The sequence below is a fragment of the Ranitomeya imitator genome, chromosome 2, assembly GCF_032444005.1.
Source record: "Ranitomeya imitator isolate aRanImi1 chromosome 2, aRanImi1.pri, whole genome shotgun sequence".
Lineage (NCBI taxonomy): Eukaryota > Metazoa > Chordata > Amphibia > Anura > Dendrobatidae > Ranitomeya > Ranitomeya imitator.
This window is the reverse complement of record NC_091283.1, coordinates 224,222,922-224,367,100: the sequence shown is the minus strand read 5'-3', so window position 1 is coordinate 224,367,100 and position 144,179 is coordinate 224,222,922. Positions and strand designations below refer to the sequence as shown.

The following is a 144,179-nucleotide window of genomic DNA, read 5'->3' as shown; positions in this document are numbered from 1 at the left end:
ACATGGAATATAAATAGTGCAAACATAAAAAGTCCCTAACATAACATTCATTCAATTATACACCCATTGCCTTCATTTCCTTGTTCTGCAGTTGCGTTCACTATGACGGTATTGCTGTATCATGGATTAGATGGGTGTCACATGTATAAAAACAATTAATAAACATTAGCCAACGTGGAACAGGCCAATTTAGTTGTTTAGTCCACCCGCTCCTTCTACCACTCCCTGCTGCCAGCACAAGCCTTGTATTAATGCGCATTTGTAACATATACAGATGAGACTGTGCAGATTTCTTCGTGTTCCCGGTCGCGGCTGTCTTTTCAGGTCGGTGACTGTAGAAAGGCAAAGAGCTCTAAGTTCACGGCCCGAGATGCTGGGATAGGGGAGACATTATCACCTGAATAGGTGTAAACTAGATGTAGTCCAAATATGTATCATTTCCTCCTTCATTCTTCTAACCTAAGAGAGTTGTGCCAAGTGTCAAAGTTTCCATGGAATAGGGAATAAGTTCCCAATGGCCGGGGCTCCAAATGGTAGAACGGGCATTGTCTGGATGGAGACGAGATTGGACATTCGCTCCTCCACTCCATTCATTGCTATCGGCATTGCCGAAAACCCACCGAGTGTAGTGCTGGAGGGCAGAGAAAGCCGAGCGTGGCGCTGGAGGGTAGAGAGAGCCGAGCGTGGCGCTGGAGGGTAGAGAGAACCGAGCGTGGTGCTGGAGGTCAGAGAGAGAGCCGAGCGTGGTGCTGGAGGGTAGAGAAAGCCGAGCGTAGCGCTGGAGGGTAGAGAGAGCCGAGCGTGGCGCTGGAGGGTAGAGAGAGCCGAGCGTGGTGCTGGAGGTCAGAGAGAGAGCCGAGCGTGGTGCTGGAGGGTAGAGAAAGCCGAGCGTGGTGCTGGAGGGTAGAGAAAGCCGAGCGTGGTGCTGGAGGGCAGAGAGAGAGCCGAGCGTGGCGCTGGAGGGCAGAGAAAGCCGAGCGTGGCGCTGGAGGGCAGAGAAAGCCGAGCGTGGCGCTGGAGGGCAGAGAGCCGAACGTGGCGCTGGAGGGCAGAGAGAAAGCCGAGCATGGCACTGGAGGGCAGAGAAAGCTGAGCGTGGCGCTGGAGGGCAGAGAAAGCAAAGCGTGGCGCTGGAGGGCAGAGAAAGCAGAGCGTGGCGCTGGAGGGCAGAGAAAACCGAGCTCTGGGCACCACATGGGAGTAGTGATGAGCGAGTATGCTTGTTGCTCGGGTTTTCCAGAGCACGCTCAAGTGGTCTCCGAGTATTTGTAACTGCTCGGAGATTTCGTTTTCGTTGCCTCAGCTGAATGATTTACAGCTGATAGACAGCCTGAATACATGTGGGGATTCCCTAGCAACCAGTCAACCCCAACATGTATTCAGGCTGCCCAGCAGCAGCAATTCATGCAGCTGCAGTCAAGAAAAACTAAATCTCCGAGCAGTCACAAATACTTGGGAGACTACCCGAGCGTGCTCTGGAAAAACCTGAGCAACGAGTACACTCGCTCATCACTACATGGGAGGACAAGGATCGTGGAAGGAATACATTTTGCAGCATAAAACCTTTTATTTGACCACGTGTCTCAGAGGGAGCTACTTCTTTCTTGGGCAACATGGAGCATAATATAGAGATTGTCGGCAGGTGTCTGCACCTCATCCAGCGCCTGTTCATTATCCCGCTCCCTCAATTATCAAGTAAAAGTGACACACAGTATCCGTCCCATCCCGTGTAAAGTTCCTCTTCTTGCCCCCTTACATCCCGCTGACACCGTGTGCACGGTTATTATATCTGTATATATCATTATATTCACATTACAGAATATTCATTATCTATCATTACACCCGTAGTGACAGACTCTTGTGTGTTGTGGAAACGTCAAGGACTTGGTCAATTATGGAATAGTTTCTCGTACTCCTTGAAAGATGAATGAATAACAATCGCCTTACTGGCGTCATCCTGGGAGTGCAGGGAATTTACTGTTAGAGAAATAAGTGCAGGAATCGTTAATGTCTATGTGCAGTGTACGGCAGGCATCATAGAAGTGAGTGTCTCCCAGCTTACGGACAACGGAAAAGTAGAGCAGAATCTTGTCCAAAAACACGAGACGTCATTCTGCCTAAATCACCTGGAGACAGTCACACTATAAACTGATCTACTGTGTATCTGATACAGAGCGATCCCTCCTTTATGGCTCAGGAGCCTCCCGCCTTTCTGCTCTCTGGGTAGGCGCTGCGGTCTAACCAGCCCCATTATGGCTCCAACGTGGCAAGCAGATGTCTCGGGGGCAGTGGAGGCGTGCAGGGTCATCGATGCTCCAGTGGTTGGCCTGATTCAATTATCAGCCACTGGGAAACCAGCCACCACTGATAAGACCACAGTGGTGGATGATAAATTAGGCCATGAGCAGTAACAACATGAAAGTTGCATGGCTTTATAAACACTTTGAAAATTTACCAATTTACACTGAGGCAACCCCCTTAAAGGGAATCTGTCAGCAGGTTTTCTCAACCTTATCTGAGAGCAGTGTAATGCAGGCAAAGAGAAGCTGAATCCAACGATGTATCACATAGGTTACTGTGATACAGGGTGTGTCAGCTTTTTTTGCGCATGGCATCCTCCGTATGTAATCCGTATGGCATCCGTACTGCGAGATTTTCTCGCAGGCTTGCAAAACCGACATACGGACACACAATGGACCCATGTGCTCAAAAAATCGTAACATATATACTGTACGGCCGTAGAAAATCGCAGCATGCTGTGTTTGTCACCGTATTGCGCAAAAAAAAATTGCCAATGAAAGTCTATGGGGGCGAGAAAAATATGGATTACACACGGACCAGCAGTGTGACTTGCGAGAAATACGCAGCGGTGTTAGAGAAAAGCCGGCAATTCAGTGTGGTGTACAGTAAAATCACACTGACAGCTTACAATAGAATAGGTAGAATACATATGTACACATAGAATAGGTAGATATATATATATATATGTCATACCAAAGGGGGAAGAAGAAATCAAGCTGCACAGCCCGTGTTGGAACCCGATGTGCAGTTGGCCACTAGAACGGACGTACTCAGGAGGTGCTCGCGTTAGAAAACAATACATGAAATATATCATAGAAAGAGAAACACGCGGCAACACTCACCGAGCCTGTGGTAGGAATTCGACTTTATTGAAGCATCTTTGTAACAATCTTCACGGCACGGGGGAGTAGGGAAAGAAGAGGTGTGAGCAGGGAAGGAACGACAGCCGTTTCACGCCAAAGCCGGCGCTTCTACGGGTTCAAGCTGAGAGGATGTGACGCCCGGGGAGGTAAGTGTGAAGCCACCACCCCCTCAGTATCAGTACCAATCAGACTTGCAGAGTGACAGGTGCAAAATAAAACAACAACTAGACATGTTAAAAACAATGTGAGCCAACTTTTGAGATCCAGAAGAGTGAATAATACTCACAAAGGGTTTGAAACTCAGTCCTTAGATATTTGCAATAGGTTCCGAAATAGAGGTTATCCTGAAGAAGTCTTATCAAATGCAATAGAGCTGGTCAATTTCCAGACTCAGTCAGAGCACTCTAGTGCAGTTCCTCAACAACGCTCCACCTTTTGCTTCCAATACGGCCCGATGGACAGGGAGATTAGATCGATAATTAGAAAGCATTGGCACGTGCTAGAGATAGAGACCACGAGAAAAAAGCAGCAGGAGGACCCTTTATCGCCAAAAGACGAGGCAAAAGACTAAGAGACATGTTAGTCCAAAACAGATTAACCAAGGTAAAGACTACTTGGTTAGAACAGGCAACTCCAAAAGGTAACCATCGCTGCAGACAATGTCAATTTTGCCGGTTCCATATTCAGGAGCCTGTCCTGAATATTGGACCTTATGCACACTTTGTGAAGCAGTTCATCACATGCAAAACTGAGTATGTGGTGTACGTGATCTTTTGTCCCTGTAGGAGGTTCTATATTGGGAAAACAATAAGGAAATTATATGTACGGTTTAGAGAACACTATCAATCCATCCGCTCAGGAAAAGGGGTGCCTAGACTTATTCAACATGTTAGGGAATGCCATAATGGTAACAACCCGGACATGCTAAATATTTTGCAGCCACGAGCTTTGCTAATGCAACGTTGCTCATGTCTGCAAAACCCCGGAGAATGTAGGTAAAGTAGGTCAATGACCTATATTTACTTGCATTTGCGGTGAGGCGCCCTCTGCTGGCTGTTCCTAGATCGTGGGAACTTTCCTAGAAAGCTCCCAGCCTCGAGATCATAAGAGGGCGCCCTCTGCTGGTTGTCCTCATATGAACTCGAGCCAGGGAGCTTTCTAGGAAAGTTCCCACGATCTAGGAACAGCCAGCAGAGGGCGCCTCACCGCAAATGAAGGTAAATATAGGTCTGAGCCCTACTTTACCTACATTCTCCGGGGTTTTGCAGACATGAGCAACGTTGCATTAGCAAAGCTCGTGGCTGCAAAATATTTTAACCCCTTCAGATGGATTTACATCGTTGGACGTGACAGATCCTCGGAAGGTACAGTTAGGTCCATATATATTTGGACAGAGACAACATTTTTCTAATTTTGGTTATAGACATTACCACAATGAATTTTAGACAGAACAGTTCAGATACAGTTGAAGTTCAGTCTTTCAGCTTTCATTTGAGGGTATCCACATTAAAATTGGATGAAGGGTTTAGGAGTTTCAGCTCCTTAACATGTGCCACCCTGTTTTTAAAGGGACCAAAAGTAATTGGACAGATTCAATAATTTTAACTAAAATGTTCATTTTTAGTACTTGGTTGAAAACCCTTTGTTGGCAATGACTGCCTGAAGTCTTGAACTCATGGACATCACCAGACGCTGTGTTTCCTCCTTTTTGATGCTCTGCCAGGCCTTCACTGCGGTGGTTTTCAGTTGCTGTTTGTTTGTGGGCCTTTCTGTCTGAAGTTTAGTCTTTAACAAGTGAAATTCATGCTCAATTGGGTTGAGATCAGGTGACTGACTTGGCCATTCAAGAATATTCCACTTCTTTGCTTTAATAAACTCCTGGGTTGCTTTGGCTTTATGTTTTGGGTCATTGTCCATCTGTAGTATGAAATGACGACCAATCAGTTTGGCTGCATTTGGCTGGATCTGAGCACGCAGTATGGCTCTGAATACCTCAGAACTCATTCAGCTGCTTCTGTCCTGTGTCACATCATCAATAACCACTAGTGACCCAGTGCCACTGGCAGCCATGCATGCCCAAGCCATCACTCTGCCTCCGCCGGGTTTTACAGATGATGTGGTATGCTTTGGATCATGAGCTGTACCACGCCTTCGCCATACTTTTCTCTTTCCATCATTCTGGTAGAGGTTGATCTTGGATTCATCTGTCCAAAGAATGTTCTTCCAGAACTGTGCTGGCATTTTTAGATGTTTTTTTAGCAAAGTCCAGTCTAGCCTTTCTATTCTTGATGCTTATGAGTGGCTTGCACCGTGCAGTGAACCCTCTGTATTTACTTTTATGCAGTCTTCTCTTTATGGTAGATTTGGATATTGATATGCCGACCCCCTGGAGAGTGTTGTTCACTTGGTCGGCTGTTGTGAAGGGGTTTCTCTTCACCATGGAGATTATTCTGCGATCATCCACCACTGTTGTCTTCCGTGGGCGCCCAGGTCTTTTCGCATTAATGAGTTCACCAGTGCTTTCTTTCTTTCTCAGGATGTACCAAATTGTAGATTTTGCCACTCCTAATATTGTAGCAATTTCTCGGATGTTTTTTTTTCTGTTTTTGCAGCTTAAGGATGGCTTGTTTCACCTCCATGGAGAGCTCCTTTGACCGCATGTTTACTTCACAGCAAAACCTTCCAAATGCAAGCACCGCACCTCAAATCAACTCCAGGCCTTTTATCTGCTTAATTGAGAATGAAATAATGAAGGGATTGCCCACACGTGTCCATGAAATAGCCTTGGAGTCATACATAGTAACATAGTTAGTAAGGCCGAAAAAAGACATTTGTCCATCCAGTTCAGCCTATATTCCATCATAATAAATCCCCAAAAGTTGGCAGCGGTGGGAGTCAATTGTCCAATTACTTTTGGTCTCTTTAAAAACAGGGTGGCACATGTTATGGAGCTGAAACTCCTTAACCCTTCATACAATTTTAATGTGGATACTCTCAAATGAAAGCTGAAAGTCTGAACTTCAACTGCATCTGAATTGTTTTGTTTAAAATTCATTGTGGTAATGTCTATAACCAAAATTAGAAAAATGTTGTCTTTGTCCAAATATATATGGACCTAACTGTATGTATATTGTTGGTTTATTATTATTTTTTTTTATTTACAGATCAAGGGTCTTCAGTGAGTGGATTGAGAGTAGAATAAATTAATACAACAACCTTTGTGATTTTTTCATTAAATTAATTTTTAATAATGTGTGTTTTTTTTAACCCTTTACTAGTATTGGATTAATAATGGATAGGTGTCAGAATTGACGCCTCTCCATTATTAATTTGGCTTAATGTCACCTTACAATAGCAAGGTGACATTAACCCTTCATTACCCCATATCCCACCGCTACACGGGAATGGGAAGAGAGTGGCCAAGTGCCAGAATAGGCGCATCTTCCAGATGTGCCTTTTCTGGGGTGGCTGGGGGCAGATGTTTTTAGTCAGGGGGGGGCCAATAACCATGGACCCTCTCCAGGCTATTAATATCTGCCCTCAGTCACTGGCTTTACTACTCTGGCGGAGAAAATTGTGCAGGAGCCCACGCCATTTTTTTCTGCCATTTAACCCTTTAATTTACTAGCTAGAACGACCAAATTTTGCATAGACACACTACTGACATTAGTAGTGTGGAATATACAAAAAAAATGGGGATATGGGATGGTTTACTGTATGTAAACCAGGTCTCATCATGTCGGGTTTAGGAAGGAGAAAGCAAAAGCCGGTAATTGAATTACCGGCTTTCTGCTATATCGCGCTGGATGAAATATTAATATATATACATATATGTGTCTCCCTGATATATATATATATATATATATATATATATATAGACAGTATATATGTTTTTTTTTTTTTTTAACACATGGATCCCTTGTATATCCGTATGTTGGTTTTGCAAGCCTGCGATAAAAACACGCAGTTCGGATGCCACACGGATTACATGCGGAGGATGCCATGCGCAAAAAACGCTGAAACACCCTGCCTACGGAGGAGCTACGGACCACTATTTTGGGGACTTTTCAGCGTATTACGGCCGAAAAAAACGGACCGTATTTTCATACGCTGAGTGTGAAGCCGGCCTTCAGGTGGATTACCAGGATGATAAAATATTCCAACAACCTGTGTTTTTATTTCATTAAAATACTTTGCAATATTGTGTGTGTGTTTTTATTTTAACCTTTTCATGCTATTGGATTAATAATGGATAGGTGTCATAATTGACGCCTCTCCATTATTAATCTGGCTTAATGTCACCTTACAATAGCAGGGTGACATTAACCCTTCATTACCCCATATCCCACCACTACACGGGAATGGGAAGAGAGTGGCCAAGTGCCAGAATAGGCGGATCTTCCAGATGTGCCTGTTCTGGGGTGGCTGGGGGCAGATGTTTTTAGCCGGGGGGGGGGGGGGGGGGCAATAACCATGGACCCTCTCCAGGCTGTTAATATCTGCCCTCAGTCACTGGCTTTACTACTCTGGCGGAGAAAATTGCGCGGGAGCCCACGCCAATTTTTTCCGCCATTTAACCCTTTAATTTAATAGCTAGAGCGCCCAAATTTGGCACATACACACTACTAACATTAGTAGTGTGGAATATGCAAAAAAAGGGATATGAGATGGTTTACTGTATGTAAACCATGTCTCATATCCTGTCGGGTTTAGGAAGGAGATAGCAAAAGCCGGCAATTGAATTACCGACTTTAAGGGCCCCTTTCCACTTGTGTGAGAAAAAAACGGTCCGATTTACGGACCGAAAAAACTGATGTAACGTCTGCGAGTGCCATGCGAGTGCCATGCGAGTGTCATGCGAGTGTCATGCGATTTTTTTTATCGCAACATCCGTATGACATCCGTATTGCTGTCCGATTTTTACGCACGGGTCTCCTTTGAAAAGCCGGTAATTCAGCGCAGAGTACAGTAAAATCACAGTGACAGGTTAGATTAGAGTAGATATATACACATAGAATAGGTATATATACATATACAGTGGGGCAAAAAAGTATTTAGTCAGTCAGCAATAGAGCAAGTTCCACCACTTAAAAAGATGAGAGGCGTCTGTAATTTACATCATAGGTAGACCTCAACTATGGGAGACAAACTGAGAAAAAAAAATCCAGAAAATCACATTGTCTGTTTTTTTATCATTTTATTTACATATTATGGTGGAAAATAAGTATTTGGTCAGAAACAAAATTTCATCTCAATACTTTGTAATATATCCTTTGTTGGCAATGACAGAGGTCAAACGTTTTCTGTAAGTCTTCACAAGGTTGCCACACACTTTTGTTGGTATGTTGGCCCATTCCTCCATGCAGATCTCCTCTAGAGCAGTGATGTTTTTGGCTTTTCGCTTGGCAACACGGACTTTCAACTCCCTCCAAAGGTTTTCTATAGGGTTGAGATCTGGAGACTGGCTAGGCCACTCCAGGACCTTGAAATGCTTCTTACGAAGCCACTCCTTCGTTGCCCTGGCGGTGTGCTTTGGATCATTGTCATGTTGAAAGACCCAGCCACGTTTCATCTTCAATGCCCTTGCTGATGGAAGGAGGTTTGCACTCAAAATCTCACGATACATGGCCCCATTCATTCTTTCATGTACCCGGATCAGTCGTCCTAGCCCCTTTGCAGAGAAACAGCCCCAAAGCATGATGTTTCCACCACCATGCTTTACAGTAGGTATGGTGTTTGATGGATGCAACTCAGTATTCTTTTTCCTCCAAACATGACAAGTTGTGTTTCTACCAAACAGTTCCAGTTTAGTTTCATCAGACCATAGGACATTCTCCCAAAACTCCTCTGGATCATCCAAATGCTCTCTAGCAAACTTCAGACGGGCCCGGACATGTACTGGCTTAAGCAGTGGGACATGTCTGGCACTGCAGGATCTGAGTCCATGGTGGCGTAGTGTGTTACTTATGGTAGGCCTTGTTACATTGGTCCCAGCTCTCTGCAGTTCATTCACTAGGTCCCCCCGCATGGTTCTGGGATTTTTGCTCACCGTTCTTGTGATCATTCTGACCCCACGGGGTGGGATTTTGCGTGGAGCCCCAGATCGAGGGAGATTATCATTGGTCTTGTATGTCTTCCATTTTCTAATTATTGCTCCCACTGTTGATTTCTTCACTCCAAGCTGGTTGGCTATTGCAGATTCAGTCTTCCCAGCCTGGTGCAGGGCTACAATTTTGTTTCTGGTGTCCTTTGACAGCTCTTTGGTCTTCACCATAGTGGAGTTTGGAGTCAGACTGTTTGAGGGTGTGCACAGGTGTCTTTTTATACTGATAACAAGTTTAAACAGGTGCCATTACTACAGGTAATGAGTGGAGGAAAGAGGAGACTCTTAAAGAAGAAGTTACAGGTCTGTGAGAGCCTGAAATCTTGATTGTTTGTTTCTGACCAAATACTTATTTTCCACCATAATATGCAAATAAAATGTTAAAAAAACAGACAATGTGATTTTCTGGATTTTTTTTTCTCAGTTTGTCTCCCATAGTTGAGGTCTACCTATGATGTAAATTACAGACGCCTCTCATCTTTTTAAGTGGTGGAACTTGCACTATTGCTGACTGACTAAATACTTTTTTGCCCCACTGTATATATATGTCAGGGAGACACCTATATATATATATTTATATTTAATGCAGCGCTAGATAGCTTTAAAGCTGGTAATTCAATTACCGGCTTTTGCTTTCTCCTTCACAAACCCGACATGATATGAGACCTGGTTTACATACAGTAAACCATCTCATATCACCATTTTTTTTGCATATTCCACACTACCAATGTTAGTAGTGTGTATATGCAAAATTTGGGCGTTCTAGCTATTATATTTAAGGGTTAAATGGCAGAAAAAATTGGCGTGGGCTCCCGCACAATTTTCTCCGCCAGAGTAGTAAAGCCAGTGACTGAGGGCAGATATTAATAGCCTGGAGAGGGTCCATGGTTATTGGCCCCCCCCTGGCTAAAAACACCTGCCCCCAGCCACCCCAGAAAAGGCACATCTGGAAGATGCGCCTATTCTGGCACTTGGCCACTCTCTTCCCATTCCCGTGTAGCGGTGGGATATGGGGTAATGAAGGGTTAATGCCACCTTGCAATTGTAAGGTGACATTAAGCCTAATTAATAATGGAGAGGCGTCAATTATGACACCTATCCATTATTAATCCAATTGAAAGAAAGGGTTAAAAAAATACACACACACATTATTAAAAATTATTTTAATGAAATAAAAACAAAGGTTGTTGTAATTTTTTATTTAACGCCCAATCCACTCAGTGAAGACCCTCGTTCTGTGACAAAAAAAAAATAATAAACCAACAATATACTTACCTTCCACAGATCTGTAAAGTCCAACGATGTAAATCCTTCTGAAGGGGTTAAAACATTTTGCAGCCAGGAGCTTTGCTAATGCAATGCTACTCCTCGCTGTAAAACCCCGGGGAATGAGTCTAAATATAGATCAATGAGCTATATTTAGCTTCAGTTGCGGTGAGGCGCCCTCTGCTGGCTGTTCATAGATCGTGGGAACTTTCCTAGAAAGCCTGGGAGCTTTCAAGGAAAGTTCCCACGATCTATGAACAGCCAGCAGAGGGCGCCTCACCGCAAATGAAGCTAAATATAGCTCATTGATCTATATTTAGACTCATTCCCCGGGGTTTTGCAGCGAGGAGTAGCATTGCATTAGCAAAGCTCCTGGCTGCAAAATGTTTTAACCCCTTCAGAAGGATTTACATCGTTGGACTTTACAGATCTGTGGAAGGTAAGTATATTGTTGGTTTATTATTTTTTTTTTGTCACAGAACGAGGGTCTTCACTGAGTGGATTGGGCGTTAAATAAAAAATTACAACAACCTTTGTTTTTATTTCATTAAAATAATTTTAAATAATGTGTGTGTGTATTTTTTTAACCCTTTCTTTCAATTGGATTAATAATGGATAGGTGTCATAATTGACGCCTCTCCATTATTAATTAGGCTTAATGTCACCTTACAATTGCAAGGTGGCATTAACCCTTCATTACCCCATATCCCACCGCTACACGGGAATGGGAAGAGAGTGGCCAAGTGCCAGAATAGGCGCATCTTCCAGATGTGCCTTTTCTGGGGTGGCTGGGGGCAGGTGTTTTTAGCCAGGGGGGGCCAATAACCATGGACCCTCTCCAGGCTATTAATATCTGCCCTCAGTCACTGGCTTTACTACTCTGGCGGAGAAAATTGTGCTGGAGCCCACGCCAATTTTTTCCGCCATTTAACCCTTAAATATAATAGCTAGAACGCCCAAATTTTGCATATACACACTACTAACATTAGTAGTGTGGAATATGCAAAAAAAATGGTGATATGAGATGGTTTTCTGTATGTAAACCAGGTCTCATATCATGTCGGGTTTGTGAAGGAGAAAGCAAAAGCCGGTAATTGAATTACCAGCTTTAAAGCTATCTCGCGCTGCATTAAATATAAATATATATATATAGGTGTCTCCCTGACATATATATATATGTATATATACCTATTCTATGTGTATATATCTACTCTCATCTAACCTGTCAGTGTGATTTTACTGTACTCTGCGCTGAATTGCCGGCTTTTCTAAGGACACGGGTGCGTAAAAATCGGACAGCACTCGCATGGTGCGAGTGCTGTGCGTTTTTTTTCTCGCACCCATTGACTTGCATTGGCGAGTCTCGTCCGAGAATCTCAGCAATACGCAGCATGCTGCGATTTTTTTCTCAGCCGACACAGATTTTTCTCAGTCCGATTTCGGCTGGGAAAAAAATCGCAAATGGAGTGTCACATATTGATTAACATTGGTCCGAGTGCAATCCGATTTTTTATCTGATTGCACTCGTCCGTTTTCCTCACAAGTGGAAAGGGGCCCTAAAGCTATCTAGCGCTGGATGGAATATTAATATATATACATATATGTGTCTCACTGACATATATATATATATCTACCTATTCTATGTGTACACATTTATTCTACCTATTCTATTGTAAGCTGTCACTGTGATTTTACTGTACACCGCACTGAATTACCGGCTTTTCTCTCTAACACTGCTGTGTATTTCTCGCAAGTCACACTGCTGGTCCGAGTGTAATCCGTATTTTTCTCGCCCCCATAGACTTTCATTGGCGATTTTTTTGCGCAATACGGTGACAAACACAGCATGCTGCGATTTTCTACGGCCGTAGAAAGCCGTATAATACGGGTGCGTAATATACGGCTGATAGGAGCTGGGCCATAGAGAATCATTGGGCCGTGTGTTATGCGTATTTTACGGATGTATTTTCTGCGCTCATACGTCCGTAAAACTCGCTAGTGTGACGCCGGCCTTATTAGGGTTGAAGGAAGACTTTAAGTCCATCTAGTTCAACCCATAGCCTAACTTAACATGCCCTAACATGTTGATCCAGAGGATAGCAAAAAAAAAACCCATGTGGCAAAGAGTTAGCTCCACTTTGGGGAAAAAAAATTCCTTCCCGACTCCACATACGGCAATCAGACTAGTTCCCTGGATCAACGCCCTATCGAGGAATCTAGTATATATAACCTGTAACATTATACTTTTCCAGAAAGGTATCCAGTCCCCTCTTAAATTTAAGTGATGAATCACTCATTACAACATCGTATGGCAGAGAGTTCCATAGTCTCACTGCTCTTACAGTAAAGAATCCTCGTCTGTTATTATGCTTAAAACTTCCTTCCTCCAGACGTAGAGGATGCCCCCTTGTCCCTGTTTCAGGTCTATGATTAAAAAGATCATCAGAAAGGTTTTTGTACTGTCCCCTCATATATTTATACATTAAAATAAGATCACCCCTTAGTCTTCATTTTTCAAAACTAAATAGCCCCAAGTGTAATAACCTATCTTGGTATTGCAGACCCCCCAGTCCTCTAATAACCTTGGTCGCTCTTCTCTGCACCCGCTCCAGTTCAGCTATGTCTTTCTTATACACCGGAGACCAGAACTGTGCACAGTATTCTAAGTGTGGTCGCACTAGTGACTTATATAGAGGTAAAATTATGTTCTCCTCATGAGCATCTATGCCTCTTTTAATGCATCCCATTATTTTATTTGCCTTTGTAGCAGCTGCCAGACACTGGCCACTGAATATGAGTTTGTCATCCACCCATACACCCAGGTCTTTTTCATTGACGGCTTTGCCCAGAGTTTTAGAATTAAGCTCATACTTATACATCTTATTACTTCTACCCAAGTGCATGACCTTACATTTATCCCCATTAAAGCTCATTTGCCATTTATCAGCCCAAGCTTCTAGTTTACATAAATCATCCTGTAATATAAAATTGTCCTCCTCCGTATTGATTACCCTGCAGCGTTTAGTGTCATCTGCAAATATTGAAATTCTAAATGCCCCCTACAAGGTCATTAATAAATATGCTAAAAAGAAGAGGGCCCAATACTGACCCCTGTGGTACCCCACTGCTAACCGCGACCCAGTCCGAGTGTGCTCCATTAATAACCGCCCTTTGTTTCCTATCCCTGAGCCAGCTCTTAACCCACTTGCACATACAGTGGGGCAAAAAAGTATTTAGTTAGTCAGCAATAGTGCAAGTTCCACCACTTAAAAAGATGAGAGGCGTCTGTAATTTACATCATAGGTAGACCTCAACTATGGGAGACAAACTGAGAAAAAAAAATCCAGAAAATCACATTGTCTGTTTTTTTATAATTTTTTTTCATGACGAGTGGTGGCGTTGACTCCATCTCAAATCTTACTCCATTAACTGGAGTAGGTTTTATGGCCAAGCACACACAGAGGTGGACCCAAGTCTTCATACACTCCTGACTCAAATGTCTCTCTATAAATCAGAAGCATCTGACTCCTGGACGCACCCTCATCAAGACCGCTGTGAACAACTTTATGTCTCTGCACGCCAGGTGTTCTCGTTACAATGCACATTGACAGTGCGCTCTGCTGCCAACTCATTACTTCTGATCAGAGCTGGTGAGAGAGTGCACTGTCACTGTGCATATTGCACAGTAGCAAGAATCTACTGTGCATATGCCAGAATTGACAAGATATGCATGCTCAAGAGAGCAGGGACTAGCCCGGCCCCTGAAATGGACGTCACTAATGACATCATTTCCGGGTGGAGACAGAGGCAGCAGCAGTGACCGCAAACTAGGCCCAGTGATGACACTTCATCTGAATATTATTATTTTATTATTATTATTATTTATTATTATAGCGCCATTTATTCCATGGCGCTTTACATGTGAGGAGGGGTATACATAATAAAACAAGTACAATAATCTTGAAAAATACAAGTCACAACTGGTACAGGAGGAGAGAGGACCCTGCCCGCGAGGGCTCACAATCTACAAGGGATGGGTGAGGATACAGTAGGTGAGGGTAGAGCTGGCCGTGCAGCGGTTTGGTCAATCGGTGGTTACTGCAGGTTGTAGGCTTGTCGGAAGAGGTGGGTCTTCAGGTTCTTTTTGAAGGTTTCGATGGTAGGCGAGAGTCTGATATGTTGTGGTAGAGCATTCCAGAGTAGGGGGGATGCACGAGAGAAATCTTGTATGCGATTGTGGGAAGAGGAGATAATAGGGGAGTAGAGAAGGAGATCTTGTGAGGATCGGAGGTTGCGTGCAGGAAAGTACCGGGAGACGAGGTCACAGATGTATGGAGGAGACAGGTTGTGGATGGCTTTATATGTCATGGTTAGGTTTTTGTACTGGAGTCTCTGGGTGATGGGGAGCCAGTGCAGGGATTGACAGAGGGGAGAGGCCGGGGAATAGCGGGGGGACAGGTGGATTAGTCGGGCAGCAGAGTTTAGAATAGATTGGAGGGGTGCAAGAGTGTTGGAGGGGAGGCCACAGAGCAGGAGGTTACAGTAGTCAAGGCGAGAGATGATGAGGGCATGGACTAGGGTTTTTGCAGATTCTTGGTTTAGGAATGTGCGGATCCGTGAAATATTTTTGAGTTGGAGGCGGCAGGAAGTGGAAAGGGTTTGGATATGTGGTTTAAAGGAGAGATCAGTGTCAAGGATTACCCCAAGACAGCGGGCTTGTGGGACTGGGGAGAGTGGGCAGCCGTTTACTGTAATGGATAGGTTCGTTGGGGAGATCGCGTGAGATGGGGGAAAGATGATGAATTCTGTTTTGTCCATGTTAAGTTTTAGAAATCTAGTGGAGAAGAAGGATGAAATAGCAGACAGACATTGAGGGATTCTGGTTAGTAGGGAGGTGATATCTGGTCCAGAGATGTAGATCTGTGTGTCGTCAGCATAGAGATGATACTGAAAGCCGTGAGATTCTATGAGCTGTCCCAGGCCAAAGGTGTAGATGGAGAAGAGCAGGGGTCCTAGAACTGAACCTTGCGGGACTCCGACAGATAGGGGGCGAGGTGAGGAGGTGGTGTGTGAGTGGGAGACGCTGAATGTACGGTCAGTTAGGTATGATGAGATCCAGGATAGGGCCAATTCTGTGATGCCAAGGGATGAGAGGGTCTGCAGCAGCAGGGAATGGTCCACTGTGTCAAAGGCAGAGGACAGGTCCAGGAAGAGGAGGACAGAGTAGTGTCGCTTGCTCTTGGCGGTTAATAGGTCATTGGTGACCTTAGTTAGGGCAGTTTCAGTGGAGTGGTGTGACCGGAAGCCTGATTGAAAGCGGTCGAAGAAGGAGCAGGAAGATAGATGGGAGGACAGTTCAATATGGACATGTTGTTCTAGTAGTTTTGAGGCAAAGGGGAGAAGTGATATAGGGCGATAGCTAGATACAGAGGATGGGTCAAGAGAGGGCTTTTTGAGGATAGGTGTGATTGTGGCATGTTTAAAGCTTGAGGGGAAAATGCCAGTTGTTAGTGATAGGTTAAAGAGATGGGTTAGGGTTGGGATGAAGACTGTGGTGAGGTTTGGGATGAAGTGGGATGGGAGTGTGTCAAGTGCACAGGTGGTGAGATGCGATCTTGAGAGTAGAGTGGAGAGTCCGTCTTCTGTAATGGTGGAGAAGTTGGTTTTGGAGGTGGAGGGCTGGGTAGTTGGGAGGAAGGGTTCTGGGGGTTGTTTACTAAAATTGTCTCTGATGTTCTCAATTTTCTGCTTGAAAAATGAGGCGAAGTCTTCAGCTGAGATGAGTGGGGAGGGAGGAGGTGCTGGGGGACGGAGGAGAGAGTTGAAGGTGTTGAATAACTGTTTGGGGTTGTGAGACAGGGAGGATATGAGAGATGAGAAGTAGGTTTGTTTTGCTGTGGCGAGCATGGTTTTGAAAGCAGTGAGGGACTGTTTGAATGCGATGAAGTGCTCGATGGAGTGGGATCTTTTCCATCTGCGCTCAGCAGCTCTGGAAGCCCGCCTCAGTTCTTTTGTCATGCTGGTGTGCCAGGGTTGTCTGTTGATTTTGCGAGCTTTGGTATGTGTGAGAGGGGCAAGAGATTCCAAAGCTGCAGCTATTGTGGTGTTATATAGAGTGGCAGCATCATCCGCATTGTGTAGGGAGCTTATGTCTGTGAGAGGGAGGAGGGATTCAGAGAGTGAGTGAAGATCAAGGTGTTTAAGATTTCTGCGAGGGTGTGAGAGTTTGTGGGGTGGGGGTTGTAGACAAGGAGTGGAAAGGGAAGAGAATGTAAGTAGGTTGTGGTCAGAAAGAGGAAGAGGTGAGTTTGAGAGGTTAGATAGGGAGCAGAGGCGGGTGAGAATGAGGTCCAGTGTGTGACCATCTTTGTGGGTGGCTGTAGAAGACCATTGAGTGAGGCCAAAGGAGGAAGTGAGAGATAGAAGTTTAGTGGCAGCTGAGAGGGAAGTGTCAATGGGGATGTTGAAGTCGCCCATGATGATAGTGGGGATGTCGGCGGCGAGGAAGTGGAGTAGCCAGGTGGTGAAGTGGTCGAAGAAGGTGGTGGCTGGCCCTGGGGGACGGTAGATGACAGCCAGTTGGAGGTTGGAGGGGGAGTAGATGCGCACAGAGTGCACCTCAAAGGAAGGGAGGATAACAGAGGGTGGCAGTGGGATTGGGGTGAAGGAGCAGTTATCTGACAGGAGAAAACCAACTCCTCCGCCATGCTTGCTGCTGGGGCGGGGTGTGTGAGAAAGGTGGAAGCCACCGTAAGAGAGTGCCGCAGGGGAGGCTGTGTCAGAAGGGGTGAGCCAGGTTTCAGTGATGCCGAGGAAGGAGAGTTTGTTATTGATAAAAAGGTCATGGATAAATGGAAGTTTATTGCAGACAGAGCGTGCGTTCCATAGTGCTCCAGATAGGGAAATTGGGGGAGTGGGGGCAGGATGAATGGGTATGAGGTTACTGTGGTTGCGAGGACGTGTAGAGGATCGTGGCAGGGGATTAGAAATGAGTGTGGGGATGTGATGAGGAGGGCCAGGATTTGGGGATATGTCGCCAGCAATGAGGAGCAGCAGACAGAGCGTTAGAAGGTGTGAGCTGGATAGGTCATGATGTGGCCGTGTGTGCCTGGCGAGAAAGGATTGTATGTGGAGGAATAGTTCTGTGGAGGAGGTGAGATGACTGGGGAGGATGGAGGGAGAAATGACTAGTTCTTTACTGGGTGGAGGGACTACAGGAGGTAGGAAGAAATAGAGTAGTATGGGGGTGAATGTGAAAAGAAACCGAAACATTATAGTGGTTTTCTATTCCTTTACCTTCCAGTCAATTCCAGTCCAATTCTAGTCTAATTCATAGCAATTTAAAAATGCAATTTCTAAGATGGTCAGACACGTCTGGTCAGACTCATGGCTATGAATTTATGGGCACCTAAGGGCTCACAGCTGAGAGGGAGGATGTGGGCGTGTGTGTCTAGAGCACATGTTCACAGTTAAGCCAGGTCATAAAGAGGGGGTGGGGTAGATGGCCACTCAGGTATGCAAGCAAGAAGCAAGGGAAGTGAAATACGAATGGATAGAAAACAATGGGTAAGCAAAGCATACCAGGTGGGAATTATATGCAGTTCACATAAACACACATTGCAGGAAAGGCAGAGTAGATGGACAGCAGCATACCAGGTGGGAATTATATGCAGTTCACATAAACACACATTGCAGGAAAGGCAGAGAAGATGGACAGCAGCATACCAGGTGGGAATTATATGCAGTTCACATAAACACACATTGCAGGAAAGGCAGAGTAGATGGACAGCAGCATACCAGGTGGGAATTATATGCAGTTCACATAAACACACATTGCAGGAAAGGCAGAGTAGATGGACAGCAGCATACCAGGTGGGAATTATATGCAGTTCACATAAACACACATTGCAGGAAAGGCAGAGTAGATGGACAGCAGCATACCAGGTGGGAATTATATGCAGTTCACATAAACACACATTGCAGGAAAGGCAGAGTAGATGGACAGCAGCATACCAGGTGGGAATTATATGCAGTTCACATAAACACACATTGCAGGAAAGGCAGAGTAGATGGACAGCAGCATACCAGGTGGGAATTATATGCAGTTCACATAAACACACATTGCAGGAAAGGCAGAGTAGATGGACAGCAGCATACCAGGTGGGAATTATATGCAGTTCACATAAACACACATTGCAGGAAAGGCAGAGTAGATGGACAGCAGCATACCAGGTGGGAATTATATGCAGTTCACATAAAGACACATTGCAGGAAAGGCAGAGTAGATGGACAGCAGCATACCAGGTGGGAATTATATGCAGTTCACATAAACACACATTGCAGGAAAGGCAGAGTAGATGGACAGCAGCATACCAGGTGGGAATTATATGCAGTTCACATAAACACACATTGCAGGAAAGGCAGAGTAGATGGACAGCAGCATACCAGGTGGGAATTATATGCAGTTCACATAAACACACATTGCAGGAAAGGCAGAGTAGATGGACAGCAGCATACCAGGTGGGAATTACATGCAGTTCACATAAACACACATTGCAGGAAAGGCAGAGTAGATGGACAGCAGCATACCAGGTGGGAATTATATGCAGTTCACATAAACACACATTGCAGGAAAGGCAGAGTAGATGGACAGCAGCATACCAGGTGGGAATTATATGCAGTTCACATAAACACACATTGCAGGAAAGGCAGAGTAGATGGACAGCAGCATACCAGGTGGGAATTATATGCAGTTCACATAAACACACATTGCAGGAAAGGCAGAGTAGATGGACAGCAGCATACCTGTGGGTAGACAAAACAGCTTGATTAGAGGATACAGGTGGTGATGAGGATGATGAAAGTACAGCAGTGATGAATGCTCAAATGCCCCATGGAATTCTAGTCTAATTCATAGCAATTAAAAAACTGCAATTTAAAAATGCAATTTCTAAGATGGTCAGACACGTCTGGTCAGACTCATGGCTATGAATTTATTGGAATGTATTGGAATTTTCAGGCTCTGGCACATGTCAGCTGTTTTGAACAGCTGACATGTGCCCGCAACAGACGCGATCCACCCGCGGCGGTTAACCTTTTAAATGCTGTTGTCAATCTCTGACAGTGGCATTTGTGATTGCGCTGGAAGTGCGTCATTAATCCCACCCATCGACATCTGTGTCACATGACCGCGGGTCGACGATGGGCTAGCATGACAACCTGGGACTGCAGGAGACCCCTGTGGTTGTTATTGCTGGATTGCTCTGAGTGCCGCCCAGTGGTCGGCAATCATAGCAAGTGAGTAATTTTGCTACATAGAGCAAGGCTGCAGCCCTGCTCTATGTAGTACAAGCGATCGGATGATCGCAGCTTCTAGTCTCAAAAACATCCATTTTTCATCTAGAATAACGTGACTTTCCTCAGTATTTAAATATCAGACGTTAACATTTACGAGAACAAATACAGCTTTCGATGTTACAGGACAGTAATAAAATCACAAATATCACATGCGGTGTAATTACTGTAGGTTGGATGGGATCCATTTATTAGTTGCTCCTAAAGACTTGTACAGGTAAGTCACAACTGAAATACGAAGACATTATGGCACAATGACATTTTTTTCACGCAGATATTCGGGCCATGGAAAAACCGGCGAGGTCCAAACGGGACGACTGGAGTCTCAATGGGTTCATTGGGGCTGGACCGATATGGAGAGTCCAAACTTGGGTCGGCTAAGTGGTTCTGGAGAGCCAGTCTCGATAGCTCGGTATCCGGGACAGCTAGAAAAAGTTGAGATGCAGGGGTGTGTGCGGAGGACTCTCAGGGTTCTGGTGGTATATTGGAACTCATCTCAAGATGTCGGTGATGCTCGGTCTAGAGCTTCCATTGATGGATAATTGATGCTGGCCACCTTGCACAAAAGACAGCAGGGGGTCCCAGCTCTGATCCTCCTCACCTTCATTAACACATGGCCCCGAATTCTCCAACCATATGGTAAATTTCTGTTCTTTTGTGAATTGTGTACTTATCCCAAGGGTGGGGGGCCACAACCCTGCAGTGAAGGGAGATCTCTAGATAACCTATGTGGCTTGAATTAATAAATCCAAAATGGAGTCTCCCTCGTTCCTCACACATGTGAACATGTGCTTCTTCGAGTCATTTGGGTGATGGTTAAGCAAGGACTAGCCACACTAGCACCTCTCCAAGAACTAGCAACACTGGCACTTCCCCAAGTGCTAACCTCGCGAACACCTCCCCAAGGACTAGCCGTGCTAGCATCTCCCTAAGAACTAGCAACACTGATACCTCCCCAAGAACTAGCCATGCTACCACCTCCCCAAGGATTAGCCGTGCTAGCACCTCCCCAAGGACTAGCCGCACTGGCACCTCCCCACGGACTAGACATGCTAGCACCTTCCCAAGAACTAGCATCACTGATACCTCCCCAAGGACCTGCCGCACTAGCACCTCTCCAAGGACTAGCCGTGCAAGCACCTCCCCAAGGACTAGCAACACTGGCACCTCTCCAAGGACTTGCCACACTAGCACCTCCAAAGTTCTAGCTATGCTAGCACCTCCCCAAGGACTAACTGCACTATCACCTCCCCAAGGACTAACTGCACTATCACCTCCCCAAGGACTAGCCGCGTCAGCACCTCCCCAAGCAGTAATTGCGCTAGCACCTCTCCAAAGACCAGCCACGCTAGCACCTCCCCAAGGACCAGCCATGCTAGCATCTCTCCAAGAGCTAGCAACACTGGCACCTCCCCAAGGACTAATCGTGCTAGCACTTCCCCAAGGACTAGCAACACTGGCACCTCCCCAAGGACTAGCAACACTGGCACCTCCCCAAGGACTAACTGCGCTATCACCTCCCCAAGGACTAACTGCGCTAGCACCTCCCCAAAGACCAGCCGTGCTAGCATCTTTCCCAGAACTAGCAACACTGGCACCTCCCCAAGGACTAATTGCGCTAGCACCTCCCCAAAGACCAGACGTGCTAGCATCTCTCCCAGAACTAGCAACACTGGCACCTCCCCAAGGACTAACCACGCTAGCACCTCTCCAAAATCTAGCCACATCAGCACATCTCTAAGGACTAAGCAAGCTAGCAAATCAGCAAGGACTAGCTGTGCCAACACGTGACTTCCCCAAGGACTTGCTGTGCCAGCACATCCCAAGGACCCAGTACTGATGGGATCAGACCACAGATAACAGTAGATACAACCTAATCTGACCTGTGTGGATTTTCAGTCTGCTGCAGGTTAATTTGTGATTCGAGTTTTCACCACAAATGTCAGAAGTCTGGGGCCGATTAATCACACTTCCGCAAATAACACCAGGACGCACCAGTCCCTTCTGGACGTACCCTACAGTGGGACATGCATTCACATATGGAACATCTGCTGCAGGAATTTCATTGTTTGTTTTAGTGGCAAACATGTGGATCAGTTTCATTATTGCCTTTGATCAACTTCTGTCCAGTTCTTGATGTTTTTCACCAGTTATTCATTGGCGCCTTTTAATTTTTTATGCTCTTGATTTTTAATTGCCATATTTTGTGAAACGTTCTAAAATGTCACAAAATGGGTCAAAGGCAGAAGAAAGAATTTTATGAACCACAAAAGAATTGTGCAAAAATGGTCATTGAACAAGACAAAGAAAAGTGACTTCACATGACGGGTGATCTAATCATCCTGATTACTGCATTGCCTGTGATTACGATCCTCCTGTGAATGCCGGCCTGTGACCGACGTTCATAGATCATGATTTCAGCTACACAGAGCGGAGCTGATGCAACTTCAAGTCCCTTAACCTTCGTCCGGCTGAGTAGGTACAATTGTAACTATTCTGTTTTAAAATTGCAATAACTTCTTTTTTTTTTTTAAAGCCGTAGAGGGCTGAAATTTTGTGACATCTCTGCAGTTTTGGTCCAGAATATATTGGCCAGATTTCAATAAAATATATATGAAGGTACAATTGTACCTCTGCAGCCTGTTAACGTTATCAAATTATGCAGCCTGACGAAGGTTAAAGACAATATTAAATACAGTAAAAAGTGAAAAAAGGTTTTAAAAGTATAAATAAAAAAAGATAAAATTTCCCCCTGTAGCCCATCAAAAATAAAACAATTTAAAAGAAAAACAAAAACACTTGGTATAAAAATATATAAAAAATAAAATCCGATCGGTAAACGACGTAACAAGAAAAAAAAAAATTAAAACACTAGAATTACTTTTTATGGTCGCTGCAACTTTGAAATAAAATGCAATAAAAAGTTGTCAGATCTGGGCCCTGTTTCCAGTCAGAGTTATCAGATCTGGGCGCTGTATCCGGTCAGAGTTGTCAGATCTGGGCGCTGTATCCGGTCAGAGTTGTCAGTTCTGGGCGCTGTATCCGGTCAGAGTTGTCAGTTCTGGGCCCTGTATCCGGTCAGAGTTGTCAGATCTGGGCGCTGTATCCGGTCAGAGTTGTCAGTTCTGGGCCCTGTATCCGGTCAGAGTTGTCAGATCTGGGAGCTGTATCCGGTCAGAGTTGTCAGATCTGGGCGCTGTATCCGGTCAGAGTTGTCAGATCTGGGCCCTGTATCCGGTCAGAGTTGTCAGATCTGGGCCCTGTATCCGGTCAGAGTTGTCAGATCTGGACCCAGTATCCGGTCAGAGTTGTCAGATCTGGGCCCTGTATCCGGTCAGAGTTGTCAGATCTGGGCCCTGTATCCGGTCAGAGTTGTCAGATCTGGGCCCTGTATCCAGTCAGAGTTGTGAGATCTGGGCGCTGTATCCGGTCAGAGTTGTCAGATCTGGGCCCAGTATCCGGTCAGAGTTGTCAGATCTGGGCCCTGTATCCGGGCAGAGTTGTCAGATCTGGGCGCTGTATCCGGTCAGAGTTGTCAGATCTGGGCCCTGTATCCGGTCAGAGTTGTCAGATCTGGGCGCTGTATCCGGTCAGAGTTGTCAGTTCTGTGCGCTGTATCCGGTCAGAGTTGTCTGGACCCAGTATCCGGTCAGAGTTGTCAGATCTGGGCGCTGTATCCGGTCAGAGTTGTCAGTTCTGGGCGCTGTATCCGGTCAGAGTTGTCAGATCTGGACCCAGTATCCGGTCAGAGTTGTCAGATCTGGGCTCTGTATCCGGTCAGAGTTGTCAGATCTGGGCGCTGTATCCGGTCAGAGTTGTCAGTTCTGGGCGCTGTATCCGGTCAGAGTTGTCAGATCTGGACCCAGTATCCGGTCACAGTTGTCAGATCTGGGCTCTGTATCCGGTCAGAGTTGTCAGATCTGGGCCCTGTATCCGGTCAGAGTTGTCAGATCTGGGCCCTGTATCCGGTCAGAGTTGTGAGATCTGGGCGCTGTATCCGGTCAGAGTTGTCAGATCTGGGCGCTGTATCCGGTCAGAGTTGTCAAATTTGGGCGCTGTATCCGGTCAGAGTTGTCATATCTGGACCCAGTATCCGGTCAGAGTTGTCAGATCTGGGCCCTGTATCCGGTCAGAGTTGTCAGATCTGGGCGCTGTATCCGGTCAGAGTTGTCAGTTCTGGGCGCTGTATCCGGTCAGAGTTGTCAGATCTGGGCCCTGTATCCGGTCAGAGTTGTCAGATCTGGGCCCTGTATCCGGTCAGAGTTGTCAGATCTGGGCGCTGTATCCGGTCAGAGTTGTCAGATCTGGGCTCTGTATCCGGTCAGAGTTGTCAGATCTGGGCGCTGTATCCGGTCAGAGTTGTCAGTTCTGGGCGCTGTATCCGGTCAGAGTTGTCAGATCTGGACCCAGTATCCGGTCAGAGTTGTCAGATCTGGGCGCTGTATCCGGTCAGAGTTGTCAGTTCTGGGCGCTGTATCCGGTCAGAGTTGTCAGATCTGGACCCATTATCCGGTCAGAGTTGTCAGATCTGGGCTCTGTATCCGGTCAGAGTTGTCAGATCTGGGCGCTGTATCCGGTCAGAGTTGTCAGTTCTGGGCGCTGTATCCGGTCAGAGTTGTCAGATCTGGACCCAGTATCCGGTCAGAGTTGTCAGATCTGGGCTCTGTATCCGGTCAGAGTTGTCAGATCTGGGCCCTGTATCCGGTCAGAGTTGTCAGATCTGGGCCCTGTATCCGGTCAGAGTTGTGAAATCTGGGCGCTGTATCCGGTCAGAGTTGTCAGATCTGGGCGTTGTATCCGGTCAGAGTTGTCAGATCTGGGCGCTGTATCCGGTCAGAGTTGTCAGATCTGGGCGCTGTATCCGGTCAGAGTTGTCAGTTCTGGGCGCTGTATCCGGTCAGAGTTGTCAGATCTGGACCCAGTATCCGGTCAGAGTTGTCAGATCTGGGCCCTATATCCGGTCAGAGTTGTCAGATCTGGGCCCTGTATCCGGTCAGAGTTGTCAGATCTGGGCCCTGTATCCGGTCAGAGTTGTCAGATCTGGACCCAGTATCCGGTCAGAGTTGTCAAATCTGGGCCCTGTATCCGGTCAGAGTTGTCAGATCTGGGCCCTGTATCCGGTCAGAGTTGTCAGATCTGGGCGCTGTATCCGGTCAGAGTTGTCAGTTCTGGGCGCTGTATCCGGTCAGAGTTGTCAGATCTGGACCCAGTATCCGGTCAGAGTTGTCAGATCTGGGCGCTGTATCCGGTCAGAGTTGTCAGTTCTGGGCGCTGTATCCGGTCAGAGTTGTCAGATCTGGACCCAGTATCCGGTCAGAGTTGTCAGATCTGGGCCCTGTATCCGGTCAGAGTTGTCAGATCTGGGCCCTGTATCCGGTCAGAGTTGTGAGATCTGGGCGCTGTATCCGGTCAGAGTTGTCAGATCTGGGCGCTGTATCCGGTCAGAGTTGTCAGATCTGGGCCCTGTATCCGGTCAGAGTTGTCAGATCTGGGCCCTGTATCCGGTCAGAGTTGTCAGATCTGGGCGCTGTATCCGGTCAGAGTTGTCAGTTCTGGGCGCTGTATCCGGTCAGAGTTGTCAGATCTGGACCCAGTATCCGGTCAGAGTTGTCAGTTCTGGGCGCTGTATCCGGTCAGAGTTGTCAGATCTGGGCGCTGTATCCGGTCAGAGTTGTGAGATCTGGGCGCTGTATCTGGTCAGAGTTGTCAGATCTGGGTCCTGTATCCGGTCAGAGTTGTGAGATCTGGGCGCTGTATCTGCTCAGAGTTGTCAGATCTGGGCCCTGTATCCGGTCAGAGTTGTCAGATCTGGGCACTGTATCCGGTCAGAGTTGTGAGATCTGGGCGCTGTATCTGGTCAGAGTTGTCAGATCTGGGCCCTGTATCCGGTCAGAGTTGTGAGATCTGGGCGCTGTATCCGGTCAGAGTTGTGAGATCTGGGCTCTGTATCCGGTCAGAGTTGTGAGATCTGGGCGCTGTATCTGGTCAGAGTTGTCAGATCTGGGCCCTGTATCCGGTCAGAGTTGTGAGATCTGGGCGCTGTATCCGGTCAGAGTTGTCAGATCTGGGCTCTGTATCCGGTCAGAGTTGTCAGATCTGGGACCTGTATCCGGTCAGAGTTGTTAGATCTGGGCCCTGTATCCGGTCAGAGTTGTCAGATCTGGGCCCTGTATCCGGTCAGAGTTGTCAGATCTGGGCGCTGTATCCGGTCAGAGTTGTCAGTTCTGTGCGCTGTATCCGGTCAGAGTTGTCTGGACCCAGTATCCGGTCAGAGTTGTCAGATCTGGGCGCTGTATCCGGTCAGAGTTGTCAGTTCTGGGCGCTGTATCCGGTCAGAGTTGTCAGATCTGGACCCAGTATCCGGTCAGAGTTGTCAGATCTGGGCTCTGTATCCGGTCAGAGTTGTCAGATCTGGGCGCTGTATCCGGTCAGAGTTGTCAGTTCTGGGCGCTGTATCCGGTCAGAGTTGTCAGATCTGGACCCAGTATCCGGTCACAGTTGTCAGATCTGGGCTCTGTATCCGGTCAGAGTTGTCAGATCTGGGCCCTGTATCCGGTCAGAGTTGTCAGATCTGGGCCCTGTATCCGGTCAGAGTTGTGAGATCTGGGCGCTGTATCCGGTCAGAGTTGTCAGATCTGGGCGCTGTATCCGGTCAGAGTTGTCAGATTTGGGCGCTGTATCCGGTCAGAGTTGTCATATCTGGACCCAGTATCCGGTCAGAGTTGTCAGATCTGGGCCCTGTATCCGGTCAGAGTTGTCAGATCTGGGCGCTGTATCCGGTCAGAGTTGTCAGTTCTGGGCGCTGTATCCGGTCAGAGTTGTCAGATCTGGGCCCTGTATCCGGTCAGAGTTGTCAGATCTGGGCCCTGTATCCGGTCAGAGTTGTCAGATCTGGGCGCTGTATCCGGTCAGAGTTGTCAGATCTGGGCTCTGTATCCGGTCAGAGTTGTCAGATCTGGGCGCTGTATCCGGCCAGAGTTGTCAGATCTGGGCCCTGTATCCGGTCAGAGTTGTCAGATCTGGGCCCTGTATCCGGTCAGAGTTGTCAGATCTGGGCCCTGTATCCGGTCAGAGTTGTCAGATCTGGGCCCTGTATCCGGTCAGAGTTGTCAGATCTGGGCCCTGTATCCGGTCAGAGTTGTCAGATCTGGGCCCTGTATCCGGTCAGAATTGTCAGATCTGGACCCAGTATCCGGTCAGAGTTGTCAGATCTGGGCTCTGTATCCGGTCAGAGTTGTCAGATCTGGGCTCTGTATCCGGTCAGACTTGTCAGATCTGGGCGCTGTATCCGGTCAGAGTTGTCAGATCTGGGCCCTGTATCCGGTCAGAGTTGTCAGATCTGGGCCCTGTATCCGGTCAGAGTTGTCAGATCTGGGCCCTGTATCCGGTCAGAGTTTTCAGATCTGGACCCAGTATCCGGTCAGAGTTGTCAGATCTGGGCTCTGAATCCAGTCAGAGTTGTCAGTTCTGGGCGCTGTATCCGGTCAGAGTTGTCAGATCTGGACCCAGTATCCGGTCAGAGTTGTCAGATCTGGGCTCTGTATCCGGTCAGAGTTGTCAGATCTGGGCCCTGTATCCGGTCAGAGTTGTCAGATCTGGGCCCTGTATCCGGTCAGAGTTGTCAGATCTGGGCCCTGTATCCGGTCAGAGTTGTGAGATCTGGGCCCTGTATCCGGTCAGAGTTGTCAGATCTGGGCGCTGTATCCGGTCAGAGTTGTCAGATCTGGGCCCTGTATCCGGTCAGAGTTGTCGGATCTGGGCCCTGTATCCGGTCAGAGTTGTCATATCTGGGCCCTGTATCCGGTCAGAGTTGTCGGATCTGGGCCCTGTATCCGGTCAGAGTTGTCAGATCTGGGCCCTGTATCCGGTCAGAGTTGTCAGATCTGGGCCCTGTATCCGGTCAGAGTTGTCAGATCTGGGCCCTGTATCCGGTCAGAGTTGTCAGATCTGGGCCCTGTATCCGGTCAGAGTTGTCGGATCTGGGCCCTGTATCCGGTCAGAGTTGTCAGATCTGGGCGCTGTATCCGGTCAGAGTTGTGAGATCTGGGCGCTGTATCTGGTCAGAGTTGTCAGATCTGGGCCCTGTATCCGGTCAGAGTTGTGAGATCTGGGCGCTGTATCCAGTCAGAGTTGTCAGATCTGGGCCCTGTCTCCGGTCAGAGTTGTCAGATCTGGGCGCTGTATCCGGTCAGTTGTCAGATCTGGGCCCTGTATCCGGTCAGAGTTGTCAGATCTGGGCGCTGTATCCGGTCAGAGTTGTCAGTTCTGGGCGCTGTATCCGGTCAGAGTTGTCAGATCTGGACCCAGTATCCGGTCAGAGTTGTCAGATCTGGGCGCTGTATCCGGTCAGAGTTGTCAGTTCTGGGCGCTGTATCCGGTCAGAGTTGTCAGATCTGGACCCAGTATCCGGTCAGAGTTGTCAGATCTGGGCGCTGTATCCGGTCAGAGTTGTCAGATCTGGGCGCTGTATCCGGTCAGAGTTGTCAGATCTGGGCGCTGTATCCGGTCAGAGTTGTCAGTTCTGGGCCCTATATCCGGTCAGAGTTGTCAGATCTGGGCCCTGTATCCGGTCAGAGTTGTCAGATCTGGGCCCTGTATCCGGTCAGAGTTGTCAGATCTGGGCCCTGTATCCGGTCAGAGTTGTCAGATCTGGGCTCTGTATCCGGTCAGAGTTGTCAGATCTGGGCCCTGTATCCGGTCAGAGTTGTCAGATCTGGGCCCTGTATCCGGTCAGAGTTGTCAGATCTGGGCCCTGTATCCGGTCAGAGTTGTCAGATCTGGGCCCTGTATCCGGTCAGAGTTGTCAGATCTGGGCCCTGTATCCGGTCAGAGTTGTCAGATCTGGGCCCTGTATCCGGTCAGAGTTGTCAGATCTGGGCCCTGTATCCGGTCAGAGTTGTCAGATCTGGGCCCTGTATCCGGTCAGAGTTGTCAGATCTGGGCCCTGTATCCGGTCAGAGTTGTCAGATCTGGGCCCTGTATCCGGTCAGAATTGTCAGATCTGGACCCAGTATCCGGTCAGAATTGTCAGATCTGGGCTCTGTATCCGGTCAGAGTTGTCAGATCTGGGCTCTGTATCCGGTCAGACTTGTCAGATCTGGGCGCTGTATCCGGTCAGAGTTGTCAGATCTGGGCGCTGTATCCAGTCAGAGTTGTCAGATCTGGGCCCTGTATCCGGTCAGAGTTGTTAGATCTGGGCGCTGTATCCGGTCAGAGTTGTCAGATCTGGGCCCTGTATCCGGTCAGAGTTGTCAGATCTGGGCGCTGTATCCGGTCAGAGTTGTCAGATCTGGGCCCTGTATCCGGTCAGAGTTGTCAGTTCTGGGCGCTGTATCCGGTCAGAGTTGTCAGATCTGGGCCCTGTATCCGGTCAGAGTTGTCAGATCTGGGCGCTGTATCCGGTCAGAGTTGTCAGTTCTGGGCGCTGTATCCGGTCAGAGTTGTCAGATCTGGACCCATTATCCGGTCAGAGTTGTCAGATCTGGACCCAGTATCCGGTCAGAGTTGTCAGATCTGGGCGCTGTATCCGGTCAGAGTTGTCAGTTCTGGGCGCTGTATCCGGTCAGAGTTGTCAGATCTGGACCCATTATCCGGTCAGAGTTGTCAGATCTGGGCTCTGTATCCGGTCAGAGTTGTCAGATCTGGGCGCTGTATCCGGTCAGAGTTGTCAGTTCTGGGCGCTGTATCCGGTCAGAGTTGTCAGATCTGGGCTCTGTATCCGGTCAGAGTCGTCAGATCTGGGCCCTGTATCCGGTCAGAGTTGTCAGATCTGGGCCCTGTATCCGGTCAGAGTTGTGAAATCTGGGCGCTGTATCCGGTCAGAGTTGTCAGATCTGGGCGTTGTATCCGGTCAGAGTTGTCAGATCTGGGCGCTGTATCCGGTCAGAGTTGTCAGATCTGGGCGCTGTATCCGGTCAGAGTTGTCAGTTCTGGGCGCTGTATCCGGTCAGAGTTGTCAGATCTGGACCCAGTATCCGGTCAGAGTTGTCAGATCTGGGCCCTATATCCGGTCAGAGTTGTCAGATCTGGGCCCTGTATCCGGTCAGAGTTGTCAGATCTGGGCCCTGTATCCGGTCAGAGTTGTCAGATCTGGACCCAGTATCCGGTCAGAGTTGTCAGATCTGGGCCCTGTATCCGGTCAGAGTTGTCAGATCTGGGCCCTGTATCCGGTCAGAGTTGTCAGATCTGGGCGCTGTATCCGGTCAGAGTTGTCAGTTCTGGGCGCTGTATCCGGTCAGAGTTGTCAGATCTGGACCCAGTATCCGGTCAGAGTTGTCAGATCTGGGCGCTGTATCCGGTCAGAGTTGTCAGTTCTGGGCGCTGTATCCGGTCAGAGTTGTCAGATCTGGACCCAGTATCCGGTCAGAGTTGTCAGATCTGGGCTCTGTATCCGGTCAGAGTTGTCAGATCTGGGCCCTGTATCCGGTCAGAGTTGTCAGATCTGGGCCCTGTATCCGGTCAGAGTTGTGAGATCTGGGCGCTGTATCCGGTCAGAGTTGTCAGATCTGGGCGCTGTATCCGGTCAGAGTTGTCAAATTTGGGCGCTGTATCCGGTCAGAGTTGTCAGATCTGGGCGCTGTATCCGGTCAGAGTTGTCAGTTCTGTGCGCTGTATCCGGTCAGAGTTGTCTGGACCCAGTATCCGGTCAGAGTTGTCAGATCTGGGCGCTGTATCCGGTCAGAGTTGTCAGTTCTGGGCGCTGTATCCGGTCAGAGTTGTCAGATCTGGACCCAGTATCCGGTCAGAGTTGTCAGATCTGGGCTCTGTATCCGGTCAGAGTTGTCAGATCTGGGCGCTGTATCCGGTCAGAGTTGTCAGTTCTGGGCGCTGTATCCGGTCAGAGTTGTCAGATCTGGACCCAGTATCCGGTCACAGTTGTCAGATCTGGGCTCTGTATCCGGTCAGAGTTGTCAGATCTGGGCCCTGTATCCGGTCAGAGTTGTCAGATCTGGGCGCTGTATCCGGTCAGAGTTGTGAGATCTGGGCGCTGTATCCGGTCAGAGTTGTCAGATCTGGGCGCTGTATCCGGTCAGAGTTGTCAGATTTGGGCGCTGTATCCGGTCAGAGTTGTCATATCTGGACCCAGTATCCGGTCAGAGTTGTCAGATCTGGGCCCTGTATCCGGTCAGAGTTGTCAGATCTGGGCGCTGTATCCGGTCAGAGTTGTCAGTTCTGGGCGCTGTATCCAGTCAGAGTTGTCAGATCTGGGCCCTGTATCCGGTCAGAGTTGTCAGATCTGGGCCCTGTATCCGGTCAGAGTTGTCAGATCTGGGCGCTGTATCCGGTCAGAGTTGTCAGATCTGGGCTCTGTATCCGGTCAGAGTTGTCAGATCTGGGCGCTGTATCCGGCCAGAGTTGTCAGATCTGGGCCCTGTATCCGGTCAGAGTTGTCAGATCTGGGCCCTGTATCCGGTCAGAGTTGTCAGATCTGGGCCCTGTATCCGGTCAGAGTTGTCAGATCTGGGCCCTGTATCCGGTCAGAGTTGTCAGATCTGGGCCCTGTATCCGGTCAGAGTTGTCAGATCTGGGCCCTGTATCCGGTCAGAATTGTCAGATCTGGACCCAGTATCCGGTCAGAGTTGTCAGATCTGGGCTCTGTATCCGGTCAGAGTTGTCAGATCTGGGCTCTGTATCCGGTCAGACTTGTCAGATCTGGGCGCTGTATCCGGTCAGAGTTGTCAGATCTGGGCCCTGTATCCGGTCAGAGTTGTCAGATCTGGGCCCTGTATCCGGTCAGAGTTGTCAGATCTGGGCCCTGTATCCGGTCAGAGTTTTCAGATCTGGACCCAGTATCCGGTCAGAGTTGTCAGATCTGGGCTCTGAATCCAGTCAGAGTTGTCAGTTCTGGGCGCTGTATCCGGTCAGAGTTGTCAGATCTGGGCCCTGTATCCGGTCAGAGTTGTCAGATCTGGGCCCTGTATCCGGTCAGAGTTGTCAGATCTGGGCCCTGTATCCGGTCAGAGTTGTCAGATCTGGACCCAGTATCCGGTCAGAGTTGTCAGATCTGGGCTCTGTATCCGGTCAGAGTTGTCAGATCTGGGCCCTGTATCCGGTCAGAGTTGTCAGATCTGGGCCCTGTATCCGGTCAGAGTTGTCAGATCTGGGCCCTGTATCCGGTCAGAGTTGTGAGATCTGGGCCCTGTATCCGGTCAGAGTTGTCAGATCTGGGCGCTGTATCCGGTCAGAGTTGTCAGTTCTGGGCGCTGTATCCGGTCAGAGTTGTCAGATCTGGACCCAGTATCCGGTCAGAGTTGTCAGATCTGGGCCCTGTATCCGGTCAGAGTTGTCAGATCTGGGCCCTGTATCCGGTCAGAGTTGTCAGATCTGGGCCCTGTATCCGGTCAGAGTTGTCGGATCTGGGCCCTGTATCCGGTCAGAGTTGTCAGATCTGGGCCCTGTATCCGGTCAGAGTTGTCAGATCTGGGCCCTGTATCCGGTCAGAGTTGTCAGATCTGGGCCCTGTATCCGGTCAGAGTTGTCAGATCTGGGCCCTGTATCCGGTCAGAGTTGTCGGATCTGGGCCCTGTATCCGGTCAGAGTTGTCAGATCTGGGCGCTGTATCCGGTCAGAGTTGTGAGATCTGGGCGCTGTATCTGGTCAGAGTTGTCAGATCTGGGCCCTGTATCCGGTCAGAGTTGTGAGATCTGGGCGCTGTATCCGGTCAGAGTTGTCAGATCTGGGCCCTGTCTCCGGTCAGAGTTGTCAGATCTGGGCGCTGTATCCGGTCAGTTGTCAGATCTGGGCCCTGTATCCGGTCAGAGTTGTCAGATCTGGGCGCTGTATCCGGTCAGAGTTGTCAGTTCTGGGCGCTGTATCCGGTCAGAGTTGTCAGATCTGGACCCAGTATCCGGTCAGAGTTGTCAGATCTGGGCGCTGTATCCGGTCAGAGTTGTCAGTTCTGGGCGCTGTATCCGGTCAGAGTTGTCAGATCTGGACCCAGTATCCGGTCAGAGTTGTCAGATCTGGGCGCTGTATCCGGTCAGAGTTGTCAGATCTGGGCGCTGTATCCGGTCAGAGTTGTCAGATCTGGGCGCTGTATCCGGTCAGAGTTGTCAGTTCTGGGCCCTATATCCGGTCAGAGTTGTCAGATCTGGGCCCTGTATCCGGTCAGAGTTGTCAGATCTGGGCCCTGTATCCGGTCAGAGTTGTCAGATCTGGGCCCTGTATCCGGTCAGAGTTGTCAGATCTGGGCTCTGTATCCGGTCAGAGTTGTCAGATCTGGGCCCTGTATCCGGTCAGAGTTGTCAGATCTGGGCCCTGTATCCGGTCAGAGTTGTCAGATCTGGGCCCTGTATCCGGTCAGAGTTGTCAGATCTGGGCCCTGTATCCGGTCAGAGTTGTCAGATCTGGGCCCTGTATCCGGTCAGAGTTGTCAGATCTGGGCCCTGTATCCGGTCAGAGTTGTCAGATCTGGGCCCTGTATCCGGTCAGAGTTGTCAGATCTGGGCCCTGTATCCGGTCAGAGTTGTCAGATCTGGGCCCTGTATCCGGTCAGAATTGTCAGATCTGGACCCAGTATCCGGTCAGAATTGTCAGATCTGGGCTCTGTATCCGGTCAGAGTTGTCAGATCTGGGCTCTGTATCCGGTCAGACTTGTCAGATCTGGGCGCTGTATCCGGTCAGAGTTGTCAGATCTGGGCGCTGTATCCAGTCAGAGTTGTCAGATCTGGGCCCTGTATCCGGTCAGAGTTGTTAGATCTGGGCGCTGTATCCGGTCAGAGTTGTCAGATCTGGGCCCTGTATCCGGTCAGAGTTGTCAGATCTGGGCGCTGTATCCGGTCAGAGTTGTCAGATCTGGGCCCTGTATCCGGTCAGAGTTGTCAGTTCTGGGCGCTGTATCCGGTCAGAGTTGTCAGATCTGGGCCCTGTATCCGGTCAGAATTGTCAGATCTGGGCGCTGTATCCGGTCAGAGTTGTCAGTTCTGGGCGCTGTATCCGGTCAGAGTTGTCAGATCTGGACCCATTATCCGGTCAGAGTTGTCAGATCTGGACCCAGTATCCGGTCAGAGTTGTCAGATCTGGGCGCTGTATCCGGTCAGAGTTGTCAGTTCTGGGCGCTGTATCCGGTCAGAGTTGTCAGATCTGGACCCATTATCCGGTCAGAGTTGTCAGATCTGGGCTCTGTATCCGGTCAGAGTTGTCAGATCTGGGCGCTGTATCCGGTCAGAGTTGTCAGTTCTGGGCGCTGTATCCGGTCAGAGTTGTCAGATCTGGACCCAGTATCCGGTCAGAGTTGTCAGATCTGGGCTCTGTATCCGGTCAGAGTTGTCAGATCTGGGCCCTGTATCCGGTCAGAGTTGTCAGATCTGGGCCCTGTATCCGGTCAGAGTTGTGAAATCTGGGCGCTGTATCCGGTCAGAGTTGTCAGATCTGGGCGTTGTATCCGGTCAGAGTTGTCAGATCTGGGCGCTGTATCCGGTCAGAGTTGTCAGATCTGGGCGCTGTATCCGGTCAGAGTTGTCAGTTCTGGGCGCTGTATCCGGTCAGAGTTGTCAGATCTGGACCCAGTATCCGGTCAGAGTTGTCAGATCTGGGCCCTATATCCGGTCAGAGTTGTCAGATCTGGGCCCTGTATCCGGTCAGAGTTGTCAGATCTGGGCCCTGTATCCGGTCAGAGTTGTCAGATCTGGACCCAGTATCCGGTCAGAGTTGTCAGATCTGGGCCCTGTATCCGGTCAGAGTTGTCAGATCTGGGCCCTGTATCCGGTCAGAGTTGTCAGATCTGGGCGCTGTATCCGGTCAGAGTTGTCAGTTCTGGGCGCTGTATCCGGTCAGAGTTGTCAGATCTGGACCCAGTATCCGGTCAGAGTTGTCAGATCTGGGCGCTGTATCCGGTCAGAGTTGTCAGTTCTGGGCGCTGTATCCGGTCAGAGTTGTCAGATCTGGACCCAGTATCCGGTCAGAGTTGTCAGATCTGGGCTCTGTATCCGGTCAGAGTTGTCAGATCTGGGCCCTGTATCCGGTCAGAGTTGTCAGATCTGGGCCCTGTATCCGGTCAGAGTTGTGAGATCTGGGCGCTGTATCCGGTCAGAGTTGTCAGATCTGGGCGCTGTATCCGGTCAGAGTTGTCAGATCTGGGCCCTGTATCCGGTCAGAGTTGTCAGATCTGGGCCCTGTATCCGGTCAGAGTTGTCAGATCTGGGCGCTGTATCCGGTCAGAGTTGTCAGTTCTGGGCGCTGTATCCGGTCAGAGTTGTCAGATCTGGACCCAGTATCCGGTCAGAGTTGTCAGTTCTGGGCGCTGTATCCGGTCAGAGTTGTCAGATCTGGGCGCTGTATCCGGTCAGAGTTGTGAGATCTGGGCGCTGTATCTGGTCAGAGTTGTCAGATCTGGGTCCTGTATCCGGTCAGAGTTGTGAGATCTGGGCGCTGTATCTGCTCAGAGTTGTCAGATCTGGGCCCTGTATCCGGTCAGAGTTGTCAGATCTGGGCACTGTATCCGGTCAGAGTTGTGAGATCTGGGCGCTGTATCTGGTCAGAGTTGTCAGATCTGGGCCCTGTATCCGGTCAGAGTTGTGAGATCTGGGCGCTGTATCCGGTCAGAGTTGTGAGATCTGGGCTCTGTATCCGGTCAGAGTTGTGAGATCTGGGCGCTGTATCTGGTCAGAGTTGTCAGATCTGGGCCCTGTATCCGGTCAGAGTTGTGAGATCTGGGCGCTGTATCCGGTCAGAGTTGTCAGATCTGGGCTCTGTATCCGGTCAGAGTTGTCAGATCTGGGACCTGTATCCGGTCAGAGTTGTTAGATCTGGGCCCTGTATCCGGTCAGAGTTGTCAGATCTGGGCCCTGTATCCGGTCAGAGTTGTCAGATCTGGGCGCTGTATCCGGTCAGAGTTGTCAGTTCTGTGCGCTGTATCCGGTCAGAGTTGTCTGGACCCAGTATCCGGTCAGAGTTGTCAGATCTGGGCGCTGTATCCGGTCAGAGTTGTCAGTTCTGGGCGCTGTATCCGGTCAGAGTTGTCAGATCTGGACCCAGTATCCGGTCAGAGTTGTCAGATCTGGGCTCTGTATCCGGTCAGAGTTGTCAGATCTGGGCGCTGTATCCGGTCAGAGTTGTCAGTTCTGGGCGCTGTATCCGGTCAGAGTTGTCAGATCTGGACCCAGTATCCGGTCACAGTTGTCAGATCTGGGCTCTGTATCCGGTCAGAGTTGTCAGATCTGGGCCCTGTATCCGGTCAGAGTTGTCAGATCTGGGCCCTGTATCCGGTCAGAGTTGTGAGATCTGGGCGCTGTATCCGGTCAGAGTTGTCAGATCTGGGCGCTGTATCCGGTCAGAGTTGTCAGATTTGGGCGCTGTATCCGGTCAGAGTTGTCATATCTGGACCCAGTATCCGGTCAGAGTTGTCAGATCTGGGCCCTGTATCCGGTCAGAGTTGTCAGATCTGGGCGCTGTATCCGGTCAGAGTTGTCAGTTCTGGGCGCTGTATCCGGTCAGAGTTGTCAGATCTGGGCCCTGTATCCGGTCAGAGTTGTCAGATCTGGGCCCTGTATCCGGTCAGAGTTGTCAGATCTGGGCGCTGTATCCGGTCAGAGTTGTCAGATCTGGGCTCTGTATCCGGTCAGAGTTGTCAGATCTGGGCGCTGTATCCGGCCAGAGTTGTCAGATCTGGGCCCTGTATCCGGTCAGAGTTGTCAGATCTGGGCCCTGTATCCGGTCAGAGTTGTGAAATCTGGGCGCTGTATCCGGTCAGAGTTGTCAGATCTGGGCCCTGTATCCGGTCAGAGTTGTCAGATCTGGGCTCTGTATCCGGTCAGAGTTGTGAAATCTGGGCGCTGTATCCGGTCAGAGTTGTCAGATCTGGGCCCTGTATCCGGTCAGAGTTGTCAGATCTGGGCCCTGTATCCGGTCAGAGTTGTCAGATCTGGGCCCTGTATCCGGTCAGAGTTGTCAGATCTGGACCCAGTATCCGGTCAGAGTTGTCAGATCTGGGCCCTGTATCCGGTCAGAGTTGTCAGATCTGGGCCCTGTATCCGGTCAGAGTTGTCAGATCTGGGCGCTGTATCCGGTCAGAGTTGTCAGTTCTGGGCGCTGTATCCGGTCAGAGTTGTCAGATCTGGACCCAGTATCCGGTCAGAGTTGTCAGATCTGGGCGCTGTATCCGGTCAGAGTTGTCAGTTCTGGGCGCTGTATCCGGTCAGAGTTGTCAGATCTGGACCCAGTATCCGGTCAGAGTTGTCAGATCTGGGCTCTGTATCCGGTCAGAGTTGTCAGATCTGGGCCCTGTATCCGGTCAGAGTTGTCAGATCTGGGCCCTGTATCCGGTCAGAGTTGTGAGATCTGGGCGCTGTATCCGGTCAGAGTTGTCAGATCTGGGCGCTGTATCCGGTCAGAGTTGTCAGATCTGGGCCCTGTATCCGGTCAGAGTTGTCAGATCTGGGCCCTGTATCCGGTCAGAGTTGTCAGATCTGGGCGCTGTATCCGGTCAGAGTTGTCAGTTCTGGGCGCTGTATCCGGTCAGAGTTGTCAGATCTGGACCCAGTATCCGGTCAGAGTTGTCAGTTCTGGGCGCTGTATCCGGTCAGAGTTGTCAGATCTGGGCGCTGTATCCGGTCAGAGTTGTGAGATCTGGGCGCTGTATCTGGTCAGAGTTGTCAGATCTGGGTCCTGTATCCGGTCAGAGTTGTGAGATCTGGGCGCTGTATCTGCTCAGAGTTGTCAGATCTGGGCCCTGTATCCGGTCAGAGTTGTCAGATCTGGGCACTGTATCCGGTCAGAGTTGTGAGATCTGGGCGCTGTATCTGGTCAGAGTTGTCAGATCTGGGCCCTGTATCCGGTCAGAGTTGTGAGATCTGGGCGCTGTATCCGGTCAGAGTTGTGAGATCTGGGCTCTGTATCCGGTCAGAGTTGTGAGATCTGGGCGCTGTATCTGGTCAGAGTTGTCAGATCTGGGCCCTGTATCCGGTCAGAGTTGTGAGATCTGGGCGCTGTATCCGGTCAGAGTTGTCAGATCTGGGCTCTGTATCCGGTCAGAGTTGTCAGATCTGGGACCTGTATCCGGTCAGAGTTGTTAGATCTGGGCCCTGTATCCGGTCAGAGTTGTCAGATCTGGGCCCTGTATCCGGTCAGAGTTGTCAGATCTGGGCGCTGTATCCGGTCAGAGTTGTCAGTTCTGTGCGCTGTATCCGGTCAGAGTTGTCTGGACCCAGTATCCGGTCAGAGTTGTCAGATCTGGGCGCTGTATCCGGTCAGAGTTGTCAGTTCTGGGCGCTGTATCCGGTCAGAGTTGTCAGATCTGGACCCAGTATCCGGTCAGAGTTGTCAGATCTGGGCTCTGTATCCGGTCAGAGTTGTCAGATCTGGGCGCTGTATCCGGTCAGAGTTGTCAGTTCTGGGCGCTGTATCCGGTCAGAGTTGTCAGATCTGGACCCAGTATCCGGTCACAGTTGTCAGATCTGGGCTCTGTATCCGGTCAGAGTTGTCAGATCTGGGCCCTGTATCCGGTCAGAGTTGTCAGATCTGGGCCCTGTATCCGGTCAGAGTTGTGAGATCTGGGCGCTGTATCCGGTCAGAGTTGTCAGATCTGGGCGCTGTATCCGGTCAGAGTTGTCAGATTTGGGCGCTGTATCCGGTCAGAGTTGTCATATCTGGACCCAGTATCCGGTCAGAGTTGTCAGATCTGGGCCCTGTATCCGGTCAGAGTTGTCAGATCTGGGCGCTGTATCCGGTCAGAGTTGTCAGTTCTGGGCGCTGTATCCGGTCAGAGTTGTCAGATCTGGGCCCTGTATCCGGTCAGAGTTGTCAGATCTGGGCCCTGTATCCGGTCAGAGTTGTCAGATCTGGGCGCTGTATCCGGTCAGAGTTGTCAGATCTGGGCTCTGTATCCGGTCAGAGTTGTCAGATCTGGGCGCTGTATCCGGCCAGAGTTGTCAGATCTGGGCCCTGTATCCGGTCAGAGTTGTCAGATCTGGGCCCTGTATCCGGTCAGAGTTGTCAGATCTGGGCCCTGTATCCGGTCAGAGTTGTCAGATCTGGGCCCTGTATCCGGTCAGAGTTGTCAGATCTGGGCCCTGTATCCGGTCAGAGTTGTCAGATCTGGGCCCTGTATCCGGTCAGAATTGTCAGATCTGGACCCAGTATCCGGTCAGAGTTGTCAGATCTGGGCTCTGTATCCGGTCAGAGTTGTCGGATCTGGGCTCTGTATCCGGTCAGACTTGTCAGATCTGGGCGCTGTATCCGGTCAGAGTTGTCAGATCTGGGCCCTGTATCCGGTCAGAGTTGTCAGATCTGGGCCCTGTATCCGGTCAGAGTTGTCAGATCTGGGCCCTGTATCCGGTCAGAGTTTTCAGATCTGGACCCAGTATCCGGTCAGAGTTGTCAGATCTGGGCTCTGAATCCAGTCAGAGTTGTCAGTTCTGGGCGCTGTATCCGGTCAGAGTTGTCAGATCTGGACCCAGTATCCGGTCAGAGTTGTCAGATCTGGGCTCTGTATCCGGTCAGAGTTGTCAGATCTGGGCCCTGTATCCGGTCAGAGTTGTCAGATCTGGGCCCTGTATCCGGTCAGAGTTGTCAGATCTGGGCCCTGTATCCGGTCAGAGTTGTGAGATCTGGGCCCTGTATCCGGTCAGAGTTGTCAGATCTGGGCGCTGTATCCGGTCAGAGTTGTCAGTTCTGGGCGCTGTATCCGGTCAGAGTTGTCAGATCTGGACCCAGTATCCGGTCAGAGTTGTCAGATCTGGGCCCTGTATCCGGTCAGAGTTGTCAGATCTGGGCCCTGTATCCGGTCAGAGTTGTCGGATCTGGGCCCTGTATCCGGTCAGAGTTGTCGGATCTGGGCCCTGTATCCGGTCAGAGTTGTCAGATCTGGGCCCTGTATCCGGTCAGAGTTGTCAGATCTGGGCCCTGTATCCGGTCAGAGTTGTCAGATCTGGGCCCTGTATCCGGTCAGAGTTGTCAGATCTGGGCCCTGTATCCGGTCAGAGTTGTCGGATCTGGGCCCTGTATCCGGTCAGAGTTGTCAGATCTGGGCGCTGTATCCGGTCAGAGTTGTGAGATCTGGGCGCTGTATCTGGTCAGAGTTGTCAGATCTGGGCCCTGTATCCGGTCAGAGTTGTGAGATCTGGGCGCTGTATCCGGTCAGAGTTGTCAGATCTGGGCCCTGTCTCCGGTCAGAGTTGTCAGATCTGGGCGCTGTATCCGGTCAGTTGTCAGATCTGGGCCCTGTATCCGGTCAGAGTTGTCAGATCTGGGCGCTGTATCCGGTCAGAGTTGTCAGTTCTGGGCGCTGTATCCGGTCAGAGTTGTCAGATCTGGACCCAGTATCCGGTCAGAGTTGTCAGATCTGGGCGCTGTATCCGGTCAGAGTTGTCAGTTCTGGGCGCTGTATCCGGTCAGAGTTGTCAGATCTGGACCCAGTATCCGGTCAGAGTTGTCAGATCTGGACCCAGTATCCGGTCAGAGTTGTCAGATCTGGGCGCTGTATCCGGTCAGAGTTGTCAGATCTGGGCGCTGTATCCGGTCAGAGTTGTCAGATCTGGGCGCTGTATCCGGTCAGAGTTGTCAGTTCTGGGCCCTGTATCCGGTCAGAGTTGTCAGATCTGGGCCCTGTATCCGGTCAGAGTTGTCAGATCTGGGCCCTGTATCCGGTCAGAGTTGTCAGATCTGGGCCCTGTATCCGGTCAGAGTTGTCAGATCTGGGCTCTGTATCCGGTCAGAGTTGTCAGATCTGGGCCCTGTATCCGGTCAGAGTTGTCAGATCTGGGCCCTGTATCCGGTCAGAGTTGTCAGATCTGGGCCCTGTATCCGGTCAGAGTTGTCAGATCTGGGCCCTGTATCCGGTCAGAGTTGTCAGATCTGGGCCCTGTATCCGGTCAGAGTTGTCAGATCTGGGCCCTGTATCCGGTCAGAGTTGTCAGATCTGGGCCCTGTATCCGGTCAGAGTTGTCAGATCTGGGCCCTGTATCCGGTCAGAGTTGTCAGATCTGGGCCCTGTATCCGGTCAGAGTTGTCAGATCTGGGCCCTGTATCCGGTCAGAGTTGTCAGATCTGGGCCCTGTATCCGGTCAGAGTTGTCAGATCTGGGCGCTGTATCCGGTCAGAGTTGTCAGATCTGGGCCCTGTATCCGGTCAGAGTTGTCAGATCTGGGCCCTGTATCCGGTCAGAGTTGTCAGATCTGGGCCCTGTATCCGGTCAGAGTTTTCAGATCTGGACCCAGTATCCGGTCAGAGTTGTCAGTTCTGGGCGCTGTATCCGGTCAGAGTTGTCAGATCTGGGCGCTGTATCCGGTCAGAGTTGTCAGATCTGGGCCCTGTATCCGGTCAGAGTTGTCAGATCTGGGCCCTGTATCCGGTCAGAGTTGTCAGATCTGGGCCCTGTATCCGGTCAGAGTTGTCAGATCTGGGCCCTGTATCCGGTCAGAGTTGTCAGATCTGGGCCCTGTATCCGGTCAGAGTTGTTAGATCTGGGCCCTGTATCCGGTCAGAGTTGTCAGATCTGGGCGCTGTATCCGGTCAGAGTTGTCAGATCTGGGCCCTGTATCCGGTCAGAGTTGTCAGATCTGGGCCCTGTATCCGGTCAGAGTTGTCAGATCTGGGCCCTGTATCCGGTCAGAGTTGTCAGATCTGGGCCCTGTATCCGGTCAGAGTTGTCAGATCTGGGCCCTGTATCCGGTCAGAGTTGTTAGATCTGGGCCCTGTATCCGGTCAGAGTTGTCAGATCTGGGCCCTGTATCCGGTCAGAGTTGTCAGATCTGGGCCCTGTATCCGGTCAGAGTTGTCAGATCTGGGCCCTGTATCCGGTCAGAGTTGTCAGATCTGGGCCCTGTATCCGGTCAGAGTTGTTAGATCTGGGCCCTGTATCCGGTCAGAGTTGTCAGATCTGGGCCCTGTATCCGGTCAGAGTTGTCAGATCTGGGCCCTGTATCCGGTCAGAGTTGTCAGATCTGGGCCCTGTATCCGGTCAGAGTTGTCAGATCTGGACCCAGTATCCGGTCAGAGTTGTCAGATCTGGGCCCTGTATCCGGTCAGAGTTGTCAGATCTGGGCCCTGTATCCGGTCAGAGTTGTCAGATCTGGGCCCTGTATCCGGTCAGAGTTGTCAGATCTGGGCCCTGTATCCGGTCAGAGTTGTCAGATCTGGGCCCTGTATCCGGTCAGAGTTGTCAGATCTGGGCCCTGCTATCAGTGAGGTCATTAATGGTCGTCTGAGGAAGGTTCTGCCGCTGATCATCGATAAGAGACCAGTGTGGAGCCTCTGCAGCTATGGGAGTATGTATAAGCCATGCAGGCGGCGCTCAGTAAGGCCAGTCTCACACGTCCACATAATTCCGGTACCAGAAAAATCGGTACCGGAATTATCCGTGTCTCCGTGAGCTCACGTAGGCCATCCGTGTGGTACACGTGTTCCAACTGGGTACCACACGGAGCGTGCAGGAGACAGCGCTAGAGATAAGCGCTGTCCCCGGCATCTGGTGCTGAAGCGGCCATTCATATCTTTTCTCCAGCAGCGTTTGCTGGATAAAAGATATGAAAAATCCTTTTTTTTGTCCTCGTGTTTAAAATAAAGATCCCTGTCCCCACCCCCGGTGCACCCCCCCGCTGTTACTATAATACTCACCCGACTCCCTCGCAGCGTCCTGTCCTCGCCGCACCTTCTCCTGTATGAGCGGTCACGTGGGGCCGCTTATTACAGTTATGAATATGCCGCTCCACCCCTATGGGAGGTGGAGCCGCATATTCATGACTGTAATCGGCGGCCCCACGTGACCACTCATACAGGAGGTGCGGCGAGGACGCTGCGAGGGAGCCGGGTGAGGATTTTATTAACAGCGGGGGGGGGGGTGCACCGGGGGTGGGGACAGGAATCTTTATTTTAAACACGAGGAGGAAAAAAAAGGATTTTTCATATCTTCTTTCCAGCGAACGCTGCTGGAGAAGATATGAATGGCAGCTTCAGCACCACGTGGGGGGGGGACAGCACTTACAGTAGCGCTGTCTCCTGCACGGCACATGGACAGCGTCCGTGTGCGGTACGTGTTTTACACGGACCCATTGACTTTAATGGGTCCGTGTAATCCGTGCGCTCCCACGAACACTGACATGTCTCAGTGTTTTGCACACGGACACACAGTCCGTGAAAACACGCTGACATGTGCAGAGACACATTGCTTTCAATGTGTCTACATGAGTCAGTGTCTCCCGGTACGTGAGGAAGCTGTCACCTCACGTACCGGAGCCACTGACGTGTGAAACCGGCCTAACATGAGTCATCTGCGGCTTGGTGTTAGGTTATATGCACTCGTTGAATATTTGCTTGTAGAAATTTCTGCAATGTTTCTGCATCTCTTGGCAGGAAAAACGCACATTTTTGGTGCGTTTTTTTCAGCAATGATTGTTTTGAGCTAAAGATACTTAAAAAAAAGTTTTTGTGATGTAGTTTCTTGGTTCACCACCTTTTTTATGCTGATGCAGAGGCATCAGGGTAATGGGATTAGAGCTTGGTGTCAGCAGCCGTCACTGACTCCAAGTCCTAGGCTTAGTAATGAAAAGGTGTTAGCCCGACACCCTCATTACTAAGTCGGTAAGTAACACACACACAAACACATAAGCACATTGTCACCAGCCTATGTAGGAGCATTAACAGAATGAACCCACATAGGCTGTAACCAAACAGCAACTGTTAATTTTTGAGAAAAAAAAAAAAAAAAAAAACTGCGTGGGCTCTCGCATAATTTTCATAACCAGTAGAGGGAAAATCGATGGCTGATGTTAAAGGAAACCTTTCACCCCAAAAGTCGAAGGTGAGCTGTAATGCTGTAGATAAGCCCCTGATGTATCCTGAAAGCTGATGAACTCCGGTGTGATCGGAGGTATAAACGTCACCTCCGATCACAGCTGAGCGTTTGCTGTCTTCTGACACCGTGGGAACCGCGGCTCTCGGACCAGTGAGGATGGTTTCCCCGCCGACCAGAGGCGGTGTTTGCCGTGCTGACATGCATATGGCCGTGTGTCACACTGTATTGTCGGGCCCCCATTCAAGTGAATGGGGTTCGGGTCCGCTCTGCTGGATGACAGGCTGTATGGACGCACCGTGCATCCTGCCATCTAAATGTAACAGAGCCGAGTTTGTTATGTCACTTCCGGCTCTCCCTGACTTCCCTGCAGAAAATATGCGGTAAAAAAAAAAAAAGTCAACCTGCGTATTTGCAGCAGTTATTTCACCATCCATTCAAGTCAATGGGTGAAAAAAGCTGAAAGAAGTGACATGCTCTATGTAAAAAAACAAACAAAAAAAACACTGTAAAGCACAAAATCCTGATCACACAAAAACCAACGTGTGCATGAGATTTCTGAAATCTCATAGGCTTTGCTGGTACTGTAAAACACAGCTGAAAATTAGCATAAAAAAGCAGCAAAAACGCCCAGTGTGAACTTAGCCTTACAGTGATTTCATTGGCTCAAGGTCATTTAACCCCTTAAAATATCAGTTATTTATTCAAATGGCTAAAATCCACTGCCTGCCCACTGTGATGCCAGTTCTGATGCCCAGAACCCATTTGGTCGAGGCTGGAGGGTCCTGGGTTTGATGTGGGGCGTCCTGTCCTATATGTCTGCAGTGTGAGATCAGTGGCCAAAGTCATTTAACCCTTTGATGCCTATATTTGTGCCAGTTTTAGTAGCTGTTAAGTGACTTCCCATCAGGGCGCCTTGCTGCATTGTGTGTTATTATTGTGATGATTATTATTTGTTGTTAAACCTATAAAAAAAAACGGAAAATAAAAAATTGCCGAATAAGAAAGTGACTTCCGCCTCCATCTGGAGACCATGAACAGGGCTCCATGAGGGACACACCCCCCATGCTCCTCATCCCAGGGTTACAGTGTGAGGTGGCGTGTAGTCCGGTGCTAAGACACTGACGCTCCCCATTCCAGGCACACGAGCAGCGGGACATTGATCCGGTGGTGGACCCCGAAGTGCCGACGTTTCTACAAAGTGTCTCAGGAGCCGATTTTCATCCTGACATTGGAGGCTGTGGAGTCAGAACCCTCCAACGCCTCGATCTCCATGACTCCGACTCCACAGCCCTGACTGGCAGGCCACACGTTCCTCATGGTGCTGTGAGCAGCCTGTGTGGCCGAGTCATGTCACCACAGCGTCTCCACACTTGTCTCCATGGAGCACATCATTGGTCAGTGATTACACAGGATCTTGGCAGCGGATCTTGATGATTTCCTTACTCAGGCAGCCATTAATGACCTCAGTGACAGCAGGAGCCAGAGGAATCCAGATGTGCCCACAGGTAATTCCATTTCCCTATCAGTACCGTCCCCTGGGCTCTCCGCGGCCTGCGACACCCGGGGTCCGGGCTCTCCGCGGCCTGCGACACCCGGGGTCCGGGCTCTCCGCGGCCTGCGACACCCGGGGTCCGGGCTCTCCGCGGCCTGCGACACCCGGGGTCCGGGCTCTCCGCGGCCTGCGACACCCGGGGTCCGGGCTCTCCGCGGCCTGCGACACCCGGGGTCCGGGCTCTCCGCGGCCTGCGACACCCGGGGTCCGGGCTCTCCGCGGCCTGCGACACCCGGGGTCCGGGCTCTCCGCGGCCTGCGACACCCGAGGTCCGGGCTCTTTACGGTCTGCGACACCCGGGGTCCGGGCTCTCCACGGTCTGTGAAACCCGGGGGCTGGGCTCTTTACGGTCTGTGACACCCGGGGTCCGGGCTCTCCACGGTCTGCGACACCCGGGGTCCGGGCTCTCCAGCCCTCCTGCACTGCTCAGCAGTGTACATAGCCACATATAGGGCTGCCGGTGACCGCACCGTGTGACCAGGCTGTACCAGCACGAACCATGCAGGGATCGGACACCCGCGCCGCTCACTCAGGCCCGATCCCTCCGCACATTCCTCCCTCACGCACAGGCGCCTCCAGTTCTGTCACTCAGAGCTCTTCACGCCGCTGACCCCCGTGATCCCGAGAACTGCAGTTCTGGGAAGTCCCGGCTTCTCCTCCCACCGCTGCCAGGACAGGACAGAGCCGGAAGCGTTTCCTGTACGAGACCGCGCGCAGTCAGCTGACACCCCTCCTGGTACTGAGTCACCTTTTAACCGCAGTAGGACGCCATTTCTTCGAAGACCAAAACCTTTCTGACAAAGTAAACATCACAAAAGTCATGGAGACACAGGGACAGATGCGCGCTCTAGCGAGAGCTCTGGCGGCCGCTGCGCTGACGTAAGCATGGGCGGAGCCTGGCAGCCTGACAGGGGCTCAGCCTCTGGTTGGTGCGGGCAGATCACGTGTTGTCGTAGCTGCTCCTGCAGAGTGAGGTAAGCCTGTGTGGGTATTCTCGGCCGTGGTGCAGCGCAGTGTGCTCCGTGCAGGGGGCGCTCTCCTCGCTACGGGCACGGTACGGTGTGTACTGACGGTGTGTACTGGGCTATGGCTGCTTTCTCCTCGGCCTCCTCCTGTCTCTGCAGGTCCTGCTCCGGGCTCGCGGGATGATGCCTGACAGCTCGGTGTGAACAGTGTCCTGCCGGTCTTCAGGTAAGTGAGGGACCAGGAGCTGCGCTACATGTCCCCGGTCTGCCCTGTGGGGTCCCCGCCAGCTCTCAGCATGGGGGGCTATGACAGCACATACGCTCCGGTTACCCCCATCCTTAAAGGGGTTGTCCATTACACAGAACCCCATGTTATGTCCTATATTCCCCAGTGCAGAAAGCAAATACCCCATAGTGAGCTCTGGCACCGGGCACTGCCGAGCCTGCAGCCTATTGGTGGCGCCCAGTAATGTGACGGCGAGGGCAGGTGTTTGTGTAGTGCACTGCTGTCTCAGAAGTGCACAACTGCATTATGGGGCTGCTTGCCCCACCCCCTCCGCGGCGTCAAGGCTGCGTTTGCCCCACCCCCTCCGCGGCGTCAAGGCTGCCTTTGCCCCACCCCCTCCACGGCGTCAAGGCTGCCTTTGCCCCACCCCCTCCACGGCGTCAAGGCTGCGTTTGCCCCACCCCCTCCGCGGCGTCAAGGCTGCCTTTGCCCCACCCCCTCCGCGGCGTCAAGGCTGCCTTTGCCCCACCCCCTCCACGGCGTCAAGGCTGCCTTTGCCCCACCCCCTCCGCGGCGTCAAGGCTGCCTTTGCCCCACCCCCTCCGCGGCGTCAAGGCTGCCTTTGCCCCACCCCCTCCGCGGCGTCAAGGCTGCCTTTGCCCCACCCCCTCCGCGGCGTCAAGGCTGCCTTTGCCCCACCCCCTCCACGGCGTCAACGCTGCGTTTGCCCCACGCCCTCCGCGGCGTCAAGGCTGCCTTTGCCCCACCCCCTCCGCAGCGGAAAGGCTGCGTTTGCCCCACCCTCTCCGCGGCGTAAGTCAGAAGTTGTCAGATCATGGTCAGTGTGGCTCATTGCTTGTATGGCAGAGCCGCCTGTACATCTATTTGATTTTTATAGGAAGTGCTTGTCAATATAATTTTTTTTAAAATTATTTTGTAAACTCAGTCTGTAAACGTTACTAAATAATCTTTTGGACTTGATGGGGCCAGTGTACTCACTTAGAAGATCATGTCAGAACGTCTGTATATAGGAATAACGGCCATCCGCTGTCTGCAGCGAGAGGAAGTGTCCGCTCCTCCGGCTGCCGACGTCTGGACCACGCTCACTACTGTATAGAATATATACTACTGTATACTGCTACTGTATATCTCTGTAAGACGCCGTGCGCACACCGACACCGCTCTCATCATCAGGGTAATGCAGGCGTTCTGGGGGTTTCAAAACCCCAGTGATTGTCTTACCACTGTCTCTAACATCATGTCCTCCCTCTACCTGAAACTAAACCTGTCAAAAACTGAGCTCCTCGTGTTCTCTCCCTCTACTAACCTACCGTTGCCTGACATTGCCATCTCCGTGTGCGGTTCCACCATTACTCCAAAGCAACATGCCCGCTGCCTTGGGATCAGACTTGATTCTGACCTTTCATTCACCCCCTACATCCGATCACTGGCTCACTCTTCTTATCTGCATCTCAAAAACATTTCTAGAATTCGCCCTTTTCTTACTTTCGACTCTGCAAAAACTCTGACTGTTTCACTTATTCATTCTCGTCTGGACTATTGTAACTCTCTACTAATCGGCCTCCCTCTTGCAAAACTCTCCCCGCTCCAATCTGTCCTGAATGCTGCAGCCAGGATCATATTCCTCACCAACCGTTACACCGATGCCTCTACCTTGTGCCAGTCATTACACTGGCTACCCATCCACTCCAGAATCCAGTACAAAACTACTACCCTCATCCACAAAGCACTCCATGGCTCAGCACCACCCTACATCTCCTCCCTGGTCTCAGTCTACCACCCTACCCGTGCCCTCCGCTCCGCTAATGACCTCAGGTTAGCATCCTCAATAATCAGAACCTCCCACTCCCGTCTCCAAGACTTTACACGTGCTGCGCCGATTCTTTGGAATGCACTACCCAGGTTTATACGATTAATCCCCAATCCACACAGTTTTAAGCGTGCCCTAAAAACTCATTTGTTCAGATTGGCCTACCGCCTCAATGCATTAACCTAACGATCCCTGTGTGGCCTATTTATAATAAAAAAAAAAAAAAAGTTCCTCGCATCATGTTCTCATACACTTTATGCAGTATTAGCCCTCTGTGTCTGTACTGTTACATACTTAGGCAGATAACTGGTTCATGTAGCTTTACATGAACACCTGAGCCTTACACTATGGCTGGTCCGAATAACTAAAGCAATTGTTACCATCCACCTCTCGTGTCTCCCCTTTTCCCCATAGTTTGTAAGCTTGCGAGCAGGGCCCTCATTCCTCCTGGTATCTGTTTTGAACTGTATTTCTGTTATGCTGTAATGTCTATTGTCTGTACAAGTCCCCTCTATAATTTGTAAAGCGCTGCGGAATATGTTGGCGCTATATAAATAAAATTATTATTATTATTATTTCACGGGAACTACATTTCTTACCTGCAGTTTGTGTTGTGAGATCTCGTGACGATCCGACGCACAGATGTAACCTCCTATTATGTAGGACCACAGATACCAGACTACCCCCGTTCTGCCTGATTTACCAGCTGGGCTCGTGCCATTCAGCACTCCTGGCGTAGTCCGCTCCTTCCCATCAATAACTGCTCCCAGACTAGGTGCTAGGAGCCCCCAGACCACTGTGTTTCTGGGGTCCTTACTCCCCTGGTAAGAATGCCCTGCAGCCTCAGCTATGTGTGGTAGTGTTTAATCAATATCTGTTTAAAGGGATTCTATCATTAGGTGTTTGCTCCCCACCTGAGAGCAGCGGGATGTAGGGGCAGAGACCCTGATTCCGGCAATGTGTCACTCACTGTGCTGCTTGCTGCAATTTTGATAAAATCACTATTTTATCTCCTGCAGATCTATTCTCTAAACTGAGCCCTGTATAACCCCGCACACTCCACTGATTGGCAGCGTTCTGTGTACGCTGTGCATAGGCAGAAACATGCTAATCAGTGATGGGGACGGGGTTATTCAGCGCTCATGAATGTGCAGGACTACAGGCATCATCTAGTGATAATCTCCTGCTGATAAAACTAATTTTTATCAAAAGTCCAGAAAGCAGCCCAGTAAGTGACACATCGCAGGAATCAGGGTCTCTGTCTTTACACATCAGGTGGCAACAACCTGCTGCCACATTCCCGTAAAGCTTTAATAAGACCTCTCTCCCCCTTGCATCCCTCACCCAGGACTTCCTATGTATCGTATCCTCGAGCACTGGGTGTACTTCAGGCTGTTGGGCGTTAGATTGGGAAGATGAAGGGACTGAGACCCCTGTGCTGAGTGTGTAGGGTGAGCGATGGATGCTGACTCACAATGCCGGGGCTGACATGTAGCTCTTCTTTCTGGAGAAGCGGCGTGCGTCAGTGATCTCGGACTCTGCAGGAAGCGGCTCTTCCTTCCTCTGAGCCCGGTCACTTCTGTGCTTTCTCTGCACTAATTCTGCCCTGGAATCAGCGGCGTCTCGTAAGGAGGGAGGTGAGGCTGGAGATGGCACCTTCACATTGAGTGACTGCGCTCCGCACACCGCTATGGTCTGGTGGCGCCCTGTCTGCGGCTAGCGCCCTCTGTAGTTAGCCCCCTGTCTGCTGGTGGTGTACTTTCTGCGGGTGGTGTACTTTCTGCGGGTGGTGTACTTTCTGCGGATGGTGTACTTTCTGCGGGTGGTGTACTTTCTGCGGGTGGCTCCCTGTCTGCGGGGGGCTCCCTGTCTGCTGTAGCGTCCTCTGCTGTTTGCGTCCTCTCTCTGGTCTCTTTGCTTTTCTTGTTTTGTGACCAGTGTAAATCTTCATTGTAGGTTCTTACTGGGATGGAGAACAAGGGGTTTCGGCGCTCCAGCCTGAGCAGCTTCCACAGCAGTACAAGCGATGACGATATGGTGGAGATCGCAGACGCCACCTTGGATTTTACTGTGTCTGATGATGTGCCACCTATTGACCGAGAGATGGCTGAAGGTAAAAGTTGTTTGAGATCTGTACAATGATAGGACGGGCACCATATCTTGTCACCAGCATACACTTACCAGTGCAGCGCCCCCACATGGCCACCTGTGGAATAACGCTATTGTTCGTTGCATTCTTGATCTCCGTGTGCGTGCCGCTGTCTACTCGCGTTCTCATGTGTAATCTAGCAAAGATGGTCGGTGTAGTGTGTAGATGTCGTCCTCTGACCTGGCCTCCGGCTTGCGTCGTCCTCTGACCTGGCCTCCTACTTGCGTCGTCCTCTGACCTGGCCTCCTACTTGCGTCGCCCTCTGACCTGGCCTCCTACTTGCGTCGCCCTCTGACCTGGCCTCCTACTTGCGTCGCCCTCTGACCTGGCCTCTGACTTGCGTCGTCCTCTGACCTGGCCTCCTACTTGCGTCGCCCTCTGACCTGGCCTCTGACTTGCGTCGTCCTCTGACCTGGCCTCCTACTTGCGTCGCCCTCTGACCTAGCCTCTGACTTGCGTCGTCCTCTGACCTGGCCTCTGACTTGCGTCGCCCTCTGACCTGGCCTCCTACTTGCGTCGTCCTCTGACCTGGCCTCCTACTTGCGTCGTCCTCTGACCTGGCCTCCTACTTGCGTCGTCCTCTGACCTGGCCTCCTTGCGTCGTCCTCTGACCTGGCCTCTGACTTGCGTCGCCCTCTGACCTGGCCTCCGACTTGCGTCGCCCTCTGACCTGGCCTCCTACTTGCGTCGCCCTCTGACCTGGCCTCTGACTTGCGTCGTCCTCTGACCTGGCCTCTGACTTGCGTCGTCCTCTGACCTGGCCTCCTACTTGCGTCGCCCTCTGACCTGGCCTCCTACTTGCGTCGCCCTCTGACCTGGCCTCCTACTTGCGTCATCCTCTGACCTGGCCTCTGACTTGCGTCGTCCTCTGACCTGGCCTCCTACTTGCGTCGTCCTCTGACCTGGCCTCTGACTTGCGTCGCCCTCTGACCTGGCCTCTGACTTGCGTCGTCCTCTGACCTGGCCTCTGACTTGCGTCGTCCTCTGACCTGGCCTCCTACTTGCGTCGTCCTCTGACCTGGCCTCCTACTTGCGTCGCCCTCTGACCTGGCCTCCTACTTGCGTCGTCCTCTGACCTGGCCTCCTACTTGCGTCGCCCTCTGACCTGGCCTCTGACTTGCGTCGTCCTCTGACCTGGCCTCTGACTTGCGTCGTCCTCTGACCTGTCCTCTGACTTGCGTCGCCCTCTGACCTGGCCTCCTACTTGCGTCGCCCTCTGACCTGGCCTCCTACTTGCGTCGTCCTCTGACCTGGCCTCCTACTTGCGTCGTCCTCTGACCTGGCCTCCTACTTGCGTCGCCCTCTGACCTGGCCTCTGACTTGCGTCGTCCTCTGACCTGGCCTCTGACTTGCGTCGTCCTCTGACCTGTCCTCTGACTTGCGTCGTCCTCTGACCTGTCCTCTGACTTGCGTCGTCCTCTGACCTGTCCTCTGACTTGCGTCGTCCTCTGACCTGTCCTCTGACTTGCGTCGTCCTCTGACCTGTCCTCTGACTTGCGTCGTCCTCTGACCTGGCCTCTGACTTGCGTCGTCCTCTGACCTGGCCTCCTATTTGCGTCGCCCTCTGACCTGGCCTCCTACTTGCGTCGTCCTCTGACCTGGCCTCTGACTTGCGTCGTCCTCTGACCTGGCCTCCTACTTGCGTCGTCCTCTGACCTGGCCTCTGACTTGCGTCGCCCTCTGACCTGGCCTCCTACTTGCGTCGTCCTCTGACCTGGCCTCTGACTTGCGTCGCCCTCTGACCTGGCCTCCTACTTGCGTCGCCCTCTGACCTGGCCTCTGACTTGCGTCGTCCTCTGACCTGGCCTCTGACTTGCGTCGTCCTCTGACCTGGCCTCTGACTTGCGTCGTCCTCTGACCTGTCCTCTGACTTGCGTCGTCCTCTGACCTGTCCTCTGACTTGCGTCGTCCTCTGACCTGTCCTCTGACTTGCGTCGTCCTCTGACCTGGCCTCTGACTTGCGTCGTCCTCTGACCTGGCCTCCTATTTGCGTCGCCCTCTGACCTGGCCTCCTACTTGCGTCGTCCTCTGACCTGGCCTCTGACTTGCGTCGTCCTCTGACCTGGCCTCTGACTTGCGTCGTCCTCTGACCTGTCCTCTGACTTGCGTCGTCCTCTGACCTGTCCTCTGACTTGCGTCGTCCTCTGAACTGTCCTCTGACTTGCGTCGTCCTCTGACCTGTCCTCTGACTTGCGTCGTCCTCTGACCTGTCCTCTGACTTGCGTCGTCCTCTGACCTGTCCTCTGACTTGCGTCGTCCTCTGACCTGGCCTCTGACTTGCGTCGTCCTCTGACCTGGCCTCCTATTTGCGTCGCCCTCTGACCTGGCCTCCTACTTGCGTCGTCCTCTGACCTGGCCTCTGACTTGCGTCGTCCTCTGACCTGGCCTCCTACTTGCGTCGTCCTCTGACCTGGCCTCTGACTTGCGTCGCCCTCTGACCTGGCCTCTGACTTGTGTCGTCCTCTGACTTGCGTGTCTTTCTCTATATTACACGTGTATTGATATAACATCTGTGTAAGGCTTAGAACAATTGTAGCGGTTGCTATTTGTAAATGGACTTGAGATTTCATCTTTTCCTTGTACAGAAGGATTGTGTAGCCCGGATAAAGAAACAAAGAGTTGTAGTCAACCATGAGGTATGGTAGTTATGAATAGTGATGGGTGAACTCCTGTATGTTTGGGTACGGTGGGTTCGACCCAACAGAAAAAAAAAAAAGTTTGGTTCGGGTACCAGAACAGTACCCGGACCTCATTCAGATGAATGGGGGGTCCGAACATCGGTTGTTTGCCATGCTGGCATTTGCATGACAGCTCGGCAAACAGTGGCACGGATCTGAGAGAGTTACGTTTCCCACACTGTCAGAAGACGGTGAGCCGCAGCTGCGACCGGTGGTAAAAAGGTTACCTCCGGTCACAGGCATTGGCTGATGTACTACTGTCATCAGCCAAAAACCTGCTGTTGCGAGTATTCATCAGCCTGTGCTATAAATTAAATAATTAAAAAAATAATGTGGGGTTCCCCTCTATTTTTGATAACCAGCAAGGCAAAACTAACAGCTGCGGGCTGCATCCCTCAGCTGTCAGCATCATCATGGCTGGTTAAGAATAGAGGGGTCCCCATATCATTTTTTAAAATATTAACCCTGTTCCTGTTTTCACCTTCCTGACCAGGCCAATTTTTACAATTCTGACCACTGTGACTCTGAGGTAATAAGTCTGGAGTTTCAATGGATCCCGGTGATTCTGAGATTGTTTTTTTGTGACATATTGTACTTCATAATAGTGATAACATTTCTTCAATCAGAAATTTGATGAAAATTTGTAAAATTTTCACAGTTTGCATTCTTATGCCTTTAAATCACAGAGAGATGTCACACTAAATACTTAATAAATAACAGTTCCCACATGTCTACTTTACATCAGCATCAGTACATCTCTTTTTGATAGAACGTTATAAGGGTTAAAAGCTGACCAGCGACTTCTGATTTTTCCAACAAAATTTACAGAACCATTTTTTTTTTTTTTTTTTAGGGACCACCTCACATTTGAAGTGACTTTGAGGGGTCTATATGATAGAAAATACCCAAAAGTGACACCATTCTAAAACCTGCACCCCTCAAGGTGCTTAAAACCACATTCAAAAAGTTTATTAACTCTTCAGGTGCTTCACAGGAATTATTGAAATGTGGGAGGAAAAAAATGAACATTTAAATTTTTTTTCACAAAAATTTTACTCTAACCACAGTATTTTATATTTTTCACAAGGGTAACATGAAAAAGTGGACCCAAAAATGTGTTGTGAAATTTTCCTGAGCATGTCGATACCCCACACGTGGGGGAAATCTACTGTTTGGGTGCACGGCAGGGCTTGGAAGGGAAGGAGCACCATTTGACTTTTTGAATGCAAAATTTGCAGGAATAATTAGCGGTTGCCATGTCACTTTTGGAAAGCCAATGACGTGCCTAAACAGTGGAAATCTCCCCACAAGTGACACCATTTTGGAAACTAGACCCCCCCCCCCCCCACAAGGAATTTATCTAAATGTGTGGTGAGCACCTTGAACTCCCCCCAGGTACTTCACAGAAAATTCTAATGTTGAGGTGTGAAAATGTTTTTTTTTTTTTTTTTTTTTTTCACAAAAATGATAGTATAGCCACAATTTTTTTTTCTCAAGGGTAGTAGGAGAGAATGGACCCCCAATTTTGTTGTGCAATTTCTCTTGACAGTGCTGATACCCCATATGTGGAGGAAAACTACTATTTGGGCGCACGGCAGGGCTCGGAAGGGAAGTAGTGACGTTTTGGAATGCAGACTTTGATGGAATGGTCTATGGGTGCCGTGTCGAGTTTGGAGAGCCCCTGATGTGCCTAAACAGTGGACCCCCCCACTATTCATCCTATATTGGAATTGATTAGTGTTTTCCTGGTATGTGGATTTTGTGGTGTCATACATGAGTTGTGTAGTAATCGCCAGGTTGGCATACGTGAGTTGAGAAATAAATGTGTTAGTCCATGGATGAGTGGTAGACTCTTAAACAGGGATCTGCCCAGCCAGGACCAGAACCCTCTGAAATAAAAGGGCGGTACCTCTCCCCTGATTCAGTTGAGTTCCTGTCCTTGATGGGATTCCTGTTCTGAAATCGACGGAAACTTGTTATGGGTGAAGAGAATAGGATTGTCCCAGGCCCGTCCCGGCGTCGCAAGAGTAGGCTGCGTACCTGTGGCGCCGGCCTTCGGGTGGCTAGAAGTGCTGTCCATGGGTCCTTCGGGGGCTCGGTGTACAAACGTCAGGACTGGAAGGGGAGGCCCCACAACATGGGGTGGCTACCCCTTCTTAAGGGTGAGCAGCAAAGCAGGTGGCTGCTAAAGGCCCGAGTCATCATACTAGGTCAACATGGACCAAGGCACTCTTCAGCAGCAGCAGCCAACAGCTCACCATCAGCGTGGAGACAAGGGAGGGAGCCGTTTGAGTGTCAGGAGCAGCAGCCGTCCCAGCCAGAGGAGCAGGGAATCCCAAGACTCTTCGGTGTCCAGAGAGGATACGTTATGTGTCCCACCACATCCTCCGAATCCGGTATCCTTGAATGACAGCGGGTGGTGAGTGATCTCCGTGAATGTCATCATTTGGTTCATAGGCCCCTTATTATTTGTTTAAAACATTAGGAGAGGCCTAGGAAAGCTAGCGTAAAGAAGAGGAACAGGGAGTGCATGCTATGCAAAAGCCCCTCTCGGTGTGTTATGAGATCCGAAGTGGAGGGCTCCCTTAAAACCCTGTTGAAAAAATGTAGACAGATTTCTTCTAAAGGTACCTTCACACTGAACGATATCGCTAGCGATCCGTGACGTTGCAGCGTCCTGGCTAGCGATATCGTTCAGTTTGACACGCAGCAGCGATCAGGATCCTGCTGTGATATCGTTGGTCGGAGCAGAAAGTCGAGAACTTTATTTCGTCGCTGGACTCCCGCAGACATCACTGAATCGGCGTGTGTGACGCCGATTCAGCGATGTCTTCACTGGTAACCAGGGTAAACATCGGGTTACTAAGCGCAGGGCCGCGCTTAGTAACCCGATGTTTACCCTGGTTACCAGCGTAAACGTAAAAAAAACCAAACACTACATACTTACATTCCGGTGTCTGTCCCCCGGCGCTGTGCTTCTCTGCACTGTGTAAGCGCCGGCCGGAAAGCAGAGCACAGCGGTGACGTCACCGCTGTGCTTTCCGGCAGGCGCTCACAGTCAGTGCAGAGAAGCACAGCGCCGGGGGACAGACACCGGAATGTAAGTATGTAGTGTTTTTTTTTTTTTTTACGTTTACGCTGGTAACCAGGGTAAACATCGGGTTACTAAGCGTGGCCCTGCGCTTAGTAACCCGATGTTTACCCTGGTTACCCGGGGACTTCCGGCATCGTTGGTCGCTGGAGAGCTGTCTGTGTGACAGCTCTCCAGCGACCACACAGCGACGCTGCAGCGATCGGGATCGTTGTCTAGATCGCTGCAGCGTCGCTAAATGTGACGGTACCTTTACTCTCACTCCTCTTCAGAATCATCACGGAGACAATGCTATACTGAGTCGTCGGCGTCCTCCTCCTCGGACAGTGACCCGGGGGGGTGGCGGGGCAGACCGTGCTTTCCCATGAAGGACATGCCTAAGCTCCATAAGGCCATTAAAACAACTATGGGCCCACAGGAGGAGAAAGCAGCCAAGTATCTTGAGGACGTGATGTTTGGAGGATTAGTGGAACAGAAAAAACGCACCTTCCCGGTCAACAATAAGGTCCAGACTCTATTTAACAGAGAGTGGAGATGACCGGAGAAATCTGGTGCACTGCCCTCATTCTTAAAAAGGAGATATCCTTTTGTTGTGGGACAAAGTCCCTATAATCAATGGCGCTGTGTCCAGGTCTTCTAACACTTCAGTGCTTCCCTTGGAAGATTTGGGGGGGTACACATTAGATAAGACGGCAGACACTTATCTAAGACACACATGGGAAGCAGGAGCGAGAGGACTGAAACCAGCGATTGCTGGAACTTGTACCGCATGTTCCCTAATAATTTGGCTACAGCAGCTGGAGGAACAGCTTAAGTCCAAGGTGCTAAGAGAATCTTGTCAAACCTGTTTCTGTTGCACGGAGCCATAGCGTTCCTGGCGGATACATCCACTGACTCTGTGAGACTGACAGCCATGTCTGCTGGTCTATCTAACGCAGCAAGATGGACCTTATGGCTCCAGGGCTGTCCAGATCTGCAGTCGAAGAACAAGTTATGTTCTTTACCGTGTGATGGCCAATTTTTGTTTGGGAAAAGGCTGGATGACATCCTGGAGAAAGCTGGTGACAGGAAGAAGGGCTTTCCCAGGGAACCCGAGAAGATCTTTTCGAAGAAAAAAAAAAAATTCAATACGGGACATCCTCCGGGGGTAAGAAGTAAGTGGGAAGATAGAGGTTAAAGGGAGTCCGGATTCAGGTTCCTTGGTCCTTCCTCCACTTCCAAGATGTCCTTTCAATGACACCATCCTTACAATGACACCAGAACTGCATTAGAAGGGAGTCTTTCCCTCTTTGTTCATGCCTGGGAGAACATCTCCTCCCGCACCTGGGTCCTGAATATAGTGAGGGAAGGCCTGAGGATAGAGGATCATCTGCCGCATCACATTTGTAGTAACCCCTATCAGAAGATCGGCAGGAGAACATCTTGGCCTAGAGAAAGAGATTCTGGGCCTAGTGAAGAATCGGGTCCTATGCAAATTTTGGGGTGAACAAAAAGGAAGGGGATTTTATCCCCCCCCCCCCCTCTTTTATGATAAAGAATCTGGATGCCTCATTCAGAACCATCATGAATCTCAGAGGTCTCAATTGCTGGATAAAAAAATCACACCTTCAAGATGGAATCAGTGAATACAGCCATAAAGCATCTTCATCAGTTGTTTTATGGTGGTAGTTGAGTTAAAGAATGCTTACTATCATATCTCGATCCATCCGGACCATCAGAAATACCTGAGGGTAGCTCTATACATGCAAGGCAAAGTTAGATATATTCCGTTCTGAGCTCTTCCGTTTGGGTTGTCAATAGCCCCAAGAGTGTTCACTAATGTAGTAGCAGAGATGACTGCCTTCTTCCGTATCCGGACTACAGTCATCGTTCCTTATCTGGACGACTTTCTAATAGTAGGAAGATTTGAGGACCACTGTGCTACATAGTTGAAAGAGGTCAATAGTCTTACAAGAACTGCCCTGGCTGATGAACACTCAAAAATCAAGACTCCAAACCCTAAGGGTGCAGACCTTCTTGGGCCTCGTACTGAACTCCGAGCTGCAGACTTGTTTCTTGCCCGATAACAAGGTAGAAAAGGCGGTGAACCTAACCTCAGCAGCCATAGAACTTCCACAGATGTCCCTGAGGAAAACAATGTCCCTTTTGGGAACCTTAACGTCCTGTATCCCAGCAGTCAAATGGACCCAATTCCATACCAGGGGCTGCAATGGGAGATACTGTCTGCACAGAGATCGCTAAAAGGGCGTTAAGAAGGGAGAGTAGATCTTTCTTCAGAGGTCAGGAACTCCCTCAGATGGTGGACAGCCAGGGTGAACTTGACATCAGTAGTGTCATGGGTAAGGCCAGTGAGCGACATAAACCCGACAGAAGCGAACATCTCAGGTTGGGGGGCACCTGAGAAGTCAGGCAGTTCAGGGGTCTTGGGCACCTCCAGATCTGGAAAGGTCATCAAATCTAAAAGAATTGTGGGCTCTAGAAAGGGCTCTAGAAAGCTTTCTCCCTCTCCTCCTGGGTTGCCGCGTCTGCATTATGTCAGACAACCGGGCCACAGTGGCATACATCAATCACCAAGGGGAAACAAGGTCCCACTCCCTAATGGCAGCAGCAAACAACATCCTCCAGATGGCAGAACAACATATTTTGTCCCCTACAGCACTACACATAAGGGGTGCAGAGAATGTCGAAGCTGACATTCTAAGCCACAACAGACTAAAACAGCGGGAATGGGTTATCTAGTGAAATATGTATTTATATGGCCAGCAGTTAACTAGCATCTGTCCTTAGGCTGCAGGTCTCACCAAGGTGATAATATGTTATCCTGAGAAAAGGCAATTTCCTATTCTCAGACCACCTTCCTGGGAAGACTCAGAATTGGAAACATTTAACATCTCTGATACCTCAAAGGCAGATGCCAAATGGGACCTAGTGCAGCCTGACAAATTTTCTATTTACTATGAGAAAGAAAAGTTACACAAGGAGTGTTCAGAGGAAAATAATGTAATTATTGGTAAAATTGCCAGGATCCAGTCACAAACCAAAGATTAGCATATTAATCTGGGAGGCTGGTCTAGAAATCTGATCTCCAAATTATATCTATAAATTAGGCCTTCACACATAGAAACCATGTCACAGACTGAGGGACAGCCAAGCTGGTGTGGACCATTCCATATTCATCCCCCCTCAGGGAGCAGAAAGCCGGCTACAAAGTTCAGATATTTCTGCTAGTTTTTCTCCCTTTTTATTTTTATAATGGTTTTGCATATTTGTATGTTACTTTTTATTATTTCCATATTTGTATATCTTTTATTGTAAGCACTGTACCTTTTCTATTAAAGCTTAAAACTTTATTAAGTTTGAACCTTGTATGCTCTAAAGAATCCATAGCCTTATAGTGTATGATCCTGTTGATTGGCAGACAGTAGCAGTAGCATTTCCGGGACTCCTCGGCCGTTTGTTCGGGTGGCAGAGTGTATGAGCGGGGTGTATGGTCTGTGTCGGGGTGTGATTTATGCTCCCATTGCAGTATAGGACAGAGGCTGAATGCTGGACTGAGTGAGAGGAGATAGATTAACCCTTGCAGGTGCAACCCCCAGTCACGTGCTAAGAAGCAGGTATGTGACAGGCTATACACCCCAGATTGTTTCAGGAGATAGTCTATCTATGGGGGTTGATAGAAATACATCTGTTTGCCGACAGACACAACAGGAAGGTAAAAAGGTTCTGTTCTCTGAACCCCAGGGAAAACCCATTTGCAGTACACTCTCTTCAGATTCCCTGGGACTTCAGGATTGCTTACGCCTTTCCTCCTTTAACCTAAAAATAGCAGCCCACAGCCACCCAGATAAGGCACATCTAATAGATGTGCCAATTCTGGCGCTTTACCCTGTTCTTCCCACTTGCCCTGTGGCGGTGGCAAGTGGAGTTAATATTTGTGGGCTTGATATTACCTTCATATTGTCCGGTGACCTCAAGCGCACGGCTTAGTAATGGAGAGGCGTCCATAAGACACCTATCCATTAGTAATCTTATAGTTATATTGTAAATAAAGACACAGCCAGAATAAAGCCCTTTTTTTAAATAAAAATAAACACTGTTTTACTTTTTTATTTAAAAATAACAAACACAGTTATACTCACTTAATGCCTATTCCATTGAAGCCATTGTCTCCTGTAAAAAAACAAACAAACAAAAAAAAAACTATATCCTACACCTGTCCAACTTGTTATCCACAACAGCAGTCGTAGGCTGATGGAGTAGTACTCCCATCAGCCAGCTCCCGTAACCAGAGGTAAACTTTTTACCGCCCGTCACAGCTGTGGGCTCACGCGGCTTCTGACCGGTAGTACTGATCTTACTAATCTTACTGCCGATCAGAGCCGCCGGTGTTTCTTGCACTGTCATACAAATGATACCGTGGGAAACACTGTGTTAGGCCGGAGTCACACTTGCGAGTGCAATGCGAGAAACTCGTGCCTCAATACCCGGAACTGCTGCTGGCACCGGGACCGGAGCGTGCAGCTGCAGGTATTTCTATGCAGCTGAATGCTCTGGTCCTGAGTGCCAACGGCAGTGCCGGGTATTGAGGCGAGAGACTCGCGTGAGTTTCTCGCATCGCACTTGCAAGTGTCACTCCTGCCTTACTGTTCGGGTTCCTCACCCCCACCCATTTATGCAGCATATATGTAAGTCACACACTTGCGGTCACACGCCCGCTGCTTCTGGTGCCAGCACCCTCCTCACTGTGAGCAGTGCGCACGATGTGAGGTTTTACATGTCTGCAGTCGTATAGAGTGACTGCAGACTTGTAGCTTAACCCCTTTCTGCCATTAGACGTACTATTGCGTCCATGTGGGGTGGGCTTTACTTCCCAAGGACGCAATAGTACGTCATATGCGATCGGCAGCGCTCACGGGGGGAGCGCCGCCGATCGCGGCCGGGTGTCAGCTGCCTATCGCAGCTGACATCCGGCACTATGTGCCAGGAGCGATCAAAGACCGCCCCCGGCACATTAACCCCCGGCACACCGCGATCAAAGATGATCGCGATGTGCCGGCGGTGCAGGGAAGCACCACGCAGGGAGGGGGCTCCCTGCGGGCTTCCCTGAGCCCCCCGCAGCAACGCGATGTGATCGCGTTGCTGCGAGGGTCTTACCTCCCTCCCTCCCTGCTCCAGGCCCGGATCCAAGATGGCCGCGGATCCGGGTCCTGCAGGGAGGGAGGTGGCTTCACAGAGCCTGCTCAGAGCAGGCACTGTGAAGCAGCCTGCACTCCTATCAGATCGGTGATCTGACAGAGTACTGTCAGATCACCGATCTGTGATGTCCCCCCCCTGGGACAAAGTAAAAAAGTAAAAAAAAATTTTTTCAAATGTGTAAAAAAAAAATAAAAAAAAATAAAAAAAAATATTCCAAAATAATGAAAAAAAAAATATTATTCCCATAAATACATTTCTTTATCTAAATAAAAAAAACAAAACAATAAAAGTACACATATTTAGTATCGCCGCATCCATAACGGCCCGACCTATAAAACTGGCCCACTAGTTAACCCCTTCAGTAAACACCGTAAGAAGAAGAAAAAAAAAACGAGGCAAAAAACAACGCTTTATTATCATACCGCCGAACAAAAAGTGGAATAACACGCGATCAAAAAGATGGATATAAATAACCATGGTACCGCTGAAAGCGTCATCTTGTCCCGCAAAAACGAGCCGCCATACAGCAACATCAGCAAAAACATAAAAAAGTTATAGTCCTGAGAATAAAGTGATGCAAAAATAATTATTTTTTCCGTAAAATAGTTTTTATCGTATAAAAGCGCCAAAACATAAAAAAATGATATAAATCAGGTGTCGCTGTAATCGTACTGACCCGAAGAATAAAACTGCTTTATCAATTTTACCAAACGCGGAACGGTATAAACGCCTCCCCCAAAAGAAATTCATGAATAGCTGTTTTTTGGTCATTCTTCCTCACAAAAATCGGAATAAAAAGCGATCAAAAAATGTCACGTGCCTGAAAATGTTACCAATAAAATCGTCAACTCGTCCCGCAAAAAACAAGACCTCACATGACTCTGTGGACCAAAATATGGAAAAATTATAGCTCTCAAAATGTGGTAACGCAAAAAATATTTTTTTGCAATAAAAAGCGTCTTTCAGTGTGTGACGGCTGCCAATCATAAAAACCCGCTATAAAAGTAAATCAAACCCCCCTTCATCACCCCCTTAGTTAGGGAAAAATTAAAAAAATGTATTTATATCCATTTTCCCGCTAGGGTTAGGGTTGGGGCTAGGGTTAGGGTTGGGGCTAGGGCTAGGGTTAGGGTTGGGGCTACAGTTAGGGTTGGGGCTAAAGTTAGGGTTAGGGTTTAGATTACATTTACAGTTGGGAATAGGGTTGGGATTAGGGGTGTGTCAGGGTTAGGGGTGTGGTTAGGGTTACCGTTGGAATTAGGGTTAGGGGTGTGTTTGGATTAGGGCTTCAGTTATAATTGGGGGTTTCCACTGTTTAGGCACATCAGGGGCTCTCCAAACACGACATGGCGTCCGATCTCAATTCCAGCCAATTCTGCGTTGAAAAAGTAAAACAGTGCTCCTTCCCTTCCGAGCTCTCCCGTGTGCCCAAACAGGGGTTTGCCCCAACATATGGGGTATCAGCGTACTCAGGACAAATAGGACAACAACTTTTGGGAAAATACAAAACTGGGGGCTAAAAAATAATTTTTGTGGGAAAAAAAAGGATTTTTTATTTTCACGGCTCTGCGTTATAAACTGAAGTGAAACACTTGGGGGTTCAAAGTTCTCCCAACACATCTAGATGAGTTCCCTGGGGGGTCTAGTTTCCAATATGGAGTCACTTGTGGGGGGTTTCTACTGTTTAGGTACATTAGGGGCTCTGCAAACGCAATGTGACGCCTGCAGACTATTCCATCTAAGTCTGCATTCCAAATGGCACTCCTTCCCTTCCGAGCCCTCCCATGCGCCCAAACGGTGGTTCCCTCCACATATGGGGTATCAGCGTACTCAGGACAAATTGGACAACAACTTTTGGGGTCAAATTTCTCCTCTTACCCTCGGGAAAATACAAAACTGGGGGCTAAAAAATAATTTTTGTGGGAAAAAATGTTTGTTTTATTTTTACGGCTCTGCATTATAAACTTCTGTGAAGCCCTTGGTGGGTCAAAGCGCTCATCACACATCTAGATAAGTTCCTTAGGGGGTCTACTTTCCAAAATGGTGTCACTTGTGGGGGGTTTCAATGTTTAGGCACATCAGTGGCTCTCCAAACGCAACATGGCGTCCCATCTCAATTCCTGTCAATTTTGCATTGAAAAGTCAAACGGCGCTCCTTCCCTTCCGAGCGCTCCCATGCGCCCAAACAGTGGTTTACCCCCACATATGGGGTATCAGCGTACTCAGGACAAATTGTACAACAACTTTTGGGGTCCAATTTCTTCTCTTACCCTTGGGAAAATAAAAAATTGGGGGCGAAAAGATAATTTGTGAAAAAATATGATTTTTTTATTTTTACGGTTCTGCATTATAAAGTTCTGTGAAGCACTTGGTGGGTCAAAGTGCTCACCACACCTCTAGATAAGTTCCTTAGGGGGTCTACTTTCCAAAATGGTGTTACTTGTGGGGGGTTTCAATGTTTAGGCACATCAGTGGCTCTCCAAACGCAACATGGCGTCCCATCTCAATTCCTGTCAATTTTGCATTGAAAAGTCAAATGGCGCTCCTTCGCTTCCGAGCTCTGTCATGCGCCCAAACAGTGGTTTACCCCCACATATGGGGTATCGGTGTACTCAGGACAAATTGTACAACAACTTTTGCGGTCCATTTTCTCCTGTTACCCTTGGTAAAATAAAACAAATTGGAGCTGAATTAAATTTTTTGTGAAAAAAAGTTAAATGTTCATTTTTATTTAAACATTCCAAAAATTCCTGTGAAGCACCAGAAGGGTTAATAAACTTCTTGAATGTGGTTTTGAGCACCTTGAGGGGTGCAGTTTTTAGAATGGTGTCACACTTGGGTATTTTCTATCATATAGACCCCTCAAAATGACTTCAAATGAGATGTGGTCCCTAAAAAAAAAAATGGTGTTGTAAAAATGAGAAATTGCTGGTCAACTTTTAACCCTTATAACTCCCTAACAAAAAAAATTTTTGGTTCCAAAATTGTGCTGATGTAAAGTAAACATGTGGGAAATGTTACTTATTAAGTATTTTGTGTGACATATCTCTGTGATTTAATTGCATAAAAATTCAAAGTTGGAAAATTGCGAAATTTTCATAATTTTCGCCAAATTTCCGTTTTTTTCACAAATAAACGCAAGTACTATCAAAGAATTTTTACCATTGTCATGAAGTATAATATGTCACGAGAAAACAATGTCAGAATCACTGGAATCCGTTGAAGCGTTCCAGACTTATAACCTCATAAAGTGACAGTGGTCAGAATTGTAAAAATTGGCCCGGTCATTAACGTGCAAACCACCCTTGGGGGTAAAGGGGTTAAAGCACCGCTCCACCGTGGCGTCTTCACCGTTTGTTGGTGCTGCTCTGGTCCCCCTGCGCCATTTTGTGAGCGCAGCTTCTGACTGTCCGAACCTGAATTTCAGACAGAGGACTTGCATTTAAAGCACCACTCTAGCAGTGCAATAAAAAAATATACCGTACTTTTTTTTCTTTTTTTTCTTAACGAAAACTTGCAGTTTTCACACTGGACACTTTGGCTTTATCCTCTAACTTCTTATTGGTTCAAGAAACGCATGTACCTATGTACAAAGGTCACTCACACCGACCCCGTTTTGTATTGAAGCATCGGAGTATGTGCAGAGGTCATTGTGAAGGGAGGAGGTGAGCTGTGACCTTACCTACTGTGACTGATGGACCCTGTGTAATCAGCTGTGTACGCTGGTGTCACCTGTCGTTGTGAGGGAGGAGGAGGTAAGCTGAAACATCGCCTACTGTGACTGATGGACCCTGTGTAATCAGCTGTGTACGCAGGTGTCACCTGTCATTGTGAGGGAGGAGGAGGTGAGCTGTGACCTTACCTACTGTGACTGATGGACCCTGTGTAATCAGCTGTGTACGCAGGTGTCACCTGTCGTTGTGAGGGAGGAGGAGGTGAGCTGAAACATCGCCTACTGTGACTGATGGAAGTGTGTTCTGTGCTAGGCAGGTGAGCCGGCAGTGATGGAACGGGGTTTTATAAGCTATTGTCTGGCTGCGGCCTGAGCAGTTATAATTCCCTCGCTGCAGCGAGCCTGCTAGCCAGTCCACAGTAAAGTGGCCCGTCCAGCTACTAATTATCCTAGGTGTAGTTCCCTGACTGACCCGAAGGTAATGGGGGGCGCCAGAGAGCTGCAAGTTCTGAAGCGAAACTAGAAAGCGGGATATACATAAATCCCTGCAGTTCGTGATATTGTAGCGGCAGTGGGATAACTAAAATAAGCCCCTGCGGTAAATTTAAAGGTCAATAGCCTTGAGTGTGTTTTCATCACATTGTAGCAGTGGAGGGATAACTAAGATAAGCCCCCCTGCACATCTGATAGCCGTGTGCGGGCCAAAGGTCACCCACGATCTGTGACACGGAAGTATGAGCCTAATATAAGGCCTAGTGGGAAGCGTTTCCGTAGTGATATATAGTGTGGAGACCCCCGGCGTGTGTGTGACCAGATACATCCTCACAACAGTGACTGCTGTGGCAATGTCAGACGCTGGAGAGGGTCTAACCTCGTGGTGTTCGTACCCTGATGTGCCGGACCCCTCCTACAGGGACGGGGCCATTGACTGTGCCTTATTCTCGGACTGAAGGCGCCTGAACAGAGCGTAATGTATCTGACGTTGTCCTGTGGATAATCCGGTTTCTGCGGCATTTCTCGTCCCCTGCTTGTTATCTGGATTCTGCCTCTCATATAATATGAGCAGGTGTAAAATGTTATGGTTTAGCCTTCAGCAAGTTGGCCCATCGAGGCTGTGTGTGTACAGTCACCTATATAGTCCTGTGCACATGCTAATCTATTAAAGGGAATGTGTCACCAGGTGTTTGGAGTGCCCCTACATCATGCTTCTCTCAGGTCAGGGGACAGAATCCTGCTGACAGATTCCCATTAAGGTCAGTAAAGCAAAGGTGAGCAGATGACAGAGGCCGCACTGAGCAGCTCGTGCGCTGGCTTCTGCGCCCTGCGGCGCCTGTTCATACAGTGCAGATCCGTGGTTGCTCATACGGCAGCGACTGCAGCAATGCTTACACATTATGGGCTCCTTGTATTAAAAAAAAACATTTTGAGTGAGGAAATAGAAAAAGCATTGATGTGTGCCATAGGAGCAGTGTACACAGAATTACCGGCCGTGCTGCAGCCTTATTACATCAGTGGAAACCTTGCAGCATTTTCTTAGGTGTTTTCCACTACTGGGCGACACTTTAATAACTTCACAAACTATACCTGTGCCCCTTCCCTATTGACGGGATCTCTGTGGCCACATAACATTATTATATCACCGTGCAGCATCGCAGGTCCGGCGCCAGTGCACAGGAGGCTGGCGAGTCCACAGAAGGGCTGCCGGGGTCCACAGGGGGGCGGGCCGGGTCCACGGGAGGGCTGCCGGGGTCCACGGGAGGGCTGCCGGGGTCCACGGGAGGGCTGCCGGGGTCCAGGGGAGGGCTGCCGGGGTCCACGGGAGGGCTGCCGGGGTCCACGGGAGGGCTGCCGGGGTCCACGGGAGGGCGGCTCTCTGTGCTCCTGGGAACCTGCTACCAGTAACGCCATTGTTTGGCTGACAGCTGTGCGCTCTGCCTCCTCTGGTCAGTCGGGATTTGCATGTATAGTTTGCTTTGGATCCTGTCTATTTTCTTTTGCTGATATATGGAACCAATAAAGCTTGACCAGTGTGAAATGTTCTTTGAAGATGGCTCCCAGGAGACAGCGATCCTGTGAGTTCATCGTCTAACCTGTGTACAGTTGGGTACCTGTGTAATAAAAATGCCTGTATACCTTCTGTGTCTCTCATTATTCTGGCATTTGGCAAATATTAATAATGATGGTAATCCTAATTGTCCTAAAACGGGAAAGCTTTATTCTGATTTTATGTCACATATTGAGAGAAACCTGCAGATGTGTGTTTATAGTGGATGGAAACCTCTGGTTTTGTGTGCGCGCGCTATGGCCCGATGCATGAAATCAGCCATTGCTCACACCGGCTTTGGTGAGAGGCGGCTCTGGAGTCAGACGCGCCTGATTCACTCGCAGACACGCTCCTCTTAATGAATCGGTGATGACTGGAGTAATATTTGTGGAGTAGGACACTCTGCAGCCCGACTAATTTGCTAAGTGGGTGTTTCCTCGCCCCGTCGTGCCCCTGTCCCGAATCGGCTTCCCCCATTTTGACACAGCTGTTGCGACTTGTAGCATTTTCACATCTTTACGTTTTGAGAACACTTAGTGAGCATTGTGGCGTCGCTGCATTGATGAATGGCGGCCTCAGTGTCCTCCTGTGTCACATGGCTGTTTCCATGAATCGTCTGGCGGTTGCATTGTAGGGTGTCGCTCTGGGAATGACGCCCTTATCAGATATAAACGGGGAGCCCTGAAGAGACCCCAATGCCGGTGACTGTTGCGCTTGGTGGCCGGTGCAGTCACTCCCTGTCCACTCCCCCACAGCTCCTCCTAGTTTTGCGGAGCTGCTTCACACTGGCATAAAAACACCAAATTCTGCATAATTTTGGGGCAAAAATGAATAGCATCTTACTCCATTTTCTGGCTTGATAAATCACCCACATAATCTTTCTTCTCTCTTTAACCAAGTTGGCGTTAATGTTCACGAGTCAGCTCTATATTATATGCGGGCAAAGGTGAAAGTTCAGGCCAGTTTGAGGAGGTAAGCTCCAAATATCATCCAGAAAGGCTCAATATTTAATAGGACTCTGATCAAACGGAGTAACTTGGATATAATAACATAACCCAAAGAAAGACAGTCTGAGCCAGGATCTGAGGATCATCCATGGTCATCAACTCCACCATCATGTGACGCAGGTGCCATGGAGGTATTAGACCTCCAAGCTCAAGGCCTAAATATTGGCAAACAATCGGGAACATTTGTTCCTCTTTGCACCCGATATCTGCAGGTAAAGCAAATGTGAGAGTTATGTTGGAGTACAAAATAAGTAGCAGAAATAAGAAATTCCTGTAAATCCAAATCGCTGAGAACCAGGTCCACTCACAAATGTATTAAGGTTGATAGTATGGGGGTGCGCGGGGTATAGGCTGGAACAGGTGAACCGAGGTGCAGGGAAAACTCGCTCATGAATTATTGGGAGAAGGCTAGACTTGGGTCCCGGGTTTTGCTTTGTCTTCCTAAAGACATTAGTAATCTCAATAGGTGCCCAGGATGCCAGTATCCAAGTGCCAGCCGAGGCAGTCCACGGTGCCGGCCGAGGCAGTCCGTGGTGCCCTTGTGTGACTGCCACCGAGTCCCAGTGTGGACACTGGATCCAGTTCCTGTGGATCTTTGTACAACGTTAGACACCACTACTGTGATTTGGCCACTTTTGAAGATGTCCTCTGTGCCTCTCCTGGAACCTGCATCAAACTGCAGAGATTTTTGGAGTGAAGTATTTTAAGGCCATGTTCACACAACCCTTTTTTAATGCGGAATCGCCGCGATTTTCCCGCTGCGGGTCCGCAGCTGTTTTCCATGCAGGGTACATTACAATGTACCCTATGGAAAACAGGAACTGCTGTGCCCACATTGCGGAAAATCCCGAAAAAAGCCGCGCTGAATAGCTGCGGTAAAAAAGAAGTACCATGTCACTTCTTTTTGCGGAACTGCAGCGGTTCTGCACCCATAGACCTCCATTGTGAGGTCAAACCCGCAGATGAAAAAAATATCTGCGGGTTTTCTGCGGTTTGTGGTGCAGAACCGCTGCAGTGTGGCTGCCCCCCCGTGCTCCAATCCCACCCCCCACATGCTCCGATGCCAACCCCCGTGCTCCGACGCCCCCCCCCCCCCCCGTGCCCTCATCTCCCCCCCTTATACTTACCCGGCCTCCCAGTGTCCGTCCGTCCGTCTTCTCCCTGGGCGCCGCCATCTTCCAAAATGGCGGGCGCATACGCAGTGCGCCCGCCGAATCTGCTGGCCAGCAGATTCGTTCCAAAGTGCATTTTGATCACTGAGATAGATTATATCTCAGTGATCAAAATGAAAAAAATAGTAAATGACCCCCCCCCCCCTTTGTCACCCCCATAGGTAGGGACAATAAAAAAAATTAAGAATTTTTTTTTTTTCCACTAAGGTTAGAATAGGGGTAGGGGTAGGGTTAGGGGTAGGGTTAGGGTATTTTCAGCCATTTTAACCCTAAAAACTTCCTAGAAAACACAGACTCTGCATAGAAAACTGCATTAAAAAACGCATTAAAAAACGCACCAAAAACGCATCAAAAAAAGGACCTGCGTTTTCTGCCAAGAGCTGCGGTTTTTAGTCCTGAAAAAAAGGAGGGAAATCAGGAACGTGTGAACGTAGCCTAACTCTTTTATTAATGCTGACTTGTAGGTAGATTATTACCTAGAGCCACCAGGTAGAATTTCTAAGATAGGAAGAGAGCATCTCAAGGTGTACGGCACTGATAGCGGAGACCGGCAGAAAATGAATAATTAGTCAAGTAAAGCGAGAAGGAGGAGAGGGCGAGAAGTAACCTTTAGTCAGACGGGAAGTGGCAGCCGTCCGGACCATGGATACACACAGCCCAGGTGAGACTTGTAAAGTATCTACTGATCAGGGCATAGAAAAGACCAAATGTCTGTGTAAGAAAAGCGTACATGCTCAGTTACCCAGGGGTGTATGAGGCGAGGGCTCAGTTACCCAGGGGTGTACGAGGCGAGGGCTCGGTTACCCAGGGGTGAACGAGGCGAGGGCTCGGTTACCCAGGGGTGTAGGAGGCGAGGGCTCGGTTACCCAGGGGTGTAGGAGGCGAGGGCTCTGTTACCCAGGGGTGTGCGAGGCGAGGGCTCTGTTACCCAGGGGTGTGCGAGGCGAGGGCTCTGTTACCCAGGGGTGTGCGAGGCGAGGGCTCTGTTACCCAGGGGTGTGCGAGGCGAGGGCTCGGTTACCCAGGGGTGTGCGAGGCGAGGGCTCGGTTACCCAGGGGTGTGCGAGGCGAGGGCTCGGTTACCCAGGGGTGTGCGAGGCGAGGGCTCGGTTACCCAGGGGTGTGCGAGGCGAGTCCATCAGTGCTAAACTCCTCAACATTGCAATTGTATCAGCAAGAAGGATGGTTGTGTAATGAAGGAAGTCACATGGTGATGGACGAGTTATTACTGGTATCCAAATGATGAAGGAATGGAGACAAAGCATCTTGGTTTATTCACTATCGATTATGAGTGTCAGCCACAGACATGCACACAGGTGCACACGTCTTACAAGGCCGCACATTGCTCGTACAGCTGTGAGCAGCCTGCATGGCCTAGAGAAGCTGTCATGGCTGCAGCATCTCCAGACTTGTGTCCCATCGAGCGCCTCTGGGACATCACTGGTTAGTAACTGCCAGCAGCGGATCTTGATTATTTGTGTGCTGAAGTGTATCCTGCATGGCAGAACATTTCTCAAACGTTTAACTATTTCCTGCCCGTAGACGATAAACGACTGGGCGGTCCACAGTCTACCCTGCATTCTTGTAATAAAGCATTACTGCTTAGTAGTACATCGTGATCGTGCATGAGCGGGGACCTGACTGTCAGACACAGCCAGACTTCACATAAAAAAGGCAAAAACTGTTTATTACCAGCTCTGCCTTCAGTCATGCACATGGCACTGAACAAGATAAGGTAGTGCTGATAGCGCCCCTCCTCCATACACAGCAGTCATGTAATCTGTGTATAGTCAGGGAGCAGGAGCTGCTGGCTCCGACAAGGAGACCCGGACAGCTCTTCTAACGCATCGGGTATTCTAGAATATGCATGCCCACGTAGTATATTGCACAGCCCACGTAGTATATTGCCCAGCCACGTAGTATATTGCCCAGCCACGTATGTCACAGGTTAAAAAATAAACATACTCACCTAACGATCCGAGGGCCGCTGCTGTTCCTCAGCGTCCTGTCTCTCCGCCTCCTGGGATCCAACGGCGCTGTGCCGATGGGCGCGCGGCTGCCGCCATCTTCCGTTCCCAGGATGCTTTGCAAAATTACCCAGATGACTTGGTGGTCTCGCGAGACTGCTAGGTCTTCTGGGTAATTTCGCAATGCATCGTTGGGAAAGGAAGATGGCGGCAGGCGCGAGCGGCTCACTGGACAACGGAGGGTGAGTATAGCAGGTTTTTTTTTTTTTTTTAACATTACTTTTTTTTATTATTGATGCCGCATAGGCAGCATCAATAGTAAAAGGTTGGGGACACACAGGGTTAATGGCGGTAACGGAGTGCGTTACCCACGGCATAACGCGGTCTGTTACCGCCGGCATTAACCCTGTGTTAGGGGAGTATGGAGCGGGCGCCGGGGACACTGCGGGGAGCATGGAGCGGAGCGCCGTGGACACTGACTGCAGAGCGCTGGGGACACTGCGGGGAGTATGGAGCGGGCGCCGGGGACACTGCGGGGAGTATGGAGCGGGCGCCGTGGACAGTGACTGTGGAGCGCCGGGGACACTGCAAGGAGTATAAAGCGGGCGCCGGGGACAGTGACTGCGGGGAGCATGGAGCGGAGCACCGGAGACAGTGACTGCGGGGAGTATGGAGCGGAGAGCCGAGGACACTGCGGGGAGTATGGAGCGGAGCGCCAAGGACACTGCGGGGAGTATGGAGCGGAGCGCCGGGGACACTGCGGGGAGTATGGAGCGGAGCGCCGGGGACACTGCGGGGAGTATGGAGCGGAGCGCCGGGGACACTGCGGGGAGTATGGAGCGGAGCGCCGGGGACACTGCGCGGAGTATGGAGCGGAGCGCCGGGGACACTGCGGGGAGTATGGAGCGGGCGCCGGCCACTGACTGCGGGGAGTAAGGAGCGGCCATTTTCTTCCCGACTGTGCCCGTCGCTGATTGGTCGTGGCTGTTTTGCGGCGACCAATCAGCGACTTGGATTTCCATGATAGACAGAGGCCACGACCAATGAATATCCGTGACAGACAGACAGAAGGACAGACGGAAGTACCCCTTAGACAATTATATAGTAGATTTATATATATGTGTGTATATATATGTATATATATATATGTATAATTGTTATAAAACTTAGAGCGTATTTTACTCTTTGTGGTCATATTTTTTTTTTTATTTTTTAGTTTAGAGGAAATGCATGTCTGATTTTTCACTCCCCCGAACTCCACTGATATTGCTCACCAAAAAAAAAAAAAAAAAAAAAGAGTAGGACAATAAACTAAAAATGAAGCCGCTTGTATCATGGAAAAAAGGTGCAAATATGGTTTGATTATCCAAAAAAAAGCAAAAAACAAAAAGGAAAACCACTTTATAGCTCTTTAAACTGCATGTATGTAAAAATCCACAAGTGTCTGGTCAGGGAAGGGGGTGAGTGGCCTGGTCTTGATGGCATGGCTTTTTACCTATTTTGTTACATTGCAAACTGTGGATTAAATATTTCTGTAATCGGATTTGTGTGTGATGCATCAGCACTAGAGATGGGTGAACCCGAACTGGAAAGGACTTCTCACAGAATTTGGTGTTGCTGTATGGGTTTGATTGTAAGGCTCTGTGGCCACTTCCAGCTCTATGACAGCCATGTCAAGTATTGGCACAGCTGTGATTGGCCAACAAACCATGTGTAGTTAAAAAAAGCAAAAACAAACGTGTCCCCACCCCCCATTTTTGATAACCAGCCAAGCCAAAGCAGACAGCTGGTGGCTGGTATTCTTAGGTTGGTAAGGGGCCATGTATGCTAAAATAGCAGCCCTCAGCCGTCTCAGAAAAGGCGCATGCATTAGATGTACCACTTCTGGCACTTAACCACACTATTCCCTCTTGCCCTGGTGCGGTAGCAAGTAGGATAATATTTTGGGGTTGGTGTCAGCTGTGTAATGTGCACTGATATCAAGCCCAGAGGTTAGTAATGGGGTGGTGTCTATCACACCCATGTTACTAACCCTGTAAGTAAAAAGAGAAAACACAGAAAAAAAAATATTTCTTTGAAAAATAAAATACCCACCAGTCCGCTGTAGTCCAAATGGAGTTCCAACGACGATTCCAGTCTTCTTCATCCATTCGTTCATAGACTTGAGCAGCAGCTACTACCGAGTCTTGCTCTCTGCTCCACGAGAACCCGGCTGCTGTGAACTGACGCGACGTCAGTAAGGTTATCTTAGTTTGCTTTCGCCGATTCTCATGAGATTGCTCATCAGTCCGGTACTTGTGCTGCTTTTGTGAGAACCGGCGCCTGTGAACTGAGGTGACCTCGGTAAGGTTCTTCGTTCTCAGTGGCCGGTTCTCCCTAGGGCAGCACAAGTTCCGGACTAATGAGCGACCATCAGTCTGGCACTTGCACTGCCCTTGTGAGAACCGGCGCCTGTGAACTGAGGTGACCTTAATGATGTCATCTCAGTTCACAGCAGCTGGGTTATCAATCTTCTGCGCAGGCGCTGGCGAGTCACTGCGCAGTAGCTCCTGCCAACAAGACAATGACCCACAGCATACTGCTAAAGAAACACTCGCGTGGTGTAAGGGGAAACGTGGAAATGTTTTGGAGGGGCCTAGTCTTAGCCCAGACCTTCATCCAATGGAGAATCTGGTCAGACGTGAAGACTGCTGTTCACCAGAGGAACATCTAACCTGAAGGAGCTGGAGCAGATTTACATTGAGGAATGGGCAAAGATCTCAGTGGCCAGATGTGGAAAGCTCATAGAGGCTTATCCAAAGCGACCTGCGGCTGTAATTGTCACAAAAGGAGGCTCCACAAAGTGCTGACTTTAGGGGGGGTGAATAGTTATGTACGCTGACGTTTTCAATAATTTTGTCCAATTTGTTGTTTGCGTCACAAAAAAAAGAAAACCAAATGTTCACAGGTGTAGACATATTCTGTACATGAACTGATGCAAATCCGCAAAAACAGTGAAATGCCAGTTTGTGAGATAGCAAAACCTTCTAAATGCCAAGGAGGGGGGGGGGTTGGATACTTGTGCAAGTCACTGTATGAGCACTTATCTTCATGGACACGGTGGCTCCTTTCTGTAATAGATTTCTGCACAGGGGGTTACACTGCTGTTCCTGTTTTTTAGCGTCTCTGTTAGAAGTAGGTCAGTGGGTGCTACTGGAGTTTATGGTTCAGACTGTAATGGAGGATGAGCAGAAGTACAGGAGACCTGACCACAGCAGATTGTAAAGTGATCGCTGCAGTAAACGGCGGGGTGGCTTTGTGTGATGACTCAGTGCAGGCGACCACAGGTCATGTTCTCTGGGGAAAAGGTTAGTGGTGACAATGCACAACCTTCAGGACAGTATAAGGGGTCCATCAGTAGGGTGGTCCTCCGGAGCCGTCTGTAGGGGCACCCCGGCCATAGGAAGCTAAAGAGCAGGACACCTTGATATCTGCGATCTGATGTCTTAATCCACATTTTTCTGATATAAAACCTGGATTTCTCTGGAATAAGACATCAGATCGCAGATATCCAGGTGTCCTGTCATTCAGCTTCCTATGACCGGGGGTGCCCCTACACACGGCTCAGGAGGACCACCCTACTGACAGTTGCCCTTTAAGGTGTCTCCAATTCCTCTCCCACCTGATATTGGGTATTGATGGAAGAAGGAAATTAGTTGATGGAGTCTCTAGTACTGTGCCCAGAATGGGGCAGAAGTGCCGCTGCAGCCGCTCGGCACAGCGTGTCCTGGGGGGTCTCCATGAAAAAATGTAGGATACTTGTAAATAAATCTTGTATAAAGGAAGGTCCCTGTCTGATGTGTGGCATCGCTGCTTAGCAGGGAAGCATTTTCCAGAATAATGGATTGTATTGTCCAGGATTTAAAATAAATAAATAAATAAATAAATAAAAAATTAAAAAGAAAATTCCCCCTAGATATGATGTCAGTAGCTATGGTGAAAAGGTATCTGATGTTTTTCTTCCAGCTTTTTTGCTGCCATTATTGGTTATTAAGTACCTGGGGTGAGAAGGAGAGCCGAGCGCACAGATCTTTAGGGGCTCCGCTGCTTTTTGCCTTTGCTTTGTAGAAATGAGTGTAAATATCTACTCCTTACAGTTTGGGAGCACAGATGTGGGGGCGCACGGGCCGGTGTCCCACTCTGCCTTCCCCCTCAGTACCCTTAGACTTCATAGCCTGTCTCAGGTAAAAAATTAACTTTTATTGCAATGTGTTTGCACTGAATTGAATTCCCAGCACTACACACACACACTGCAGGAGTATAGGGTACCCCCTTCCCCATGTCAGGGCAGGCAGCTCTGACCCCTCTGTCCTGTCTGCAGAGGCCACCCATTGCACATAGGATCACACAGTGGTGGGAGGCTGATAGAGGGGGATGAGACTGTGCCAGATCTGACACTGTAGAGGCCAAGGGTACCCCCACCCATGTCAGGGCAAGCGGCTCTGACCCCTCTGTCCTGTGTGCAGAGGCCGCTCGCTGCACACAGGATCACACAGTGGTGGGAGGCTGATAGAGGGGGATAAGACTGTGCCAGATCTGACACTGCAGAGGCCAAGCTGTCACACACAGCGTCAGTTTACGCACGCTCTCATCACATTCTTCTGTCAGCATCGCTCCCCCACTACTGTGTGATACTGTGTACAGCAGGCAACCTCTGCAAAGAGGACAGAGGGATCAAAGCACACGGGCACTGACACAGTGTGTGCTCTTGTAGTGTCAGAGCGTGCAGAGCTGGGGGTTCATTTTGGACAGCGCTCTAAAGTAAGCTCAGTCAATCAGCATAATGCGAGGTGTGGAGAATGGTGATTGAAGGATGCGCTGAGCATTTGGCCATGCCGAGGGTGCACTGAGCATTTGGCCTCACTGAGGGTGCGCTGAGCATTTGGCCACTCTGAGGTTGCACTGAGGATTGGGCCACACTGAGGGTGCGTTGAGCATTTGGCCACGTCGATGGTGCTCTGAGCATTTGGCCACACTGAGGGTGCGTTGAGCATTTGGCCACGTCGAGGGTGCTTTGAGCATTTGGCCACGCTGAGGGTGCGGTGAGCATTTGGCCACGCTGCGGGTGCGGTGAGCATTTGGCCACGCTGAGGGTGCGGTGAGCATTTGGCCACGCCGAGGGTGCGTTGAGCATTTGGCCACATCGAGGGTGCGCTGGGCCACCCCTCATTACAAAAAAAAGTGTTATCACGTGTTAAAATGAAACTACTGACATCTGTACTAAAAGTGTGGTTTTATAGGGGTCAAGTCCCCTTTCTGAGTGGTTTAATTACAGTTTTCGGGGATAAACTCCCTTTATCTTTTGCATTTAGGAATCAAGTGAACCACAAAATAATCTGTGTGAAGATTTACACATCCTTTTAAAGGGGGTCTCCACTTTTAGCAAAGTGGGTCTCTAAAACTTACAGGCTTGTAAAATGGCAAAGGCAGATGGTAGTCACCTCGCGCCAAGTACTGGCTCTCCACCGCTACTTGGTGTCACATCGACGGCATGGATCACCACTGCAGCCGATCACTGAGCCCTGTGACTCTACCTGTGCAGATGGCACCAGCCGCTCTGACTGGCGGCAGCTGTGATGTGTGCTGTGGATGTGACGTCGCCACTACAGCCAGTACACGGGTACTGGAGTGGTGGAGGGCAAGGACCCTTCCATTAAGTGTTTGGGGTAGGCTCTCCCCTCCCGGAGCAGCGATATCAGCGCTGCAGCTGCTATTCCTGACGGGTCACGTGACACAATGTCTTGTGACTCGCTGGTCATAGCAGAGCCGACATGACAAGAATGGTGCCGCTCCGGGACTGGAGTATACATGGACTTGGGGCTTTTCAGTGATGACACCGGGGTTTGTGCTGTAGTGGACATCCCTTTTAAGCTTCCCTGACTACATCAATGTGACTAAACTGTAGACTATTTCTATTCTTCTAGGATTTACCACGTATAATGGGAATGGCTTACACGGCACCGGCAATGTCATGGACTTCTTGGAGGTACCAGGAGTTGGGACTTATGAAGACTTTAACACTATTGACTGGGTGCGAGAGAAGTCGCGAGACCGAGACCGGCACAGAGAGGTACAATCTGCACTCAGTGACACATTACATGTGACTGCTTCACCATTGTAAAATCTCATATCTCACTATGAGCCCCCCATAGGGGAACCTTCTGACCCCTGTTTGTCAAAATGAAGGACCTGAGTGTGCACGGAGGGTTCGTGGGTAACGTGTTGTCATCAGTCTGTCGCTGACCATTGTGGATACAGGACCTGAGTGTGCACGGAGGGTTGGTGGGTAACGTGTTGTCATCAGTCTGTCGCTGATCATTGTGGATACAGGACCTGAGTGTGCACGGAGAGATGGTGGGTAACGTGTTGTCATCAGTCTGTCGCTGATCATTGTGGATACAGGACCTGAGTGTGCACGGAGGGTTCGTGGGTAACGTGTTGTCATCAGTCTGTCGCTGACCATTGTGGATACAGGACCTGAGTGTGCACGGAGAGATGGTGGGTAACATGTTGTCATCAGTCTGTCGCTGACCATTGTGGATACAGGACCTGAGTGTGCACGGAGGGTTCGTGGGTAACGTGTTGTCATCAGTCTGTCGCTGACCATTGTGGATACAGGACCTGAGTGTGCACGGAGAGATGGTGGGTAACATGTTGTCATCAGTCTGTCGCTGACCATTGTGGATACAGGACCTGAGTGTGCACGGAGAGATGGTGGGTAACATGTTGTCATCAGTCTGTCGCTGACCATTGTGGATACAGGACCTGAGTGTGCACGGAGGGTTCGTGGGTAACGTGTTGTCATCAGTCTGTCGCTGACCATTGTGGATACAGGACCTGAGTGTGCACGGAGAGATGGTGGGTAACATGTTGTCATCAGTCTGTCGCTGACCATTGTGGATACAGGACCTGAGTGTGCACGGAGGGTTGGTGGGTAACGTGTTGTCATCAGTCTGTCCCTGATCATTGTGGATGCAGAACCTGAGTGTGCACGGAGAGATGGTGGGTAACGTGTTGTCATCAGTCTGTCGGTGACCATTGTGGATGCAGGACCTGAGTGTGCACGGAGGGTTGGTGGGTATCGTGTTGTCATCAGTCTGTCCCTGAACATTGTGGATGCTGGACCTGAGTGTGCACGGAGAGATGGTGGGTAACGTGTTGTCATCAGTCTGTCGCTGACCATTGTGGATGCTGGACCTGAGTGTGCACGGAGGGTTGGTGGGTAACGTGTTGTCATCAGTCTGTCCCTGAACATTGTGGATGCAGGACTAACCCTGCGCTCCTGCTCACACTTTAAAATAGTTACTTTTTGACCCTGGATTTTAGTGATCACTGTCTTACACATATCTTAGTAATTACTGTTACTCAAGATGAGTGCGGATGATATTATTTCGTTAAATAACTTGCATTGTTTTTGTTTTTTTTCTGCAGCCATAACTTTGTATATTATTGCTGACTTGGCTGTGCAAGGCTTTGTTTTATGGAGAACAAATTGCATTTCTTTTAACTCTGCTTTGAAATACATATGAATATCACACTAATTTATATCATTTTATTTCAGCATAAATACAGCAAAAGCCTCCATAAAAGGGTAACATGGCCCACAACAATGCCTGGAGTCCTGGGTAGGGTTGTCTTACAGGTTATACAGCTGCATCGGCAGTGTCGGCACTTCTATACTACTTCTATCAATGAGCGTTCAGTGAAAAGTGCGTTAGTCTCTTCTAAAGGGTTCCTGACTTTGTCTGGCAGCCATGAGACCTGACCTGCTAAAGCTTTAGCCCTGCTCTGCATCTTTACAATGGTGAAAACTTGGTAACAAGTGCCACAAACTTGCAGATATTAGTCGTTATCAAGGCTAAAGTTCCAACGCTCAGTGGCGATACTTGCAGATTAAAGGATGTCATTTTTGGAGAATTAGGACGGTCTCAAATTAGGGTTTAGTGTCTAGCTCCCATACTTCTCTGGCGGTGGGCGGCTGCCCCTCTGCGGCGGTGGACATCCACCGTTCCGCGGCGGTCCAGTTTTGAAGTCACACTTGTGGAATATTGCCGCCCCTGGTGGTGCCAATAGTCCACAGTTCCTTAGCAGACGCACCGTGGACATGTGCTGCGGCCGTGCTGAGCGCTGTGACCCGCGCGGTACCGAGTGCCTTATCTGTAGCCTTTGATAATGTAGACGCAGCTGGAAGGGATGGGGCGGTGTATTCCGTGCTGCTCCTGGAGGTCTTGTTGTTTGTCCACTCCGCGCTGATATCTCAGTATCTCTGATATCCATGCAGTATTTCTGCCCCCCAGGTTTCCGGCTCCGATTCCTGGTGCTGCTCTATTGGAACTTCCTAAACCTTCATTGTTGGTGACTTCTGTTTTTCAGATCCTCAGCAAAAGTAAAGAGTCGGCGTGGGCCTTGCTGCGCAGCGTCAGTGACGCCTTCTCTGGGTGGTTGTTAATGCTGCTGATTGGCCTTTCTGCAGGTAACTCTACTTTCTGACTTAGATTTAGTTAAATTCACTTCTCCTGTGTCAGTAAATCTATCTGATATCCCAAAATGTGAACATAACAGGAAAAAACATCTATTAAGGCGCACTCAGTGTTCTTCTCAAGTTGTCTCTTGAGCAGCTCATAGTTTGTCTCCTTACTTCCTTCTTCCTGGCGGGGTCCGCTCTCCTCCTTAAGTAACTGTTCTCGTTAGTAACAGAGTTCATCAGATGTTCTTCTAACATTTCTAGTCCTACTGTCACACATTCTGCGGTCAGTGGTTTGTTGTAGTGTTACTCTGCTATTACTGTATCCAATACACTATGGCAATATCAGGCCATTTGAGCAAGCACATATCTCAGGAAAGTTAGAGCTGTGATTTAGAACTGCTCTGAAAGCTGCCATTGGAGGTTTGTGACATTACAAGATTTGTAGTAGCAGCATGTCAGGATCTGAGGGGGCCATGATCAGCTAATGGCTGTATAGAAATTAATGGCTGGAGAGAGATGACTTGGAAGTTAGGAGTTAACTCCTCTCCTGGAATGTAACTACTGCTTACTATCACCCAGGCTGCGGTGGCCGAGCTGCTTCTTGGCATTAAGCTGTACACTATGTAAGATAAAAGCGCTCACAGCAGGAATGGCGGCAGGTAGAAAATACAGGTCACTTGCAAACTTGATTATTTTCATGCTTTCTAACTAGATAAACCTATTTAATAACATGAGAATTCCTCTTTAAGGGTTGTTGGGTGTAGTAGTCCACAATGGACATTCTCCTGGAAATCTATGATATTACTCCTAACATAACAATGGTAGAAGATGATGTCGGCTCCCATCTCGGTGACCCACAGTGTGCCAGTGCACAGAACAGCCATGTAAAAGCCTAAATCATAAACACCGGCTGCTCTCCTGGAGCCGTATTCAGACTGCGGGGTCTGTGAACTCTGGTGGAGACCGCCGGGGATCCGGGTGTGATGTGTTCGGTCTGCGGTAATGCACATTGGTGCGTGTTGTATGAGGAGCCTTAGATACAGTTCTCCCTGCAGCAGGTGTGAATACGGATCAGGTAGGGGAGTGACCGTAGCCGTCCTGACCCTCTGCCATCAGTCCGGGAACAGCAGCATCCTCTCGGCCCCTTCCAGCCACAGCTAATTTCTGTTTTTTGTTTTTTTCCTGCCTCTTCTTCTGTTTTTTATATTTTTCCGTCCGCTTGGCCATATGTGAGCTTGTTTTTTGCAGGACGGGTTGTACATTCCCTTTTCTCGTGATGAATTGGAAAACGGGAAAAAAAATCCCAAGTGGGACAAAATGGTGAACAAAGCGCAACTCCAAGTGTTTTTTTTTTTTATTTTTTTTTTATTTACAGCATTAATGATGACTCCCCAGGTTAATTTGTTTTATCCATTAGGTCATTTACCAATCTATTTTTACATTTTGATGAATCGTCCTTTTATGAATGTGGCGATACACATTTGTGTTGTTCTAACAATGCCACATTATTGCTGTATACAACATAAATCGCGGTCTCCTGTAATCGCCAGCCACGGGCTGGTTTTCATAAGCAGATTGTGCCTGTTATGGCCACTCATCGGTGCCCCACCATCATGTCACGGGCACGCTGGATTCATAGAATGACGCTGTCACACTGTCGGTGCCGCTGGTGCAAATTGTGACCGTTTAGTATGACCAGTGCGTCCTGTCGGTAAGGGGTTAATCTCTATTGAGGATATCCAGGAGCGTTCCCATACAAATCACTTTTTGGTGCCTTCATCCGGTGCTCACTGGGTGAAACATGATGAAGGTCCTGGTGCGCTGCCAAAACTCCGATTATAGGAGAATCCCCTACTTTTCTGTAAAGATTAAAGGGAAATCTTCCTGTGTCCCCGTACTGATGACGGCGGGGGATCAACCCTATGGGTTACTTCTTCTGTAAGTTGTCATTTGTGGCTTTACATACAGGGGCTTCTCACTACATTAGAATGTCATCAAAAAGTGAATTTATTTCAGTTCAATACAAAAAGTGAAACTCATATATTCTATAGAGTCATTACACACTGAGTGATGTATTTCACGTGTTTAATTCTGTTAATGTTGATGATTATGGCTTACAGCCAATGTAAACCCAAAAGTCATTATCTCAGTAAATTAGAATACTTTATAACACCACATTGTAAAATGATTTTAAAATCCAAAATGTTCCCTACTGAAATGTATGTTCAGTAAATGCACTCAATACTTGATCGGGCTCCTTTTGCATCAATTACTGCATCAATGCGGCGTGGCATGGAGGCGATCAGCCTGTGACACTGCTGAGGGGTTATAGAAGCCCAGGTTGCTTTGATAGCAGCCTTCAGCTTGTCTGCATTGTTGGGTCTGGTGTTTCTCATCTTCCTCTTGACAATACTCCATAGATTCTCTATGGGGTTTAGATCAGGCGAGTTTGCTGCCAATCAAGCACAGTGATACTGTTGGTTGTAAACCAGGTATTGGTACTTTTGGCAGTGTGGACAGGGGCCAAGTCCTGCTGGAGAATGACATTTCCATCTCCAAAAAGCTTGTCGGCAGAGGGAAGCATGAAGTGCTCTAAAATGTTCTGGTAGACGGCTGCGCTGACTTTTGGTCTTGATAAAACACAGTGGAACTACACCAGCAGATGACATGGCTCCCCAAACCATCACTGATTGTTTAGACTTCACACTAGACCTCCAGCAGCTTGGATTGTGGCCTCTCCACTCTTCCTCCAGACTCTGGGACCTTGATTTCCAAATGAAATGCAAACTTTACTCTCATCTGAACACAACACCTGGAAACACTGACAACAGTCCAGTTCTTTTTCTCCTTGGCCCAGGTAAGAAGCTACTGGCTATTGGTCATGAGTGGCCGGACACAAGGAATGTGACACTTGTAGCCCATGTCCTGGATACGTCTGTGTGTGGTGAAGCAATGACTCCAGCCGCAGTCCACTCCTTGTGAATCTCCCCCACATTACTGAATGGCCTTTTCTTAACAATCCTTTCCAGGCTGCTGTTATCCCGGTTGCTTGTGCTCCTTTTTCTACCACACTTCTTCCTCCCACTCAACTTTCCATTAATATGCTTGGATACAGCAGTCTGTGAACAGCGGCTTCTTTACCAATGACCTTCTGTGGCTTCCCCTCCTTGTGGAGTGTGTCAGTGACGCCTTCTGGATATCTGTCAGTCAGCAGTCTTCCCCAATGATTGTGAAGCTACTGAAACAGACTAAGGCTAAGTGCACCCGTCCGGAATTGCCGTGGAAATTTCCGCGGCAATTCCGGAACTCCCTTCCGCGGGAAAAACACATGCGGAATTGGCATGCGTTTTCCTGCTAAACACTAGCGTTTTGCAAGCGTAATTATCTTGCAGAATGCTAGCTTTTTCCAAGCGATCTGTAGCATCGCTTGGAAAACTGACAGGTTGGTCACACTTGTCAGGCATAGTGCTTGACAAGTGTGACCAACTTTTTACTATTGATGCGGCCTATGCAGCTTTAATAGTAAAAAGATATAATGTTAAAAATAATTTAAAAAATCATGATGTCCTCACCTTCCAGCGTCCCCGGCAATCTTCCCGATCCTCGCGTTCCCAGTAATGAATTGCGAGAATGACCTGTGATGACTTTGCGGTCTCGCGAGACCGCTACTTCATCTGGGGTCATTGCCGCTGGCATTATTGGGAGCGCGAGGAGCGGGAAGACTGCCGGGGATGCCGGAAGGTGAGGATATCATGATTTTTTTTTTAGATTTTTTTTTATTTTTTTAACAATTATATGGTTCCCAGGGTCTGGAGGAGAGTCTCTTCTCCTCCACCCTGTTAACCAAGCTAACATGATCCGCTTACTTCCTGCATGGTGGGCATAGCCCCATGCGGGAAGTAAGCGGATCAATGCATTCCTATGTTTTTTCCGGAATGCGATTCCGCCGCGTAAAAAAGCGCAGCATGTGCACAAAAAATGCGGAATGCATTCTAATAAATATGATGCTAAATGTATGCGTTTTCTTTTTTTTTTTTTGCGGTTTTATCACGAAAATTCCTTAACGTGTGCACACAGTCTAAGGGACCTTTATAAAGCCTTAGGAAGCCTTTGTAGGTGTTTTTTGTTAATTCTTCTAATTTACTGAGATAATGACTTTTGGGTTTTCATTGGCTGTAAGCCATAATCATCAACATTAACAGAAGTAATCACGTGGAATAGATCACTCTGTGTAATGACTCCATATAATATGAGTTTCACTTTTTGTATTGAAGAACTGAACTAAATTCCCTTTTTGATGATATTCCAATGTTATGAGAAGCACCTGTACATGTGCAGACCATGGTAGATGCATGTATTATAATAACTCTTCACAGATGGTAACATATCGTCTGTTTCTGATAAGAAACGCAAGTTCTTCGTGTATGACAAGTTTCCTGACTGTTTGCTATGTCCGACAGGCTCGTTGGCGGGTCTGATTGACATCTCCTCTCACTGGATGACGGACCTGAAGGACGGCATTTGTGTAGAGTGGTTCTGGTTTAACCACGAGCAGTGCTGCTGGAAGTCTAATAATGTCACCTTTGATGATCGGAATAACTGTCCCGAGTGGAGAAACTGGGCTCAGCTGATAATCGGCCGCTCTGAGGTAGGGGATTTAATTCTAGCTCCGTCAGTGCATCCACCAACATACCCAAAGGGCATTGAATGCGCACCGGCAGGGGGCCAGTCATGTCACGTGCCCATCTGTGCACCTCTGATATGATGGCAGGTCACGGATGGGGTGCTATGACAGCAGGGGGTCTGCGGAAGACCTTCATACTCGTCATTATGGAGCTCCATTGAAACGTCTACCTGTGTCTGAGCTTCAGAGGAGCCGGTGATTTGTGCTATATGCAGCAATACTGTGGGACTGCTGCATATATCACAAGCGATCAGACAATCACAGCTTCAAGTCCCCTCAGGGGACTGTTAAGAACAGTGAAAGTAAGAAAAAAATGTTTTCAACAATATAAAAAAAATAAATAAACAAAAATAACTTCAAATCCTCCCTCTTTTCCCCCATTGAAAATAAAGATATTAAAACAATACACATACTATCGCCGCGTTCAGAAAAGCCCGGTTTATCAAAGTATAAAAATAATGCAATTGGTAACAAAAAAAGAAAAATGGCAAAACGTTAACCTTTTGTTTTGGGCGCAGCGGTACCACAAAAAATGCTGCAACAGGCGATCAAAATGTCACATGTATCCCAAAATGGTATCAATGAAAAACATGGTCTTTTCCCACAAAAAAATAAGCTGTGACACGCTCCACCGACCGAAAAATGAAAACGATACGGGTCTCGGAAAATGGCGTCTGTTTTTTTTTTTCTCCACTAAACTAATGAAAGAACCTGTATATGTTGGGTATAGCCGTAATCGTACTGATGATCAGAATCCTATTGCAAGGTCATTATTACCACATGATGTACACCATACAAACAGTTCCCAAAATACAATGTCAGAATTGCCATTATTTCACGATTTCTCCCCACTTGGAGTTTTCTCCATCGTCTCATTGGGGGACACAGGACTGTGGGTGTATGCTACTGCCGCCAGGAGGCTGACACTAAGTAGGTATAAAAAAAAAAAAAAAAGTTAGCTCCTCCTCCATAGTATACACCTTGCCACTGGCCCTGACAGCTCCAGTTTATGCTTAGTGTCCGTAGGAGGCACATCTCTGGGTTTTCCCAGATGCTTTTTTCTCTGAAGATAAGACGGGGGCGACGGACCCTTTTGAAGGGGTCCGATCTCCCCAAACCAACAACGGGCGAGCACGTGGAGTGTCGCCTCCACGTATCCTCTCCCGCGACGTGGGATTTTTTTGCCGGACTAAGAACCTGACCACCCTGAGGTAACGGAACCCTAGGTTGTACAGGCATTCATTCCTTGTCCGTGCAGCCTCCACTTCATCACCAATGCACGACTACGGTGTTTAAAGGAGGCAGACGGTCCCTCTCCTCGCCTTCTGAAGGGTGTAAGGAGTTAGGGTGCCTGCACCGTCTTTTAATATTTATATATGTATATATATATATTTATATGTGGATTTTTTATGTCTAACCTTATGCGCTGTCAGAGGGCTGCACAGGGGGGGGCTCCTGCTTCATCGCGCGTTCTGCTGGCGACTATATCCGGCGCTGTGCTGGTTTCCAGCGTTTTTTCCCCACAAGCAAACTTCAGCAGAGGCATGGGCGGAAGTCCCGCCCCTTTTTTAGACGGTTTCCTGTTCGCTGAGGCATTATGGATCTTGTAGTCTGAGCATGGGCGGAAGTCCCGCCCCTTTTTCGGCGGCTTCCTGTTTTCTCTGTACAGCCTGTGGCATTATGGGTCTTGTAGTCTGGGGGAAGTCCCGCCTCCATGGCGACGGTTTACTTCCGGTTTCGAGCACCCAGCTTTCCCGGGAGAGCAGGGGAAAGAGTAAAATCTAGATCCCTGCTTCGGCCTAAACCGGGTCCATGTGCGGTAACTCCTCCCACTTTTTTCAGGCATCCGCCCTGTGAATTAGTTTATATGTGTGGTTTGCACAGGAGACATGGTTCAGTGTTTGAGAGCATACGGGGACACAGGACTGGGGTAAGTGCTACTTCCCTCAGCCTGACAACAGTATTTGTTCTAGACCTAGTAGCTCATAAGGAGATACGGAGCATAGCAGCAGCAGCAGCAATAGAGTCATGTCTAGAAAGACTAAGACTCACTCAGTTCTGTATACCTCATGCATTACCTGTCAGTCTACTTTTCCGCATGCGCAAAGTAACCATTTCTGTGAGGCTTGTGATTCCGAGCGCGTGCAGGAGCCCGCCGTCTGCTACCCTGTCTGCTTCTCCGCCGGCTATCCTGCCGGGTGTGCCTGTACCTGGGTCGGCAGTGTCTCCCCCTGAGTGGCGTCTCTAACAAAGGCGGTTGAGTCCCTTCAAGCCCCTGTCAGGGACATTCATCCGCCTGTTTTGGAAAGATCCTCCGATTTTCAGGATCCTCCGGCCTGCAGGGGCCGTACTCCCTCTAGGCAGACACAGGGGAAACGATCCCACACAGCGTCTCCCGGTCCGTCAGGTGCATCAGCATCTTTGAATCCTGTCTCTCGATCTCCCTCTCCTGCGGAATTGAGTGAGCACGGTTCGGACTATGACTCAGAGGGGTCTTTTGATTTAGAAGCTCCTGGTTATCAGGAATCTGTTGACAGTCTCATTGAGGCCGTTAACCAGACCTTGGGAGTAGAGGATGTGGCCACCTTACCTTCTGGTCATAAGGTGTCCTTTAAGAAATTCAAGCAACCTCATAAGGTGTTTTCTACTCATCCTGAGTTTGAGGATTTAGTCAAACGTCACATGGAGCGACCGGATAAACGTTTCTTAGGCCAGAAGGCCCTAGGTGCAAGGTATCCGTTCGCTCCAGAGCTTTGTAAAAAGTGGGCAGAATCCCCTTCAGTGGATCCTCCCGTATCCCGTTTGGCCTCTAGTACGTTGCTGTCTCTTCCTAATGGGTCGTCTATTAAGGATCCGACTGATCGGCTCCTAGAGAGTCTAGCTCGGTCTCTGTTTGAGGTTTCAGGGTCAGCCCTCGCACCGTCTTTTGCGGCCACATGGGTTGCCAAAGCTATGATAGCTTGGTCAGAGTCTGTAACTAAGGCTCTTCAGGATAAGGGGTTTCCTGTAGAGGTGATAGAGATGTCAAATCAGATATCTTTAGCAGGAAATTATCTGATTAATGCATCCTTGGATGCGGCAAATTGTTCAGCATTGGCTGCGGCAAATGCTATTGCTATCAGAAGGGCCCTATGGCTAAGAAATTGGCGGGCGGACTCTACTTCAAAGAAGTCCCTTACATCCCTTCCTTATCAAGGTGTCCGTCTTTTTGGCGAAAAATTGGATCAGCTTATATCTGATACCACGGGAGGTAAAAGTAATTTCCTTCCTCAACAAAAGGTTAAGCAACCTTTTCGTCGCCAATTTCAAGCAAGATTTAAATCCTTTCGTAACTCCCGGTGGTCTGCGGCACCAAGCGCAGGTCCCCCAAGTTGGCCTGTCCAAGACCGGGAGCACCAGGTCTCCTATAGGGCCAATCCATTGGCAAGAATGCGGTATCAACCGTCAAGATCTAGGGGATCTAGATATCCTCAATCTTCGGCTAAATGACTGGAGGCAGCTTCTCGTCGCTTCCAACAGAGTAGGCGGTCGCCTACTACTGTTCATCAGTCCTGGCTGTCAGTTGTTCACGACAGATGGGTAAGAGACCTGGTGGTTTCAGGGTACAAAATAGAGTTTTCCTGTCTCCCTCCAGGCCGGTTTTTTCCGTCCAGTCTTCCCAGTTCAAAAACCCGTCTAAGAGCTTTATTCAGAGCAATCGAGTCTCTTCAGTCCAACGGGGTCATTGTCCCTGTTCCAAAGGAAGAAAGGTTCAAGGGGTTTTATTCAAATCTGTTTACGGTTCCCAAAAAGAATGGGACCGTGAGACCCATTCTGGACCTAAAGTGTCTAAACAAATTCATCAGCACTCGTCGCTTCCGTATGGAATCTCTCCGCTCGGTCATTGCGGCTATGGAAAGGGGAGAATTCCTGGCTTCCATAGATATTCAAGACGCCTATCTGCACGTTCCTATATTTCCTCCTCATCAAAAATTTCTACGGTTTTCCATAGGCGAGCGACACTTCCAATTCACTGCATTACCTTTCGGGCTCGCCACTGCTCCCAGGGTGTTCACGAAGGTGATGGCAACAGTGGTGTCAATCCTGCACTCTCGAGGCATAGTCATTCTGCCTTACTTAGACGATCTCTTAGTCAAAGGACCAACTTTGCAGGCATGCAGGGACAACGTCAACATCTCTTTGGACACCCTAGCTCGTCTAGGGTGGCTGGTCAATTTAAAGAAGTCATCTCTAGTACCATCTCGGAAGATCTCTTTTTTAGGGATGATCTTCGACACCTCTCGGGGGCTAACTATTTTACCCCAGGACAAGGTGCCTTGTCTCCGGCAGGAGGTAAAAATTCTTAGGCAGCCAAGTTTCCATTCAATCCGGTTCTGCATGAAGGTCTTGGGCAGGATGGTAGCAGCTATAGAAGCGGTTCCATTCGCCCAATTCCATCTTCGTCCACTCCAACAGGCACTTCTGTCAGCCTGGGACAGGAGTCCTTTGTCTCTCAACCTCAGGTGTCGTCTGGCTCCTGGGGTCAGGCAATCCCTGATATGGTGGATGAGGAGTTCCTCCCTACTTCAGGGGAAAGCCTTTCCTCCAGTTCATTGGCTGGTAGTCACTACAGACGCCAGCCTTCTCGGTTGGGGAGCAGTGTTTCTCCAGCACACGGCTCAGGGTCGTTGGTCCCCAAGGGAATCAACCCTTCCAATCAATCTGTTGGAAATAAGGGCAATTTGGCTGGCTTTGCAGCACTTTCACCATCTTCTGGCGGGTCGCCCGGTGCGGATCCAATCGGACAATGCCACGGCCGTGGCCTACGTAAATCATCAGGGGGGCACTCGCAGCAGATCAGCCATGCGCGAGGTAGGACAAGTCCTCCGCTGGGCCGAGAACAATCACTCTGTGATCTCGGCAGTTTACATCCCGGGCAAGGAGAACTGGGCAGCGGACTTTCTGAGCTGACAGGGGCTTGCGCCCGGGGAATGGTCTCTTCACCCCGATGTTTTTCGGCAGATATGTCTACGCTGGGGAATCCCGGACGTGGATCTAATGGCCACCGGGTCGAATACCAAAGTACCCAGGTTCGTTGCTCTGTTTCGAGATCCAGGAGCAATTGCCGTAGACGCACTAGTCCTATCTTGGAACCAATTTCGTCTTCCATATCTGTTTCCCCCTCTGGCGCTGCTTCCAAAGGTCGTCAGGAAGATCAAGTTAGAGGGAGTTCCGACAATTCTAGTCACCCCAGATTGGCCTCGGAGGTCATGGTACGCAGACCTAGTTCAGCTGATCGTCGGTGTTCCTTGGCAGCTACCAATGCAGCCAGATCTTCTGTCGCAGGGGCCGATATTCCACCAGAACTTAGAGGCCCTGCGTTTGACGGCTTGGCCGTTGAATCTTGGATTCTGACCCAGGCCGGTTTTTCTCAGAAAGTAGCCTCAACTATGGTTAATGCTCGAAAGACAGCTTCAGCACGCATTTACCACCACACCTGGAAAGTCTTTCTCTCATGGTGCAGGAAGAAGGGTCTTCCTCCTCTTCGGTTTTCCATTCCTAATGTCCTAGCTTTTCTCCAATCTGGTCTAGACTCAGGTCTCGCTCCAAGTACCCTTAGGAGGCAAATATCCGCCTTATCGGTTCTTTTCCAGCGCAGGATCGCTACCAATCTGCAAGTAAAAACTTTTTTGCAGGGAGTCTCTCATATAGTCCCTCCTTACAAAGCTCCGATAGAAGCTTGGGACCTTAATTTGGTCTTGAGTGTTCTTCAGGAACCTCCATTTGAGCCCCTCCAAGATATTCCTTTAAGGTACCTTTCTTGGAAGGTTTTGTTTATGGTAGCTATAACATCCATTAGGCGGGTATCGGAGTTAGCGGCCTTGTCCTGTCAGGCGCCGTTTCTACAATTTCATCAGGATAAGGTGGTGCTGAGACCAGCACCTTCCTTTTTGCCAAAAGTAGTCTCCTCATTCCACATTAATGAGGACATTGTCTCGCCTTCTTTTTGTCCTGCGCCTACACACCGGGTGGAAAAAGCTCTCCATACTCTAGATTTGGTGAGAGCTCTGAGAAGATACGTTTCTCGGACCGCTTCTTTTCGAAAGACGGATGTTCTGTTCGTTCTTCCTGCGGGTCATAAAAAGGGACTCGCAGCTTCTAGATCGACCTTAGCCAGATGGATAAGAACCACTATTCAGGAGGCCTACCGTATCAAGGGTGCAGCCATCCCGGCTGGGATCAGGGCACACTCTACTCGGGCGGTAGGGGCTTCCTGGGCGCTTCGGCACCAAGCTTCAGCAGAGCAGGTTTGCAAAGCGGCCACTTGGTCCAGCCTGCACACTTTCTCTAAACATTATAATATCCACACTCAGGCCTCTGCTGATGCAAGTTTGGGAAGGAAAATTCTTCAGGCTGCGGTATCATACCTATAGGCGGTAAGTGCCTAGGGGTTTTCTTCCAGTGAGTCTTCTTCCCACCCTGGGACTGCTTTGGGACATCCCACAGTCCTGTGTCCCCCAATGAGACGATGGAGAAACAGGGATTTTTGTGTTACTCACCGTAAAATCCTTTTCTCCGAGTCGTTCATTGGGGGACACAGCTCCCTCCCTATTCATTTTATTTGTCTATGGAGTTGTTCAGACTATAGTATTATTCTAGACATGTTGTCTTTGCTCTAATGCTGTTTTGTTTTCTCTATCTCCTACTGCTTGTGCACCAAACTGGAGCTGTCAGGGCCAGTGGCAAGGTGTATACTATGGAGGAGGAGCTAACTTTTTTTTTTTTATACCTACTTAGTGTCAGCCTCCTGGCGGCAGTAGCATACACCCACAGTCCTGTGTCCCACAGTCCTGTGTCCCCCAATGAACGACTCGGAGAAAAGGATTTTACGGTGAGTAACACAAAAATCCCTGTTTTTCCTGTTTTCCAGTACACTATGTGGTAAAATGAATGGTGTCATTGAAATGTGCAGCTTGTCCCACAAAAAACCAAGCCCTCATATGTCTGAGGACAGAAAAATATGGCTGTAGGAAGAAGGGGAGGAAACGACGGAAGCACAAAAATGGAAATGTCCGCGCCGTGGTGGCGTTAACGACTTTCTGCACATTGATGTACAAGTTTGTTGTGGTGAATTTGCCGCTCCGGTATGTTGCAGGGATGGAGCGGTCACATACAACTTGGCCCCCACGGCAGTGGCTGTGATCGTACCTATGTTCAATCCTGGCTGGTTAATAAAAGCTGAAAATAGGAATAATCTCACCCAAAAGACCATTGTAGGCACAGGAGGTGTCCAGTAGCGATCCTTCTGAGGACTCCGAGGAATCCTACTACCAGGTCTGCTCCCCATGCGTTTCCTCAGTCCTGATTCAGCAATGGCTCAATGTTTTCAGAATACGATGACCAAAGGTAAACTGGAAATACGTTGTTGTCCAAAAGAAGCTTCCGAAAATGTTATTACTTTTATTTTTTGTTATCTATTAAAAAATGCAAAGTGAATGAACAAGTCAATATTTGGTGACCATCGGAAACACCATTTCTTTTAAGTACTTGCAACATCGTTTTTGAAGGAACTCGGCAGGAGGTTGTTCCAAGCCCTTATCTTCTGTATATGAGGCTTGGGCAGATCCTTCTGTCTCTTCATGTGACCCCAGACAAACGGGATGATGTGAGATCAGTGCTCTGTGGGGGCCGGATCATCACCTCTAGGGCGCTGCCTTCTTTGTGCTGAAGATAATTTTTATTGAACTTGGCTGGATGTTTGGGGTCGTTATTCTGCTGCAGGATAAATTTGGAGCCGGTCAGACACCTCCTGATGGTATCGCATGATCTAGAAGTATCTGCTTGTATTTGTGGGCATTGAGGAAATGTCAATACTAAAGGCAATAGAAAGTGTTCATCCTTTGAAACTTAGTGCAACAGCTGAATGACACGCTGTGCTTACTTCACTTCAAAATTGGAACATGTCCAGCAGTGCCATCAACTCAGAACTGATAGGAATCAGTAGGACCCAGTATACCCACCTACTACTCAGACAAGTATGGTCAGAAGTGGTCTTCATGTAACTATTGTGGCCAAAAGCCATATCTATGACTTAGAAACCAGGTCAAGTGACGCAACTATGCATGACAACGTAGGAACTGTGATGCAGAAAAATGGCAGCAGATCCTCAGGCGGATAAGTCAAAATATGAAATATTTGGCTGAAACAGAAGGCGGTTCGCCGAAGGACCAGCGATAATGAGGGTTTGTTGACAATGTTGGATTGGGTGGAAGGTTCTGCAAGTTTGGGGCTGCATTTGAGCAAATGGAGTTGAGGATTAACCCCTGAGATTTGTTTTTTCATGACACTTCATGTTAGTGGTAAATTTTGGTCGATATGATTTGTGTATATTTATAAAAAATATTGAAAACTTGTCAAAAAACTTGAAAATTTTGCAATTTTCAAACTTCAAAATTTTATGCCATTTAATTAGATTGTTGCCCCACACAAAATAATAAATAACATTTCACATGTTTTGGAAACATTTTTTTGTTAGGAAGTTATAAGGGTTAAAAGTTGACCATCGATTTCTCATTTTTCCAACAAAATTTACAAGACCAAATCAGATTTCATCAAAAGTGACACCATTCTAAAACCTGCACCCCACAAGGTACTCAAAACCACATTCAGGAAGTTTATTAACCCGTCAAGTGCTTCACAGGAATGAACAGAATGTGGAAGGAAAATATAAACATTTTACTTTTTCAGAACATTTTTTCTTTAGTCCCAAATTTTTTACTTTCACAAGGGTAACAGAAGATAAAGGACACCAAAATTTGTTGAGTACACCAATGCCCTATTTGTGGGGGAAAACTACTGTTTGGGCGCACGGCAGGGCTCCGAAAGGAAGCAGCACAGTGTGAGTTTTTGAACACTAAAATGTCTGGAATCGATAGTGGATGCCATTTGATAGAATAGTCAGCGGGCGTCATGTCGCATTTGGAAAGCCCCTGATGTGCCTAAACAGTGGAAACCCACCAACAGTGACACCATTTTGGAAACTACTAAAGGATTTTATCCAGGGGTATAGTGAGTATTTTAACCCATAGATACTACACAGAATTTGATAACATTAGGTCATCAAATTAAATATGTCGTCATTAGTGTTCAGCGCAAGTGCTCGCAGCTCGAGTTTGCACCAAGTATTGCGGGTGCTTGAGCGACCCCCGATTCAAACTCGAGTAGCGAGCACTTGCGCTCAACACTTGCGCTCAACACTTGTTGTCATATTGTCATTTTTTTTTTTTACCTTTGAAAATACCCTATCCCCAGGCTAACCCTAGCCTATCCCAACCCTAATGGCAAAGAATAAAAAAAATACAAATTCTAAAATAAAAAAAAAACGGTTGCCATTTTAATGCATATCGGCAGTCGTTAAGGGGTTAATGATGTCCTCTATGCTGAGAAATACAGGCAGATACTTCTCCATCATGTAACACCATCGGTAGGCGTCTGATTGCCACCAGATTTATTCTTCTGTCGGACAACAACCCCAAGCATCCAGCCAATGTCATAAAGAACTAGGAGTCCTGGGGGTGATGATCTGGCCCCCGCAGAGCCCTGAGGTCACATCACCTCGTCTGGGGTCACGTGAAGAGACAGAAGGATCCGCACAAGCCTCATACACAGAAGATCTGCGGTCAGGTCTCCAAGATGTTTGTCACAACTTCCTGCCGGGATCCTTCTATTTTTGAAGGCATTTTGACTTTTGAGCATTTTTCCCACCTGCCTAAAACTTTAAACAGTACTATGTATATAGATTGCACGGACCCACTCCCCTTAGGTCAATTATACTGCACCATGAATGCTATAAAAAAATAACTCCAGAATCTTGTATACAATTGATATCTACTAATGAAAATCACAATTTATCCATCAAGCAGCCAGTCCTTACACAGCTCTTTATAGAGAAAAATAAGTTGTGGGCCTCAGAAAATATTTACCAAGCAATTTTTATTTTTATTCTTCTTAATACCTATAAAAAAAAACTATATAAAGTTAGTATCTCGGGAATGAAAATTAATGAAATGAAGTAAATGACAATTATACCAAATGATCGCTGATGTTTAAAAAACAAAAAAAGTCTTTCTGTATATATTTGTGTGTGATGGTAGGTCTATGTCTAAATAACAATAAACCTAGCACTCAACTTGATGCTCAAACTGAAGGATTTATTGTAGTACCAAGCAAACGTTTCGGTCCAGCACACGGACCTTCATCAGTAACGTACTGTACTATAAGAGAGGTCAAAGAGACCCAGGTGTCTAGGCACTCGTGCCGAGCAGCATCTAATATCACAGCTCCGTAGAGGAATCTATAAGGGACCAGAGACTGTTCCGGAAGGATGGAGCTGTGCCAAGGACTAGACGCGGTATCCACCGTGGATACCGCGTCTAGTCCTTGGCACAGCTCCATCCTTCACTTTGAGCATCAAGTTGAGTGCTAGGTTTCTTGTTATTTACACTAAGGTGTGGGAACCTACCTAAGCACCTTACTCACAGTAGTGCACACGGTTTTTGTTCTACTGGTAGGTCTATGTCTGTCACACTCTATCTTTGTGTATATACAGTGGCTTGCAAAAGTACTCACCACATAGGCTTTCTACCTATTTTGTTACATTACAACCTGTGTGTGAATAATTTTGTAATCCGATTTGTGTGTGATACATCAGTACTAAATAGTCCACGTTGGTGAAATGAGAAAAAAATATAGGTAGAAATTAAATTTATGAGATCAAATAACTAAAACTGGCCTGTGCATATGTATTCACCCTTTTTTTGCTCACATGTCTGTCACTATACACATTGTTGAAAGGCCACAGAGGCTGCAACACCATTAGCATGAGGCACCACTAACCAAACACCATGAAGGCCAAAGAGGTCTCCAAACGCCACCATGAAGACCAAGGAGATCGCCAAACACCACCATGAAGGCCAAGGAGATCACCAAACACCATGAAGACCAAGGAGATGTCCAAACACCACCATGAAGGCCAAGGAGATCTCCATGCAAGTCAGGGACAAAGTAATTGAGAACTACAAGTCACGGTTGGGATACAAAAAAAAAATATCCCAATCTCTGATGATTCCCCGAGCACCATCAAATTCATTATCATCAAATGGGAAGACCAAGGTACCATAACAAACCTGCCAAGAGAGGAAGCCCACCAAAACTTTCAGCCTGGGCAAGGAGGGCATTAATCAGCGAGGCAGCACAGACACCAAAGGGAACCCTGAAGAAACTGCAGAGTTCCCAAGCAGAGACTGGAGTATCTGTCCATACAACCACAATAAGCCGTACACTCCCTTGAGGTGGCCTTTATGGAACAGTCAGCAGATAAAAACCTTTACTTACAATTTTTGTGTGTTAGGCTTGTTTTGAGTTTGCCAAAAGACTTGTGTGAGACTCACCAAATGTATGGAGGAAGGTGCTGTGGTTAGATGAGACCAACACCGCTCACCACCCCAAGAAATACCATCCCCACAGTGAAATGTGGTGGCAGCAGCATCGTGCTATGGGGGATGTTTTTTGGCAGCAGGGACAGGGAAAATGGCCTTAGTTGAGAGGAAGATGGTGTGAAATACAGGGATATTCTAGAGACTTTTTCAAAGTGACATGTAACTGTAATTACCACCAAAATAGAGGCTCTACAAAGTACTGACTTTAGGGTGGTGAATACAGTTAGGTCCATATATATATATTTGGACAGGCAACATTTTTCTGATTTTGGTTATAGACATTACCACAATGAATTTTAAACAAAACAATTCAGATGCAGTTGAAGTTCAGACTTTCAGCTTTCATTTGAGGGTATCCACATTAAAATTGGATGAAGGGTTTAGGAGTTTCAGCTCCTTAACATGTGCCACCCTGTTTTTAAAGGGACCAAAAGTAATTGGACAATTGACTCCAAGGCTATTTCATGGACAGGTGTGGGCAATCCCTTCGTTATGTCATTCTCAATTAAGCAGATAAAAAGCCTGGAGTTGATTTGAGGTGCGGTGCTTGCATTTGGAAGGTTTTGCTGTGAAGTAAACATGCGGTCAAAGGAGCTCTCCATGCAGGTGAAATCAGCCATCCTTAAGCTGCGAAAACAGAAAAAACCCATCCGAGAAATTGCTACAATATTAGGAGTGGCAAAATCTACAGTTTGGAACATCCTGAGGAAGAAAGAAAGCACTGGTCAACTCATCAGTGCAAAAACACCTGGGTGCCAACGGAAGACAACAGTGATGGTTGATCGCAGAATAATCTCCATGGTGAAGAGAGACCCCTTCACAACAGCCGACCAAGTGACCAACACTCTCCAGGAGGTCGGCGTATCAATATCCAAATCTACCATCAAGAGAAGACTGCATGAAAGTAATACAGAGGGTTCACTGCACGGTGCAAGCCACTCATAAGCATCAAGAATAAGAAGGCTAAAAAACATCTAAAAAAGCCAGCACAGTTCTGGAAGAACATTCTTTGGACAGATGAAACCAAGATCAACCTCTACCAGAATGATGGAAAGAGAAAAGTATGGCGAAGGTGCGGTACAGCTCATGATCCAAAGCATACCACATCATCTGTAAAACACGGCGGAGGCAGTGTGATGGCTTGGGCATGCATGGCTGCCAGTGGCACTGGGTCACTAGTGTTTATTGATGATGTGACACAGGACAGAAACAAGTTTCAAAGAGAGCAGTAAAGCCGCACCCTATAATTATATGGTCTCTATGGACATCGGGGCGCACATCCTCACCAGGGGGTCCATCCCAGACAGAACATCCAAATCCAAACTGAAGAAAAGGACAGCGCTGTCCTTTTCTTCAGTTTGGACAGGACAGAAGCAGCTGAATGAATTCTGAGGTCTTCAGAGCTGCCATACTGTGTGCTCAGATCCAGCCAAATGCAGCCAAACTGATTGGTCGTCGTTTCATACTACAGATGGACAATGACTCAAAACATAAAGCAAAAGCAACCCAGGAGTTTATTAAAGCAAAGAAGTGGAATATTCCTGAATGGCCAAGTCAGTCACCTGATCTCAGCCCAATTGAGCAGCATTTCTCTTGTTAAAGACTAAACGTCACACAGAAAGGCCACAAACAAACAGCAACTGAAAACCACCGCAGTGAAAGCCTGGCCGATCATCAAAGAGGAGGAAACACAGCGTCTGGTGATGTCCATGAGTTCAAGACTTCAGGCAGTCATTACCAACAAGGGGTTTTTCAACCAAGTACTACAAATGAACATTTTATTTAAAATTATTGAATCTGTCCAATTACTTTTGGTCCCTTTAAAAAACAGGGTGGCACATGTTAAGGAACTGAAACTCCTAAACCCTTCATCCAATTTTAATGTGGATACCCTCAAATGAAAGCTGAAAGTCTGAACTTCAACTGCATCTGAATTGTTTTGTTTAAAATTCATTGTGGTAATGTCTATAACCAAAATTAGAAAAATGTTGTCTGTCCAAATATATATGGACCAGTGTAGTTATGCACACTGAACTTTTTAGTAATTTTGTCCTATTTGTTGTTTGCGTAACAAAACAAAAAAAACAAATGTTCAGTTGTCGGCATGTTCTGTATATGAACTGATGGAAACCCTCAAAAAACTGTGAAATTCCAGGTTGTGAGGTAGCAAAGCACAAAAAATGCTAGTGGGGTGTAAGGGTGGGTGAATACTTTTGTAAGCCACTGTGTAAGTATTGTGTGTATTATACAGATGGATTTATCATAAAATAATATAGTGAGATTAAATAATCCTTTTTTTTCTCCATATTGTGTGGGTTTGCCTGGTGATGGTGTCTGTAGTATTCTCATTGTTAGAGGTTGCTGTTTAGTTGTCATTTATTTTCTGTCTGACCTGTATTTGCAGGGCGCGTTCCCCTACATCTTGAATTACATCATGTATATACTGTGGGCTCTGCTATTTTCTCTCCTTGCCGTCCTGTTGGTTCGCAACTTTGCCCCCTACGCCTGTGGCTCTGGTATCCCGGAGGTAAGACGTCCTCTCACACTCCTCGGTGTATGAGATGATCCGGGCCCGCGGTGATTGTCGGCCTTATTGCTACTTTGTATTGTTTTATCATGGAGCCGCACAATGCCGAGCTCTCCAGAATGTACAGTGCTGAGCCTGGCAAGAATTATCAGTACACTTAATTCTATATGTTCAATGGTTATCAGATGTGGACATGTGCGTTACAGACGCTGGACTCATTTATTTGTATAATTGAATATTGTTTGTATGCGATGGAACTTTTCTTTGTATGAACTACAAATCTAATGAGCACTCAGCTATACAGTGCCACATTCCAGAGCGACGCCTGCTCGCTTCCCTGTCAGGAGGGCTGCCTGCCCTCTTCCCGGTCGGGAGGGCTGCCTGCCCTCTTCCCGGTCGGGAGGGCTGCCTGCCCTCTTCCCGGTCGGGAGGGCTGCCTGCCCTCTTCCCGGTCGGGAGGGCTGCCTGCCCTCTTCCCGGTCGGGAGGGCCGCCTGCCCTCTTCCCGGTCGGGAGGGCCGCCTGCCCTCTTCCCGGTTGGGAGGGCCGCCTGCCCTCTTCCCGGTCGGGAGGGCTAGCTGCCCGCTTCCCGGTCGGGAGGGCTGCCTGCTCACTTTCCCATCCGGGAGGTTTTCTAATAAAAAATTGCCAAACAGCAGGGGAATATGATGGCAAGAAAATAACTATTAGGATGCAGACAGGTGTCCAAATAACACTGAAGACGATCATGTGGCAGTGTTCGGGCTCCTGACCCTGCATAGAAGTACACGCGGTCATGCCCGTGTCAGAAGAGCCGCTGGCTAGTCCGAGCATTAAGATGTGATCGTCCGTGTTATACGCCTGTCTGTCTGTGCCCTCATTCTCCGTCTCGGTATTCCCACAGTTCTATGTTGTCTTGTTACGCAGTGTAGTTATGATCTACAGCCTCGCTGGTTGCATGGCTCAAGATCACTGAGACCAGTGATTGGCTGCAGCGGTAACCTGGATGGATGGGAAAGAGAGGCAGGACTGCTGAGTGACAGTGACTTAACCGGAAAAATAGTAATAACTTTATTTTCTAACTGTAGAAGTCCATCCACATCATACAGTCATCATACAGTTATCACTGACTAATCACTAGGAACATAGGAGGTAACTGGAGCCAGGACAGGAGGCGAGGTAGGAAGGTGGCGTGAGCGTGACCTCACCGCACGTCTGTACACACTAGGGCAGCGATCACACCACCATGGAAAGAACCGATGTCACACAGACGGCACTAGGACCAATGTCATTACAGGACCCTTATGTCTGTGTGATCAGTTGCAGCATGCACGAGTCAGTCTGGAGGAGAGCCATTATTGGGGATATATCGGTGGTTTCCCAGCCTATCCGGTGCATGATGTGCCAGGATAGACCTGCTTCCGGCTGCTCCTCCTGGATAAGGCCGCTGATTCCCTGCAGATTGTGTCATGGCTGGTAATTATTCTTATTATGACCCGTCTGATGTTATTCTCCTATAGATTAAAACCATACTCAGCGGATTTATTATCCGTGGATACCTGGGAAAGTGGACGTTGATGATCAAGACTATGACGCTGGTACTTGCCGTGTCCTCCGGCCTCAGCTTAGGAAAGGAAGGCCCCCTGATTCACGTGGCGTGCTGCTGTGGTAATATCTTGTGCCATCTTTTCACCAAGTATCGTAAGAATGAAGCCAAGAGGCGAGAGGTAAGTGTGTGCGGTGATAAGGGAATCGTTCGTTTCATCCTTCTCCACTTAATTGTTACTAGTTCCAGTGGTCTGTGAATAACCAGCGAGGAGTATTGGCTGTGGTGACGACCTCATCTGTGCGCTTCCACTGCTTTCAATCCTGGGACTGATCCGCTAAGTCTATTCACATCTTCCAGTCCAATATTGGCTAAGCGGAGCCTCATTTAGGGAGTGTACTGCTTCACATCTGTATCAGACATGGGATTATACAAGTACAAAACCGCTGTGCACGATCCATGCAGCCCAACAATGGGGCATGATCGTAAGTAATGTTACATTAAGGCTTAAAAAGAACTTGTAGAGCACCACAAATTCCACAATAAAGAAGATACGGATTTTTACCCATCAGGAAAAGCGTGCCAAACTGTATCGGTAGTAAAAAAAAAAAAAAAAAAGAAAAAAAATGAGGATATAACAGTCATACTCATATCAAGAAACCAAATTTTTTTATCATGACGCCACCACACTTAAGATTGTGCAAAATCGGGTCTACCACTATTCCTCTTTTACCATCATACTCCAAACCCCATACCGGTGCAACAAAAAGGAGAGCAGTAAACACTACAATAGAAAATATACAGTCGTGTAGAAAAGTTTTCTTTTGTTTTTCACAAAGTTTACAGCTTCAGTTTTTACAGTGGAAATTTGCATTAACTCAAGAATGTTATGAAAAGGGATCAGATAAACTGCAAAGTCATTGCTTGCCATAAGGTTATCATTGCTTGGCTTCACCACTGCTTCACAGGCAAGGACATTGCTGCTTGTGAGATTACAACTATGTCAACTGTTTATTGGATCATCTAGGAACAGGATGAGTTCAATTGCTGTGAACAAGTTTCAGGAAACCCAAGAAAGTCAAGCGAGTGTCAGAACCATCTCCTAAAGAGGATTCAGCTACTGGACCATTTCAGCACCAGAGCAAAACTTGCTCCGCAGTGGGACCAGGCAGATGTCCGTGCATCTACAGAGAGTCAGAGGCTGCCGGGTGCCAAAAAGAGCAGAAAAGAAGCCACTTCCGTCTAAAGACAAACATCGAAAACCCCATGCTGTGTATAGTATAGAGTGCAGACACAGAAAGGCGAAAATACCTACAAAGCTAGAATGAAATTAATGACTAGCATAAATGTCGACACAGCTAGACCCCCTAAAGCTATAAGAAAATGGAAAAAGAATAATGAACACTGCAGCAAGCAGCCCAGTAAGTGACACATCACTAAAATCCGGGTCTCTGCCCTCACATCATGCTGCTCTCAGGTGGGGTAGCTAAACTTTGTGACAGATTCCCTTTAATGGTTGCCTTTGCCATTGTTTTGTGGTGTGCCTAATGTAGTGAAGAGCCTTACTGCCTCTCAGAAATGAGTTATTGAAAAACTAAATCTTACATTGGTTTTGTGATTGCGCTGAAGAAGCTGCATTGGAGTTGGTAACGGTTTACTGACAATTTCTGATTTGTTTGATTAGTTGCCTAAAACATAGATACAGCACTATTCCCCACTGACTGTGGTGTGCTACATTTCCATAAAATCAGCCTTTCCTGATAGAAGTTAGTAATAACGGTTTTTGGAAAGACAGGACCACATTGGTTGATCCAGGAATGAAGTTCATATGGCCTTGTTGTGCGCCAGCATTGGGTAGCTCAATGTGTCACAGCTGGCAAAGTGCTCTTCATCAGGGGTAAAACATAGCTGAATATAGGTATACTGGTGCACTGTGCTGTATGAAGAAAGTTAACTTCGCTTTTGCATTAATAGTTTCTCCAAAAATGTGAATAAATGGGCCCCATCATGTAATAAAAACTGCAGTTAGTCCTAGGCATGTTTTAGAAGTGTGAAGAAACACCGCTCCCAAGACCTGTGTCTCAACTGACAGAGGAGCTGTATCGTAAGCATACATACTGTTGAGCTGAGGAGAAGGGCTGTGATATGAGACAAATACATCTTATCCTTGGCTCATTGCGCACAGGGGACTAAAGCAGGAGAAAAAAAATCATTTGTACTCAGTCCTTCACAGAAAAGATTTCATTTCTTCTAGGTGACTGAGGTATATCTGCTTAAAATACATCTCCTTTGTTAGTTGAGACACCATTTTCAGGAGCTGTGTTTCTTGAGGCTGTTGCAGCTCGTCTTGACACATGACTAGGACGGGTTGCAGTTTGAATTATGTGAAAGAGCAATTTAACAAATTCCTGGTCATCCCCATTACTTGTGTGCTGTTCTTTATAAAAATAAATTGGCTAAAACATAACCAATAATACAGAGCCACTGTGGGGGGATCATAATTTATCCAGGTGCCCTTTCATTCAGTTGTGCTTTTTTGTCGGCGATAATAGCCTCAGTATGGCTCCTCTGTCTGGCAACCTCATTATAAAGTGACTGCCTCCATTCAGAGGAGTGTCCAGAGGGGTTATCTCATTGCACGGATGATGGTCATTGCAGCCCCCATGTCATCTGGAAAAACGATGTATGCCAATTTTCTAGAGACGAGACCATTGTAATTTCTTTTCATAAATAAATTGTACTAGAAAAAACTTCTCCTCCTCCTGGCTTTATTATCACTCATTTTCAAAATTCTCAATTCAAGGGTGATATCTGCAGTGAATACAGATTTCCCCGTTACTGAGATAGGATATGACAGTTCTATGGAGAACTGTCATTTCATGAGGACTTGCAGCAGAATGTCTGTTTCCAGCTCCTCCCACCTCAGGAGAACTTGCAGCAGAATGTCTGTCAGCCTCTAGCTCCTCCCACCTCAGGAGACCATGCAGCAGAATGTCTGCCTCTAGCTCCTCCCACCTCAGGTGAACTTGCAGCAGAATGTCTGTCAGCCTCTAGCTCCTCCCACCTCGGGAGAACTTGCAGCAGAATGTCTGTGTCTGCCTCTAGCTCCTCCCAACTCAGGAGAACTTGCAGCAGAATGTCTGTGTCTGCCTCTAGCTCCTCCCAACTCAGGAGAACTTGCAGCAGAATGTCTGTCTCCTCACACTCCCCTTTTCATTGAATCTTAAAAGCACCAACTGTTATCTCCTATCTCAGTAATTGCGAAAATCTGTCTTCACTGAAAATTCCCCCGATATTACCCATGATTTGAGAGAAAAAAGTCAGTCCAGGGGGTGAAAGAAGCAAATATGTCTGATAAGATGTATTACATAGCTTGTGGGCCGAAATCTGCCCACGTAGAACTTTTTCCGTAAGTATATCAAGGAATTTCTGACAATAGAATTAATATTATAGGGTGTTTTATAAGCTTAAAAAAGTGTCCTAAACTGTAATACCGGACGTCGTCTGTTCACTGGCAACGCCCAAACTATCTGTATCCTGCTAACTGTATGTTTTGTGGTTTCTTTATTGTTGTTTTTTATATAAATGTGATATCTCTTTAAAGGGAACCTGCCACCAGAAATAACGGTTAGCCTGCAGATATGGGGTTAATGTGCAGGTTAACAGCCGGGAGAAAATTATCTTTATTTTCCCTTTTTGGTATTTAGTCATGGGGGCGCCGGTCAGTCACCTCTCTGAGTATACAAAGCGGCTGCTGTAACCGCCGCCGATGCTGACTGACAGCCGGCTGCAATGTAGAGCCAGTGTCAGTCAGGGCCGGGACGCGGTTACAGCAGCCGCTCAGGGTTCTTGGAGCGGTGACTGACCGGTGCCCCCATGGCAGAGTACCGAATGCTGGCGGGAAGGATAAAGATCATTTCCCCCCCCCCTTTATATTTGTCTGCATGCAGGCGCCGGGCAGCATCCTAACGCCATTAGCCTGCAGATTAACCCCATATCTGCAGGTTAACAGAATTACTGAGCTGACAGATTCTCCGAAGTGGCTGTAATATGGCCAACATCTCTATAAAGCTCAGCCCTGTGACAATGTGCCCACAAAACCCAGCAAAGTGATTGTCTGCAGCACCACGCAGAGTCCGTTAATCAGGGTCTGTCTGAACCATTGTGTGTAGGTGGAAACAGAAAAGACTGGAAGATGAGGACAAGGGATCAGAGGTGACTTGAAGGTAGCTCTATAACCATCATCTGTTCCATTGGGGGAAATAAAACTCCTGTAGTCAGTCAGTAGGAACCTCCGTCCATGTTCTCTGTGATGACTGTATGTTCTTGAAATTAGGTGCTTTCTGCAGCAGCTGCTGCCGGAGTGTCTGTGGCGTTCGGTGCCCCCATCGGAGGAGTCCTTTTCAGCCTGGAAGAGGTAATTAGACAGACCTAATGTTATTATTCTTCTTTCTTCTGTCCCCACGTTTTTGAAACTTAAAGAAATCTGTCACCCCCAAAATCGAGGGTGAGGTAAGCCCACCTGCATCAGGGGCTTATCTACAGCATTCTGTAATTCTGTAGATAAGCCCCCGATGTATCCTAAAAGATAAGTAAAAAAGGTTAGATTATACTCACCTGGGCAGACCGTCCAATCCGATGGGCGTTGCGGTCCGGTCCGGGGCCTCCCATCTTCTTACGATGACGTCCTCTTCTGGTCTTCACACTGTGGCTCCGGCGCAGGCGTACTTTGTCTGCAGAAAAATACTGCAGAGCGCAGGCGCCGGGAAAGGTCAGAGAGGCCCGTCGCTGGCGCACTGCAGTACTTTGCTCTGCTCTCAACAGGGCATCGTAAGAAGATGGGAGGCCCCGGACGGGACAGCGACGCCCATCGGATCGGACGGCCCGCCCAGGTGAGTATAATCGAACCTTGTTTTCTCATCTTTTAGGATACATCGGGGGCTTATCTACAGCATTACAGAATGCTGTACATAAGCCCCTGATGCCGGTGGGCTTACCTCACGCTCGATTTTCAGGGTGACAGATTCCCTTTAATCTAAGACCGCTTACTGTAGAGACAGATACCGGGGTTATGCAGAGCACAGCATTCAGAGAACTGGGTGGTCTGCAGCAGAGTTTACACTGCTATAACAGAAAGAGAGGTAGTAGAAGTTTGTGACGCAGCTAAACGCAGCTTCATCCACCCTCCCCCCACACTCTTTAATGCCGGACGTTAAATCAGTAGATCACAGCTGTATCATTATATCAAACACATTGAGAAACCTAGTCTGAGCTATTGCGGGGGCTTGTTCTTTCTCCAGTGTTTTGATGCCTGCTTATTATTGGTCAGCATCATACAGGGGGTAGAAGTACACGCCCCTCTCCGCACAGTGAAAACTGTGAGAGAACTTTTGTTAAGTCCAAGTGCATGTATGTTCATTAGGGGCCAAATACTTTGATTGCTAATATCTCTGCAACTGAGGGTACGTGCCCAAAATCAAGAAAAGCAGCATTTTGGACATAGCTCACCTGCGCTGCGTTCTACATTGGAAGCAGAGTGGATGGATTTATAGAAATCCCATGCCCTCTCTGCTTCTATTTAGAGCTGTTAACACCCCCCTCGGTGTGGGATTACGATATGCAGCATGTCTATTATCTGCAGCCGATACTCCAGAAATTTCGACAAAAAAAATCTATTAGGAAGGAGCTGTCAGTGACCCAACTGAGTCGGCGCTGTGTAGAACAAGCAGGTAGTTAGCAACTATGTGCCTGTTGGTTCTTAGCCACACAGTAAAAAAAAAATACAAACAAATTGGTCACGGAAAACTTTTTTGAAGGGGTCGTCGCATTAACCAAGTACGTTAACCACATCACCAGCCAAGTGAGCTCATTCTATATCAATTCACTGACATTCATGGTCAACTGACCTAATTTGTTTAGTTCAGAGGACTTGCGGTGTGGCAGAAAAACTCCCTCCTGTGATAAAATAGCCAGGGAAATATGTTACCTCACAGAAAACAGGAGCTACGAGCCCCTGCTGTGTTGTATGCATACTCTCCTATGCTTCTTCCTCTGACCAGAAGCTGTAGTATGCACCAACCATGAACTGGAGCAGCTGTGCATGGTCAGACACCGTAAATGAGAGAGTACATAATGGGCACAATAATAGATTTCTGTGCGGAGATAATCTTCTCTATCTATATGCTTCTCATATTTCATAATATGAAATTAGCCCCTCAGTTGACATGTTCATGATCGTCCTGTGATTGTCTTACCCCATGAATACTGTAATTGCACTGTATTGCAGTATATAGGGAGACTGCTGGTCTTCACAGGAGTAACGATATGGTAGCCATAGGGGGTCCCTAGAAGGGTCCTGTCTGCCACAGTGATGTTACCATTTTATTACAGCAATTTTGATATTACAAATTATCGCCCGTTTATCACGGAGATGGGACTGGAGTGTGGAAATGTAGAGGAGTTGTAACCGTGGCCTACTGACTCCACCGCCTCGCAATTCGCACATATCGCGCAGTACCATGAAAATCAGCAAGTCTGAATATAACCTAAGACTATGCAGCCCTATGCTCGGTTTCTATACATTATATGTTTTCTATTTTAGTTCTTTTCACATATATATTTATTCACCTTGATAAGTGTTCGTTTGCTCTCTGCGACCTTTCTTCTTCTCCAGCGTCTTTCTTCTGACCATTCTGATGTCCTGACCTGAGATGATGTTTGATGACCTTGTGCTCATGGACGCCCTGTTTGCTGTCCTTGTTTCCTCTAGGTGAGCTATTACTTCCCGCTGAAGACTCTGTGGAGATCCTTCTTTGCTGCGTTAGTGGCAGCTTTTACATTGCGTTCCATTAACCCCTTTGGAAACAGCCGTTTGGTCCTCTTTTATGTGGAGTTTCACGCTCCATGGCATCTTTTAGAGCTCATCCCATTCATTCTCCTGGGAATATTCGGAGGCTTATGGGGTGCATTCTTCATTCGAGGGAACATCGCTTGGTGCCACAGAAGAAAGACCACTAAGCTGGGCCGCTATCCTGTGGTAGAGGTCCTAGTTGTTACTGCCATTACTGCTGTGATAGCATTCCCTAATGAATACACGCGAACAAGCTCTAGTGAACTGATATCAGAGCTTTTCAATGACTGCGGATTGCTCGATTCATCCAAACTATGCGACTACAATAATGATTTCAACAGCACAAATGTGGGCAACGTGCCTGATCGCTCTGCCCGCAGTGGGGTCTACACCGCATTGTGGCAGCTGTCCTTAGCGCTAATCTTCAAAGCAGTTATCACCATCTTCACGTTTGGCATGAAGGTAAGATGCTCTATGGTTTTATTGCCTCGTTTGTCTGATATGTACACATCTTGTATTATTCTGCTTCACACTGTGATTACATTTCCATATGCCAAGACCGAAAATGCCGAAATGTGTCATGGCCAATCAGAAGCGGTTTACATTGCTCCCAGGTTGCTTCCATTGTTAATTATAGAAGCTTTTCTTGGCGCAAACCAAGGTTCCCATTGATTCATTCAATCATTGAGCCTTATTTTCAGTTCCTTCTAAGTAGAATAGAACCTAGATCAGAAGGTTTGGTGTTTGGATCTTGTAGGTTTGAAGGTTTCTTTGGATCCCATAGGTGGGAAGGTTTTGTTGGGTCTCGTAGGTGAGAAGGCATTGTTGGATCTCGTAAATGCGAAGGTTTCTTTGGATCTCTTAGGTATGAAGGTTTTGTTGGACTCATAGGTGAGAAGGCATTGTTGGATCTCGTAAGTGCGAAGGTTTAGTTGGATCTCGTAGGTGAGAAGGTTTTGTTGGATCTTTTAGGTGCGAATGTTGTGTTGTTAGATCTGGGATGATGGTCTCTGTCTGACTTCAGTAGACCCAAAACCCCAAGTGACATCTCTGAGCTTGTGGTGAGCTGATCATTTTCCACACAGTCATAGCTGTATCTGCTGCCGGAAGTCAAAGCTGCTGGACCAGGAGTGAGTGTTTTCTGTTCAGTGTCTGTAAAGCAGCAGGTTTACTACAGAGCCATGAAGTGCATTCACTCCATTCTTCGCATTTCACTGTAAAAAAACAATTTCCTCTCCTGTCTGTCTCCGCTCCCCATTCAGTATGTGTAGACTATAGACAGTATACTTAGACCATTATAATTCTTGGCTTTGCCTTTCCCCTCATTGCTTCTCGTTGAGCACTGCAGGACGGGCACACATCTCACTGGACTGCAGTTTTTGCTTTTAACAAGAACGATGAGTAAAAAAGTCTGTAATATGATGGAGAATGCAGTCATTACCCCATACAGTCAGTACCATCTAACACAAAACCTAATTAATTAATTATTAGTATTTAAAGGGCACCTGTCGCGTGCCAAAAAACACTATTTATCTGCGTTATACAGGGTTAATCTGCAGGTAATTAACATTGCAGTGCTGCACGGCCGCCTTACTGAAAGTTCCACTACCGGAGTACATGAATGTCTTATCACTGGTCTTCAGTCACAAGGCGTGCATGGAGCGGTTAGAGCCACCACTCAGTCACTCTATGACACAGTCAGTGACCGCTCGCCCTGCAGCACGTGGGTATATATGTGGGCGTGTCTGTAGCTTGTATACAGTATATCACAAAAGTGAGTACACCCCTGACATTTTTATATATATTTTATAACCTTTCCTGAGACATCACTGAAGATCTGACGCTGTGATACAATCTACAGTAGTCAGTGTACATCTTCTGTAACGGTGTAAATTAGGTGCCCTCTAAGTAACTCAACGCACACTCATTAATGTGTAAACCACTAGCAACAAAAGTGAGTACACCCCTAAGTGAAAATGACCAAATTGTGCTCAGTTAGTCAGGTGACTCAGGTGTGAATGGGGAGCAGGGGTGGTAAATTATTATTATTATACACTTTTTATAGCGCCATTTATTCCATGGCGCTTTACATGTGAGAAGAGGGCAAATATAGACAAATTCAATAAACATGAGCAAAAAACAAGGCACTAAAAGGTACATAAGGTGGGAAGACCCTGCCCACGAGGGCTCACAGTCTGCAGGGGATGGGTGAGGATACACGGTTCAGTATGTTGAGGATCACTGCAGGTTGTAGGCTTGTCGGAAGAGGTGAGTCTTCTGGTTCTTTTTGAAGGTTTTTATGGTAGGCGAGAGTCTTGTGTTGGGGTAGAGAGTTCCAGAGTATGGGGGTAGCACGGAGAAGTCTTGGATGCGGTTGTGGGAAGAAGAGATAAGAGGGGAGTAGAGAAGGAGATCTTGTGAGGATCGAAGGTTGCATATAGGTAAGTACCGGGAGACCATGTCACAGATGTATGGAAAAGACTGGAGTCTCTGGACAATAGGAAGCCAGTGAAGGGCTTGGCATAGGGGAGAGGCCGGGGAATAGCGGAGAGACAGGTAGATTAGTCGGGCAGCAGAGAGTAGGATGGATTGGAGTGGTGCCAGAGTTCTAGAGGGGAGGCCATAGAGTAGGAGGTTGCAGTAGTCGAGGCGGGAGATAAGGGCGTACACTAGTGTTTTTGTGGTTTCGTGGTCAAGGAATGTGTGGATCCTGGAAATATTTTTTGAGTTTGAAACGGCAGGAGTAAGCAAGGGCTTGGACATGTGGCTTGAAAGAGAGGGCAGAGTCGAGGATCACCCCGAGGCACCGAGCATGCAGGCCTGGGGAAAGTGGGCAGCCATTGACATTGATGGATAGGTCTGGTGGAGGGGTAGAGTGAGATGGGGAAAAGATGATGAATTCTGTTTTGTCCATTTTAAGTTTTAGAAAGCGAGCAGAAAAGAAGGCCGAGATAGCAGACAGACCGTGTGGGATTTTGGTGAGTAAGGAGGTGAGGTCAGGTCCAGATAGGTAGATCTGCGTGTCATTGGCGTAGAGATAATACTGCATACCGTGGGATTCTGTCAGCTGTCCCAGGCCGAAGGTGTAGATGGAGAAGAGTAGGGATCCTAGAACTGAGCCTTGAGGAACACCGACAGACAGGCGAGAGGTGGTGTGGGAGAGGGAGACACTGAGTGTCCTTTCTGTTTGATATAACGAGATCCAGGATAGGGCCAAGAGATGATAGAATCTGTTGCAGGAGGGAGTGGTCCACAGTGTGAAAAAGGCAGAAGACAGGTCCAGGAGAAGTAGGACAGAGTAGTGTTGCTTGCTCTTGGCAGTTAGTAGGTCGCTAGTGACTTTAGTTAGGGCAGTTTTCAGTTGAGTGATGGGGTCGGAAGCCAGATGGTAATTGGTCAAAGAGGGAGCAGGAGGAGAGGTGGGAGGACAGTTCAAGATGGACATGCTGTTCCAGTAGTTTTTAGGCATAAGGGAGAAGAGATATTGAGCGATAGCTAGATACAGAGGATGGGTCGAGGGAGGGCTTTTTGATGATGGGTGTGATCTTGGCATGTTTGAAGGATGAGGGGAAGACGCCAGTTTATGAATGAGAGGTTGAAGAGGTGTGTTAGGCTTGGGATGAAGACTGGCGAGATGAGGTGGGATGTGAGCGGATCAAGCGTGCAAGTTGTGAGGTGTGATCTTGACAGGAGGATGGAGAACTGATCTGTCATGGTGGAGAAGCTGGTTTTGGAAGAACAGGGTTGAGCAGCTAAGAGGGGCATTGGGCGCTGTGGGCCAAAGCTTTCTCTGATTGTATCAATCTTCTGCTTAAAGAAAGAGGCAAAGTCTTCAGCAGAAATGAGAGGAGAGGGAGGAGGTGCTGGGGGAACGAAGTATCGACTTGAAAATGGTTAAACGCTGTTTAGGGTTGTGAGAATGGGAGGATATGAGAGATGAGAATTAAGTTTGTTTTGTGGCAGTGAGCATGGACTTAAAGCTGGCGAGGGACTGCTTGTATGTGATGAAGTGCTCGGCGGAGTGGGATCTCTTTCATCTCCGCTCAGCGACCCTGGAAGCCTGTCTCCGTTCTTTGGTCAGGCTGGTCAGCCAGGGCTGTCTGTTGATCGTACAAGTTTTACTATGCATTAGGGGGGCGGCCGAATCGAGTGTTGCTGTTACTGTGGTGTTATAAAAAGTGGCAGCAGCATCTGTGTCATGAAGGGAGGCTATGTCTGTAAGAAGGAGAAGGGACTCGGAGAGTGATTGTGAATTGAGGTGTTTGAGATTTCAGCGAGAGTAAGTGAGTTTGTGGAGTGGGGGTTGCACACTAGGAGAGGAGAGGAAATAAAATGCCAGTAGGTTGTGGGCAGACAGGGGGAGGGGTGAGTTGGTGAGATTAGTAAGGGAACAGAAGCAGGTAAAGATGAGGTCTAGTGTGTGACCATCTTTGTGAGTGGCCACAGAAGACCACTGAGTGAGGCCGAAGGAGGCAGTCAGCGATTAAAAGTTTAGAGGCAGCTGAGGTGGTAGTGTCAATGGGGATGTTGAAGTCACCCATGATGATAGTGGGGATGTCAGCAGAGAGGAAATTAAATAGCCAGGTGACGCAGTGGTAGAGAAAGGTGGAGATGGCTAGTTCTGGGGGGCGGTAGATGACAGCTAGCTGGCGGTTGGAGGGGTAATAGATGCAGACGGAGTGCACCTCAAACAAGGGAAGAGTAGCGGAGGGTGGTAGTGGGATTGGAGTAAAGGAGCAGGTGTTGGACAGGAGTAAGCCAACTCCACCACGTTTGGTGTTGGGGCGAGGGGTGTGAGAAGGGGAATCGCCATAGGAAAGTGCAGTTGGAGATGCTGAGTCAGAGGGGGTGAGCCAGGTTTCAGTGATGTCAAGGAAGGAGAGTTTGTTGCTGATAAAGAGGTCATGGATAAATGGCAGTTTGTTGCAGACGGAGCGTGTGTTTCATAGTGCTCCAGGTAGGGGGACAGGGGGAATGGGGGCTGGATGAATGGGTATGAAGTTATCATGGTTGGGATAACATGTAGAAGATCGTGACAGGGGGTTAGAAATGAGTGTGGGGATGTGTTCAGGAGGGCCAGGATTTGGGGATACATCACCAGTGATGAGGAGTAGCAGAGAGAGCTTTAGAAGATGGGAGCAGGGAAGGACATGATGCGGCCGTATGTGTCTGGAGAAAAAGGATTGTATGTGGAGGAACAGCTGTGAGGATGAGATGAGATGGCTGGGGAGGGTGAAATTACTAGTTCCTTAATAAGTGGGTGAATTACAGGAGGTTGGGAAAAATAGAGTAGAATAGGTGTGAAAGAGAAAAGAAACCGAAACATTGTAGTGGTTTGATATTCCGTTACCTTACAGTCAAATTCCAGTCCAATTCAAGTCTAATTCAAAGTTTTGTAATTACAAATCTGTAATTTGAAAGATGGAATTTGAAAGATGCATGGATCAAACTAAAGTCTGGATCAGACTCCTGGGTCTGAATATATCTGGGATTAACTACTCAGCTGTGAGAGAATGTGGGTGTGTGGGGCCAGAACACATGTTCACATTTAAACAAAGGTCATAAAAAGGGAGAAGGAGTTACACTGACCACTCAGATGTGCCTGCAAACACCGGAGCAGTGAAATACATAGTGGATACAGAGTGATGGGTAAGCAAAGCATACCATAGAAAATCAATCCAATATACAGAGACATTCAGGAACCAGGGAGAGTTGGGGAAAGTCAGTGCATACCTGTGGGAAGAGAACAGCTCGATTAGATGGTACAGATAATGATGATAATATTGTAGCAGTGAAGAGTGGCCAAATGCATTCTAGAATTTGAAAGATGGAATTTGAAAGATGCATGGATCAGACGAAAGTTTGGATCAGACTCCTGAGTATGAATATATCTGGGATTAACACTGCTCAGCTGTGAGAAAATGTGTTATCACACGCTCTATAAAAACAACAGACTAAGGACATGCATTACTGGAACCACGTCCTGTGGTCTGATGAGACCAAGATAAACTTAGTTGGTTCAGATGGTGTAAATGGTGTGTGGTGACAACCAGGTGGGGAGTAGAAAGACAGGTGTCTTGCCTACAGTCAAGCATAGTGGTGGGAGTATCACAGTTTGGGGGCTGCATAAAGGCTGCCGGCTGTGGGGAGCTACAGTTCATTGAGGGAACCATGAGTGCCAGCATGTACTGTGACATACTGAAATAGAACATAATGACCCCAAACACCCCTCCAAGATGACATTTGCCTTTCTAAAGAAACTGAGGATAAAGGTTCTGGACTGGCAAGCATGTCTCCAGACCTAAATTCTATGGGGCATCTCTGGGGCATTCTCAAACAAAATCTGGAGGAGCGCAAGGTCTGTTAACATCCAACAGCTCCATGAAGTTGTCATGAAGTGGAAGAATATTACAGTGGCCACCTGTGACGCTCCAGTGACCTCCATGCACAAGAGAGTTAAAGGGAAGCTGTCACCCCCCTCAGGCGTTTGTAACTAAAAGAGCCACCTTGTGCAGCACGTCACTCTGGGCGCCGCCTCCTCTTGCTTCATTAGCGTTCCCAGCGCCTGCGCTGTAAGTATTTTTTTCTGGGCATGCGCAGTTGCGCTGCCCTTCGAACTTACAGCGCAGGCGCCAGGGACACTAATGAAGCAAGAGGAGGCGGCGCGCTCAGGCCTGGAGTGACGGCTGTGCTGCGTCTGATTAGGGGGGAAAGACCCGCCCCCGGGACGATTTCACGGTATGAGGGGGCACGTTTTATAAGTGTTTATTTCAACGTATGCAGGGAGAATAACTAAAAGAGCCACCTTGTCAGAATGCAGCATTAGTGCTGCACAAGGTGGCTCTTTTAGTTACAAACGCCTGAGGGGGGTGACAGCTTCCGTTCAAAGCAGTGCTGGAAAATAATGGTGGTCATTAGTTATGGGTGAACCCTAACAGTACAGTTCAGGGTCTGTATTGAACACCTACTGTTTCTGGTGTTTCCCCACCCTGTCATCTGCATGACAACGCGAGAAACACCGGCGGTAAGATTATTACCGCTGCTCAGAGAGCTGTGGTAAGAATGTTACCACCGGTAAAAGAGGCGTCGGCTGATGTGACTGCCACTTTAATTAGCCTACACCTGCTATCCCTGACTGGAGTATTCATCAGCCGCCACCTGCAGTATAAATACTTTTTTTAACCCCTTTCTTCCATTGGACGGAATAGTACGTCCGATAGCAGACCTCCCGCTTTGATGCCGGGACATGCCACCTGTTTTGAACAGCTGACATGTGCCCGCAATAGGCGCGGGTGGAATCTCGATCCACCCGCGCCTATTAACTAGTTAAATGCCGCCGTCAAACTCGGACAGCGGCATTTAACAAGCGCATCCGGCCAAAAATGCGCGCATCGGTGACCGGGGTCATCGGTGCGTTGGCATGATAACCAAAGGTCTCCTTGAGACGTCTATGGTTGTTCATGCCAGATTGCTATGAGCGCCACCCTGTGGTCGGCGCTCATAGCAGTGCTGTAATTCTGCAACATAGAGGCGATCTGAGCATCACCTCTATGTAGCAGAGCCAGAGACAATCGAGTTATGGCAGCTTCTAGCCTCCCATGGAGGCTATTGAAGCATGCCAAAATTTGAAAAAAAGTTTTTAAAAATGTGAAAAAATAAGTTTAAATCACCCCCCTTTCGCTCCATTCAAGTAAAACAAAAAATCAAACCTACGCATATTTGGTATTGCCGCGTTCAGAATCACCCGATCTATCAATAAAAAAGAATTAAGCTGATCGCTAAATGGCGTGGCGATAAGAAAAAAGTCAAAACGCCAGAATTACGTTTTTTTTTGTCACCGCGACATTACATTGAAATGCAATAACAGGCGATCAAAAGAATGTATCTGCACCAAAATGGTATAATTAAAAACGCCAGCTCAGCATGCAAAATATAAGCCCTCACCCAAGCCGAGATCACGAAAAATGGAGACTCTACGGGTATCGGAAAATTGCCTGATTTTGTTTTTTTGCAAAGTTTGGAATTTTTTTTATCACTTAGATAAAAAGAACCTACACATGTTTGGTGTCTAAGAACACGTAATTACCTGGAGAATCATAATGGAAGGTCAGTTTTATCATTTAGTGAACCTAGCAAAAAAGTCAAACAAGAAAACAAGTGTGTGATTGCACTTTTTGCAATTTTGCCACACTTGGAATTTTTTTTCTCGTTTTCTAGTACATGACATGGAAAAACCAATGATGTCGTTCAAAAGTACAACTCGTCCCGCAAGAAATAAGCCCTTAAATGGCCATATTGATGGAAAAATAAAAAAGTTATGGCTTTGGGAAGAGGAGAGTAAAAAACAAAATGCAAAACCGAAAAAAGCTCCGGGGTTTAAGGGGTTAAACTGATGTGGGGGTATGTTCTATTTTTGATAACCAGCATGGCAAAACTGACAGCTGCAGGCTGCAACCCTCAGCTGTGGGCTTTATCATGGCTGGTTATCAAGAATAGAGGAGTCTACAAATTTTTTTAAATAAATAACAATAAAAAAAATACACTGCTCGGGGACCCACTTCATTTTTGACAACCAGCCAAACTAAAGCAGACACTTGGGGGCTGGTATTCTAAGGCTGGTAAGGGGCCACGGATATTGCTCACCTCCCCGAGCCTAATATTTGGGTAATATTTGTGGGGGTGGGATTGATGTCACCTTTGTATTGTCCGGTGACATCAAGCCCACAGGTTAGTAATGGAGAAGCGTCTATAAGATGCCTTTCCATTACTAACCTCATAGCCATATTGTAAATAAAAACACCCAGATTAAAGTTCCTTATTTGAAATAAGAATCCACACCATGTTTTAAAAAAAATTTATATTCGTATTACGCCTATTCCATTGAAGCCCTTGTCCCCTGTAAAAAACAGAAAATAATGAACAACAAAAGTACTCAACTAAAGCCTGATCCACTGATGCCCATGACCCCTGTAAAAAAAACAATAATAAACAACCATATCCCTCGTCTGTCCGAAGTGCACCTAATCTCTACTGTCCCACGACAATTCGGATGATATGGAGAGTGGTCACGCACAGACAGGAGCTTAGTCGCTCATGTTGATGTCTAGTGCTGAGCTATCGCAGTGAGAAAGTTCACCGAAGTTCTTAGCTGAACCCCTTTGAACTCCATTACACCACTGCCACCTTAGACTCTACTGCCTTGCATGTTTCAATCGGCTTCAATGTATTTTATGGGATGGTGAGTGCCACCCTTTTCTTCTTTTTGCGTGGACTAGATGTTCTGTTTTTCTCTGGGGTTTGCACCATACAGCCGGGGCACAGATGCCTACGGCGTTCCTGTCATGGTTTTGGGAGCCATGTCATATGCTGGTGTAGGTCTACTGTGTTTTATCAAGACCAAAGTCAGCGCAGCCTTCTACCACAAAATTTTAGAGCGTTTCATGCTTTCCTCTGCCGACAAGCTTTTTGGAGATGGAAATTTCATTTTCCAGCACGACTTGGGCCCTGTCCACATGGCCAAAAGTACCAATACCTGGTTTACAAACAACAGTATCACTGTGCTTGATTGGCAGCAAACTCGCCTGACCTTAACCCCATAGAGAATCTATGGAGTATTGTCAAGAGTAAGATGAGAGACACCAGACCCCACAATGCAGATGAGCTGAAGGCTGCTATCAAAGCAACCTGGGCTTCCATAACACCTCAGCAGTACCACAGGCTGATCGCCTTCATGCCACGCCGCATTGATGCAGTAATTGATGCCAAAGGAGCCCGACCAAGTACTGAGTGCATTTACTGAACATACATTTCAGTAGGCCTATATTTCGGATTTTAAAATTATTTTTTTCAAGCTGGTGTTATAAAGTATTCTAATTTACTGAGATAATGACTTAAGTTTTCGTTGGCTGTAAGCCATAATCATCAACATTAACAGAAATAAACACATGAAATAGATCTCTCTGTTTGCAATGACTATTTAATGAGTTTCACTTTTTGTGTTGAAGAACTGAAATAGTTTAACTTTTTGATTATATTCTAAATATGTGTGATGCACCTGTAAGTGCAGAAACGAAAACTGACTGTAGAAGAAAAGGGTTAAAAGGAATCTGTCTGTATGAAAATACAGTCCAGTCTGCAGACCCCTTATTGTAGAGCAGCGGGAGCGGAGCAAATGGATATGTAGTTTGTGAGATGTTTTCATCATGCGATCCTCCGCCTGGTCTGGGATTTTGGGCTCAGTGGGCGGTTCGATCACTGACTGATATCTCTCTCTGTGTGCACACTTTCTACAATCACTGCTCGGACCGCCCATTGGACCATCACTGATTGACAGCTAACTCTATGTGCACACTTCTATAATCATTGCTAGGTTCGCCCACTGGACCTAAAATCCCAGAAAGAGACGAAGATTAAATAGGTTCCCTGCGGATTCTCGTGCTCCAATAATGCTCTATTTCTATGTAGGTGCCTTCCGGACTCTTCATACCAAGCATGGCAGTGGGTGCAATCATGGGAAGACTCATGGGAGTGTGCATGGAGCAGCTGGCCTTCTATCACCATGACTGGCCGATCTTTCAGGGATGGTGCAGTCAGGGGGCCGACTGCATTACTCCAGGCCTTTATGCCATGGTAGGAGCCGCTGCTTGTCTCGGTAAGTATGCAAAGTGAGAAGCATTGTACTGGCCCAGTGGTTTGCAGCCATGGCTGTCAAAACTGCAGCTCCCAGCCCCTGCAGACCCTGTGTATTAAATGCTAGGCCCAAAAAAGGTCCCTTTATGGACATTCAGCATCAGAACAGGACTAATGTGTGAATGAATAAGACATGTACATAATATACAATCCCGTTACATTAACCCTTTTATGCACCATGTACATGTATGCCTTGGTCACGGTGCACTTATACGGGGCAGATGTCGGCTATAATACGTAGCCACTAAAGTAAGTTGTTCTGAATACAGATTTATATTGCACTACATGTCTCCTCACATTGGGGAATTCATCACTGCTCATGTTGCATTATAGAACTCAAGTAGTTTGAGATCTGCAGTATATATATATTGCATAGGAGACACAGAGACTGCTGTATATATATCACATAGACACCAAAACTACTGTGTATACATCACAATGGGGACACTAAGACTGCTGTATATACATCATATGGGAGACACCAATGCTGTTGGCTGTATATCATAGGAGACAGAGACTGCTGTATACACATCACATAGGGACACTTGAACTGCTGTATATACAGTGCATTGCATAGGATACACATGGACTGCTGTATATGCATCACAAAGGAGACATTGAGACTACTGTGTATACATCACATAAGGCTAGTTTCACACTAGCATTTGGCAGGGCTGCGGACTTCCTCTGTGAAGCCCCACTCACTGTCGCGCCTCTTCATTCAGCTCCACCTATAGCTGCACGCGTCCTGCGTATCCTATGTTTAACATTGGGTACGCAGGCCATGTGGATGTCTGCGGATGCCTCCGCATGCGTCGTTTTCACGCTGCGCTGAACGCAACATGTTTCAATTTGTTGCGGTCGGAGCAGCGTGAAAACGACACATGTGGAGGCATCCGCATGGCCTGCGTTCCCAAAGTTAAAGATGGGGTACACAGGATGCATGCAGCCGCAGGCGGAGCTGAATAAAGAGGTGCGGCAGTGGGCAGTGCTTCTTGGAGGAAGTCCGCAGCCATGCCAAACGCTAGTGTGAAACTACCGTAAGGGACACTTAGACTGCAGTGTATACAGTACAGACCAAAAGTTTGGACACACCTCATTTAAATATTTTTCTGTATTTTCATGACTATGAAAATTGTAAATTCACACTGAAGGTATCAAAACTATGAATTAACACATGTGGAATTATATACTTAACAAAAAAGTATGAAACAACTGAAAATGTCTTATATTCTAGGTTCTTTAAAGTAGCCACCTTTTGCTTTGATGACTGCTTTGCACACTCTTGGCATTCTCTTGATGAGCTTCAAGAGGTAGTCACCGGGAATTGTTTTCACTTCACAGGTGTGCCCTGTCAGGTTTAATAAGTGGGATTTCTTTCCTTATAAATGGGGTTGGGACCATCAGTTGTGTTGAGCAGAAGTCTGGTGGATACACAGCTGATAGTCCTACTGAATAGACTGTTAGAATTTGTATTATGGCAAGAAAAAAGCAGCTAAGTAAAGAAAAACAAGTGGCCATCATTACTTTAAGAAATGAAGGTCAGTCAGTCCGAAAAATTGGGAAAACTTTGAAAATGTCCCCAAGTGCAGTGGCAAAAACCATCAAGCGCTACAAAGAAACTGGCTCACATGAGGACCGCCCCAGGAAAGGAAGACCAAGAGTCACCTCTGCTTCTGAGGATAAGTTTATCTGAGTCACCAGCCTCAGAAATCGCAGGTTAACAGCAGCTCAGATTAGAGACCAGGTCAATGCCACACAGAGTTCTAGCAGCAGACACATCTCTACAACAACTGTTAAGAGGAAACTTTGTGCAGCAGGCCTTCATGGTAAAATAGCTGCTGGGAAACCACTGCTAAGGACAGGCAACAAGCAGAAGAGACTTGTTTGGGTTAAAGATCACAAGGAATGGACATTAGACCAGTGGTTTGGTCTGATGAGTCCAAATTTGAGATCTTTGGTTCCAACCACCGTGTCTTTGTGCGATTTACAAAAGTTGAATGGATGGACTCTACATGCCTGGTTCCCACCGTGAAGCATGGAGGAGGAGGTGTGATGGTGTGGGGGTGCTTTGCTGGAGACACTGTTGGCGATTTAATAAAAATTGAAGGCATACTGAACCAGCATGGCTACCACAGCATCTTGCAGCGGCATGCTATTCCATCCGGTTTGCGTTTTGTCGGACCATCATTTATTTTTCAACAGGACAATGACCCCAAACACACCTCCAGGCTGTGTAAGGGCTATTTGACCAAGAAGGAGAGTGATGGGGTGCTACGCCAGATGACCTGGCCTCCAGTCACAAGAGCTGAACTTAATCGAGATGGTTTGGGGTGAGCTGGACCGCAGAGTGAAGGCAAAAGGGCCAACAAGTGCTAAGCATCTCTGGGAACTCCTTCAAGATTGTTGGAAGACCATTCCTGGTGACTACCTCTTGAGGCTCATCAAGAGAATGCCAAGAGTGTGCAAAGCAGTCATCAAAGCAAAAGGTGGCTACTTTGAAGAGCCTAGAATATAAGACATATTTTCAGTTGTTTCACACTTTTTTGTTCAATATATAATTCCACATGTGTTAATTCATAGTTTTGATGCCTTCAGTGTGAATTTACAATTTTCATAGTCATGAAAATACAGAAAAATCTTTAAATGATAAGGTGTGTCCAAATGTTTGGTCTGTACTGTACATCATATGGGAGACACTGAGAATGCTGGATAAACCTCACCATAGGAGACTTCAAAAATTATGTATATACATCACATAGAAGACACTGGGACTGCTGTTGACACATCACATTGGAGACACTGAGGCTGCTATATATATTTACATAGTTACATAGTTATTAAGGTTGAAGGAAGACTATATGTCCATCTAGTTCAACCCATAGCCTAACCTAACATGCCCTAACATGTTGATCCAGAGGAAGGCAAAAAAAACCCCATGTGGCAAAGAGTAAGCTCCACATTGGGGAAAAAAATTCCTTCCCGACTCCACATACGGCAATCAGACTAGTTCCCTGGATCAACGCCCTATCAAGGAATCTAGTGTATATACCCTGTAACATTATACTTTTCCAGAAAGGTATCCAGTCCCCTCTTAAATTTAAGTAATGAATCACTCATTACAACATCATACGGCAGAGAGTTCCATAGTCTCACTGCTCTTACAGTAAAGAATCCGCGTCTGTTATTATGCTTAAAGGGAACCTGTCACCCCGTTTTTTCAGATTGAGATATAAATACTGTTAAATAGGGCCTGCGCTGTGCGTTACTATAGTGTATGTAGTGTACCCTGATTCCCCACCTATGCTGAGAAATACATTACCAAAGTCGCCGTTTTCGCCTGTCAATCAGGCTGGTCAGGTCGGGTGGGCGTGGTGACATCGTTCTTTTCTTCCCCAGCTTTCCGTTGGTGGCGTAGTGGTGTGCGCATGTCCAAGTTCCGAATTCCCTGCGCGCACGTGAAGACACAGCGCGCGATCTGCGCTGTCATCCCTTTCATCGGTGGGGGCGGCCATCTTCCTGGGGCCGCGCGTGCGCAGATAGAGTGCTCTGCTGCACGGGGCTTCAGGAAAATGGCCGCGGGATGCCGCGCGTGCGCAGAAGAGATCGCGGCGGCCATTTTCCCAAAGCCGAGATGCAAACTCGGCTTTGGGAAAATGGCCACCGCGATCTCTTGTGCGCACCGCGGCATCCCACGGCCATTTTCCTGAAGCCCCGTGCAGCAGAGCACTCTATCTGCGCACGCGCGGCCCCAGGAAGATGGCCGCCCCCACCGATGAAAGGGATGACAGCGCAGATCGCGCGCTGCTTGTTCACGTGCCCACAGTGGATTAGTCACTTCAACATGCGCACACCACTACGCCGCCAACGTAAAGCTGAGGAAGAAACAGCGCTGTGAACACGCCCACCCGACCTGACCAGCCTGATTGACAGGCGAAAACGGCGACTTTGGTAATGTATTTCTCAGCATAGGTGGGGAATCAGGGTACACTACATACACTATAGTAACGCACAGCGCAGGCCCTATTTAACAGTATTTATATCTCAATCTGAAAAAACGGGGTGACAGGTTCCCTTTAAACCTTTTTTCCTCCAAACGCAGAGGATGCCCCCTTGTCCCTGTCACATAAGAGACACTGAGGCAGCTGTATATACATCACATAGAAGATACTGGGACTGCTTTATATACATGGCACAGGAGACGCTGAGACTGCTGTATATACATCACATAAATGCTGGGACTGCTGTATATAAAGTACATCATATAGGATAAAAATGGACTGCCATGTACTCATCACATAGGATAGGAGACACTAGGACTGCTGTGTATACATCACATAGGAGACACACTGACTGCTGTATTTATACAGTACAGACCAAAAGTTTGGACACACCTCATTTAAAGATTTTTCTGTATTTTCATGACTATGAAAATTGTACATTCACACTGAAGGCATCAAAACTATGAATTAACACATGTGGAATTATATACTTAACAAAAAAGTGTGAAACAACTGAAAGTATGTCTTATATTCTAGGTTCTTCAAAGTAGCCACCTTTTGCTTTGATGACTGCTTTGCACACTCTTGGCATTCTCTTGATGAGCTTCAAGAGGTAATCACCGGGAATGGTCTTCCAACAATCTTGAAGGAGTTCCCTGAGATGCTTAGCACTTGTTGGCCCTTTTGCCTTCACTCTGGGGTCCAGCTCACCCCAAACCATCTCGATTAGGTTCAGGTCTTGTGACTGTGGATGCCAGGTCATCTGGAGTAGCACCCATCACTCTCCTTCTTGGTCAAATAGACCTTACACAGCCTGGAGATGTGTTTGGGGTCATTGTCCTTTTGAAAAGTAAATGATGGTTCAACTAAACGCAAACCGGATGGAATAGCATGCCACTGCAAGATGCTGTGGTAGCCATGCTGGTTCAGTATCAAATAAGAAAAGAGAGCACTCACCAACTGCTGTGATCGTCCTTTACTTTATTGTGGCAATGGTACAAACATATAAAAAAAGCGGCAGGGAGAAACTGTGGTTCCTTAAGACTACGGCCGTTTCGCGCTGATTGCGCTTCAACGGGTCTTACAATGACCTGTAGTGGGATGGCGCTATATACATATCCGGTTTTGAAATGTTACGCCCCATTCTCCAGCGTCACTGCGGAAAGTAACTCCTATTGGTGTTAAAAATATATATTTAAAAACACTAAAATCAAAACAGAATAGAACATACAAGTTTAGAAACCCTCTTATAAACAATAGTACTACAGAAAGTCCTTAATTTTTATAAGAAGACTGACATGTCAGCCCTTTCGTTCAATCCCATCGGACCTGTGGCATTCAACCGTAGTATCCACCTACCTTCTCTTCTCAATAATGACCTATGGTGATCACCTCCATACTTAGGTTGTAACACTTTTTCTATTCCCGCAAAACGTAGGCAGGTCGCATCACCACCATGGCAGGAGCGGATATGGTTAATTAACCTGGGAACTCCTTTACCGGTTCTGATAGACTTGTAATGTTCCCTAAATCGAACAACTAATGGGCGAATAGTTTTCCCAATATAGTAATGTCCACAGGGACAAAATAAGACATACACAACAAAGGAAGTTTTACAGGAGATGAAATGTCGCACTGTGTGGCTAATCGGACCAATTTTTAACTTTTTACCTGTTACGTGATTTGTGCAAAAACTGCACTGACCACATCTGAAATTACCTGATGGGATTCCTGTCTGAAGCCAAGTGTCTCTATTATTCTCTACTCTATTGCGCACCAGTATGAGAATAATAGAGACACTTGGCTTCAGACAGGAATCCCATCAGGTAATTTCAGATGTGGTCAGTGCAGTTTTTGCACAAATCACGTAACAGGTAAAAAGTTAAAAATTGGTCCGATTAGCCACACAGTGCGACATTTCATCTCCTGTAAAACTTCCTTTGTTGTGTATGTCTTATTTTGTCCCTGTGGACATTACTATATTGGGAAAACTATTCGCCCATTAGTTGTTCGATTTAGGGAACATTACAAGTCTATCAGAACCGGTAAAGGAGTTCCCAGGTTAATTAACCATATCCGCTCCTGCCATGGTGGTGATGCGACCTGCCTACGTTTTGCGGGAATAGAAAAAGTGTTACAACCTAAGTATGGAGGTGATCACCATAGGTCATTATTGAGAAGAGAAGGTAGGTGGATACTACGGTTGAATGCCACAGGTCCGATGGGATTGAACGAAAGGGCTGACATGTCAGTCTTCTTATAAAAATTAAGGTCTTACTGTAGTCCTATTATTTATAAGAGGGTTTCTAAACTTGTATGTTCTATTCTGTTTTGATTTTAGTGTTTTTAAATATATATTTTTAACACCAATAGGAGTTACTTTCCACAGTGACGCTGTAGAATGGGGCGTAACATTTCAAAACCGGATATGTATATAGCGTCATCCCACTACAGGTCAACGGCCGTAGTCTTAAGGAACCACAGTTTCTCCCTGCAGCTTTTTTGATATGTTTGTAAAGGACGATCACAGCAGTTGGTGAGTGCTCTCTTTTCTTATTTGATTTTTTTCTGTGGAAATACGTATTCATTTCTGAGTATGCACCCGGATACTGCTTGGGCAACTGCTTGTTTCTCCATTGGGACATAACCGGCAATTTTGACTGATTGTGCGATACTTTGTTTTTCTAACCGTATGTAGGATGCTGGTTCAGTATGCCTTCAATTTTGAATAAATTTCAAAAACCTGACCTGCACATCCAAACATGGACTAAGTGTGAACAGGTGCTGAACCCAGAGTCGCCAAGTCGTATATAGTTAAGTAAATAAAGCAGCACACTGCAGCGCTAAAACATGCAAACTTGAAAACACGAAATTTGAACTGCATTACTGCACTAGAAATATGAAAAATGAGAGCTTTTAGCGCATAAAAATGGCCAATTTTATGTGTACCTGGTAGCCTCTTTACGGCATCTCTCTTATACCAGGTCCTACGCTTGACCTACCTCGCTGAGAATAAACGTCTCCATCTGAATGGGTACATGTGAAACCTCTTCTTAGACTAAAATTCTCTCTCTCTGTGGAGGGGTACTGGACCTGTTGTAATTAAAACACCTGAAGCTAGGAGGCGGAGTGCACGATCAGAAGGCTAGAGAATACATTTCAAAAACCTGACCGGCACATCCAAACATAGACTAAGTGTGAACAGGTGCTGAACCCAGAGTCGCCAACTCATATATAGTTAAGTAAATAAGGCAGCACACTGCAGCGCTAAAACACAGAGAGAGAGAATTTTAGTCTAAAGGCCCCTTCACATTAAGCGACGCTGCAGCGATACCGACAACGATCCGGATCGCTGCAGCGTCGCTGTTTGGTCGCTGGAGAGCTGTCACACAGACCACTCTCCAGCGACCAACGATGCCGGTAACCAGGGTAAACATCGGGTAACTAAGCGCAGGGCCGCGCTTAGTAACCCGATGTTTACCCTGGTTACCATCCTAAAAGTAAAAAAAAACAAACAGTACATACTTACCTACCGCTGTCTGTCCTCCAGCGCTGTGCTCTGCACTCCTCCTGTACTGGCTGTGAGCACAGCAGCCGGAAAGCAGAGCGGTGACATCACCGCTCTGCTTTCCGGCTGACCGACGCTCACAGCCAGTACAGGAGGAGTGCAGAGCACAGCGCTGGAGGACAGACAGCGGTAGGTAAGTATGTACTGTTTGTTTTTTTTACTTTTAGGATGGTAACCAGGGTAACCATCGGGTTACTAAGCGCGGCCCTGCGCTTAGTTACCCGATGTTTACCCTGGTTACCAGTGAAGACATCGCTGGATCGGTGCCACACACGCCGATCCAGCGATGTCCACGGGAGATCCAGCGACGAAATAAAGTTCTGGACTTTCTTCAGCGACCAACGATCTCCCAGCAGGGGCCTGATCGTTGGTCGCTGTCACACATAACGATTTTATTAACGATATCGTTGCTACGTCACAAAAAGCAACGATATCTTTAACAATATCGTTATGTGTGAAGGTACCTTTAGAAGAGGTTTCACATGTACCCATTCAGATGGAGACGTTTATTCTCAGCGAGGTAGGTCAAGCGCAGGACCTGGTATAAGAGAGATGCCGTAAAGAGGCTACCAGGTACACATAAAATTGGCCATTTTTATGCGCTAAAAGCTCTCATTTTTCATATTTCTAGTGCAGTAATGCAGTTCAAATTTCGTGTTTTCAAGTTTGCATGTTTTAGCGCTGCAGTGTGCTGCCTTATTTACTTTTCAATTTTGAATAAATCCCCAACAGTGTCACCAGCAAAGCACCGCCACACCATCACTCCTCCTCCTCCATGCATCACAGTGGGAACCAGGCATGCAGAGTTCATCCGTTCACCTTTTCTGCGTCGCACAAAGACCCAGTGGTTGGAACCAAAGATCTCAAATTTGGACTCATCCGACCAAAGCACAGATTTCCACTGGTCTAATGTCCATTCCTTGTGTTCTTTAGCCCAAACAAGTCTCTTCTGCTTGTTGCCTGTCCTTAGCAGTGGTTTCCTAGCAGCTATTTTACCATGAAGGTCTGCTGCACAAAGTTTCCTCTTAACAGTTGTTGTAGAGATGTGTCTGCTGCTAGAACTCTGTGTGGCATTGACCTGGTCTCTAATCTGAGCTGCTGTTAACCTGTGATTTCTGAGGCTGGTGACTCGGATAAACTTATCCTCAGAAGCAGAGGTGACTCTTGGTCTTCCTTTCCTGGGGCGGCCCTCATGTGAGTTAGTTTCTTTGTAGCGCTTGATGGTTTTTGCCACTGCACTTGGGGACACTTTCAAAGTTTTCCTAATTTTTCGGACTGACTGACCTTCATTTCTTAAAGTAATGATGGCCACTCGTTTTTCTTTACTTAGCTGCTTTTTTTCTTGCCATAATACAAATTCTAACAATCTATTAAGTGGGACTATCAGCTGTGTATCCACCAGACTTCTGTACAACACAACTGATGTTCCCAACCCCATTTATAAGGAAAGAAATCCCACTTACTAAACCTGACAGGGCACATCTGTGAAGTGAAAACCATTCCCGGTGACTACCTCTTGAAGCTCATCAAGAGAATGCCAAGAGTGTGCAAAGTAGTCATCAAAGCAAAAGGTGGCTACTTAGAAGAACCCAGAATATAAGACATAATTTCAGTTGTTTCACACTTTTTTGTTAAGTATATAATTCCACATGTGTTAATTCATAGTTTTGATGCCTTCAGTGTGAATGTACAATTTTCATAATCATGAAAATACAGAAAAATCTTTAAATGAGAAGGTGTGTCCAAACTTTTGGTCTGTACTGTACGTCACATAGGATACAGGAGACTGCTGTATATACCTCACATAGTAGATGCTGGGACTGCTGTGTATACAACGGACAGGATACACATGGAAACTCATGGATTAAATTAATAAGTCCAACAATGAAAACCTCTAGAGGGCAATATGCTACCGTGTCACCCCAGTATACCTTTGAAGGAGCTGTGCAGCTCAACAACTCAGCACTTCCAGTGACTGCTAACATCAGAAACAGCCGGGTGTACTGGCTGTCGCATTCCCACTGATTATGATAGGTCATCAATATCTGAAGGGAGGCCATCAATGTAAAAGTCTCCAACCACACCTTTTTAAGGGAGCCCCGCAGGTGCATGGCTGCCCAATCACAGCCACATGTATTTTTCTATTTTTTCACCATACTTTGATGGTCTTCCCAGCACTACGGCCGGTGATTGACATGTCTCTTGTTATGTACGCACACATCACAGACCTGTCAATCACCTGCAGCAGCGCTGGGAAAAGCTGGTAGAAGGCAGAGCGGACTGGTCTGTTCTATGGTCCCTGGCCGGACCTTTTATACTAGACTTTTTCTGAAATCTCCATTGTTCCAGAGAAAAAATATACCTGGACCATTTTGGGATCCATATAATTTCTGTGTTCCCCTTGGAGAGGGAAACAGTTGCGCCCTCAACTATGCAAAATGTGTTTTCACACATCCAGATATTCTACATTCACCTGCAGCGGCTGTGCAGAAAGCACAGGAATGAGCAGACGGGCTGTAAGTTGTATCACAGTCTCCTTCCATGTGAGAGAATCGTTGACGCCCGTCTTCATTTTAGCAGGACAGAGGAAGGGTGATGAAATCTAGTAATATTTCCAATGACTTTTGTTTTTGCAGGAGGAGCCACTCGCATGACCGTCTCACTTGTAGTCATCATGTTTGAGCTGACTGGGGGACTGGAGTACATTGTGCCTTTAATGGCTGCGGCCATGACCAGCAAGTGGGTGGCAGATGCCCTAGGAAGGGAGAGCATCTACGATGCCCACATCCGCTTGAATGGTTACCCTTTTCTGGAGGCCAAAGAGGAGTTCAGCCATAAAACTCTTGCAATGGATGTAATGCGACCACGGCGTAATGACCCAACGCTAACCGTCATCACTCAAGACACCATGACCGTGGCGGACATCGAGGCGGCCATTACCGAAACAACATATAGTGGCTTCCCCGTGGTGGTTTCCCGAGAGTCTCAGAGGCTTGTGGGTTTTGTGTTGAGGCGAGACCTAATCATCTCCATTGGTAAGAGAATAACTGGAAATTGTTTTCTAGAATAAAATTTTGATGTGAAATCTGACAGTTCAGTAAGGTTCTCAGAGTTACTGTACGCAAATCCCAAAAGTGTGCTGCTCAAGAAGCTTGAGGCAGCAATGGCCGTGTATCCAATCTCCACAGCACAGGTGACAATGTCTTCTTGTTGGGCGCACATGCACATTGCTGCTCCAATTAATATCTGTGGGAAAAACCTGTAATTATTCTTACTTTTTAGACTTGTGCTCCTGTCCGCCAGTCTTCTGTTGTAAGTCCATCATGGCACCATGATGCCACATTCTTTATTCCAACCCACAGGGTGCTGCTGCAGCAGCGGTGGAGAACGTAGACTATTTTATTTTTTATTTTCTATATCAGTAGTACACATAAAAATGAGAAACTCTGTAATATATCTTATTAGAGAAATCTGCTTCTTTCTATTTGTGGACTGATCTTTTACTCTCAAAATTCTCACTTCACAGTTAAAATCGGTCTTCAATGAATACAGAGTTTCCCATTACGGAGATAGGATAAGAATGTTGGTGCTCATAAAGTTCGATGGAGAACTGTAACTGTCATTGCAGGAAAATTTGCAGCAGAATGTTTGTTTGCCTCTAGCTCCCTCCATCTAAGGAGAACTTGCAGCAGAATGTCTGTTGGCCTTTTGCTCCTCCTACCCCATAAGAACCTGCAGCAGAATATCAGTGCCTGCCTCTAACTCCTCCCACCTCAGGAGAACTTGCAGCAGAATGTCTGTGTCTACCTCTAGCTCCTCCCACCTCAGGAGAACTTGCAGCAGAATGTCTGTGTCTACCTCTAGCTCCTCCCTCCTCAGGAGAACATGCAGCAGAATGTCTGTCTGCCTCTAGCTCCTTCCACCTCAGGAGAACTTGCAGCAGAATGTCTGTGTCTGTCTCTAGCTCCTCCCACCTCAGGAGAACTTGCAGCAGAATGTCTGTGTCTACCTCTAGCTCCTCCCACCTCAGGAGAACTTGCAGCAGAATGTCAGTGTCTGCCTATAGCTCCTCCTCCCACCTCAGGAGAACTTGCAGCAGAATGTCTGTCTGCCTCTAGCTCCTCCCACCTCAGGAGAACTTGCAGCAGAATGTCAGTGTCTACCTCTAGCTCCTCCCACCTCAGGAGAACTTGCAGCAGAATGTCAGTGTCTACCTCTAGCTCCTCCCACCTCAGGAGAACTTGCAGCAGAATGTCTGTGTCTGCCTATAGCTCCTCCCCCTCTCTATAAAATGTTAAAATCACCAACTGCCATGTCCTATCTTAATATTGGTTAAAATCTGTACTCAGTGAAGGCAGTAAATATTTTCCCATGAATTGAGGGGGAGAGATCAGTCCAGGATGTGAAAGAGGAGCAGATTTCTCTGATCAGATACATCACAAAGTTTCTTATTTTTATGTGTATTAATGAAATAGTAATTAAAACAACGATTAGTGGGGGCTGATGCACATTAGAATAATGTCGGCCAAACATTCCCTTACCCTTTTGTCACATAGACTGGTTTGGCCGACCGATGTGTATGGGACACCGGCCAACTGATAAATGAGATGTTGATCAGTCATGTCCGATTTCAGACCACCGATCGCTGTCCTCCCGGACATCATCGGCTGGGAAACATGTTTGTCGTTAGCTTTCTCATAGAGAACATTATTTTTCTACCTTGCTCTCACACCAGTTTCGTTTCTGCATGCCTTCTAGACAACATTGGAAAAGTCTCAGAATTATTATTGTTGTCCAATGACTTTTTTTCTGTGGGTTTCCTTCTTCAGAGAGTGCCAGGAAGAAACAAGATGGCATCGTCAGCTCATCCAGGATTTCCTTCACAGAGCACACCCCGCCACAGCCGCCGACGGCAGCGCCCAGCCTGAAGCTGCGCAGTATTATGGACCTGAGTCCTTTCACAATCACAGACCAGACTCCAATGGAGATTGTAGTTGACATTTTCCGCAAGCTCGGGCTCCGCCAGTGTCTGGTGACCCACAACGGGTGAGTGTCCGCCATCTGCAGCCATGCTATCACATTCCCGGCTTTCCCTGATGTTTGTCACTTGTTATTTTAGAGCTGTGATAAAGAAAAAAATCTATAATATAACGGTAGGAGCGTCACTCTGTCCGAAGCCTTTATAGACTGCGCAAGCGCGACGCTCCTAGCGTTAGATTATAGCCAGTGTCCGTATTCTAGAAAAAAAAATGGCGCCGGAAAGCGCGGACTGCGCAGGCACCGATTCCGGGAGCAGGGGGACATTTATGAATCGTAAACAGGGGACGTGGGGACACGGTGGACATGATCCCGCCCTCATGATGCTGTGGCAGTTCATGCCACAGCAATTTCTTACTTATGCCACCTGATTCCGGGCCATGAATGTCCCCGTGCTCCCGGAATCGGCGCCTGCGCAGTCCACGTTTTCCGGCGCCATTCTCTTGGATACTGCAGTATGTCTTCAAGAAAATGGCGCCGGAAAGCGTGGACTGCGCAGGCGCCAATTCCTGTGAGATACGCACACGTTTACTCAGGTTCTATTTTATACGAGCACCACATCACAACATGGCAGCCGCACATACCAGGATGGGGACGTAGGATGACAGCACCACATCACAAAACGGGGGCGCAGGATGGGAGCAGCACATGACCTAATGTGAGCATCACATAACAGAATGACAACATGCAGACGCCCAAATCAGGATAAGGTAACGTTCACATTTGCGTTGTTGGGCGCAGCGTCTGCGACGCAACCAACAACGCATGTACACAACGCAGCGTTTTGCGACGCATGCGTTGTCATAAGATCATACAGAGCAGGAATTTCGGCGCAGGGAAAACGATACAAAAGTAGTGTCCTCTGCGCCCTGTCTGTGCGTCAATATGACGCATGCATCGTAAAACGCAATACAACGCATACCGGCGCATGTCCATGCACCCCCCATGTTAAAGATAGGGGCGCATGACGCATGCGTCGGTATGTGTCGACGACGCTGCGCCCAACATCGCAAATGTGAACGTAGCCTAAGACCACAGGATAGGGGCTGCACATGACAGAAAATGAGCGCAGGATAAGAGCAGCATATGACAGGATGGAGGTGCAAGATGGTAGCAGCACATAAAGTTAGGACACAGGATGGAAGCAGCACATACCAGGATGGAGACCATATACCAATATAAATGCTCGCCACCCGGGCGTAGAACGGGTTCAATAGCTAGTATATATAATCACAGACATTGACTTGTACTAGAGTCCAAGGGCCAAAAACTGGCTGTGCCTTGTGGACTGTAAGTTAACATAGAACTTAGCACTCAACTTGGGATGCTTGAACAGAAGAATTTTATTTTGCAGTATACTCAAAACGTTTCGGTTCAGCATGAACCTTCTTCAGTTACGTATATGGGATTCATATGATGGATGTGCCAGGAAGTCAACGGGCTAGAATAAATCTATGAAGGGGAGATGCAGCCGTGATATGCGGAGAGAGGTACTTTAGGAGAATAAGGTGCAGGCGTGTATACCACCAGACGCGGAGTCCACCGCTTGTCTCAGCGGTATACGTAACTGAAGAAGGTTCATGTTGAACCGAAACGTTTTGAGTATACTGCAAAATAAAATTCTTCTGTTCAAGCATCCCAAGTTGAGTGCTAAGTTCTATGTTAATTTAGTATATGGCGTGGGAGCCTTAGTAGCTGTGCTCACGGTGTTGTTTCACATTTGTGGACTGTAAGTAACCCTCCGGCAGAGTTGGGATGGTCGGGTCTACACAAGATGTGATGCCACAATGTGACCCGTCATCACCTCACCCTACTGTGCCCTAATCATACACTGGGTGGCGAGTCACATGTAGCAGCTGATTAGCCAAGTGTAACATTTGGGTTTTGATTGGTTTAATTCTAAATGGCTCATTGCTTCTTGTTCACACGTGGGCATCAGAGCCCTACAGTGTGCCGACGGGCAGGCAGCGCAGCCCTACAGTATGCCGATGGGCGGGTGGCGCAGCCCTACAATATGCTGCCGCACGGGTGGCACAGCCCTACAGTATGCTGTCGCGCTGGCGGCGCTGTTCCTACGGTATGCTGGCGGTGCTGTTCCTACGATATGCTGGCGGTGTGGGCCCTACGGTATGCTGGCGGCGCAGCCCTACAATATGCAGGCGCACGGGCAGCGCGGCGCTACAGTTTGCTGTCGCGCTGGCGGCGCTGTACGATATGCTGGCGGCGTGGGCCTTACGGTATGCTGGCGGCGCGGCCCTACATTATGCCGGCGTGCGGGCGGCGCAGTCCTACAGTATGCAGGCGGTGCGGCCCTACAGTATGCTGGCAGCGCGGCCCTACGGTATGTCGGCGTGCGGGCGGCGCAGCCCTACAGTATGCCGATGCAGCCCTACAGCATGCCGACGGCAGAGATGTTATGAACTGCCGAGGTTTTGACGCAATGACTATTACTATGGCAAGAGACATATGACTTAATAAAGGGCCAGTCCGTTCTGACGTGTGTATAGGACATTTCCTAAGACCTTCGGTGTGAGCACATACTGGCTGGTTGGGCAATAACTGGGCTAGATTAAGGAACACACAGTTGTTCAGATGGATTACGGGGGTTGATGGTCTCAGAAGAAACATTTTCTGTCACTGTGTGACTGCAGACTGTCAAATCGTGAGCGTGTTTGATCCGGCTTTCTACACTAGAAGAGAAGTGCAGGACTCTATTCAACATGAGTTTAAATCTGCAAATTACACACATGGCCACGTAGCCTCCCGCACAGGGCGTGCAGAGGAGTCGTAATAGAGAGCGCATCTCACACTGTCACGATTCTACAATCTGCAGCCACATAGAGACACTGTAGACTTTTCTTCTCAGAATGAACATCCCCTTTAACAGAGAAAGGCCTAGAAATACAGGAACACGATGATGATGATGATGATGATGATGATGATGATGATGATGATGATGATGATGATGATGATGATGATTATTTCACAAAGAATAAAAGTATACAATAATATTCTCTGTACAGAAGGGGGGACGGCTGCACATAAAGATGATTGCCTTGTCAAGGAATGCATTTGGGGACTAGCGTCAGCCATGATGGTTCTCATCACTCGTAAATCTAGAGGTCAAGAAGTTAAAATCTCCCAACTGTAGTGTCTTCAGAGAACACACAAGGAGTCTGTCTGCATATCTGTGCATGCAAGTGTTAGAAATAAAAATCCATCCGCATCTTTTATCAGTTGCTGCATTCCCTGACTAATTAGTGTAATCATTCATATGCAAATGAGGCTTTAAGTGCTCTAGACATAGCAGAGCACTTGAACTACTGCCTCCCTGGGATGTTTCCACGCCCATTACCCGCTTCCTACACCTGATTGATAGCTCACTGTCTGGGTAAGTCAGGCGGCATCAGACAGGGGAATCGGACAGTGATCTAGCAGTCAAGCTAAAGAGGCCGGTGCTGGGCGAGGAAACAACCTGTGGAGGAAGAAGTATAAGTGGGTTTATTGTTTTTGAGTGGTAGGGCTGATCTTAGACAGGTTCAGTCCCAACATACAGACTGGTTGGGGCAGTGGTGGACACTCTGCAGACGGTCTCTCTGAATGCTGACAGCAGTGTTACATTACAGATGCTCCAGCTGATTCTAACGCTTCTTCCCAATTTCTCTGCAGGAGATTATTGGGGATCATCACAAAGAAGGACGTCCTCAAGCACATAGCGCAGATGGCCAACCAAGACCCAGACTCCATACTGTTCAACTGAGCGCGTTTACGTGTCTCTCGGGGCCTGGGAAGCCTGACTCCTCTACTTTATGGTGTATTTTACACCTTCGGACTGTGAACAGAGTCTTACTTCAATCTTTGGAGCTACCGGCACTTTATTTGGGATGTCTCCCTGAGATGACAGCAGATTACCTCCCGTGCAGCGCTCTGCCCATGGCGTTTCGCTGCGGCTCTTCTGTGGATTGTCTAGACCGTCAGCAGACAGCGCACCTTCAGTTATAGTCTATATTTATTTATCTTTATCTGTAAAGGTCAATTAATATCACTGTATGCAACAATGAAGGACGACTTCATACAAGTATTATGTGCCAAGAAATGTGGCACTGACCCAGCCTTATCCTACTGTCCCACGTACGGGGGCAGCGGCCATATTAATCTCCATGTATCACGTCTTCTGATTCCTGCGTGCAAGATGTTCTGCCTTAGAGGCTCTTGGCTCGTAATCGTGATTGCCGTGTATTGTAGCCTTACTATGTTCCGCAGTGGATGTGGTTCCAAATCTACGGTCCGCGCATAGTGAGGGAGAAGGGAGGACCTCTCCTGATATCCACTGATAAACCTTCAATTTTCCATCAGTTGATACTGTCGATTTAATAAAATCTTTTGTAAAACACAATCTGATCTTGTAATCTCGTACGACTTTCAAACTCATCTGTGTCTCCTCCAAATGGAGCGGACGTACTAATAAGAGGAAGGCGGCTGATACACGTCCTGCATTCCCTGATCTCCTGACTCCCGAGATGTCGGGACAAGATCGCTGATACACATCCTTTATTCCCTGATCTCCTGACTCCCGAGATGGTCGGGGCAAGATGGCTGATACACGTCCTGCATTCCATGATCTCCTGACTCCAGAGATGGTCGGGGCAAGATTCCTGACCTGGACGAGTGCTCAGATGTTCAATGTTGGTGGACACTCATTGTAGAGCCTCCACTCACGTGCTTTGTTTGCAGAGTTCACATCATGTAAAGTTTTGCATTTTTCTAGTGCAGTTTTGTTCAACTTTGTGGTGTTACATATAAGTAAGATTTTCAGAAATCCCACTTTTTTTTTTTGTACTGTGGACTTTTAGGTTTGCAGAGTTCAGTAGGGAAATGACACTATCTAACAATCCAGGTTTAACCCCTTAGTGACAGAGCCAATTTTGACCTTAATGACAGGCCAATTTTTAGAATTCTGACCACTGTCAATTTGAGGTTAAAGCTCTGGAACGCTTCAACGGATCCTGGTGATTCTGAGATTGTTTTTTCGTGACATATTGTACTTCATGTTAGTGGTAAAACTTCTTCGATGCAACTTGCGTTTATTTATGAAAAAAACTGAAATTTGGCAAAAATTTTGCAATATTCAAACTTTTAATTTTTGTGCCCTTAAATAAGTCATATCGCATAAAATAGTTAATAAATAACATTTCCCACATGTCTACTTTTTTGTTAGGACGTTATAAGGGTTAAAAATTGACCAGCGATTTCTAATTTTTCCAACAAAATTGACAAAACCATTTTTTTAGGGACCACCTCACATTTGAAGTGAGTTTGGAGGGTCAATATAACAGAAAATACCCAAAAGTGACACCATTCTAAAAACTGCATCCCTCAAGGTGTTCAAAAGCAGGCATTTCTCATGTCTAACATGAGGGCCATTATTAGAGAGGAAGTACAGGCCTCTGTTTCAGGTCTGGTATTCCCTCAGCCCACACATTCAGATGCCCAGAAATCCAGAAAAAGACCAAGCTAAGATATTTCCTCTTCGGATATGACACCTTCTGAATCAGAGCTGGAGGGGGAGATAAACAGACCCTCCAGAGAAAGGAAGGAGATATTTGTTCTCTTCTGGGGACACAGATGAGCTCTTACGAGCAGTAAAGGTACCGTCACATTAAGCAACGCTGCAGCGATATAGACAACGATGCCGATCGCTGCAGCGTCGCTGTTTAGGTCGTTGTGTGGTCGCTGGAGAGCTGTCACACAGACAGCTCTCCAGCGACCAACGATGCCGAGGTCCCCGGTAACGAGGGTAAACATCGGGTTACTAAGCGCAGGGCCGCGCTTAGTAACCCGATGTTTACCCTGGTTACCATTGTAAAAGTAAAAAAAAAAAAAAAAAAACACTACATACTTACATTCCGGTGTCTGTCCCCCGCCGTCACCTTCCCTGCACTGTGTCAGGGCCGGCCGGCCGTAAAGCAGAGCAGAGCGGTGACGTCACCGCTGTGCTCTGCTTTACGGCCGGCCGGCGCTGGCACAGTGCAGGGAAGGTGACGGCGGGGGACAGACACCGGAATGTAAGTATGTACTGTTTGTTTTTTTTTAACTTTTACAATGGTAACCAGGGTAAACATCGGGTTACTAAGCGCGGCCCTGCGCTTAGTAACCCGATGTTTACACTGGTAACAAGTGAAGACATCGCTGGATCGGCGTCAGACACACCGATTCAGCAATGTCAGCGGGTGATCCAGCGACGAAACAAAGTTCTGGCCTTCTAGCTCCGACCAGCGATGTCACAGCAGGATCCTGATCGCTGCTGCGTGTCAAACACAACGATATCGCTATCCAGGACGCTTGAACGTCACGGATCGCTATCGTTATCGTTCAAAAGTCGCTCAGTGTGAAGGTACCTTAAGACAGACTATGCAATTGAGGAACCCCAGTCGATTTGCTCAATACAAGATGAGATATTTGGGGGGCTACATTCTCAAACCTCAAAAGTCTTCCCGGTGAACTCCCATATCCGGTCTATGATTTTCGAGGAATGGGAGGAGGTGGAAAAGAGACTAACTATTCCCAGAGACTTTAGACTTCGCCTACCGTTCAACACGGAAGAAGTCAAAGACTGGGTAGATATTCCCAAAATATGCATTCCATTAGCCAAAGTGTCCAAGAGAACAGCCATTCCCTTTGAGGACTCCTCTAATTTAAACGAGCCAATGGACCGAAAGGCGGATGGGCTCTTAAAAAGAGCCTGGGAAAGTTCAGCGGTGGGCATAAGTACAAATATAGCAGCGACATCAGTAGCACATTCTATGCACTTGTGGGTGGATGATCTCCAGGATCAACTATCGGCCAAAACTCCTAATCAAACTATATTAAAATCCCTTCCCCTTCTAAAATTGGCAACCGGGTTCCTAGCAGACGCCTCTGCGGAGTCCGGCAGATTTGCGGCTAGGAGTCAGTCCCTATCCAAAGCACCCAGAAGAGCAATCTGGCTTAAAAACTGGTCAGAGGTTATGCACTCTAAAAATAAACTTTGCTCTATCCCCTTTTCAGGAGGTAGGGGTTTTGGGCTCGTCCTCTATTATATTTTAGAAAAGGCCTCGGGTGAAAAAAAGGGGTTTCTGGAGGAAAAACCCAAGAGATATCAGCCCTTTTGTAGACCCCGTTATAATCAAAAAATAGATTACAGGGGGAAAGGGAAGATGGAGCTACAGAAAGGGGGGGGAGAGCAGAGTCAAAAACAAAGACTCCAGCTACTCAGGCGGCCGACTAAGCGAGTTCCTGGAGGGATGGCAGGAGATCACCACAAGTCCTTGAGTCCTACAGTTTATTTCTTAGGGGTACAGAATAGAGTTTGACTCCTTTCCTCCAGAAAGATTCTTCGTATCCAGCTCCCGTCTAGTGTCAGCCTCCCCTATGTGGTCGGACATTCAGGACCTCCTAGAGTTAGCGGCAATTGTTCCTGTACCCCCTCGAGAAGAAGGCAGGGGACATTACTCAAACCTCTTATCGATAATAAAGCCATCGGGGGAGTCCAGGACGATAATAAACCTCAGATATTTAAACAGATGGGTAAAATACAAGAGGTTCAAAATGGAATCGATAAGATCCACGATTCCCCTGTTAGGAAAGGGAGTGGTAATGTGCACTCTAGATTTAAAAAGTGCATATTACCATGTGCCAATTTACCCAGATCACCAAAGGTTCCTCAGGTTTGCAGTGGAAAAGGAGGGCAGAATCTACCACGATCAGGTTCGCTGCCTCCCCTTCGGCCTAGCATCAGCCCCCAGGGTTTTTTACAAAGCTAATGGTGGAAGTAATTGCTTATCTAAGAAATCAGAGCATTACGGTAGTCCCTTACCTGATGATTTTTTGGTAGTAGCAGAGTCTGTAACTCAACTCAGGATCAACTGTCAATCTTTGATCTCCACACTGCAGAAACTGGGGTGGATTATAAACTGGTCCAAATCAGATCTAGTACCCAAACCAAGAATAAAATTCTTGTGGGTTATGCTAGACTCAGAAGTAAGAATGTCTTTTTTACCGGAAGAAAAACTAACTGGCATAGTGAAAAAGTTTGTCAATTTTCATGGAGCCGAGTCTATCCGAGACGCAATGAAGATCTTGGGTCTAATGACGGCCTGCATTGCCTGTGTGAACTGGAGCCAGTTTCTTTCTCGGCGGTTGCAACAGGCGGTCCTCGCATCTTGGGACAGAAAGCAGAGCTCACTAAACAGTGTAATAAAGCTGTCCCCTCAAGTCAAGAATTCCCTAGATTGGTGGACTCTTCCCAGAAACCACCTCGCCAGTGTGTCGTGTCTTCAGTCTCCAGAAGTTTGTCATGACGGATGCAAGTCAGCAAGGTTGGGGACGACACGTTCAAGGAAGATACTTCCAGGGACAGTGGAGTCAGAAGGACAGAAAATTCTCAAACTACAGAGAGCTACATGCAGTTTGTAAAGTCTTATCTTCCACCCAGTCCTTAGTGGAAAACAAACATGTAAAGGTACTATCAGACAATACGACGACAGTAGCCTTCCTCCGTCATCAGGGGGTCCAAGACACTTATCATTACAGGGCCTAGCAGAACGGATCTTCAGGTGGGCAAAGAAGTCAGTGCTCTCGATCTCGGCGATACACCTGGAGGGTACCAGAAATCAGGTCACAGACTTTGTGAGCAGGAAAGAAGTGACTGCAACAATGGGAATTGAACAACGAGGTGTTGAACAAGTTATGCCAATGCTGGGGAACACCGGACGTGGACCTGTTCGCAGTCAGACAGAATGCAAAAGTCAGAACCTTCTACTCCCTGAACCCTCTGGGAGGCCCAGCGGGGATCGATGCCTTCTCATATCCTTGGAGCAAGGGGCTGTTGTACGCATTCCCTCCCCTAGCAATGATTCCAAGAACAGCCAAGGTCATTTTTGTGGCGCTCTCATGGCCGAAGAGGAGTTGGTTCCCCTTACTAAAAAAGTTGCAAGAGGAAAAACCCTTCCTGCTACCAGAAAGAAGAGACCGTCTCCACCAGGGTCCAGTTCTACATCAGAACCCAGGAACTCTTTGACTATCAGCCCGGATCCTGAACGGCAGGTCCTAAGAGCAAAAGGTCTGTCAGATGATGCTATCTCTACAAGCCAGTAGGAAGCTGGTGACTTCTGAAATTTATAAAAAAAAATATGGAGTAGATTCTGCAGTTACTGTGGAGAGGCGACAGTTTTCCCCATGATCCTCGACTTTTTGCAATCAGGTTTCAGGAAGGGCCTTATGCCTAGTACTCTGAGGGTCCAGGTGGCAGCCCCAAATGTGTTTTATGACTCTCCTTTGTCATCTCACCCTTGGAAAAATCGATTCTCCAGAGCAGTTCAGAGATTAAAACCTTTAATAAGGAAATCTGTTCCGCCTTGGGACCTTAATCTAGTCCTTAATGATCTATGCAGACACCCATATGATTTACCAGAGGACCTGGAAATCAGTAGGCTTTCACTTAAAACTGCATTTTTAGTGGCAATCACATCAGCAAAGAGCCTAGGAGAGCTTCAAGCTTTATCCATTCAGAATCCGTATTTGCAGGTGTTCGAGGATAGGCTGGTCTTGAGACTTGATCCAGCTTTTCTCCCGAAAGTTGTCTCAGATTTAAATATGAATCAAGAGGTTGTACTTCCCTCTTTTTGCCAACTCCTAGGAACCAGAAGTGAAGTTTTTTACCATAATCTGGATGTTAGGGAAACAGTACTCAGATACTTAGACCCAACTAGGCCCTGGAGACAGGATAATAACCTATTTGTTCAGTACAGAGGCCCAAATAAGGGGAAAAAGCATCAAAATCGACTATTGCGAGGTGGATCAGATCCACAATTAGCTTAGTCTATGAGGCGCAAGGAAAAAGTCCCCCAGTTGGTCTTAAAGCTCATTCTTCCAGGGCATGGCCACTTCATGGGCAGAGAAAGGGGGGGCATTGGCAGAGCAGATGTTCAGGGCCGCATCCTGGTCCAGCCTTAGTACCTTCTCTAGACATTATAAACTTGATGTGGTGTCGACACAATTAGCTTTCGGCATAAAGGTGCTTCAGGCAGTAGTCCCACCCTAGTACCAATCTCCTTTGGTATTTCTCAATGGTGCTGTCAAGTGGTGACCTGGAAAACGTTAATTAAACCTACCGGTAATTGTATTTCCAGGAATCCATCCTGACAGCAGTATTAGTTCCCTCCCTACTGCATTTTCTCTGTACTAATGTGACGTAACATTTGTATGATAAATTGTTTTGGCTGAATAAGTCTTTTTTCATCCATCCAGATGTGTTACTTTGAAAAACACTGATGGGTGATAGGGGGAGGGTCCTTTTAAACTCTCATGGTTTCCTGCCCATAGGGGGAGGGTCCTTTTAAACTCTCATGGTTTCCTGCCCCACTAGGGATAAGAAGGACGTCCTCCATGGTGCTGTCAGGATGGATTCCTGGAAATACAATTACCGGTAGGTCTAATTACCGTTTTTTTAATGCAAAATTGCCTGGAATCAATGGCGGGCACCATGTCACATTTGGAGACCTACTGATGTACCTAAACAGTGGAAACCCCCCAATTTTAACTCCAAACCTAACACGGCCCTTACCCCAACACACTCCTAACCCTAATCCCAACCCTAACCATAATTTTAACCCTAACCACCACATCACCCTAACCTCAACACTACCACCCAACCCTAACCCTAACTGCAAAGAATGGAAAAAAATACATTTTTTTTAATTTTTTTTTTACTTAACTAAGGGGGTGGGGGGGCGTGTCCTAGCTGGCCATGTGAGTGGAAGCAGGGAAGAGTGCTCCTGCTGCCATAAGGACAAAAATCCTGCTTTAACCCCGATTTTCGGGTAAACTCACCTAAATCCGGCTGGCTGAAGGTCCGGAGAGTGCAGCGGTGCGGAGCAGCAGGTCCGGAGTCGGCAGCGATGACCAGGAGGCGGCAGAAAGACGCTGGCACCAGCGATGCAGGAGCCAGCCAAGATGGCTCCGATGCTAGGGAGGACGCCGAGAAGGAGAACGCCGCATGTCAGCGGCGCATGGAGGTGGCCGCAAAGCTGCAGCAGTATGCCAGAGTGGAGGCTGCTGAGGAGGCAGGACCAGGATCTGGAGCTGGAGCTGACCAGGAGGAGGAGGAAGCAAGCACAGCCGAGCAGCATGAGGTACAGAGGGGGAAGGAGAGAGGCAGCATGGCTGGGGCTAGTGGGGGACCTGGAGGCATATCACAGGGAGAGGAGCCGACTCTTAGAGATGTTATCACACTGATCTCTTCATGTCAGCAATCCCTGAACTCCTTGGCCCAGCAGATGCAGGAAGTTAAAGGGGACACGGCACAGATTAATGCGGCTCTGCAGAAAATGGACAAACGTATAGGAGTGGTGGAGGAGAGAGTGAGCACGGCAGAAGATCACATAGTTAAGCTACAAAAAGCTGAAAAGAAGTTCGCCCAAGCAATAGCCGAGCTCGCTGCCAAAAATGAGGATCTGGAAAATAGATCCAGAAGAAATAATATAAGTATAGTGGGGCTGCCTGAAAAGACTGAGGGGAGAAATCCCACTGAGTTTGTGGAGAACTGGCTGCTGGAGAAGATTGGGAACACAGTGTTGACAAAAGTCTTTGCTGTTGAACGGGCTCATAGGGTCCGCCGCAGCCCCCTGCCCCAGGAGCAAATCCCCGTACCATGCTTGCTAAAATACTCAATTACAGAGACAGAGTCATTATCCTTAGAAAGGCTAGAGAGATGGAGGATCTGACGGCTGGAGGTCAGAAAATCGCCATTTATCCGGATTATTCCGCTGCGGTTCAGAAACAGCGGATGAAGTTTACTGGAGTCAAGCGGCGACTGAGGGAGCTGGGAGTGCAGTACTCAGTGATGTTTCCCGCCAAGCTGAGACTGGTGGCTTTTAATAAGACCCACTTTTTCTTGACACCGGAGGACGCTACCCAGTGGCTTGATACTCATGAGAAAAAACTTAAGGGAATGGGCGACTGACATTTCGGCGAGATCCAGTTGGGATTTGTTTTCTCTGTCGATGGAGGAGAGTTCTGCGCTCGTTAGCAATGGTTAAAGAGTTGAGCAACTGTTGGGGGTTTTGCTGGGCCATATTGAAGGAATGGCCGGAGGGGACAGTACCAACTACTAAGTACGGGGGAGGAGGGTTATGCTGGGTACTGTGAACTGGTTTGGTACTTTTTCTATATGTTAATATAAGTTGAAATGTTAAGATACAATAAAGTGAAAGTTGGGGGGGAAATTGTGATTGCTATGGCAGCGGGACACGAATGGAGAGGGTTAAGTAAGGGAGAGTGTTCGCAGTGGGCAGTGGAGCCCCACTCTTGATGAGAGGAAGAATGCGTTATATTGGGGGGGTTAGGGGGGTAAGTTGGGAGGGGGCAGGGGGGGTGGGAGGGTTGGGGCAGCTCATACTTGGGAAATTGGATACTTTAAGAAATGATGAGCCACATGATGGGAGATTGTATTAAAATATTGAGTTGGAATGTGAGAGGTCTGGCGGATAAAACACGGCGGGCGGCAAGTCTGCAGTATGTCCGAGAACAGAAGGTCTCAATGATATGCCTGCTGGAGACACATTTAGTGCGGGAGAGGGTGAACATATTGAATAGGCGCTGGATACAGAGGGCGTATCATTCTACTTTCTCGACGTATTCTAGGGGTGTGTCTGTGTTAATACCTGCGGGGGTGCAGTATGAGGAGGTAATGGTAAAAGAGGATGTCGATGGTCAGTATGTGGTGGTGAAATGTAAAATGAATGGAGTATTGGTATGTATAGTGGCAATGTATATTCCGCCCCCATACTCAAGCAAGAAGATAAGAGAGGTGCTGGAGAGGGTAGAGCGCTGAGGACCGTTACCATTACTAATTATCGGCGACCTTAATAATATATGTGATGACTTTTGGGATAAGAACAAAAACCCCCAGAATAGGACGGCGGGACATATCACTACGTTTGGGACTTATGTCGGGGAAGTGGGCATGGTTGATTTATGGAGAGTTAGGCATATCGGGGAAAGGGCGTATTCATGCTACTCACCAGCTCATGGTACGCTGTCTAGGATTGATCTGGCACTGGGTAACCGATTACTAGATACGATGGTAAGGGACGTGAGATATTTACCTAGGGCTCTCTCAGACCATAGTCCAGTTGAAGTGGAATTTCGATCAGTGGGGACACGGAACGGGAGCAGAAGGGAGTGGAAAATTCACCCTAATTGGCTACACAGTATAGACTTGGAGAAGATTAAGAAGGAATTGGTGGAATTTTTTTAGATAAATGAGGGTAGCGTAGATGTGCTTACTGTGTGGGAAACCATGAAAGCGTACTTGAGAGGGCTGTTGTTTAGGGATATTAGCAGGTGTAAGCGGAAATCGAGAGAGGCAGAGAGGCTGGCGATAGATGGGCTGAGGGTGGCTGAAGATGAGATGGTAATAATGGGTACTTTGGAGGCTGGGAGGAGGTTAAAGGCAGCTCAAAGCCAGCTAGAGGCGGTCTTGCTGAGTAAGGCTGAAAGGAAGAGGGAATTCATGAATTTGGCCTATTACCAGGAGGGTGAATCAGTGGGTCATTTGCTATCGCTGGTGGCATCTGCCCAGAGAAATACTTCCTTTGTTCACTCTTTGGTGACTGGGAGTGGTGTTGCTGTTTCTGAGACTTCAGAGATTTTGGAGACTTTTGCAGATTTTTACGCAGACTTATACTCCTCTCGGGTAGATGGGTCAATGGAGGACACGGTGGCGTTCCTTGAGGAGTTGGAGCTCCCGAGGCTGAGTGACACAGCTAGGGAGGATTTGGAGGCTCCCATTACTGAGGAGGAACTGGGACGGGCATTGCAGTCGATGGCTAATGGGAAGGCGCCTGGCGTAGACGGATTTCCTGCCGAAATTTATAAAAGCTTGGGGGAAGTGTTGATCCCTAAATTGAAGGCGGTCTTGGAAGAGGCTACGAATGGTGGAAGGCTACCGGCATCTATGCGGGAGGCCACAATAGTGGTGATTCCAAAGGAGGGGAAAGACCCGACACAGCCGGATTTATATCGGCCAATTTCTTTGCTTACTATCGACGTTAAACTCCTGGCTAAGGTGTTGGCGATGAGGTTGACAAGTGTTATTTCTGGCCTGATAC

At 48.0% G+C, this 144,179-nt stretch overlaps 1 protein-coding gene across 3 annotated transcripts; it reads left to right on the top strand.

Moving 5' to 3' along the window:
- Window positions 1-45,945: 45,945 nt before the first annotated feature.
- LOC138662748 (H(+)/Cl(-) exchange transporter 5) lies at window positions 45,946-134,425 on the top strand. Of its 3 annotated transcripts, XM_069748649.1 has the most exons (14): window positions 45,946-46,141; window positions 46,292-46,358; window positions 50,146-50,302; window positions 77,130-77,275; window positions 79,579-79,678; window positions 84,133-84,320; window positions 98,238-98,360; window positions 99,859-100,065; window positions 104,221-104,301; window positions 106,654-107,196; window positions 117,199-117,385; window positions 127,629-128,027; window positions 129,822-130,038; window positions 133,699-134,425. In XM_069748649.1, exons 3-14 carry the CDS (start codon window positions 50,158-50,160, stop codon window positions 133,787-133,789), a joined length of 2,427 nt encoding a protein of 808 aa, XP_069604750.1. In that variant the 5' UTR covers window positions 45,946-46,141; window positions 46,292-46,358; window positions 50,146-50,157; the 3' UTR covers window positions 133,790-134,425. The 3 variants fall into 3 exon arrangements, with proteins under 3 accessions (XP_069604750.1, XP_069604749.1, XP_069604751.1); XM_069748648.1 differs by lacking the exon at window positions 45,946-46,141 and having other exon boundaries at window positions 46,146-46,358; XM_069748650.1 differs by lacking the exons at window positions 45,946-46,141; window positions 46,292-46,358; window positions 50,146-50,302 and adding an exon at window positions 69,771-69,860.
- Window positions 134,426-144,179: the final 9,754 nt, after the last annotated feature.

Bases quoted from the DNA above. Each gene is read 5' to 3' on its own strand.
- LOC138662748 (XM_069748649.1), top strand. From the start codon at position 50,158: ATGGAGAACAAGGGGTTTCGGCGCTCCAGCCTGAGCAGCTTCCACAGC. The intron at 98,361-99,858 runs GTAAGACGTCCT...ATTCTCCTATAG, and splicing joins GTGGCTCTGGTATCCCGGAG to ATTAAAACCATACTCAGCGG. The intron at 100,066-104,220 runs GTAAGTGTGTGC...TCTTGAAATTAG, and splicing joins ATGAAGCCAAGAGGCGAGAG to GTGCTTTCTGCAGCAGCTGC.